Raw genomic sequence first — 117,062 nt, forward strand, 5'->3', positions numbered from 1 at the left:
TATGTTATGTTAGTGACGTAATATCAAAGCATGAGCACCTGTATTTATGTGCCATCTATCTGTGCATCATATGAATAATCATTTGAGGAAATATTGTGATCCCTTACACCGAGCACCTGAGTTACCATGACATTCTGTACAACTACAGTTAATGATGTATGTGATGTGATGATGTGTTTGAATGATGATGTCATGCAAAATGATTGTCCTTTTTGACTTATTTATTTTGGCTAATGTACATCTGAATGTGTCGCACAGTGAGATGAGAGTATTTACATATAACTCACACATCAAACCACTGATGCACCTCATCACTCTGCTCTTTCACCCTGGACCAACTTTATGCAAATGAGCTGAGTGGCAACCAATCAAGATCATTGATTCCTGATGAAAAACATCACAGAAACCATTCAAAGATACTGTTGATTCCTGGAGTCCAGTGGTCACTAATGGTACATTCTCAAAAAATATGGTTCTTCAAAGTCTTCGCTGCTAAAGATTCTATCAAACCACGAACACTCTTAAAACCATTTCATACTTTGTGTGGTGAAATGGTTCTACTGATTGATGGACAATGTGTTGTGTATGGTTTTATATAGAACCTTTCTGAAATGAGTTCTATATAGCACCAAAATGGGTTCTGCTGTATAGCAGATTGCTATATAGAACATGAAGTATTCATGGGTCTATATGAATCTGTTGTCTTTATAGCTGTCAGCTCACAGTGATGAAATGCGTGTTAATGTTTAAAAACATATATTTTTAAATCTAAATGAAATATACAATTACAAATTACACTCTAAAACAAGCACACATGGGTCTTTACTATGCTCAAAATATTATAAAGTTTAAAACCTTTCACTATTATCGCTATTTTTAGTGGTAGCAGTCCTGAATCTTGAGCTGCTGCAGCCCCTCAGCACCTCCGCCTCTCACATCCCTGTTTAAACATCTTTAATTTAATTTTTTCTTGTTTTAAAATCACACTCTTTAACCCACATCCATCATTTTTGTTTATGTTGAGATGAACTGCAGGTAAAGGTAAATGCCAGTGAGGATTTTAACAGTTGGGGTTGCTGTTTCTGTAACTACTCCAACACATTCAGGTAGTTCATCATCAATTGTTGTTTTTTTATTATTATTTGTATTTCCAATCACTTGCCCTGTGCTCAGACATTTTTTGAAGTTGTCAGCAGCATAGTGTACCAAGAAAAATCCAGGATCCACTGCAGGAAGAGTATGAGGCAGAAGGTGATGTGTTCAAGATGATCAACCAACTGAAAACATCTGTGTCGATTGCTTTAGGAAATTTAGATTTGAGTTTGTGTACTGCAAAAAGATGTTGCCCCAAATAATGATGAAAGAGAAAGTGTGCAGAATTGCAGAATAATGTCCCTCAAAATAACGACAAAAGACTGACTGTGTGTGTGTGTGTGTGTGTGTGTGTGTGTGTGTGTGTGTGTGTGTGTGTGTGTGTGTGTGTGTGTGTGTAATGGAAGGGGTTGGAGGGGCGGGGTGTATGGGGTGACTGGAAAAAATACTTTTTTCATCAATTAAAGTTCTGTCAGTTGCCTCACTTTACCTTATATATGGTGATGAGAGGTGGCATGGTGCCAACATCTGGGCCCCAAACGCTAACGAGAGCCACAGGAAGCTCTCAATATGGGCAGCATGAGCTCTGACCTGTATTACTTGAGCTGTGAAAAGCAGAAAATGAAACCAACTTCTAAATCTGAACTTTGGAGGCGTTGAAAAAAGTTCTGGATGACACCCATTTGTGATTTTCTCAGCCAGCCAAAGACAAGTCATGATGTTAAATCATAGGTACATTTTTATTTGTGTATAAGTTGTAGTAGGAAAGTAGAAAAGAAAGAAAATAAAATAAGATTACTAGATTAAGTTACTAACTAAATTTAAGGGTACTAGATTAAGAATATTAAATAAAAGAATGAAATTAAGGGTAATAAAAACGGTGCTAAATTAAGGGTAAAACATAAGGATATTAAATTAAAGCAAACTAAAATAAGCTTACTAAATGAAGGATATGAAAATAAGGATAATACATTATAGGTAGAAGGGTGTTAAATTAATGATGCTAAAATAAAGGTACTAAATGAAGAGTACAAAATAAAGGATAGTAAGCTAAGAGAATAAATTAAGGGAACTAAAACAAGGGTATTAAAACTCTTCAAAAAAAAAAGGGGGGGGGATGCTAGGTGGGAGTCACTGTGGCCAGGACACTGTAGCCACTGTAGCAAAACTGTGAGTTTTTATTGCACATAAAAACAAAAATGTTCATTTTGCAAGTGATCCTAAATTAAAGAGTTGTCTGTCTTTGTTGATGACCGTATGTGAGCACACACACAGACACACACACAATATTGAATAATAACTGCACAGGGAAGACTGCAGACTGTGTCCACACTTAGCTTGGTCAGTTGGTCTCGTATGTAGGGCTCCTCACTAATGATTTCTCTGGAGATGTTGAAGGGGAGTGTGGAGGAATCACAGCAAGCAGTGGAGCAGTTGTTGTGCCAGGATTGCATAAAGAGACAATGAGCCGGCAGGTAATTGGATGCAGGCTGGGAGGTTTAGTTGCGGTGTGTCCGGTGGAGCGTGGACACAGACGGCTCACTGAACTTGCCATCACTATCACTGATATCCTCACTGTAACCAGGTGTGCTGACACATATTAAACATTGTCCAGCTCAGGTCAGTTAACAGAAGCGGAGGTCCCACCGGCCACAAGAAGCATTCGTGTAAGCTTCAGTGGTGGGTGGCGGAGGGCGTGGAAGGCGCACTGTGGGTCAGTTTCGCCATGCCCTGGAGGAGCCGTGACGGAAAGGATGGCATTAAGGTACTGAAATCAAAGAACTAAATTAATGTGCTAAATTAATGTTACTGTACTAAATTAAGGGTAACAAATTAAGGGTAATAAAATAAAAGCATTAAAAGAAAGTTCATCAGAATCAATCAGCCAATTGTTTGATTGATTGGGGTCACTGTTGCCAGGGGTGCTGCAGTATGTCTTTGAGCTTGTCCAAACAGCTCTTCAACAGATCCTCACACTCTGCAGAGACACAGAGACACGCTTGGTCAGAACTGCGTGTTTGGTGAAGGTACTTCTGCTATATGAAATCACCAAAATGTTGTAAACTACATATTAAATGACATTTTGTAACCACTGTAGAAATGACTAAACAGAAAATATATTTATTTATCATTTAATAATTTCTTCTTTAAATAATTCTTAACATATGAAATGAAACATGTAAAAATATATTGTGATAAATAGCTTATAAGATTTAAATCCACAGTATGTGAGTTTATATAATGCATAAAATTATGAAAAATGTTAATACTGCAAGTAATTCCAAATTTTGAAAAAGTTGTCTATCTTTGTAGATGGATGTATTTGAACACACACAGACGTTTGGACAATAAACGCACAGAGAACCTGTCTGCAGACGAATGTGTCCACACTCACCTTGGGACAGCGGGTATCATATGTAGGGCTCCTTACTAATTATTTCTTCGTAGGCGTAGAAGGGGAGATGTCAGATCAGCATGAAGAAAAGCACAACTCCAATCTGCCACACTGTACACGGCTCAGCCTGGTAGGACCTCTGCAGGAACCACTCAGGAGGAGCGTATTCAGCCGTTCCTTTAAAATGAAAGTGACAGTGAGTGGACACGTGGACTTTAGTATAAACACTAACCTTTGTCCATGGGTTTGTCCATCAACCTTTTCAGTAATACAGGAGCCATAAAGGTTCTTGGAAAGTAAAAGTCTTCTTTGGAGTATATATGACTTTTTTTACTAAAATTAAAATGAATTATATGGTAAGTCTAATATGATAACCTTGTGTAATTTCATGTTTCACATAACTAGCAAGCTGTACAAACTTTCAGAATCTAAAAATACACTTCTAATAATGGTGATTCTAATAATGGCAGACAAAGTGACAAAAATGGTCATAAACAGATAATAACAGAATATTATAATCACATAATGACCTTTTTTGGTCAAAAATACTTGAAATATTGAATTTATTGAAAAATCCTATTGTTGGAGGCTGAGATACAATATTTAAATATATGTTGTATAAGTTATAATCCTTATAAATCATTGTGTCATAATGTTCATAAAATCATTATGTAGACAAACTCTTCAAACCAAAGATAGTAGTTTGATGAACATGAAGCAAAGTGTAGAAGAATATACCTAAAATAAAGTGTTGTCAGTGTTCACTGTGAATCCACACCCCAGTAGTAGGTGTAGGGATCTTCCTGCAAGTAGCCGCCACAGCTGAAGTCCACAACGCACACGTGCATAACCTCAGGGACCATGTGTATCAACATGTTATCTGGCTTAATGTCTCGGGGCAGTACCTCTTTAGAGTGGACATCGATAATACCCTCCACTAACTGCCTCAGGATTACAGTACCAAAGAGGATGGAGTCAATACAATAAAAGCAGCACATTCTTGTTAGAAGGTCATCACAAAATTCATAGCTTGGTTCAGTTCGATATGTTTGTACGCCAGACTTGCTTATGAAGTTTCTAGCTCTGTATAACAAACTACTATCTATTAAAATTGACAAAAGTACATTTCAAAGCTATGAAAACTGAATATTGCCTATACTTTTATCCAGTTTTTTAGATAACTGTGTGTCAGAAACCCATGTTGGAGGCAGAATGGAAGCGCAGATTTTCTTTATTAAAGTTGATGATAGCTAAAGCAAGATAAGTACAAATAGAAATAATACAGATTCTTATTTTCTTTGGTATAGCTCAAATTAAAACAAGGCTCAGTAGGTGAGGGAGTGACTTTCAGGAGCATCATCACCTTCCTCTTCTCCTAAGTAACCTACACTGTCTTTGACGTAGCCTAGCAGGTCCTTATAGGGCACTGGCAGCTCCATCACAATCACCAGTTCATCCTGCAGCTCATACCAGTCCAGCAGTGCCACAGAAGCGCCTTGTGTCTGTCTGGTGTCGTTTTCCCCCACCATTGACAACAGCACCACTTCCAGTGGGTATTCCTTCTGTTCTCCATCCAAAATCTATAACAGCTGTCACTCTTGCTGCTATCTTTCTGTCACACATCAGCCCTAACACCCGTCTCCACCCACTCCATCAGCCTGCACCCTCTTCTTCACCTCTTTTCTACACTGTCCATTGCTCTGGATGGTTGACCCAAGATATTTGAAGTCATCCACCTTTACGACCTCTACTCCTTGCATCTTTGCCTTTCCACCTGCCTCCCTCTCATTCACACACATGTGTTCCGTCTTGTCTCTACTGACCTTCATTCCTCTCCACTCCAGTGCAAACCTCCACCTCTCCAGATTCTCTTCCACCTGCTCTCTACTCTCACCACAGATTACAATGTCATCTGCAAACATCATGGTCCATGGAGTCTCCTGCCTGACTTCATCTGTCAACCTTTCCATCACCATTGCAAACAAGAAGGGGCTCAAAGCTGAGTCCTGATGTAACCCTACATTCACCTTGAAACCATTTGTCACTCCAACTGCACACCTCACCACTGTCTCACTATCCTCATACATGTCCTGCACCACCCTAACATACTATTCAGCTACACCTGACTTCCTCATACAGTACCACAGTTCCTCTCTTGGCACCCTATCAACATTCAAATTGAACTGAGGCATATCTTATTGAACTAAAGGTTGTGAAAAATTATAGTGAATTTGTTTCCTGATTTCTTTGCTATCTGAGCTCATTTTTAAAGGTGTGTAGTTTATTAGGAGGTTGAGGGTCAGTAATGTGATTCATTAGGATTATTATTTGTTGTAATATACATCAAAAATAATATTTCATATAGGATTTTTCTCCACATTTTACAGGAATGTGTTAAATTGTGAGATGTTAATAACAGAATTATATTTAAATGGTTTAATATGATGTTAAAGAGCTGATTCCACTGATTATAGTGGTGTTAATGTTTTTGTTTTGTATCATAATCGCATAACTGGGTGTTTTTCTGTATCAGCGCCACTGCAGACGCACAATGGAGAAGTTTGCCCTGAACGTGGACTTACAGGCTGCTCAGCCTTCCAGACTGCATCCCGCACCCTCGATTACAGCCAATCAAATGACAGCATCGTCAAACACCTCCACCTTCAAGTTAACCAATCAGGTCTCGGAATCACGGCGCCGTGCTGGGAATTAAAATTTCAGCCGGTTCTGCCTCGGACAGTCCTTGCTGCTGCTGCCGCTGCCGCTGCTGCATATTTGGTAAGTTATAAACATAAAGACGTAAACACATATTGTTTGTAACGTAAGATAAGCTGTAAATACGATTGCATTGTTGAAAATATCAGTAAAGTGACTGAAAAATACTCTACCTATGTTTGCAGGGCTAAATGGAGCAGCGGCTTTAAATGTTTTTAGCAGGTTGGCTAGCTAAAACTAAGCGTTGATGTGTCGAAATTGAGAGGAATAAAACAAACAGCAGGATTATCCTTCATATAAATAAAATGCTGCTGTCTTTTTAGTGAGGTCAGAATGGTATTGTAAAATGCTTCCAAAGCTGAAAAGGAAAATATGTAATGCAAGTGACACGAAAACAGGCTGATTAGAAGTTTAGCTCTATGGCTATTTCATAGTTTATCAGATTTCTGTAATGTATAGAGTACTTGCCTCCAAGTCAGATACTGGAAATACCTAGATGCTTTCCAGGCTGATTTAACTGCACTTTGCACAGGCTGATGAAACAAACTGTACATCATTAGATGCATGATATTTATATATTAAAGCTGCTCTGGCTTTTTTCCTGAGTTAGTTATACTTATGATGAAGTAAAATTAAAGCGATCTTAAAAGATAATAGTAAAGATTAAAGCCACAAGCCTAAGTAGAAGGCCAATGATTGTTGGTTGTTATGTCTTCCAGGCTGATAGAAAAGCCAATTAAAATTGACTGTATTTATTAAACATGACTTAGTTAAGATGCCTCCGAGGCTGATTAGATAGCCAGTGATCATTCTACATTGTTGCTTAGCATTATTTACGTTTGATTAACTTTAAGGCTGATTTTAAAAATACCATGTTGAAAGGTTGACATAGAAATTGTACCACCTCACCGAATGATTAGAAGGTCAATGATCACTTATTTGGTGTTACTTAGTTATATTCCCTCCAGGCTGATGTGAAGTTCACTAGTCTCAGAGGCTGTTTGAAAACACCTGGCTTTCCAGGCTGGTTAGAAGGCCAATAATAATTTACTGTAATTTATTTAACATGACTGAAGATCTCCCCCCTCCACAGCTGATTATAAGCCCAGTGATGATTTCATGATTTCATCATTTATGTTTTCATTTACTTCATAATTGGTGTAAAATGTGTTATGCTGAAAGGTTAATAGGAAATCTTGCCAGCTCACAGGCTGATTAGAAGATAAATAATCATTTTCATGGTGATACTTTTTGATGTCTTTTATATTGTATATGCCTGCCAGGCATGTTACTGTTACTGATGCTGATAGAAATTTTTTTTCTCTTCAAGGCTGACTAGACGACCAATGATAATTTTCTGTAATTTATTCAAAATGACTTGCGTAAATGCCTCCATGGCTGATTATTTCACATTGTTGATTTACATCATTTATGTTTTGATATAATTCAAGGCTGATGTAAAAGGCACCATGCTGAAAGGTTAATTGAAAATACTACCACCTCACAGGCTGATTAGAAGGTCAATGATTACTTTGTTATTAGAAACCTAAAAACACATCTTAATGAGGGGTACCAAAAAGTTTTGAGGGTGCTGTATAAAAATGAAAGAAAAAAATTAAGAGTAACAAAAAAGGTACTAAGTTAAGAGTAAAACATAAGGGTACTACATTAAAGCAAACTAAAATAAGGGGTCCTAAATGAAGGGTGTAAATATAAGGAAAATTAATTGTGGGTATTAAAATAAGGGTACTAATTTAATGTTCCTAAAATAAAAGTACGAAATGGAGAGAAACAAAGGGCCATCAGTTGAGAGAAAACTTAAGGGTAATGAATTAGGGGAGTAAACTAAATGAATGGTCATAGTAAACTAAATGAATGGTCATAAAATAAAAGTAGTATATTAAGGGCACTTAAAGAAGGTAAGAAAATTAAGGGTAATAAGTAAAGAGAACAAAAGGGAAGGTGTACTGTGGGTCAGTGTCTCCATGCCCTGGAGTACTTTACCTTAACCATTTAAGGTACTGAAATCAAAGAACTAAATTAAGGTTACTGTACTAAATTAAGGCTAACAAATTAAGGGTAATAAAATAAATTTAGTAAAAGAAGTTTCATCAGCATCAATCAGCTGGTTGCTGTTTGGTTGCGGTCACTGTAGCCAGGGATGCTGCAGTATGTCTTTGAGCGAGGGTCTGCTTTCAGACTGCTTGTCCAAACAGCTCCTCAACAGATCCTCACCCTCTGCAGAGACACAGAGACACACTTGTTCAGGACTGTGTGTTTGTGCATGAGAGAGACAGAGAGAGAATTTCTGGACACAAGCTTAACCAGTTCTGTCTGGTGAAGGTGCTTCAACTTGTGGATTTTTAATGTCCTGTTATATACAAAGATAATGTGACTTTACATTACAAGTTTGGAATGACTGAAATCTTATAAACTACATATTAAATGACATTTTATAGATTGTGGGTTTAAAAAAAATCACAAAATTCAAACCAGTTATTATTTTCATCAAATTCTAGTAGTTTGTCAGATTTTAAAGCATGTAAATAATGCACAGCGACAGTGAATCTAAAGTACAGCCTCCACACAGCAGTGTACGTTACAACTCAGTGTGAGTAAGTAAACAATGAGAGATGTCTGTATATTCTTAGGTACAGTTTTCAGTGTTTTATATACAGAAATAACATAAATATACTGTAATTTTCAATTAGGATGAATGGACTAAATTCATTATAACTAAATTCTCTGCTCTGTTCATCATTCTGGACACATCTAACATTTCTACAATATTTTACAGGGTCCAGATTACTGCATATTTAAAAAGTGATGAAATCTCAGGCAGAAATGACCATAAACAGAAAGTTACAATATCTTATATATTATTTCATAATTTATTTAAATATAATTCTTAAAATATGAAATAAAACATATAAAAATATCTTTTGGTGAATAGTTTATAAGATATAACTATTAGTTCCTTTAATGTATGAAAGAATAAAAAATTAGTGATTTCAAGATTTTAAGTGGTTTTGTATCTTTGTAGATGGATATATTTGAACACACACACACACACACACACACACACACACACACACACACACACACAGACATTTGGACAATAAATGCACAGAGAAGACTCCCGGTAGACAGCTATGTTCAAACTCGCCTCGGGAGAGTCGGCGATGAATGTTGGGCTCCTCACTCATTATTTCTTCAGAGGTGTAGAAGGGGAGATGTCCAACCAGTATGAAGAACAGCACAACTCCAATCTGCCACACTGTGCATGGCTCAGCCTGGAAGGACCCCTCCAGGAACCACTCAGGGGGAGTGTAATCAGACGTTACAGTAACAGTGAGTGGACACGTCTGGACTTTACTATAAACACTACAGTTCAAAAATTCACAATCAACCTTTTCAGTAATACAGGAGCCATAAAGGCTTCATTGGATTATAAAAAGGTTCTTGGAGAATAAAAGGCTTCTTTTATTGTTTGTAGTATATAAAATCAATTATTTATGGTAAGTCTAATATAATAAATCTGTGTAGTTTCATGTTTCACAAAATTAGTACTGAGCTGTACATTAAAAAAAAAAAAAATTCTAGTAATATCCATCCAAAAGTGGTGCTCAATGCTCAAGGCAGATAAATAGAATACTTCAAATATTGAATAAATTAAAAATCCTGTTGGAGACTATTATATAATGTTTAAATATATGTTGTATCATTTAGGTTATTATTGTTTATGAAATAACAAATTACTAATACAGGAAATGGAATTTTAAAAACTACTGCATCTTGAAATTCATCAGCACTCCTCAACATTCAAACCTTTAAGTTGTTTAAACACAATTATATATGAGGTTTAACAGGTCAGACAACAAAACTGTCAAATCATTATGTAGACAAAACCTGCTCCTCAAACCAAAGAAGGCAGTTTGATGAATATGAAGCTTAGTGTTAAAATAAAGTGTTGTCAGTGTTCACTGTGAATGCATACCATAATACAGTGGGGTAAAAAAGTATTTAGTCAGCCACTGATTGTGCAAGTTCTCCTACTTAGAAAGATGAGAGAGATCTGTAATTTTCATCATAGGTACACTTCAACTATGAGAGACAAAACGAGAAAAAAAATCCAGGAAATCACATTGCAGGATTTTTAAAGAAGTTATTTGTAAATTATGGTGGAAAATAATTATTTGGTCACCCACAAACAAGCAAGATTTCTGGCTCTCACAGACCTGTAACTTCTTCTTTAAGAAGCTCTTCTGTCCTCCATTCATTACCTGTATTAATGACACCTGTTTGACCTTATTATCTGTATAAAAGACACCTGTCCACAGCCTCAAACAGTCAGACTCCAAACTTAACCATGTCCAAGACCAAAGAGCTGTCGAAGGACACCAGGAAGAAAATTGTAGACCTGCACCAGGCTGGGAAGAGTGAATCTACAATAGGCAAGCAGGTTGGTGTGAATAAATCAACTGTGGGAGCAATTGTAAGCAAATGGAAGACATACAAGACCATTGATAATCTCCCTCGATCTGGGGCCCCACGCAAGATCTCATCCCGTGGGGTCAAAATGATCATGAGAACGGTGAACAAAAATCCCAGAACTACACAGAGGGACCTGATGAATGACCTGCAGAGAGCTGGGACCAAAGTAACAAAGGCTACCCTCAGTAACACACTACGCCGAGAGGGACTCAAATCCTGCAGTGCCAGGCGTGTCCCAGAGAGCATATAGATGATCCAGAAGAGGATTGGGAGAATATCATGTGGTCAGATGAAACCAAAATAGAACTTTTTGGTAAAAACTCAACTTTTCTTTGGAGGAAGAAGAATGCTGAGTTGCATCCATACCTACTCTGAAGAATGGGGTTGGAAACATCAGGCTTTGGAGCTGTTTTTCTGCAAAGGGGACAGGGCGACTGAACGGGGCCATGTATTGTGAGATTTTAAGCCAAAACCTCCTTCCATCAGTGAGAGCATTGAAGATGGAACATGGCTGGATCTTCCAGCATGACAATGATCCCAAACACACCGCTCGGGCAACGAAGGAGTGGCTCCTAACAAGCATTTCAAGGTCCTGGATTGGCCTAGACGTCAACCCCATAGAAAATTTGTGGAGGGAATTGAAAGTCCGTGTTGCCCAGCGACAGCCCCAAAACATCACTGCTCTAGAGGAGATCTGCAGGAGGAATGGGCCAAAATATGAGCTACAGTGTGTGCAAACCTGGTGAAGACTTGCAGGAAACGTTTGACCTCTGTCATTGCCAACAAAGGTTATGTTACAGAGTATTGAGTTGAACTTTTGTTATTGACCAAATACTTATTTTCCACCATAATTTACAAATAAATTCTTTAAAAATCCTACAATGTGATTTCCTGGATTTTTTTTCTCATATTGTCTCTCATAGTTGAAGTGTACCTATGATGAAAATTACAGACCTCTCTCATCTTTCTAAGTAGGAGAACTTGCACAATCAGTGGCTGACTAAATACTTTTTTTGCCCTACTGTAGCTGGTGTAGAGACCTTTCTTCAAGAAGCTGCCACAGCCGAAATCCAGAACATGCACATGCAGACCCTCAGGGTCCGTCTGTATGAGAACATTGTCTGGCTTAATGTCTCGGGGCAGGACCCCTTTAGAATGGATGCCAATCATACCCTCCACTAGCTGCCTCAGGATTATCTACAGTACCAAAGAGGATGGAGTTAATACAATAAAAGCAGTACATTCTTGTTAGAAGATCATCAAGAAATTCATAGCTTGGTTCAGTTCAATATGTTTGTACGCCAGACTTGTATATGAGGTTTCTGACACTGTATAACAAACTGCTACTATAAAAATAGACGAGTACAAACACTAGGAGTCATCTTGAATGTTGCATGTACTTTTGTTCACTTTTATAGATAACAGTAAGTTACACAATGTCAGAAACCACTCAAGTGTAATGTTGGAGGCAGAATGGAAGTAAAGCTGTTCATTATTAAAATTCATGATAACCAAAGCAATGTAACCACAAATAGAAATAATAGTTTTTTTTTTTTCTTGGGGCAATTCCACTTTAAGTGCTAGTGTCACTTTGTACAAACCACCTTACTGTATTCCAGCATGATGTACTGTACTATGTGTATTACCTAGTTAAACCTATTGTACATGTCACACCTGATTTGAATACTTCTTTAACTGGTTACACTGCACCACTGAACCAGAGTAAATATCAATTCCTTCATCTGTGCACTTGTGTAATAAAAAGTCTTGAATCTTGCATGTACTCATTAGCTATATTAGCCTCATAGCTGCATTGCAGAGTTACGACTCTGTTTGGGGTTAAAGGGAAAAATTGTGTATCTTAAATTAAAGCCAGGCTCAGTAGGTGAGGGAGTGTCTTTCAGGAGCATCGTCTCTCACCTTAACATCCTCTTCCAGTAGGTAACCTCCACTGTCATAGATATAATCCATCAGGTCCTTGGAGGGCACTGGCCGCTCCATCATGATCACCAGCTTGTTCTGCAGCTCACACCAGTCCAGCAGCGCCACGGAAGCGCCTTGTGTCTGTCCACTAACAGCCTCGCCTTTCCTCACCATCAACAACAGCACCACTTCCAGTGGATATTTTCTTCATTCTCCATCCACAACCTATAACAAAGCATATTAGCACACATAGTCCTCCTTCAGACTTTACCAAACGTCTGTCTTGTAGATCCACCTTGCAGGTGTTCAATTTGAGACTTTTACAGTTTAGTGTGGAATCTCTTATCATGTTATGTAATATTCGGCAATTCAGCACTGAATACCTTTGGGTTCAATAGAATTCACAATATTGTTTCCTTGTATTTATTGATGTGATTGACTACAGTACCCAGCATGCATTACTCAAATATGTCATACAGCCATTGGAAATCTTCCCACATCAATAAAAATATTTAAATACTAAATAAAGTTGTAACATTTTACTTCTTAGCAATAGCGTTACATATGCAAATTCCTTCTGCATTAATTTGTGTAACTCATACAATATTGAAGTGGTTGGGATACTGTAGTGGTTAACACCTCTGCCTTCTACACTGTAGACTGGGGTTCAATCCCCCACCAAGGCAAACACCCTACACTTTACCAATAAGAGTCCTTCCTTGGGCAAGACTCCCAACACCACCTTGGCCTACCTGTGTAAAATGACCAAATTGTAAGTCGCTCTGGATAAGAGCGTCAGCCAAATGCCATAAATGTAAATGTAAACTCATACAGCCTGCCCACCAAAGTCCACCCCAATACATTCATTTTCTAAACTCTCATCCCATCTTCAAGAAATGTCATGAGAAAGGAGTTTTCTAGTGTTTAAACCAAAAGATCTCATATATAGTAGGTAATAGACAGGTATACAACCCCCTGGTATTTGGGGGATCTCTTGTTGACTTGTGAGTCCAGTGCTAGCTGGATGCTAACTCACTCGCCATGGCAACGCTGGTTCTAGCTTTAATACCAACAAAATGTTTGGTTTAACAATTCTTCAATTTTTTTTGTTTGGTAACGTGGTAATGTTTTGTGTGTGTGTGTGTGTGTGTATACACTCACCACATTGATGCGTTTCACATTGTTTTTGGGGATGTGTTTAATAGCCACCTGCAAGATTTTAAAAAAGCTGGATTAAGCCCATTACCGTTTATGGTGAATGCTTTTGAATCAGAAACTAAACACTATTTTTACTCTCACAGTATTAAAGCGATCTTTGTTTTCTTCTCTTAGTTTTGTTAAACAGGGTTAGGTTATCTCACAAGCAGCCACTCTATACAACAGCTGCAGAAGTTGTAGAAGTGTGTGTGTAAGTTACAGGCAGCAGGTCGTTTCTGCGGTAGCCGGCGGGCGTACACTGAGCCGAATCCTCCCTCACCCAGACGGTACAGTTGCACATATTTGCGATCCAGCACCTCTGCAGGAAGAATAGAGTTAATTGATCAATTGATGCACTGTCTGTGTGTGTGTATGTGTGTGTGTGTGTTTTGGGGGGGGGTAATGTCATGTTACACACCACTCAATATTGTATCATCCTTGCTGTCACCGTAGTCACTCTGTGACTCGTGGTCACTCTGTGACTCCTCAGACTCATCATCTGTCTCACTCTGTCCTTAAGATGAAACACTGGACACAAACCATGATGGCTGTCTCTCTGCACCATCTGCAGTGGTTGTTAAAACCTGCTGGTCTTCTTCACTCCCCTCCACTCTCTGTCTCTTTCTGTGAGACAGCCCGCTGCTGCTCTTCTTCCTCTTTCCTCTCGGGCCGAGGCAGGTGCAGTCATGACCGGGGGTGTTAGGGCTCTGGTCCACTTGGGGTTCTGTGTCGTCTGAATTCGCCCCTGCAGAGCAAAAAGGTCTGAAAACCTGCCGGCACACATTACGGCTTCTACCTTCAAAATGTGTTACCTGAGTAAACATTTGAGATTCAGTCACAGGCTGCATGGCTCCTTATTGGGCATTTAAACACGGTTCGATTGTAAAAGCAATAGTTTTGTGACCTGTGCAGTGCATTATATACGGTAGAGGGGTAATTTGAGTTTTAGCCCTTTACTTTGAACTTTTTACAATGCTTACTTTGTTTAAATTGTCTCACAGCTGTAAAACATGAGCACATTTAGGCTGCTGACTTATAACAGAATAAAATGTGGTTCATGACTCTTGATTTCTTAAATTTACCTCTTCATTATGAAGTTCAAAGCACTGAAAATAAAAGAAATATTTCAGAACTCTTCTATTCCTAATTGAATCATCCAACTACATGAACACTGCTATTCTTCCTCTTCTGTAATAAGTTTTTCAATAACTTAATGAAGAAAGTTCATTACTGAGAATTTCTAAGAAATTATTGTGCGAGATAAAAACCCTTCAGGCAAAACTCACTCTTCTTTTTCCTGGAACGGAGAAAATATGCAGACATGGTCCTTAAAAAGATGCTTTAACACGTAGAATCAAATGTCACACGTGAAAGTCAGTAAAATAAGACGCTGAATGAGAAAAGTGTTGTTAGAACCAGTTCTGCTGTGTTCTATTTGCAAATTTGGGAATGATGCTATAAAGGAATGGAATGATTTCATAATGCATAGAATGGCTGCAGTTGTAGTTCTGTGGTTGCCATGGAGACAGTGACTAACCCAGCCATGTTCAATTCTAGTCCATGTAACTACTCAATAAAAAGCCTTAGGATTTAATAGCCCTGACATACAGTATTAAGAGGGTATTCATACTAAAGATTTATGTATCTCATTTTATAAACTATTCAAGAGAATACAGGAAACACACAGTAAGTAAAAAATGAATCTTTAGATATTTTCAAGGATCATGTTATGATTCATTTAAACTAACTTTGACTTTAGATTAAAATCCTTTTGAGTGACTCTATACCTTTAGTATGTTTATTTTATTAATACAAAACATTGACCTTTCTGTTTTGGCACTAATAGTCATAACACTACCAAAATGTTACCAAATGTTTCAGTAGTGAAGGTTTTGGCTGATGCTGAGCAGAATCACAAAGCACAGCTTTAAACAGTTGAACACACAATTAAATAATAAATAATACATATTTTTATTACAACACAAAAAAACTGAGGTTTGGACTCGAGCCACATAACCTGGACTCGAGTCTGACTCGAGTATTGAATTTGACTCGAGAAAATCAAGAAAGACTTGTGACTTGACTTTGACTTGAACACCAGTGACTTGAACATCATGACAAAGAAAGACTCGAGACTCAAAGTGGAAGAAAGGTGGAGAGGCTGACTGCAGATTGGACTCTACACATTGATTGATTAATTTTCATGTGAATGTCAGGTCAGATGGATATCTGTAAAGCAATGGGCTCCTGTATGAAGATATTCAAAGTCATAGTGGTGCTTTTATCCACAGTTCAGTTGGAATTACTCATAATAGCTTCTGACAGATTTAAAAAGATTTAGCTAAAACTGTTTTTCCTCAAACGGTGTAGAACAGAATTGACTAAAATCATTTTCAAATGACTGTGATCAGTTTTGAGAAACTGGTGTTATGTTTTCAGAGTTCTGACAGACTTTCCCATTTCAACTAACAATTTGAGGTTTAAAGTATATGAAGACATGTGTTGAAGCAGACTCTTCTGGAAATTAAACAGCCATTGGTTTCACTCATGGAAACTGTCTCATTGAGTTACCTGTGATGAGCTCTGATTGGCCCTTTTCATTTTAGATTATCATCAGAATAATAAGAACCTGTACTAGATGTCCCGCGACCCTGAGGGAGAAGCAGCTAGGAAAATAGGCACGTTTAATAGGTGAATAGCTGCCCATCTTGTGCGTTTGATGCTGTTGCCTCTTCTGCCTTGATCGGGTGCCGCTGCTCACCAGCCTTCTGGACTGGCTTGACCACCACTGAGCTTCTTGCTTCACAACGCTGTGCAATCCTCACCCTCAGATCTTTTCTTTTTCCCACTTTGTACTATAATACTTTATACTAATAATGTTTGCTATCCGGTGTCGTCTGTAGGAGGATGGGTTCCTCTTCTGAGTCTTGTTTCCTCTCAAGGTTTCTTCCTCTTTAGGGAGTTTTTCCTTGCTACTGTTGCCGCTGGCTTGCTCATGGGGGCTTGGACCTGGATTTTCTTTTCTTTTCTTTCTGTAATGCTGATTGTTCTGTAAAGCTGCTTTGTGACATCTGTTGTAAAAAGTGCTATATAAATACATTTTGCTTGCTTGCTTGTTTACATGCAGCCTGATAATCCGTTAATAATCCAACTAATAGCTCCATCGGAATAGAATATGTCCATGTAAACACCTCTAGACTAATAGACCAATAGACTAATCCGATTGAGGCCAATCGGAGTACAATTTCTATCCGATTGAACAAGGGCTGTGTTTACATGCAAAGATTTTTGCCAATCCAATTGAAAACAGCCGGATTACAGATTCAGACTGAGGGGTATATCTGCTCACTCTACTCAACAATCTGATGAAAATCTTTGTTTACATGCCCACTACAAGTAATCCGACGCAAAGTGACGCGCATACGTGGAGTACCGCTTAGAGTAAACGTTACCATGACAGCGAACATCACGTGATGTGATAATGTGATAACTGTTAAGCTAGGTAGCTAATGAAACTTGCCGCTACATCTAAACTGATATGTTTATATGGAATTCAATCCAATGTGCATTATTACTTCTATGAGACTTTACATAGAATAGCTCCAGTTTTTGTCGACACTCACTCTAATCAAATGAGCGCTCTGCAATGCTCAATTATTCACAGCCGGGAGTGGCTCATGTGCACGCAGGGCCATGTTTCAAATTCTTGCATCCAATTGGCTTATTGTGTGAACAAGCATTTAAATAACACACAATAATTTCTTTTCTTAAATGATCTTCATTCACCAATGTATTTTTGAATAACATTTGAGAAAAAGTCAGATTCATGTCATGTTCTTACACTGCAAAATTTATATAAAATGTAAATTCTGTTCTTACTTTTGTGGGCAAACTCCAAATAAGAATACACTGGTGAATGTCAGAGTCTTTGTAAAACTGCACATGTAGGTTTTAAGAAGATTTGGAGATTTCTTCTTAAGAATGGTTGGTGAATGAGGCCCAGTATTTTTTTTATCCATTTTAAGAGTCTTGAGAGGAAAAGCACTGTAACGGCTGCAAAAGTGGAGTGGCAGGCACTATGAAGGAGGGTGGCAGGGTCACCCTGTAGATCCACCCCTGGTTATGTTAGTCCTTCAACAATGAAAACTTTGCAGAATGTCGTCATTAATGCAGTCTCACTGGTAAAGTGTGATTTAGACTCACCTATTGTTGCTTCTTACTGAGCTGTGCTACTTCTAAGTGTGCTTTCTACTTAACTAGCTAGCACAGTAGTTGATACTCTTCATCAGTTGCCCTAGATGTTTATGCCTGGAGCTGCAAAAGGTAGGTCTTTACCTGTCATGACTTAAAATATATGCCTTATTGAGAATTATGGGGATTGGGGACATTTTCTAATGACAACTGGAATATATATTCTATGCTATGTTTCCATACTATTCTATGCTATGTTATATACTACGCACACATTTTCGAAGGTGTTTATGTCTTCTGGGTCATGGGGGAAGCTGGAGCTGCCTATCCCAACAGTCATTGTCAAAGTCAAAGGTGTAGTGGGTAACACCTTTGCCTTCTACGCTGTAGACTGGGGTTCAATCCCCCCACCAGGGTAAGCACCCTACACTATACCAATAAGAGTCTTTGGGCAAGACTCCTAACACTACCTTTGCCTACCTGTGTAAAACAATCAAATTGTAAATCGCTCTGGATAAGAGCATCAGCTAAATGCCATAAATGTAAAATAAATGTCATTGGGCAAAAGGCAGGAAACATGGACCTGGACAGGTTAATTGCAGGGCATGTTACATAATTTTGGTGCTATTTAAAACAATAACTGCTTGCGGAACCTAACTACTTACACAAGTATAAAACTTTTTTGCAAGTTCAACATTTATCTATTTATTCAGTATCATAACTATAAAGACATTTAACAATTTTGTCCATGAGATTTTCTGGGATTTTGGTTTGTTACCAAATACCCCAGATACAGAAAAGTAATTTTTACCATGTACAATTGAAACACATATATAAACCATAATGTGGACAATGTAGACAAATTATGTAGACTTTCTATAAGTATATGCATGAATATTTATTATGTGCCATATACTAAAACAGAAGAATCAGCTCAAAGATGACCATGAATATATACAGTATATGTATTACAAAAGAGAAGGATTAGAAAGAAAGATTATATTATGCAATGTGTTACCACTTCTAGTTATATATTGATTTGTTAAATAACATATAATAATATCAATAAATTGATGAAAGATTAGAAGAAAGATAATAATCCCTTTTCCCGTGAATTCCCTTGTAAATCTGATTTGGTTGAAATAAGAAGAGTTTGTAGTTACACTGTGGTAATAATAATGGTATAATTTTAACACATGAATATCCAGTACCTTGTGAAAGTGTGTAAATTAACCTGCATTTCATTTATATGTATAAGTGACCTTTAAATATTTCCATTACTCACTGCATAAAAGCATTATTATTGCATACATAAACCTGTGCTAATGGTATGAACTCTCCCTGAAATCTAGGCTTTACTTACAGCTGCATGTACTGATAAAACAAGGACGTTCCTACAGTTAGCCAAAAGAAAACTGGCAGAAACAGACAGCATTCTGCACTGTTAGTATTGGTGGTGGTGATGGTAGATGTAGCATTTGTGCTTTGTGAAACTGTGACATTCAGTGACATGAAGCAGGTGCCAACATTTCCCACTGCATCCACCACCATCAGTTCCACCTTTGGGAAACAGCAAGATGCACTGTAGAACGCCTGAGTGACGTTCACACCTCTGTCTGGCACGATGCTGGTGCTGAGGGAGCCATTTCCTTGCCGTATGGTCACACTTTGGATGCCTGATCCATTTCCGTCGGTCATGTTAGCAGAGAGGTCCCAAGAGGAGAGCATACAGTTGCCCAAGCAGTTAGCATTGACGCTAACTACCTTACACACTGGAGGGGTAATGTCTGTTACCTTAAAGAAGTAGAAAGACACCATGATGAGCTTATCAGTTGAGCAACAATATGGAGGTGCATAATAAATTGGCCTGTAATCATGTACACAACAACAAGCCTTCTATTTGGTTCCAAATGGGTAAAAACATTTTACATCAACACAATTATTGCCAAAAGCAAGTAAAATGAAAAACAGCAGCTCGTTGTGTTGATTTAATTAATGTTAAATATATATATATATATAAGCAGTTTCTTTTTCAGCATAAATGACCCTCTCTTGATGGCACACTGAAATATTAAATCTAATGCAAGCAGTTACCAGAGCAACAACAGAAAGTCGCAGCACGGCATAGTTGGAATCAGCTCCTCCAGGAGCTTCAGCTTCGATAGTCAAAGTGACGTCACTTCCTGAGGTTGTGTTTCTAGGAGCAGCCAGAGTTACTGTACCATTTGCACTGCCTCCACGCGCAAGAGTCAGAGATGAGGGAACATTGGTCATTGTGAAACTGCGGTCATTACTGACTCTGATATTAAAGACTCCTCCAGAGCCAGTGGTTGCCACTGTGAAGGTCAGAGTGAAGTTTTTTCCTGGTACCATCGTTCCATCAGCCTGTGTCTGAGGGTAAATACCATGACAAGTTAGTTGGACAAATTATTTTTAAGTTATTGTTGCTATGTTTCAAAATGGATGCCTTAAAAAAAGCCCATATGATACGTAATTTCAGCAAGGCCTAATCTGCTGAATGTGAATGGTCAGTTTAATCTCAATGAGTATTTCAACTGGTGATTCATTGGTAGAGCAATTCATTTTCATGGAAAGTTAACATTAAGCAATGTGAATAGAAAGTAATGACATATTGTGAGTACTCAGGACTAGTAATGGGTATCAGAATTCAATACTTTTGTGGTACCGACAGAATCCACTCTGTGCTTCTCCTTAACTACATTTCCAAGAGAAAACATTTTTGCTCTATCCTTACTTGTTAAAGTTGGACCAAATATCTGGATTATCTAGAGGTCCTTGAGGACCAGTCTGAGAACTACTGGCTTTCATAATGTAATAATGTGAGTTTGTGAATGCAGACCTTGGTAAGTGAGAGTTCAGTACTAAAGATATTCAGATCAAGTGCAGGCATGGACAAGGTGGAGGAGAAGGAGAGGAGGAGGGGTGCGAAATTTCATCACAAGTATGAGGAGTGAAGGATTGGTATTTATACGAAGCTGGAATTGGGAAGGAGGAGTTTAGGTGTGGTCTTTCCTTAAACTTCAGTTATGCCATAACTCCATTAAGTTTGTTTTATATAAACTATTTATATTTTTGTCAGATTTTTCCAGGTTCAGCTTTTGGCCAAGTGTGACCTAAAGTTTGGGCTTAGCTTCGGCCAAGGATTTTCATTTGTTTAAATCACTTATTTTAAGTTTTCTAAATGATAACATCTACCCAAATTTACATGAATGTAAAATGAAACTGCCCACAACTATGCTAAGCTGTCTTTGTGCAAGAACTTTTTTTTTACTTTATTTTAGTTTGTTCTGCACATTTTTACTTACTCTGAAGTGTATTTTATAGTGTATTTTATATATTATATATATATATATATATATATATATATATATATATATATATATTTTATTTATTTTTTTTAAACTACCTCATTTTACACTGATCATTTTCATTTTATCAGCTTCACTCACCATGTAGGAGTACTTTGTAGTTCTGCAGCTACAGATTTTAGTCTGTCTGCTCTGCAAACATTGATAGTCCCCATTTACCCTGTTCTCCAATGACTAGGACCTCCACAAGTATTATTTGGGTGGCAGTTCACCCTCAGCGCTGCAGTGATAAGTGTGTTGCGCTGGTATGAGTGGATCATACAGCAGAACTCTTGGAGTATTTAAACATCTCAGTGTCTTTGCTGGACTGAGAATAGTCCAGTGCACCAACCAAAAATATCCAGCTATGCAGTCCTGCAGGTGGCACCCTCTGACCTCTGAAGATGGACTAGAGAATGACCTACGCAAACTGTCCAGCAAGAGCTGAGCTACTATCTCTGACTTTGCATCTACAAGGTGGGCCAATAAAGTAGTCATGTCTAACAGAGTGGACAGTGAGTGGATACAGTGCTTAAGTACTCCAACAGCACTGCATTGTCTGATCCACTCATACCAGCACAACATACACTAACACACCACCACCACATCAGTGTCACTGCAGTGCTGAGAATGATCTACCACCCTAATAGTACCTGCTCTGTGGTGATCCTGTGGGGGTCCTAACCATTGACGAACGGGGCAAAAGATTAAGAATAAGTGACCCTTATTAATCCCACAACAGGGAAATTTCACCTCCGCATTTAACCCATCAGTGAAGTTAAACACCACATACACTCTGGTGAGCACACACACACACTAGGAGGCAGTGAGCACACTTGCCTGGAGCGGTTGGCAGCCCAATCCATGGCACCCAGGGAGCAGTTGGGATTTAGGTGTCTTGCTCAAGGATACCTCAGTCATGTGCTGTCGGCTCTGGGGATCAAACCAGTGACCTTCCGGTCATGAGGCTGGTTCCCTAACCTCCAGCCCATGACTGCCCCAGGGGGCTAACAAAGTATGCAGAGAAACAGATGGACTATAGTCTGTAATTGTAGAACTACAAAGTGCACCTATTTGGCAAGTGAAGCTGATAAAATGGACAATTAATTTTAATGTTATGGCTGATCAGTGCATAAAGTATCCTTAGATATAGTATTTTTTTAATTGTGTAAGTTTTTGACACATACGTTTTGACTGTTTACATCTCTGCATATTATACAGAACTATGTTAGACTAAAGTTCAGTAAAACTCACAGTGACTGTTACATTGGATGCTTGGAGTTGAGTTGAGGACTGTCTCTGAAAGAGGCCATTTGAAGCTTTAGAGAAAATGTTCTTTCCAGCTACCCGGACAACAAACTCTCCTGCTGGGACACTGTTGATGGATGCCATGAACAGGCCAAGAGCAACCTCTTTCAGAGTCCCATTATAGGACTTGGAACTTGATGCTTCAACTAGAGCTACCTCTGTAGGCCTCACACTATCCCCACCCACCATGGAGACCAACAGAGTGACATTGCTATCTGAAAGGAGGACAAAAGATGAATGAATACATGGGAAGCTATTTAATAACAGTAAACTCATTATCAGTTATGGTTCACTTACTAGCTGCAGGCCTGCTGTTCAACACAGTGTAGCTCGGATGAGGCCCATTTGAAAGTTCTACGAAGTCGAACAGAAAGTCAACTGCACTTTGACCTGGACAATGAGTAATAACAAATGGTGTGAGACCAGCAGCATTTGACATCAGCTGTCAAAATGAAGAAAATGCAAATGCAGTAGACTCCATATTGCTCATTTCATTGTTGTCGGAACAAAACCTTGTATCTCCAAAATGGTAACTTTACAGGAGAAGGAAAAAACCTACTTGACTGTTAATGTAAGTCAGTGGAAACTGAAATTTTGGGTCAGTACTTTTAGTCCAAAACTGAAAAACGTGAATAATGGAGATACAAGGTTTTCTTCCAACAAAAGCAATTTGTCTGTGCACATCTGAGCAAGAAAGATACATGAAGTCTAGTAGTTTTACCAAGTACTTTGACGGTGTAGGGCTGTGTTGAGTTAATGCTGATGAGCCACAGTCCTGCCTGGTCAGAGATAGTTAAATGCACCGTGTAGAAGTTACCAACCGTCTCAATCAGCCCCAAAGCCCCACTTGGTTCGACACTGGTCTGTGAGACTCCTAGGTTAAATGTTAGCATGGTTACGAAAACTTATCATAAGAAGTACTGTGCATAGAATGATGAATGGAACCGTAGATGATTGTGAAACGACAGAGGAAGTTGTGTAGCATTGAACATTAAGTTACAATACATTTCCAAAAGTATTCACTCATCTGCCTTCACACGCATATGAACTTGAGTGATATCCCATTCTTAATCCATAGGTTTTAATATGATGTCGGCCCACCCTTTGCAGCTATAACAGCTTCCACTATTCTGGGAAGGCTTTCCACAAGGTTTAGGAGTGTGTTTATGGGAATTATTGACCATTCTTCCAGAAGTGCATTTGCGAGGTCAAATACTGATCTTGGACGAGAAGGCCTGGCTTGCGCTCTCTACTCTCATTTATCCCAAAGGTGTTCTATTGGGTTGAAGTCAGGACTATGTGCAGGCCACCAAACTCACTTCAACTCTTCCCCACCAAACTCACTCATCCATGTCTTTATGGACCTTGCTTTGTACACAGGTGTGCAGTCCAGCTGGAACAGGACGGTGCCGTCCCCAAACTGTTCCCAAAAAGTTGGGAGCATGAAATTGACCAAAATTTCTTGGTTTGCTGAAGCATTAAAAGTTCTTTCCACTGGAACTAAGGCCAAGCCCAACTCCTAAAAAACAACCCCATGCCATAATTCCCCCTCCACCAAACTTTACACTTGGCACAATGCAGTCAGACAATTCACCGTTCTTCTGGCATCCGTCAAACTCAGACTTGTCCATTGGATCGCCAGATGGAGAAGAGTGATTCGTCACTCCAGAGAACACATCTCCACTGCTCTAGAGTCCAGTGGTGGCGCTTTACACCACTGCATTCAAGTGTATACTTTTGGCAATGTAGTGTATAATAAAATGAATGCCCAGAATGCATTATACTTTGAAAGTGGAATTCAAATCTCAAGGCAGGTAATTCAACTTGATCAGTGGTGTATAAGTAGTGAGGGATTGAAGGAAAGAATTAAAAGGGAAAATATTGTGAGCTGAAAGGTTATGAGTGTCCAAATGTCATATGTTAGAGTGTCTAGAAGTTGTTCAATCCAAGCACCTGAAGGACTAGTAATGATGTAATATGGAGAGTTGCCCGTGATGTAAATAGTCAGGTTTTGCAAAGTGTCCACAAAGAACGAGAAGGTTTCTGCTTTTGCTGGGTTTCTTACAGCCTGGAAAACAGTGACCTGAGGAAACAGAAATGCGGATCATTCAGTGGTCATACTGAACAGAGGCATGACTAGGTCTGAGCTATAAATGTTCTGGGCTCTAGCCCTGAATATTTTTGCACTAGCTTCTGATCCTTTTCTAACATTAAAATAAGAATTATCCATTATATGGATAATAAAAGAGGCAGGCATTGGTCAAAAGTTGACCCCATCTCTGAGACACATTAGAATCGAAGAATTGAATGACCTTGCATTACTAGCTGGGAGATGCTGTTGGAGGTCTGCATTCAACAGCACTTTTTATTTGAAGAGAAGCAAGAGATATGGCATTGCTGGCCCACTGTCGCCACTGGTAAAATACATGTGAACCATACTTGTGACGTGGTCCCATGTATAATGTGCTTATTTGGCCCAGATGTCTGTGCCACATCTGACAGAGACACGGTAGTATGTTGGCCTAGGTAATTTTTTTACCTCAAAAAAGGGCAGTACAATTCACTATGCTGCATTAATAGGAACACTACTTAATAGTCAAATTTGCAATTTATTTCAAATTTGGTTTAAAATGATTCATGACTGACTTAAAAAATTATTTATTGAACATTATATACCCTGCAGTGGACTGGCAAGATGCCCAGGGTGTTTTGGGCCTTCTGCTCAATGGCCGCTAGGATAGGCTTCAGCTCTCCCGCAAATCAGAAAGAAAAGCACCTTAGAAAATGTGTGTGTGTGAACATTATATACTAAGTTAACATTCCATCACTGGGATTCAGACAAATCATTGCCATCATTCCATGGTGGTATATGGGCTGGATTAAAGTTAAGTGCAAGCCATCATTCATTTGCCATCTGGGTGGTCATTCCACATAGCCAAGACTCGCTGTGTAGGCCACTGTCAAACAGTACTGCAGCAAAAAACAGACTTGTCTTGGCTCAGCATTTACCAGACAATGATGTGCTGTTAATAACAAATAAAGTGACTTTATCTTACGGCTGTATCAGTGACTACATCTTGCTCCAAAAAGCACATTGATGTCACAGTGTGTGACTGCTTGCTACTCATGACAAGCTTGCATTTAGCTTCATAGTTAGCTTTGCATTACCAAACCTTGCATTAGCTTCATTTCTCATCTAACTGACCAACACTGCAATGCAGAATTGTATGGTTTCAGAAAAGTAATAGGTTTTGAAATTCCATCCATTTTCTAAGCCACTTCTCCCTCAGGGTTGCGGGGGGTGCTGGAGCCTATCCCAGGTCGCCAGGCCATCGCAGGGCAGACAGACAGACAAAGACAGTCACTCACACACTCACACCTAGACTGCATGTCTTTGGACTTTGGGAGGAAACCAGAGAACCCAGAGGAAACCCACACAGACACCAATCAAATTTATCAAAGATTATCAAATATTTGTTGCAGCCCGACTTTAATCCGCTATTACGTTATTAGCGTTAAGCTATCCACTACTTTCTGGTACTTGTTAATTTACCAGAGAAGAGCTGGAGGTGTCCACTATGATGCTGGTGGCCTGCGGCAGTGTTGCTTTAGTGACCTCAATGGCCTGACCCCCAGAGGCCTGAGCCAGATCCTGGTAGACCTCATTCAATGGATTGGAGAGTCGGCTGGAAAACTGCTGTTGACCATCTCGTTGGCCATCATTGCTCCGCCGGCGACGAGCGCTCAGAGCATTAGTCAGCATGAAGGTCACCTCCACGTCAGGAGAGGAAGAAAGTTTAGTAAATGCTTTGCCCTTCTTTATCGGACGAGTTATCACAAAGACAAGTCTAGGGTCGGTCAGAAAAGTCACATTACAATTAATCACGTTTTTCAACATGAAAATGGATCCACGTGTATCACATTGTTTCATGTGATGCAAAGTATGCAAAAAACACATATTAGAAAAGATAAATAATATGTTAGGTTTTATTTTTCCAATATTTTAAATTTAGCAAGTAAACGCAAATAGTGCACTAAAATTTGCTGAATAATATGAGAACCCAATTTGTTCCCTGTAACTTGCTTTCATTTAAGAAAACAACAAAATGCAATTTGACCAGGGGTGTTCAAACTTTTGCATATGACTGCATAAATATATTGAGATTCTTATATACTCACTACAGATTTTGTTCTCTCAATCAAAGCCAGCACAGTGCTCTTCAACCATGTGTCTTTCGCATCAGCATCCGTGAAAACAAAAATCTCAGTCTGTGGTGGTGAGCCAGTGAGGGCCAGCTGGGATGCCGTGCAGGAAGAATTCAAACATAAATATATTTATTTATTTTTAGTATTTTTGGGATGGGCAGCTTAAAGGGGTTGTCAGCATAAAAAAAATTATAAATAAATAAATAAATAATAATGACAAAGATATGAAACGTGGTGATCATTATCCACTTAAAAAAATCCAAATGATTCAAGTGCTAAAAGCTTAAAATCTAAAGTCAAATTCTCCTCTGTGGGTATTTCAGACCACTCTGTGATTGACAGTGGTGTTGATATTGCAACATAAATGAAATCTATGAGATATTGGTTTAGAGGAGTCAACTTACGTAATAAAAGTGGTAAGTGTTACAAGGCTTGCATTAAAATGAAGGGGTACTTTTAGGAATGACCCTCAAAATGCTAGCTAGGTCTCTCACTGGGAGTCAGTGGGACACAACTAAAGAGACTGGTTTGTGTCAGATCCAAGAGAGGAAACACAAAGCTGGGAGAACCTCTTAATTGAAATGACCAAAACTGTTTTTCATTAATGCAAGAGCCCATAACTAAAGTCATAAACGATTAATAAGTTGACAAATGCCTTTTAGAGATCAACATATTCATCTCACACATTTCACATGCTATGACATTCACATTAACCACATGATACATAGGGAATGAAATTTTTCCACTTGAAACTTCAAGAAAGATGATATTAATACCGGTTTTTGGAGAATTTCTAAAGTATAAAGTGCTGTCTTACTGTATTGTAAGATATTTGTCAGTACGAGTGATAAAATCTATAATTAAAACAACACCAGTGTAGAGAATCACTGAATCATGCCTGGAGGCCAGAGAGGCACATTTCAGGTCTGTCTCCTCCACCCGCGGCTGTAAGTGCATTGATTTTGCTTTTAAACACATGAGGGTCAGTTGTTCTTGTCAGTGGGCCAAAATCTGAGGAATAAAACAGGAGATGGAAAAAATGCATAAAAATGCAGGCTATTTCTTTTTCTTAATCATTTCAAGTCCAAAACTAAGTTAATTGCTGGTGATTCCATGAGTTTTCACATGAAAAATATGCATGTAATATTTAGCTGAGCAAGCTTAAAAAATCACATAGAGCATAATAGAGCTAATGCTTTCTTTTAGAATCTCTGTGTTCAAGGTATTAACCAGGGCTGTATTTCACTAAAGCATCTGAATACCAAGATGCTTAAATAGTAGAGAGAGAACATCACACTGAGCACTCTCTCTACCTGTTAAGATGATCGTATCACTAGGAAACCCAAGCAACAGGGCCCTAAGTGTGTGGTGCTAATTCTGAACTGATTCTGAACTTTGTACTAAGTTATTATTTCGGGAAACATTTTGGTGAGTTTCACTATCTAACAAGATGACCCTAAAATGCCCAACAGGTGTTACAATACTCCACAGTGTTGTGTAATGACTTTAGACAAAAAGTAGCAGGTAGCTACATAGAAACATAGAACGTTGTACACAAAGTACAAAGAGTCTTATATAGTATGTACCTGTTATTACCTACAAATGAAACTGGGTTGTAGTAGAAGATGATGACTTTTATCTGTGGTTTTACTGGGTTGTAACTATTTAGTTCAGAAAAGTGTCTTTGTATTTTGATCTGCTATATAACAACGCAATACTTGAAGGTGTTTCTGAATTACGAACCTCCAAAAAAGTTGGAACAGCATGTGAAATGCAAATAAAAACAGAAAGCAGTGACTTGTAAATCCATATAGGACTGTTTTTTAACGAGGCTTTGCTTATTACAAAATAACAACAGCTGCAAATACAGAGTGCAGGTGCTAGACTGGTGTGACTGCAGTTGTCATGTGCAGCTCCCAACTGCCCTCAGAAGTCATCATCTCCTGAACACAAATGGCTATGCTCACACCCCTATTCTTAATCATCTCACATCAGCTCACCTACAAATACTCTCACATTCACCCTCTAATCTTTTGCATTGTTAGTGTGTCCCTGCAGTCCTGAGCCTTTATATAACAAAGTGGTAAACATGCTTCTGTCCCAACTTTTTGGAAGGTGTTGAAGGGCATCAAATAGAATTTCCAAAAAAGGTTTCTGAGCTATTCCTAGTTTTAAACAAGGTTTAAAATGTATAAGCTCAATCAGAATTTACCAATCGCTGTCTCACATTTTTAAAAATTCACGTACTCTCTGAATTCTTCAGAAGGGTATGCTTAAACATGTAACATATTGAAACGTAGTGTATGTTTCCATCTATTTATGCCAAAATTTATGAGCTATTTGTGTCTTGCTACTTACCATCAGTTTACCCAAACAGTTAGACAGTACTTTGGAGTTTGTGCTACACCAGTGCTGGATCTGCCTACTGCTGCTGAATTATTACTGTAGTGTTATGTTGTCATGCAGGAATGGAGCATGTGTCTCTTTGTCTCTTAATGGCTAATAATTTAACACAAGAATGACGTTAAATGTATGTGATTCAAATTTTAATATGTGTTAACATTTATAATTCATTCATAATTCCTGCACCCATTTCTTTGACAGACCACTCTCAAGGCCCACCTCATTTTTCTGGCCCTCCAATCACTGCTGAGCAAGCATTTCTATATGCCATTTGCTTAACCAAGTCTTCAGTTCAGCCAGCGTGTCACAACTTGAAACTTCAGATATATAAATGTGTCTGATAAAATGTGTCTGACCACCACAGAGCAGGTATTGTTTGGGTGATGATTCATTCTTAGCACTGCAGTAACTCTGATGTGGTAGTGGCGTGTTATTGTATGTTGCACTTATACGAGTGGATCAGGCACAGCAGTGCTGCTGGAGTTTTTAAAGACTGTGTTCACTAACTGTCCACTCCATTAGACACATCTACCTTTTTGGTCCACCCTGTAGATGTTAGTCATCCTCTCATCCTACATCAGTGGTCACAGGAAGCTGCCCATGGCACCCTTTTAGCTGGATATTTTTGACAATTCTCAGTCCAGCAGTGATACTGAGGTGATAATGAGCACTGCTTTGTCTAATCCACTCGTATCAGGACAACACACACTAACACACCACAAATGCTGCAATGCTGAGAATGATCCACCACCCCAATAATACGTGCTCTGTGGTGGTCCTGTGTGGTGGTCTCTGCCCGTTGAAGAAAAAGGTGCAAGGGGGCTAACAAGCTAAGTATGCAGAGAAACAGATGGACAACAGTCTGTAACTGTAGAACTATGAAGTGCTCCTAAAAGGTACGTGGAGGTGATAAAATGTGTGTTGAAACAAGGAGGTGATTTTAATGAAGTGGCCAATCGATGTATGAAGCGAGTAACATATTACATCTTTAACGAGCATTCAATCATCAACAGCACTCAAATTAGACAGTTGGAAATTTCCATAATTTAGATTTAATTTCACAATAGACAAGACAGTAAAAGTAAAGGCTACCTATTCTAGCTACACAGCATGCAATGTAGACTTCACACAGGTGCTATTTGAGGAAGACGTATCTCACCTGGGTCATTAAAAGGTACCAGGATGTATTCTGAGGGTTGATTTTTTTTGCCTGCCTTACGGTCGATGATGGATGAAGTAACTCTCCTGACCTCAGCAATGTCATCAGACATGCTGCCCGTCGTGTCAATGACGAAACACAGCACTGAAGTCTGGGTCAGTCCCATCAGTCTGAGTGACGAGCAACAGAAAACAGGCTGATAATTCAGAATGAAATTTAGAGGTGCTGAAGTCTAAAGAGTGGAAATTTTACTACATGATCATATCAAACAAAAAACACATGTCTTCATTTTTGTCAATTTTTATGTTTCTGCATTTGAACAGCAGGTGTCCTTTGTTGTTTGAATATTTCAAGATGAAGGGACCAGTAGAAATGCTCCAAAATCACTTAGAATAAAACCTCTTTACATTAACTTACATTCAAAGTCATTATTTTCTCCTGCAAAGTTGCTATTTTGTAAACACTTTTTTTGTGAACAGTGACGATGCTTTATGTGTTTCAAGTGTTAAGGTGTATAATTCTCTTATCAGGGAGAACTCCTTCATAATACCAGCACAAAGCTATTGTGATTGACAGACCAAGAAAAATGACCCAAATAGTTTGCTATTTTGTCCAGTGGTTAAAACTACACAGTTTATTTCTTTACCAACAACAGCATGCAGTGATTAGCAAGTACACTTAGTTGCCAGTTAATTAGGTATCTAATATTGTATTGTGCCTCCTTTGGCCTTCAAAACAGCATGAATTCACCCAAACTCTACAATATGTTGGATGCACTGTGCAATAATAGAGTCACGCCTGCAACCAGTCCGCATATGGACCAGAACTACAATTCCCAGAATCCGTTGTGGACTCCATTCCCCAAGATTCTTTGCAAGATCCCTTGACCAAGGACACAACACCTTCATCCTATCAGTGATCTAGATCACCTGAGTACTGATCTTTCACAGCTGTGTGTTATTGTCATCTGACAGGTTAGGATAGAAATAAGCCCTGGCTTTAGTTCAGTTCATTGTGATGTATTGTTTTTCCAGTGAGGCTTAATGAGTGGTCTTTCCTGTTCTGATTTTCATTGTGTATGACTTCCTGCCTGTTTATTCTCTCAACCGTTTTTGGACTTCCCATTTTGGTACCATTGCCTGGTTTGTTTGCTATTTTGGTTTTGACTCTTTGCCTGTTTTTTGGGGGATTTTGCCTTGTCTTGCCCTTTCTTGTTATGTTTGCCATTATGTGCCATTATGCTCAGTAGAGTTCAGACTAGGAGACTGTGCAGGCCACTGAACTGTTTGCTGATGCTATGTGACTTCCAATTCACTGGTTCAATAATAAATGGAAAAAATCAAAAGGTGTTCAGATAGTGTCTGAAAAATCTGTATACTCTGCATTCACTGTCTGATTCTATATTATCCTCCTTCTTTTTTTCTTCTTTTTCAGTTTTGGGTTTATAGGTCTCTTCCCATTCAACAACATAGAATTCTGTTCTTGTATGATGGGAAATAACTCAGACTTGCCAAAATGGCCATTGAGTCGACAGATTTTCCTATAAAGACTTCAGCTAAATTTCAATCATTCCATCAACATGATGCAAAAGCAAACTAGATTTTTTTTTGACTGGGGCAACTCTTTTACATTCCTCAACAGGCTGGTTAGGTGCTCCTATGACCACACTGGCAGATTCAATTGTCATAGCTGCACAACCATACTGAATTTAGATGTGACTTGCCTGACTGTGGCCTGTCTATTTCCTTGCATGATTCTTGCCGTTCTCAACTGACCTCTGTTCCCCAGGCTATTTTCACCCTTGGATCATGATTCACTGCTAGTAGGTCCTTGAAAAGTTTGCATGTGAAAGCCCAGAACCGAAACTAGAACAGCCATTCCTAGTGTCACCTGTCACGCAAGGTCATTGTTTTCACTCCAATGCTCAGCTGAACACTAATAGATGCTAGAAATCCTAGTCTGCCTGATTTAATCAAGCTGGTATGATGTAAATATGATGTCTATGATATACCGCTTGGAATGAACAATGCATGCTTGTGTCTGATAAACCAACAACTGTATCTGCTAAACACTTTTTAACCATACACTGAATGACTTCTCTGTTACCTAAGAAACTCAGAATCTCCCACTGCTGCGCTGATGTCCTCCAGTAGCTCTCTGGTAGCAGCAATGGCTACCTCCACTGCCTTTGTATGTAGAAAGCCATGCTCTGAGTCTACAGTATCCTTACTTATGCCGCCTTTTGGCTCTCTGAGACTTGTCAAATCGAAAGATCCTCCATGGCTGCACTTTCCTAGAAATAAAATTAAAACGTATTACAAACATGGAAAAACACATGCAACATGTTTTTGAATTGTTAAAAATTGTTAATATTGGTGGACATGATTGTCACCAAGCCCCTGGTTTACTAAGATCTCACACAAAGTGTACTTATTTGTGTGTGCAACACAAGATTTCACACATAGTTGGTGAGTGTTTTGCAAGTGTTTCATCAGCGAGTGAGCACTGTTGTTGGGATGAGACATTACAGAAGCTATACAACCCTCAATTCCTAAAAAAGATTTGCGATTGGTCATTTTTGTTTGACCTGTATTCAACTGAAAATAGTACAAAAAGTATATTTAATGTTATTCATTTGAACTCAATTGATTTTTTTTGTTGGTTTTTTTTTTTGTTTCTTTTTTTTTTGGTAAATTAATGCTCATTCCAAATATGATGCCTGTAACACAGTCCAAAAAAATGGGACAGGGGCATGTTTACCAGTGTGTTACATCACCTTTCCTTTTAGCAACACTTAATAAATAATTGGGGACTGAAGACATCAATAGATCCAAAAGCACAATTTCCTGAAAAGCAAGTTATCTATACCATGGACACTAATACACACCTATACCATGACAGATCTCTTTTGAACTTTATGCTGGTAACAATCTGAATGTTTTTTTTTCTTCTTTAGCTCCCTTCTTTGACATCCATTATTTTCATAAACAATCTGAAAGTTTGTCATACCATAATACATGCTTCCACTATGCATCAGTCCATTTTAGATGTTCTGACCCCAGAGATGGCATTGTTGACATTTGGCTTCTGCTGTGCATAATCTTAACACTTAATGGTTTGTATTGCCAATGATTATCAAAGTATCCCTGAGCTCATGTGGTGTCCATCACAGAAAATTGGTGGTAATACAGAGCTGTGTGACAGATTGAAGATCATGGGCATTCAGTTTAGTTTCCCTAGACTTTAGACATTAATCTTTTGGATGATATTATACAGCACAGATGGTGAAATACTAAAATCCTTGCAATCAACTACCGAGGAATGTTGTTCTTGAACTGCTAGATTATTCAGTCATAAAAGGACTAGGCCTGATGCTCCTTTCATACACAAGCATGATTGTATGAATTATTTAAAATGTCTTGTTTGAACATTTCATAATGTCCTAGTTTTAGGGTGCTTTCACACCTCCCTTGTTTGGTATGGACCTATAGACTTTTTAGTTTGGTCCAAACCAAAATAGACCTGACCAAATGACCAAAAGGCTCAACCAAAAGAGGTGGTCTCGGTCTGGGTCACACAGAACCATGATTCAGTTTGTTTGTGTGAAAATGCTTTTTTTGCATGGTTCAGACTTTTGGATCAATTACAGGAAGCTGAGGCAGGCTATTGTCACCCATTAAATAATATTAGAAAAAAAAATTAAAAAGAAGTAAATTGGGCCATGCTAGCACATGGGGAGAGGATGAACTATTTAATTGTTATTTGGTTTGTTCAAAAAGTCAAATGTCAACAATTTGGACCAATCAAATGGAAGATGCTACCTGCTGAATTAACAACAAGTGTGTCATGCAAGGCTCTTTAGTGATCAAACTAAATCGCAGTGTGAAATCGAAATTAATCAAAACAAATGTAAATCCTGGAACCAAAACATGAACCTTGTTGTGGCCTTTCAGATGTGAAAACACCCTTAACTAACTTTTTTCTGTGTTGTCCGCATTCATTTCACAATTCCACAAAGTGGATATTTTTGTAGAAAAAATGTTCATAAGGTAAAACATTGCATATCATGGTTTTAGACTGTTTTAAGTTTAATACCAGTCAAAGTGGATTTACAAATCACTGCTTTCTGTGTTTATTTAAATTTCACAATCTGTCCCACCATTTTTGGAACTGAGGTTTATATACAAAATGATGATTTTTAGTATAAAAAAACACATGGATAAAGACTGAAAATGGTTCCTGCCCCTCTATGGTATTCTCAAAATTTCTTTCAGGTTTAGTACATCGCACTGCGGGTGCAAAATTCATGTTTCTTTGCATGGCCAGTTGGTTCTTCAGAATAATCAAAAATGTGCTGTATGTGATTCTATATAGAACCTTTTTAAAATTGGTTCTATATAGTAAAATATGGTTCTTCTATTGTTTCAAACTTGGCATCATAACAAAAGAAGAACCCTTTTTGGTGCTATATAGAACCATATATAACACATTTTCCATAAATCCAAAGAACCAATTCACTATGGAAAAAAACTATTTCAGCAACTATTTACTTATGGTTCTAAACAGAGCCATTTCCTTTACTAAAGAACTTTTGAAGAACCATCTTTTATATAATTAAGCTTAACTGTGATTTTAATTTTAAGGAGCATATAGAAAAAAATCTTACATTTTTCCTTAAATTTTCTAAAATTCTTAAATCTTAAAATGTGAGAAGCATTGTTTTATTATTTAAATTTACAATTATAACTTTATGAATGTATGGGAAAGTATTGCATGCAGTACCTGCTGGTTTGCTGGAGTTAAACATGTTGAAGTATCCTGAGGTCAGTTGATGCTTTTTGTAGATCTCATCCAAAATGTTTCCTGTGCAGTTGTTTCCAGTACAACTACTGCAGGTTGCTGAATCTGTTTTATAAAGAGATTGCTTTCACTTTCAGTGTACCACATGGCCTATGGTGAAACCTCCCTACACAAACCTACATAATGTTTAATGTCTTGGGCTGATATTCTTAGTTATTGCATGTAGTTTATCCTATTTCTAATAGTGTGGAATATAGTCTAAGGGCTTCATTTAAGTCTGGAAAACTTGTTCGTAGTTGGGAAATAACGACACGTAGTGTGCCACATTGACTCATTACGCTAAGATGAACACCCTCTCTTCTTTCCTCAGCTGTGAAGATTAATAGATGGAAAGCATGCAGACAGTTTAAAAGTGGGTGGACAACACAGATACACAGACTAAGGCAGATACAGACTGACAGGAATAAGTTGTTTTAAGCATTTTTCTTCTTACTTGGAACCCTTTTAAACTCATCTAATTTGCTTTGATTTATTCTCATTTATTAAAGAATCTTCCATTTAAAGACCAAGCCCATTTTTGTTTTAGTTTAATTGGTGATATAGTGTAGTGCATGCTGTCCCTGTCCTCCATGCTGAAAGCTGATGTTTGACTCCATGCCTGGGAAATCACCCTAGGCCAATGGTTTCCAAGCCCGCTCCTGGAGAACTCCATGTGCCCTGCACATTTTTTGTGGTTTCCTGCCAAAACACACCCACGTCAACTCAGGAAGGGCTTGTAAATTGGCAGACTAGTTGGATCAGGTGTGTTGGGAGCAGGGCATACACTACAATGTACAGGGCAGGGGGTCCCCCAGTACCAGGATTGGGAAGACTGCCCTATGCAATATACTCCCATATACTATATTCCCAATTCCTAGCCTACCTCTGTAAAATGATCAAATTTTAAGTCTGCCAAATGCTGAAAATTCAAATGTTTCCTGCCAACATGTTGTGCCCTGAAAAGTAGAGAGATGTAATGACTTCTGGGTTTTATAGATGCTAGAATCTTTGGTGGGAGTCGGGGCTGAGGGGTTTCAAAATGGCATTTTTGGGGGCACGTCATGGTAAGTAATGTATCCCTCCACCATGAACTGATTACAGTGAATTAATTAGAATACATTTGAGACCAAAACTTTATCTCCAAACTATCATAAAACTATGTTTCAGACATCAAGTTGAGAATTCATAGCCCTTTCATGTTATAACTTTCTGTGAGGCAGCTTTTAGAGGCATTCAACTCCTCAAATGTCTGGTTCCTATCATAACTACTGTGAACAATTCTGACTTGGAAATTTAGAATGAAGTATTTCACACCAATCTACTCTGAATGACTTCGATGACCTGTTAACCATTTAATTATGCAAAAATTTTAAAAAACTGGTGAAGTTTACCAGTTGAAACATATATTTACAAAGTACTAGGAAGAAACAGACACGGGTTTTGCATTTAAGTATTTCCATTGATTGACTTAAAGAAAGATTTATCTGTAAGTATTCATTTATAATATTGCTTTATCCTGACTGTCTTCTATTATCATTATTTTACTGAGCAACTAAACTTAGCAAGCATTGCGAATTTAAAACATCTTTGTTTATATTAATCAAAACTGCGTTATACCTGAAACGGTAATTGAATATACTTTTTAAATCCTATTTTTATCCAGGTATTAGATAGTATTACAAAGTGTATTTTCTGTTTTTAAGTGCTCTTTTATGCAGCTCAGTGAAGTGTATGGTGAAGTATGTACACAGCTTAAAATCAATTACAATCAACATGCTTCATGTGTTTGTCAATTTCAAGCTACATTCAGTGTCTGATACTGAAACCTGAATGCACAGCAAACGGAGAACGATATTTCAATAATTTAGTCAATCAATGATTGTATTTAGCTCATAAGGTAAATGTATTATTATTATTATTAATTTTTTGACATAAAAATATAGTACATAAAGTTTTTGACGTAATTGGAAAATGCCTGTTACCCTTAACATTGTTTGTAAATTTCATGATTAATGAAATAAAACAAAATGAGAAAATGGGAAAAAGTCTGGTTCCATTGACTTACATTATAAAGCATAATTTTTCCTTCTCCTGTAAAGTTATCATTTTGGAGAGAGGTTTTCTTCCGACAACAGCGGCAAATAGAAATGATGTACTTCACTTGCTGTGAAATTTATAAACATATGACGTTGCTGATTTACGGAATTTCCGAAAATTACGAACGCAGTCAAACTGTGCTGCTGTCCAGCAACAGAAGTTTAGTACAGTGGCATATTAAGCCTTTATAGATCATCAAAAAGAAACACTATTAATGTTGAGTCAAATTAGTGCAGTGCATGTTTAGGTTCATGTTCTGTATTGTTGTCTGAAGGCTCATTCAGTATTTAGTTTGTGCCGTACTTGAAAATAAACTACACTGTTATGTTTGACAAAGGCTCTCAATCAAGGTGGTCATAATTAGCCATATGTTGAGGGTCCTGCCCATACAGCAAAGTGGGAAATGACCATAAAAAATTAATTGAAAATGAAATGAAACTGAATTGTCTAATATAGTGGTGAAATCTTTGTTTTTGATAGAAATCAAAAAAAGATGCTGTGATGGGCCTTTCAAATGATAATAGTTGTGATCTCATTGGAGGAACTGCACATCCTGTAGTTTTTGGCATGTCTATAAAATACACAATTCAACAGACTGACACTGACTGACAGTCTCATTCAACCAGAAATTCCCAGTCTCCCCACATCCTGTATACTGTTTGGTTTGACTCTAATTAAAAACAATAGCACACACAATTGAAATCTAGATCCAGCGGAGTGTAACAAAAGAAAAGCCCTGCATAAACACACCCATATACCCGCACCACAGCAACAGACTTGTGTTTTACCAGCAATGTTGTCAATTGGGCTGCTTGGTTTGATCAGGTTGGAAAAGGGTCTTCTGTTTCCCAGTTCTATCCAGTTACTATGACTGTAGAAATCCTTCGTGACAGACATGTAGCAATGTGAGAAATAATGTGTGAAACCGTTAAGATGCAAAAATATCATTTCACCCCTTAAATGCCCTGGATCCTTCTCCTCATCAGAATAATTCAAATAGTTTGAATTGTTTTTCAAGTAGTTACTGAATTATAAGCCTTGAAATGGAATACACCTGGGATTGAAAGGGGAATTTATCCTTAACACTTTTTACACACATTAGTAGAGAGTAGTTTTCAATATGTTCACTTTTCTTGCATAAAATGGGTATGTTAACTACAATTAATAATGATTTTTAAAAAATAATACATGTTCGGGGCCTGTTAGGGAACATTGCCTTGAGGCAACATTGTGCAATAATGGAAAGAAATTATATTGAGGGTTATATAGGTTATATAATATCAATATTGATATTGAAACTGAGTATCTACACAATTTGTTGATCTTTAAAAATTATCAACACAAAAAGTCAGAGAATAACAGAAAAAGAAATAGTTCAGTTACATACTATGTCCTGAAAAAATACAATTTTGATGGGAAATAATTTAAATTGCTGTTCATTTTCTGAACAAAACTAAAGGTACTTATGAAAACATATTGGCTGTGGGCTACATTACATAATTCAATGGAAAGTGCCTCTAGGCTCTGAAATTTAATACATTAAATACTTTACATCCTTTAATGACTTTAGAGTTAAATTTCCACAATCAAAAAAAAACACAAAATCATTCTATATAAAAATTATTCAAAGTGAAAAACTTGATAGTTACTGCAATTTAGCTGCATAAATGACAGTCACTTGCTACTGACTAAATCCATTTTACTGTCACACAATGTTGCTTAAAGGCAACAAACATATTTCATCAATTTCTCATAATTATTTATACAATACTGAATATTAAAAAATACATTTCACACTCTGATAAATGTGAATCATAAATAATGTTTTGACAGATTTAAAGGAAAATTGTTTGGTACAGTAAAATGCATCATTCACAAGCTGCTCCAGTCCAAAAACAGCTTTAAAAATGATCAAATACAAACCTTTGGTGGTTTATTTCAAATTGTTCCCTTCATTATTAAGCCTTTCATCTTTATTAAATAGGTCTAATGTCATTGTGAAGTGAGGAAAATGGGTGAGGAAAATAGGCTTGTTGCCTTTAGGCAACATTGGGCAGTAGAGAGTAACAGATTTGATCTCAGTTGCCATACCTGTAAAGTGTGAAGGACTTCACCGAGCTTCGCTCTGGCAGCTTCATAGCTCTGCTGCTTGACACTAGCCTTGACAATTCTCACTCCAGAGGTGATCAGCTCCCGTCCACGCAAAAAGCTCTCATCATCAAAGTGGTATTTAGGATCTGAGACATGGCGTACATCCACCCAGGCATTTCTTCCATTGATTTTCTCAATGCTCCTTTTGAAAGCTTTGGCTGAAGCAGCTGAGGAGCAAGCTGCTGCCAGTGACTCTTCTGTCAGCAAGTTTGGCTGTAATAAATCAAGTCATTTAGGCAAATTATATTGAATTATACTTTATAATTTCATGAAATAATAACATGGAAAGTTTCATATCTTCTTTCTCACCGTCTCAAAATTCCGTCCCTCACGGAGAGCTTGTGACTTACAGAGATCAAATGTTGTCTCTAAAATTGCAACACGTGTTATGGCTTCATGGGTCACGGACCTAAATGTGAAAAATTTAAAGGCCAAAGTCCAACTTTGGATGAGGAAGACCATCAGCAAGAAGCTGATAGATGTTCTGACCAGCAGCCCCATGGTCACCATCATCCAATCTGTGAGGAGAGAAACATTACATCGGTGGAATAGATAATACTTGAATTACTTAAAGTACTAGAATGCCAGACTTTGCCTGCTAATGAGAAAATCATACCTTGAAGCTTTAGTCTTCAGATCACTGCTGTGGACTTCCCTGTTTAACCTTGTGCAAGCTTATATAAACGAGGTCAAGGAGTGGCAGACAAGACAATGAAAACCGGCCCCCTGAGACATTTAGTTGTTTGAGGAAAGAAGTAAGTAGACCTCTTGAATGGTCTGGCCATTTTAAAAATAAATAACACTTTCTTTAACAAGTGTTAGGTCATTATTTTGAGTAACATAATGGTAAGTTTCCGTGGCTCTCTAAATAATCTACACTGAATTTCCCTACATATTCTAGATATTAACTGGCTAAGAATGTGGTACAAACTGTAAAGCACTGTGTAATTACTTTGGGTAAAAAGTACAGGGTCATTTTTTGATGTTTAAAGATTCTGCATGAACAAAATATGAAAAGTCTTACATAGTATGTACCAATTTATCATGAAAAAATGTATGTACCTCATACACTTCTTTCTTAGTGCTGTCATTGTATTCCATATAACTACCATTTAACTTTCCTGCTTAAATGTGTGACATTTCAGTAAAAAGTTTCATTGTCTGCATAATATCTAAAATATATTAGTCATTTTAGTGTAATTTTACGAATCATTATTTTACCCAAAGTTGTTAAACAGTGCTTGGAAGATTTTACCCTATAATTACTGTGTTAATAACTAGAAGCTGTTTGCAATTTTTGTTTAATTTAGTTGTATTGGCTTGGTACATATCATCATTTTAATTAAGGTAAATAAATAGCGCGTTGAAGACTGAACCCTACAATTATTAAGTTAGTTATTAAGATTATTAATTATTAAGAAGCTGTTAGTCATTTCAGTATGATTGAGTTGAACTGTCTTAATACTTATCATCATTCTACCCAAAATAATGACACAGCACTTTGAAGATGGTACCCTGCATTTAGTCATTAAATATCTAGAACCTATTACTCATTTCAGTGTAATTTAGTTATACTTCTTTGGAACATCATCCTTTTACTCAAAATTATTAAACAGACATCTGAAAATTGTAACCTGCACAGTTGATATCTAGAGCATGTTAGTCATTTCAGTTTAATTATTTGCACTGTCTTAATACTTCATATATTTAATCATCATTCTACCCAAAATAATGACACAGCACTTTGAAGATTGTACCCTATACTTACTCAGTTAAAGTCTAGAACATGTCAGTCATTTCAGGGTAATTTTGTTAAACTAATTTGGAACTTTATTGTTTTACTCAAAATAATTACATAGCTTACTTAGAAGACCAACTGTACCCAACACTTACTCAGTTAATATCTAGAACCTATTAGTCATTTCAGTTTCATTTTGTTATACTTGTCTTGGTACTTAGCAACATTTTACCAAAAATAATAACACAGCACTTTGAAGATTGCACCCTACACTTATTTATCTAATATCTAGAACCTGTTTGGCTTTCCAGAGTAATTTGAACTGTTTTAGAAATTACCATAATGTTACCCAAAATAATGATCTACTACCTCACACTTACCTTTATTTATCTAAAACTTAGGGGACTGTAAAAAAATGTGTGCATGTATTTTTTTTCTTGAGGTGAAAAATGTGTCCCCTTGGATTTCACACCTGCAGGCCATGTCCATCCATCCAAATATGTTAGGATACCAACATTTTGGCAAACACAAAATCTTCAGTAGAACAGAAGAACAGTATAACAAAATCTTCAGTAGAAAATTGCACTATAATAATTATAAAGTCACTGTATAATTGTATATTTTATTAGACAGATTATGTATAAACCTGTTGTTTCAGGTGTACCATGTAAAGTAAAAAAAATATGTATTTGTGAGGTTTATGAATTACATTAAAATTGACTAAAATCAGTCATCACTGAAAATTAAACATTGGTTGAATTGTTATTTAGTTTGTTTTTGATATTGAAAGGAAAGACTTTTTCATAGGACCTTTCTCAAGAATGAATTTCAGAAAAACGCATAGAAAGATATTGGTAAATAAGGCCCAATGTTGATATCTGATTCATTGTTAATAAATCATCTAGATCAAAAATGATTCAACCATCAGCAAGTGCTGCTAAATCAGTGTTTAATATGGTCAGTTTTCCAGTGCAGTCACCAATGCAACCAGCAAGATAACTACAAATTGTATGTTAATTCCATGTTTGTCCAACATCACATTAACTTTGTAAAAATCACCTATTGCTATCTGGGTATGGTGGAACTGTATAACCTTATATAACTTTATGCAAGCTTGTATGAAGAAACCATGTAGTGGCAGACATGAGAATAAATGTGAGCTCAGTCACCAAACAAAACAAACAGTATTGAATATTCAGATCCACCAGTGCCAGTTATAGAGAAAGATGTGTGAGGATTTAACACTAATAAATATTAAAACCATTTGCTTTTCAAAGGTAAATTCCCTGGGAAAGTAGTTTATTACATGTGTCTCTTTGTGCTCTTTTAAGTGTGCATGATAGGCAATACGATGTTTTTGTTCATCTGACTTTCTCCCTTGTAAAAAAGAGCGAGCTCTTCTTGGTCACACCAGGTTACCCAAAGTAACACATTGATACTGTTATGGAATGCTATTTGAATAGGGACATACACTATTGTGTTTGTATATGAACATTCAGGGTAAGTACATTTGAGTAGGGATTTGGCTTTGCCATTTTGGGTTTCTAAGTAAATAGGTGTGTGATGCCTATTATTTATAGAACAAAAGGCTACTGGACATCCAGTTCCAGTAATTTCTGTTCAAACAGACTGTACTGACGTAGAAATAAAAGCACTCTTGAAGGCACTTGAACAGGAGTTTAGAAGAGTTTAAAGTATTATAAGGTTTTTGGTTATGTTGTTGTTTTTAATGATAAACATGGTTTGAGCATATATAATCATTTTATATACAGTGATTTTACTGTAAATTCTATACTTTATTTGAAGTAGTTCTTATTTTTTTCTATTACTCTATCCATCATGCCGTTTTGACACATAAACAGCTGCTGGCATTTTCAAATTATCTAAAAAAAAAAAAGAAAAGCAAATGTTTTGGAATTGACGTTGTAATAGTATAGTGACCTGTATGAAATAAAACTTACAATAAAACTTTCCTAAAATATATATAACCAAATATTTTTCACTTCTCTTGCATTTTTCACTTCTTTACCTGTCTTCTTGGATTACATGTCACTTGTATATAAACCTCATTCTTATGACAGTACCAAAGAGGTCAACCAAGCCATTGGTTTTTAAATTACATTAATTTACTCATTTAACAGTCACGCATGACTAATGCATAAAAGTCGCTGGGCTTATACAACTAATGTGTACAATAACAAGCCAACCAGACAACTGTAAAGAACTGAGTAATGCAAATAACTGCTGCTCCCAGTCTGAACAACAGCTCTTCTGCTTAGCTATGGAAATAATGGGCTGTTGTGTGAGGGAACTCTTTAGTGGGTTCACATGAGAAGGAAAGAAAGTGTTGTGTGAAATAAACTGAGAGGTTTCCCTCCCAACATACATGCTGTATTGAGCAGTGAGGAACCCTCAAGGCCTTCCAGGCTTAATGAACTCTAGGAACTAAAAATATAATAGTTTTTGTTTGAAAGATTAGTCATGCTTGTTGTATTTAAACTCTGCAATTGTTGTGGTAATACTCTCATTTAATTGTCATGTTCTGTTTGGAAGCAAAAGAAATACCCAATTAGGATTTTTACCCATGATCCAGGACTTTTACTGAAAGCATCATCATAAAACTGGAACACACATACACACACACACACACATGCACACACACACACACACACACGCACACATTTTCTAAGCCGCTTCTCCCTCAGGGTCGCGAGGGGGTGCTGGAGCCTAACCCAGCGGTCATCGGGCAGAAGGCAAGATACACCCTGGATGGGTCGCCAGTCCATCGCAGGGCAAAACTGGAACAAATAAGGTCAAATATATTTAATGCTGGATACAAGCTTAAAATAAAGTGCATGTCTGTTATGAGATTCAGATGTTAGTGTGTAATTTACAGCCAGAAAATGTGCACCAGCATTAGCTTAGCAGCAATGTATTGATATGATCCTTTTTCTATTTGGGACTCAAATGTAAATGCAAAATGTAAAAAAGTAAATAAATAAATAATACAAATGCCGGGATGTGCAGATCATCTAAGCCTTATATTTAATTGAAAAAAAGTTGTTAGAGTTAGCTGCATTCTTTTCAATCAAAATAATTGTAAAGGTTTCAAAGGTTGCTGAGATTATATAAAGTGCTTATATCTTTTAGATGTAGATGGACTGCTGAGTGCTGACCTGAGGAGTTCCCATGGGCCATGCATTTAACAAGTATAGTGTTTTAAGTCTCTACACTAATTTCTTATTGCTGGGTTTAACATATACAGAATGAATTCTAGGTTGAGAATCTTTGGACGCTCATAGGGTTTGACCAGGTTCCATCTGCTCTGCTTCTCCACTAAATCTATAGGTCTGTTGCTCCAGCTGGATCTTTGTGGACTTTCAAAACTTCTCTAAGATGTTTCAACTTTTTTTGTACTCTGTTTGTCTCTGTGTTTTTTGGCAAATTTACAGTCAGGTGGTTTAAAGCTGTAATGGGCATAGCTTGTCTTTCAGCAGGCAGAGAGAACCAAATGGCAAGTAGTTACTGGAATCAGCAGCAGGTACAGTAAAACCTCAACATACCTCAAGTTTCCGCCTTTTTCTATGTACACTGAGTTTAGCGTCATGCCTTGTGAACCTGATAAGTACATATAGAACCATATAACACATTTTCCATCAATCTGAAGAACCATTTCACCATGCAAACAACCATTTAACCATGAAACGGTTCTATACAGAACTTGTGGACCCCCTTGAAGAACTATCTTTTTGTTAAGTGTGTAACAATACCAAGAATGGAGCTCCAAGAATGGTAACGTTATAACTTTAACGTAATATAATGAGATTTTACTCCATGTAATTTTGGACCATTTCTGCTGGTCCATTTATCATGAAATGTTCACACAAATCAAAGAACATCTGGTGTTTTCAAATGATATAAAAGAAAGTTTCAAAAATAGATTTATGAGAGTTTGACAGCAATGAAATTGAAGTTTAAAGTTTACCTTCAGTTTCTCACTGATTTTGTACTGAATTATTAGAGCAAACATGAAAATGTGAGAATATATTTTAACATACTTTGTTTACTGCTGGCAAAAAAAGGAAACTGTGACTGCTTCGCAGCTGGTATTTGGCAGTGTAACTTTATTACATTAAACAATAAATTGAAAGTGACAAATTAAAACCATATACATGATTATTAATGTGAGCACCTTAATATGGACATATAATTGGCATATTATGAGCCTTTGATGCATTTTTAACCAATTATGCAATTTGAAAGAAAAAAAAATCACCACATGTAACAATTATGTAACAATCACAACCTGTGGTTCACAGCTTTTCAAGTTCTATCAGGATGTAATAATACCAATAATACCTTCTGTTGCCATTGTCCTGTTTGGTAGTGTATATATAAGCACTTACATACATACACAAGATAATTATTATACACAGTTATGTGTAATTCTGAAGCATATTTGAACACATCCTGACATGTATAAAAATCTGAATACTTATGCACTTGAAATGACTCAAATGAAACATCACTGTCCCTTTTTATAGTACCATAAACATGGTCTGTCGACATGGGAACGCCAGTGTGCACCTCCGTACACAGCAGTGTGTCGTGAATATAAAAATACATACATTTATTACATAAATGTTTCAAGAAGCCAGCTTTTCTACACCTATTTTTATCGCAAAAAAACATATCTGACACACATTCAAAACAGAAAAGTTTACAAGTCGAACTTAAAACAAAAAGACTATGGTAAACTTATTTTATTGCCAACAGCTGAGTCTCAGAATTCTGACTGAGATCAGGTCAAAAGACGGCTGACCGATGCTACTGCTGCCTAAGTTAACACTGAGTCGTCTTATAAGTTTTAGTAGAAGTAGATGATAGTTGCTTTAGCCTTTAAATCGAAGTTTCAGGATGAGACTGATGTTGAAAATCGATATTGAGAGTGACATCATGTTATTTCTGTGTCTTTTTCTACAATCCACACAATGTGCACCAGCACTTAAGAACTAAAAAATGTCATCTAACATCAGCAACTAGGATAAATGAACATCAAAGCACAGATTTGCTCATCGTATCGGCACTATGAGGCTTGAAACACTTTCTTTGAGAGACTTTGGATGTAATGTCCTTTTGTTCTGAAATCTTTTGCATGTGTGGAAGTCCTCAGTGCTTGTCGGGGATGAAGCTAGGAGTTTATAAAAACAGTATAGAAGTGGAAAGCAAAGTCATTTGGGAAATGAATGAACCTCAGATGTGATCCTAAGATGAATTTCTCCCTGTTTCGGTTTCGTCGCCACTGCTTCTTCATTCTAAGTCGTCCTTTCCTCCAGCTGTTATGCCCCTAGGGAGGAAGGCATCATCATGACAAGTAGGTATGAATGTGTTTGTGGACAGGGAAGGCCTCAGCGTCGATGTCTAAACTTCTGAACTGTCTCCACTGTGTCTTGTGCTCGTGGTCTGTCTGCTATTGCTGCCGCTGTAGGCTGAGCAGGAGGAGGTGGAGTATGGTGGATACTCCTTCTTATTCTTCTTACACCGGAGCAAGAGAGCCACCAGAACCACCACGAGGCACACCAGTAGGATTAGCCCAGCCACTCCCAGCAGTGTGGGCATGCCTGCTGATAGAGCTGCATCAGAGCCAGGCTCTTTTCCTGAGCTCCCCTCCACCAGGGGACGCTCCAGGTAGGTCTCGCGGCCCCACGGCTGCCGCTGGCTCACTCTGAGCCGGTCAGAGCGGTCCAAGGCGATGTGCTGGATGTTGGTGCCACGGTTGTTCTCCACACCAATTTCCAGAGCTTCTGGGTCAGGCACAGCCCGGCGGTGGCGGGTCATGGCACCAGACTCGGGCAGGACAGATGAAATGCCATGGTGGTACTCCAGGCTTCTTTTACCAATGCCACGGTTGGCATTCTCTCTGGACCGTACAGTGTAAATAGTGTGGATGAACCACTCCCGACCAGCGGCAACCTGAAAAAATAAAACATGCTCTTATTTCATCTGCTGTCTCCTCAATTTTATAACTTGTTCATTATTTTCAGAGACAAAAATATAATTGATGTATTTGTATCCATCAAAAAAGCCAGCATTAAGAACCATGTTTATTAATTGAAACTCCAAATTACCATGTAATAAAGTACAGAAATATTAGCAGGTTGAATATTAATACTTTTCTTAATGTAGGTCTGTATTTAGCATTTTATTTAGGCTAGCATTTTGTTGCATTTTCGATGACAGCTTGAAGCACAACTGATATCCAACCAGGCTTGCTGGATGCTTTAGATGACGAGATCATGATGGGCTTTGAACACGTTTTGTTTCTTTCCACCATTTAAGGACATTTTTCTCTCTTGATTTTGGAATTTTCAGTTGATCTACAATCTTTCTCACTGACATTTTTGGTGTGTTGGATCATTTTTTTTACATAGATAATACGCAATTCAGTCATATAAACCACATAGATTTTTCTGCATAAGCAAGTCTGGTTGAGATTACTTAACAAATTGACAAGTTTTGACGTGATGACTTAGATGTGCAGTGTGCACAGTGCTAAGAAGTGGGATATAAGCTTCTATTACCTGTTTGCTACATATTAGTTGCATGCATTATTCCTTCTCTAAAGCTTAGTTAAGAAGACCTTCACAATAGTGCTTATCCTCACAGTTAAGGACTACTGGGACCATTTGACTGACTAGCAAAATCAGTAGACCACAACCCCAATGTTGAATTTGGGACAGACAGTGAAATGCTGAAATAGGCACACATTTCAAAAAAGGCCTAAAATGGACCTCTTAAGAGGTTAGTGTAGTCCTTATCTGCAATAACTGACGCTGTCATTAAGGCAACTGCATGCTTAACCAGGTATTAGAAAAGAAATGATGCATGTTATGCATATGTTTGTCCAGTGGGGTTAGCAAAGCTTCACTGGTAAGCAGAGTGTATTTAAGGTAAGTCTCTGACCTGGAAGAGCGGGGAAGAGGACAGTGTGAACCCATCTGACCCGGGCTGTCGGATCAGAGTAAGGGCTCCTGGAAGGTCCATTGCGAGTTTGGCATCAAATCTCACATCTCCAAAGGCACTAGCCTGGGTCTCAGGCTGAGCTTTGTCCTATATGGCAAACACAGCAACATAAAACACAATGTTAACACAGCTGATGAAAGCCAGTGAGGTAGATTTGATCCTTTTGGACCATTTTTATTGGCCCATTCAGCTCTAATCATAGGGTTTATACCAAAAATTATGGAGAAAACAGTGGCAATTTGTAGGATCCAAGTTCAGGAAAAACAAATGGCGTACCAGGATCTTGAACCTGTAGAGCAGTGAGGGGGCGTCTGCCAGGCAGCCGTACTCTTTATTGGTGGGGTTATACTTTGGCACATATCCATCAGTGCCCGTGCAAAGGAAGACCTTCTCTATACTGCAGGAGAAAGAATCTCCCAGGTTCTGCACCGGATCCACCATTACACGGCCATATATAGTGGAACCTGCACAATAAACAAATAGTGATACTGGACTTGACAGTTGCTCATGATAGGATCAGCAGTGTTGGACTGACATACATCATAAGGCCGAGGTCATTGTAGTCGCACCACACTCTCAAAAATAAATAATTAAATAAAGATAGAAAGAAAGAAAGAAAGAAAGAAAGAAAGAAAGAAAGAAAGAAAGAAAGAAAGAATAAGGTAGATGTGCGTTTTAGTGTGAAGTAATAGTCCAGCATCACACAAACTCTGAATGTTTCTGCACATTACTTTTTCATATGTGACCACTGCATTAGACAGCAGTACATCAGAAACCATTTATGCTCAGTTAATTTCAGTTCAGCTGTCTTACCCTCACTGAAAGCAGCATCTGTGCCCTCTCCAAAGCCCATGGAGCCATCAGACAACCACAGCTCTTTCTTAGACAGCAGGAACATCTGTGTGTTCAGACTGAATTCTGCTGCCACAGGGTCACTCACCTGAGAGGAACACAGTGATATCACGGCTTCATATAACTCACTCACTCATGCTGCTGGAAAAATGCTTCCAATCCCCACCCATACTCATTTGAAGGACAGCCACGCAGAACAGCATGGAGATACTGAAAATGTTGCTAATTACATGTTGCACTCAATTTACTAAAGTTTAAAGGACTAGCAGTCCTTTTTATCCATACAGTCCATATATGCCAACTAAGCAGTAAAAACAATCTTTTTTATTTCAGTGTTTTTAATGATGTCACTTAAACAACACATTTAAGCATTTCTGCCTAATGAGCCTATAGCAATTTAGACCCACCCATTCCGGTTGAAGGTTTAAAATTTTTTAGTCTGGACTGCTTTTTCGATAAGGTGTAATACAAGGCAGCCAATCAGAAGAGAGATCTTTTAGACATATATGTCTTCAATGCACAGTCTGTTTAACTGTAGAGGATAGAATTGGAAAATGGTCATGTAAAAATCAATTTTGACATAAAACCGTGCAACTATCATAAACTGACCTTAGGGTGACCTAAAATACAGGATATGGGATATAACATGGGATATAGCATATATGCCCATTAAGGCCTCAAAAGACATATTGTTAAGAGTTTTTCTTTAACAGTGGCAGCAGACACAGCAGTTAGATAGAGGAATAAGCATTGAAACATCCTGAATATTTACCATTAGCATATTTACCACCAGAATAACACTGTTTACACTCAAATTACCAAATGTAATAGTGCTGTGATGCAGCCACAATATGTGTGCACTCCATTATAACTGAAATTTTCTTTTTTGTTGGTTGAAGGCTCCATTATTTCACTGCCTGTTTTAAACCCTGTACCCTGGGCTACTCAGAGTTTGTCTGATAAGTGCCAGCTTTAGTAAACTGTAATTCAGAACCATTGTGAGCACATATTGCAGTTGCATCAAGGCACATTCTGAATATACTATATACAAACACAAAAGATTGGGCACCCCTTTTAATGCACACACTGTTTATTTGCTGAATTTAACATTACGAAAAAGCACACTTTATATTTTATGCTTTTTTAGTGTGTTAAATTTAGCAAATAAATAGAAATTGTGCACTGAAATTATCAGAAAAATGTCAGATTTGTGTGCTGTCTGTAGAAGTTGTCATTTTCAGTATTTTCACTTAGAAAGTCAAACAATATGACAAACTTTTACATATGACTGTATGTTTGTCTGATCTACATTGTATAACATGCAGTGTATTTAATTCTAAAATAAATAATGCTTAAATACTTTAACCAAATAATTTTAGATTAGAAGACTTGTAAAGGACCCTCTGAAAAAACAAAACAAAAAAGTCTGTAGCTGTGCACAAGTGATGGGGCTGACCTGCTGGAAACGGATGTCCATGTCGAAGGTGAGGGGCTCCCTGGGGTGGCACACAGGTGGAATACTGAATTCTCCATTAGGAGAGGCACTGCAGGGAATCAGCTTCACTGTGTAGGTGCCAGAATAGTCCCTAACCTACACACACACACACACACACACACACCATATCCTCAAATCAGTTTCATTAGGTGACTTATCTTTAACAGCAAAAAATAAATAAATAAAAATAACTGAACATTTATTATAAAGAACATGGAGACTGAATATAAAAAGTATAAAACATGGTAAGGTTTCAGAATATAAAAAAGTTTTCTATCATGCTAAAACATGGACTGAAAATTTCACATGCAAGCCTTAATGTAAGAACCAGATTTGAAAGCTATAAATAATTTGCTCATGTCTGCATTGTCAGCACATAGTGGAGCCTCAACTATATGACAGTGATCACCAACCTTCCTCCTGGAGATCTACTTTCCTGCAGAGTTTAATTCCAACCTACCCATCAAGGGCTTCTGAAGACATTAAGTAGCTGTAGCAAGTGTGGCAGACTGTGATTAGAACAAGACTCTGCAAGAAGTTAGATCCCAAGGACTAGGGTTGGTGACCAGTGCTTTATGCTATTTTGTGGGTCAAAAAGAAATATAAACGATCAGTAGAAATGCTTCATAAATGAAAATGGCAAACTGGCTTCCATGGAGTACTCACAGCAAAGTCCGAGACAAAACTCCATTGCTGCATTGGCTGATTGTATGTGGGCTCAGTTCGGACCAGAGTGAGAGTGAAGGTTAGTCCAGGATGATCCGCCGACATCACCATGGATGACAGGCTGCTTCCTGTAGAAACGATAAGTCACTTTGTCAGAGGAACATTTAAATTGAAATACGGATTTGTTTTCAACCTTCAAGTAAAGGGACAGAAACATGATTTTACCTTTATTTCAAATATTAATTATTATTAATATATATGTTTATACAAATGTAATTCAACAAATGTTATTTTAGATTACTAATTAATCCTGTCAAACCGAAATGGGATTACTTTACTTACTACTTCTTGGAAAAGTAATCTCACTACTCACTGCTTTTCATCTATGTTAGTCAGCAAAAAACCTCTACAAAACTGTACTAATTAGAAAGTGGAAGGGAAATCCAATTCAGAATTTTATTGAAAAAGAACCAGCCAATCACATTAAACATCATTTAAAAAGCTTGTCACTATCCTCGCCTTTCATGGATAGCTCATGCTGTTTAAAAGAAAAAGCTTAAAGAGTTGCCCCAGAGTTCAGCTTCTCTCTTCCACTGCACATCATGCACACTGTCATATTTACAGTCAAAGTTGTGCAGTCAGCTTTTGCAGGTATCACACATATTTAGGTACAAGGATAATCTATATAAAGGAAATATATGCTTTAAAAGTATTGCATGTAATCAAGCTTTCCAAGCCAATTCTGGGTGTATTTTGAAGTGCTGAAAAACATCTGGAGCATACACATGCTTATTTCAGGCAAATAGTATATAAGTGTTCATATGCATTTTTTATAGATGTCTATAGGGGGCACTAGAAGCTTTTATTCTCAGCTCTGCAATCTTCTACAGGATGTTCTATACTTTGAAGGTAGATATACCGCATTCTCATTCCCCTTGGCTACCAAAACGATGACATCAATACAGTGCAAATCCACGCTTTGCAAAGATATTATTTAACACTCATCCTTTCCGCTGAAGTCTCCCGAATCTGGAGTATTTTCCTTTTAAAAGTTTAGCTATAATGCAATACAGGAAAAGGTAATCACATTACTGTAAAGCGTTAATTTGTGCTACATTACCCCCAACACTATAAACATTAGCACATTTTCAGATTCCACAGGCACCAAAATGTGAATGTAGAGTCCAAATGTTTTTAATGAAGAGACGGAGTCTTTAAAATCCTAGCACAAAACATCACTTGGGAGCAAATTCATCACATACACCCACATTCATCACATCCACCAGCATTCAGTCACCACTAGGTGGGAATATGGGACTGAGTGGATTGAATAACCCTGTTCCTGCCACACAGGAAGGTCACAGTCATTAGGTTGCAGGCCGGATATAGCAGCTAAAATAAATCTGGGACATGCAACTCAATAGGAGTCATAGAGGGGGCCTGTCAACATGACCCACTGGACATCTTCCTGTATACATGTGCATGTCAATGTTAATAATCCTTACCTGGGTGAGACATGACAAACTGGCCCCTGAATCGTGCCTCCGTCTTGAAGTTGACGACCAGACGACCCTCTTCATTGATCCTCATACTGGTAGGATACATGGCACCTATGGAGATTTAATAGCACATAAAAAAAGTTAGAGCTGTAAGATAGAATTGAAATCATTCTATGATAATATATTGTTGGTAAGATGTTCCTAAATGTAAATAGAATATATTGGAATTATTTGCAGTTACTACTACATTTTATGATGGTACACTATGCAGTCTTATAGCTAATACATATATGGGAACATGTATTGAATACTTGTAAGGCAATTACTGCCATCTGTATTAGAGTTCAAAATACCATAATACCAGCATGAACATTCAGGTCATATATAGAAGTGCTGACAAGGTTTGAGAGTCTTATGGGAGCCATTACCATATGCATCATATGCTATCCTCGTATACTTTTATTTCTTCATGCATATCTATATACAGATCAGCATCTGATCATTTATCATCACAGATGATGTTAGACTAGTCTTGCGACATCCACAAGACTGGTCTGTTAATAGAGATGGACTGACTACCTTGCAGTTCAGCCTCGGGTGGGCTACCAATACCGTCTTGCCACAAGATGGCGGTATCGTATACAAAAGTAAGTCGCAGCTCAGACTGCAGGTCGAAGTGCTGCCAGCCACCAACAGCAACGGGAGAGTGGAAAACATAGGACACGAAGAGAGGTACACGCAGAGTAACATAGGACTGGACCAAGTTCAGCACCTGCACATAAATAAAAATGTGTCATAGTAAATAGTGTAACTAGTACTAATAGTAGTTCCCAATTCTGGTTCTGGAGTTCCCCGGCACTGCACTGTTAAGTGTTTTTCCTGGCTGTAGCACATCTATTTAACCTGGTTGTGAGCCAGATGTGTTGTGTACAGAAACACTCCAAAATGTGCAGATATTACAGGACTAAATAGTTGATGAGCCATGTGAGTTACACCAGAGAAAACAGACATGATGCAATCTTATAGCCAATCTGAACCGGATATGTCTACATCTCAGTAAAAAGAAGAACACTTAAAGGCACAGTGTGTAAGATTTAGTGGCATCTAGAAGAGAGACTGTAGATTATTGTTATAGAACCAGTGCAAAAGGCACTTTCTAGAGCCGGTGTTTGGTTTGTCCATTCTGGGCTATTGCAGAAACATGGCAGCAAAAACATGACAGCCTCTGTTGGACTGAGGACTCACTCCCTATGTAGATATGAAGGGCTCATTCTAATACAATTAAAAGACAATAATTTGTAGCTACAGGTTATTATACACTAATGAAAACAGTTTTGTATAATACATTCCATTTCTGCTTAATATTTCCCTAAATTCTACACACTGCACCTTTAACTTGTTCTTCCACTTACTGGCCACTTTATTAAAAACACCCACCTTACAGGTCCACTATATAGGTGTATAGATTGATGCAATGGTATTTACATATGTACGAAAGAGACTTTAAGCAGCAATGGACGATTCAGCCTTGATGGAATGCTAAACACCAGTGGCCACATTCTGCTGACCACAGCGTTCAATTTTCTTATCACACAACTAGAAACATTAGCATTTGATAGCACCATTGACCCACTCACAGGGAGAAACACTGGCGAATATATCACCATATCAAGGTTTGCATGGCTTCATGCTGCTGCTTGCTGATTACCGCTACCGATTCTGATGGCTTTTCAATGACAACATGTACATGCAGCTTAAGGCATGGGGTTTTATTGGGTATCAAAGGCTCAATAACTGTCATATATTATTATTTGTGTTTATATATGGTTTCTCACTATTTCAGAGTTTGCATTATGATGTATGTGAAAGTCTTTCTGTCTGGGCCACTGTCCACTCTTTTCCTCATGGTGTGCTGTTTCTCTCCTGCCCCCCCGCCCTGTTACAACAGTGCTACTGAGGTTCTTACACACAATAATATCACTACTAGGCTGAAAGTAGTCCACTACCCAAAATTTCCAGCCAAGAGTGGCCCTATGGTCATTATAAAGAGCTAGAAGAAGGCTTACACAAATTGTGCAGCAAATGTACATCAGCAAGGTAAAGCTACAAGGTAGGGGGTTCAAATAAAGCGGTTTTGACATGTCTACTGAACCTTTCTTACAATAACCACCAAATCACCTCAGCCACCTGCCAGATCATTCCCCACAGCCCTCACCTGTCCATCTGTGCCAATGGATCCGCCGCACTCATTGAGCAGCTCGGACATGTCGTAGTAGCTGCTGAACTCCCACAGGCATGCATCCAGGTTGAGGTTACGGTAGAAGCGCAGGGAGTTGGCGCTGCGCATGACCAAGCTGTACTGGTATGGCAACGTCTCTCCGATTATCTCCGGGTTCTTGGTGGCATCTGTGATGAAGCCATGTCCAGTCTGGATCTCATTGAAGTCCAGCAGGTTGGAGCAACGATGATTCCCCACCCGTGTTCCATCCGGACTCAGAGTGAGCTCAAAGTTTGAGAGAGGACGTGTGGAGATGACGGGTAGCATGCCTAAATAAAGCAGACACAGGACCAGTGCATGAGCAATATTGCAGTGGGATTGACTGTCCAGGTCATCTTTGTAGGGGAGTACAGCTCTAGCTTTGAAAGGCCACAGCCTTGCACAATTTTATCCACTGTATTCCACCTGATTCAGCTGAGCTACTTATAATTACATTGAGTACAGAAGTGAAAAGAGTAGCTTTATTGCCCATGAGGGCCAGACGTTTTATTCGTTACTCTATGTTGAAGTAAATTATCCTAATCTAATCTGCTAAATAAGACTCTACAAATGGGAGAAAGTGATTACTAAGGCATCAGTTTCTTAACACACACCACTTGTCTTATTTCCTTTTCCTTTTTTAACATATATGTGGTTGTGAAAGGATGACACTCACCATCCATGTGAGGCATGGTAATGGTCAGTTTGATGAGGTTGGGGTAGTCAGGGTCATCTGAGCCAGTGTAGCGGATTTTTGCTGAGAATGGCTCAGCACCAACAGTACCAGGAATGCGGGGCTGGCAAAGACCTACAGAAAAACACACAAAACAAGCTGGAGTTTTTGTCTCTGTGGTGCTTACTCATTACTCTATATTCACCGACTTCTGCAATATTTGTAAATTGTGATTTCCTCTGGATAAAAGCATCTGCAAAATGCACAAATATATGATATATATATATATATATATATATATATATATAATGTGATACTTTTGAACCCTTCCAATTTTTCGCTTAGATCTTTTGACAGTTCATATTTGTGTTTGTAAGTGACTCACACTGTGTCACTATGTGAGAACTAACTGTGTGTGATCCATATCCACTGGATGATCCACATGTGTAGTAAAGTATGATATAAAAAAAGACTTCCAATCTGACCATTCTCTTTAGAGTGGCCATTTATCAGGCATGCGTCTCAAGACTATATATGAAAGTGGATTAAACTAAATTTAGAATTATCAGATTTTTCTGTTCACATAGCTCTGGAAAAACATCTGATCTGCACTGACCTTTATAAAGTGATAGGGCTGCAGTGATTAGCAGAGAAAACTGGCCAGTAATTGACAAAGTTGATAATGGAAAAAAGGTTACATGTTGACTTTAAAACAAAAACAAGAGTGTACTAAAATATCCATATCTGTACATTAGTGTATGGGGCAAAATGGCTTCTATTGTTACTTCTTTTAGAAACTGCTAGCTGCAACCCTAATGGAGTCTCACCCTCATCTCGGCTGATGACCACAATGGGAGAGCTGAGCTCCAGCCCTGCGTCACCATTGGCATTGAAGGCCCTGGCGGCGCACTGTACGCGTGAGCCTGCCTGGAAGTAGATGGAGTCCAATGTGATGGATTTGGTATTGGTGAAGAAAGTGTTGGTGTCCACTTCGCGCATGGGGCTGGTGACACCGTCCGGCCCACTGGGGGCACTGACAAGCCAGCGGTACTGAGTCAGAGTGTCATTAATATTCTCCACTGCACAGATGGAGCCTGTCTTGTCAAACTCCGAATATTTAGGGTTGCAGGCCTGAGGGAATGTAAGATTTCATTGTTGGTCAATTTGATCTTCATTCAATTTGTATAGTTTGCTCTTCAAACACAGTTTAAAAAATAATAAAGGCAAGAGGAAGTGCAATGTAGCAGTGCTCAGACAGAAAAAAGCACAATATAAGTCATGCATACTATATGTGTTTGTTTGTGTGTGTGTGTGTGTGTGTGTGTGTGTGTGTGTGTGTGTGAATGTGTGTGTGCATGTGTGTGTGTGTGTGTGTGACATACTCACCGTCACACACACTACAGGGTATCCTGTTGAGGGATGGGGGTGCTCCTTTGTCCGAACTGTATCATCATACATGAGCAGAGACACTACCTGAGGCACTGCGGGGAAGGTGACGTCAGCTACACTGTCCATCTCTTCAATGTACACTATAGCTTTGTTCATCTGAGGACAACAAGGAGAGAAAACCATCTGACAATCAGCATTATTTCAAAAATACAAGACAGTTACCAACCACAGAAAGCTTTGCTATGAAAGTTAAAGCACTGAAAAACTGATGTCAATGTTAAAATCTAAAACACACTTATCAAGATCAAATATATATTTCTTAAATTGAACTGTTAGCATGGTTGCAAATTCTATGGCTATGTTCAGACTGCAGGCAAATCATGTTTCAAATCAGATCTTTTGAGACAACTGTCCGCACTGTTATTTGCAAGTGATCAGATCAGATTTGTGTGTCCAGACATCACCAACCTATCCGCATGGGTTGCGGTGGTAATGACATAGGTGTCAACTACATAGCTATGCTAGTGATGCACCTTTCAAATGCAGCAGCAGGAGAGATGGAGTTGCCCACCAGACTACTCAAAATTCTCAGGCATAAGAATGAATCTTTGGCACTCTTCTTGAATCCCAGCACTTCCGTCACTCTTGATTTGACATCGTTGTTGTTTGTTACATTGCAAGCCACTTTTCCACTGCATGGTACATCTCATCTATACTCAACTCTACTCACTTTTAGAACCAGCTACTACTTGACAAACTTTGTTCAGAAGAGGCCGATGGCAGCAAGACAAAAGACTGTTGGAAAAAAAGGAATCTGAATCTGAATTCATCTGAATTTATACTACAACTCTGGTTACTCAAAGGCGATGCAAGAGGGTATGCTAACCTAGCAGCTAATGCATGGTTAGCATGTGTTTATCGATCCTCTCCAACCATTTAGCAGCCCGCAGCATTTTACATCAACTTTTGGAATTGGCTCAGCTCGCTTGAAACCTCAACAGAGGTAATACCAAGAATAGTACCTTGGACCAGGTGCAACATACCAGGTTTGCCAAATAGAAAACCAAAAAAGGCAGGTATAGTTGAGAGATGAATCATGCAGTGGGCACTGGATCTGATCTGCAAATCTTGGATTTTGTGGGGGTTTTTTTGCTGTCAATCTGGACACAATCTGGATACATTTTTATTTGGACTGGCCTTCTGAACCCGCCCATAGTCCATCTTGAAAGCATAACATTTTAAACCAGAAACACATCACATAAACTCCAATTAAAATTCATTAGGTTTAATGGAATTTTTACTATATATTGTGTAGAGCTTGTCCATCCTTGAGACATTTGATACAAAAGAACACTTTCATAGACGAAGCTTGGATATGCCATTTCAGTTCAACTGGCAGAAACTCTAGAAGCATGAAGAAGAACACTGAGAGGAACCAAAACTCTAAAGGAGAACCCCCCTAAGAGCATGATGAAGAACTATTAAGAGGTACCAAGACTCAAAAGGAGAACCTCCCTATAAGCACAAAAAGTAATACTGAGAGAAGCAAATGGGAAACCCATTCTTCTCTTATTAAAGAGTGATAAAATAGATGTATCAGTGATGAAAGTGATATAACTGCACATTGAAGAGTGCTGAGCTGATGGCTGTACAGCCATATGCACCCTGAGAGTGCAGCTCTGTTTATAGGTCAGTGAGTCCTCAGAGACACATTCATAATACATGCAGCACAGAGGGAGACACTGGCCTCCTCTATAGGAGATAAAGACTGACCCCTGCTGACAGAGGCAGCTGCTGTGTAGCTATTTTAGCAAGTGAGGTAAAGGCATGTTACTCTGTGTGTGTGTGTGTGTGTGTGTGTGTGTGTGTGTGTGTGTGTGTGTGTGTGTATGTATGTGTATGTTGTTGCGTCAATGGAGTTATTTATACAGTCGATGACCTCTAACCTGTGTCTCTGCTACCATGTATTCATCAGGCTTTAGATGGACAGTAAAGGCCTCACGGATTTCCCTCTGTCCGTCATACAGAACCTGAACCTCCACTACGTGCTCCGTCTCTCCTTCTTTAAACTCCACATCTGTTGGGTTGAAGTTAAGGTTAGGGTTAAGTTTAGGATTAGATTTAGATTTTGGATTGAAGTCAGGGTTAAAGTTAGAGTTAGCATTAGATTTAGGAGAATCTATCACAACTTAAAATTCAATTGCATTTAATAGACTTTCCACTTTCAGTCCTTCAGCATGGGATTTGTAGTTTTGAGCCAGTGCATATAATCCAGTCTGCTGACCTTGAGACAGGGGGTTGTAGTCCTCTCCAGACGTGGCAGAGCCATCTTTGGTGTGAACTCTCACCACCGAGACCTTGGAAGTGTCACCCAGGCGGAGGATGGGGATCTTCACTACGGCAATCTCCCCAGCAACCTGAGGCTCCTTCACGCTGTACTTAATCTCAGAGAATCTGATGATAGCCTCTGGAGGAGGGGAACACAAAAGGCTTGGGTTAAGTTTAGAGACAATGCCAAACTATAGATATTATACTATTATATGCAGTGTATCCTGTCAGTTAGTCTAGAAGTATAAATGTTGTATATATTTTATAACTTTATTGTATATATTTTCTCTCAGTTAGATAAAGTCAGCTACTGTCATACAAAGAAGTTCCTGTCTCGAACCTAAAACTCCAAAATGAATGCTGCAGTAATGTTACAAAAACATTAAATTAATTCTTTGTAGTGTTTGGCTCAAATAACACAAAAATGCTACTGCATGTATGTATGTCTCCACAAACAACGAAAGGCTTGTCCCACTTGTGTCTTTTCCAGCAAGCTGATCAGCTCTTTTTTTGACTGAAGTTCAGGACTTTCCCCATAAACAGACACCATGTTGAATGTTACTTGCATTTTACCAGTGAACTGCTGAACCTTTATAATGTCTCTGGTTTAGAAGTCTATAGCTCGCCAGCTAACATCCTGAGGTTCATTGCATGCTGGTGAGGATTCAAGAACATGGAATAATCAGCAGAGGAGCGTACGGTGGCTGAAGAGTACAATTTAAAAGATAATTATTGGCTTTAAACTGAACTTTGAAGGATGCAGCCCCTGAATTGAGACACACTACATATGATGATTATTAAGACACATGCTTGAATAAGAAAGAAAGAAAGAAAGAAAGAAAGAAAGAAAGAAACAACTTACTAATACATTCTAAACTAAAAAAGAAAGGGAAGAAATGAATATTTCTGTGGAGGAGCTTGTCTTGTTCTTTTGTATTTTCATGTGTTCTATTTCAGCACACACTGGGTTTGTAAACTCACTGTCTTTTTTGTCAGTGATGGTGACCAGAGCTTCCTTCTGCTCCCCTAGTGCAGCACCATATGGAGACTTGCTCTTGGGCGTTCCCAAAACCAGTCGGAACTCCTCATCCTCCTCATGAATAGAGTCATCCACCAAGGTCACCACACATGGCTTCTCATTTTCACCTGTGGATAAACAAACAGACAAAGCGTGAATTGTAAGAACTTATAAGGACAGTTAGGTCATTGCTGTCAACAGAAACAGTTTTTATTATTCCATCTACCCGTTACGTTACATTGTGTGAACATTTCAGATAAAAGACCACTAGAAGCCCTGTTTTTTCATTTCTATAAGCTGCCTTAATAGCTGTTAAGAACTTTTTTTTGTTGTTGTTGTAAAGCTTTTTTTGGAGATTTTTTTAACAACAGAGATGATGTTTACTTATATACCTATTAGTTTTTTGGACAATTTATAAAGGTATGAATGGGTGCATGAATGAATGAATGAAGAATAAGATGGATGAATGATCAGAGGCTTGCTGACCTGGCAGAAAGGTGATGATGGAGGAGTCAGTGTTGGGTCGCTCATTGTAGTCCATCATGACCTGGGCAGAGCCTTGACGAGTATAACAGCGAACGGTGGATTTCTGGCTGATGTCACCACTGCGGTACACCATGGCCTTCACCTGCCCATCGGCCTCGTCCACCTTGTACTCCGCATCCCTGAACTGCACTCTTGGAACTGAGAATACAGAAATATGAAAATGCTAAACAACTGTACACAGGTTTACGGCAACTGTGGTGATGATTTGGCAGGCAGTTTGCACAACGGTAATTGGTTGGTTATAAGGTTCTGTTACTAGTTAGCTACTTTTGCCTCATAGCTGTAGTGCAAAACTACTCAAACATGTCTGATTATTTTAGGTAAAATTGTGTTCATTGTATTTACATTTTTTCAGAACTACCCCTTTATTTTCAGTTGTTCACTCTTAAACATGATTGGATCATCCAGCTGAGGCTGGTGGACTCACGGTCAGTAACGGTGTCGTTGATGGTGATGACGGTTTTGCTGGGCTCTCCCAGCACAGCGTTCATGGGCATGCGTAACACCAGCTCAAACTTCTCTGGCCCTTCCAGCTCTGGACGGCCCAGGTCATCCAGGATGGTCACACGGAACGTCTGCATGGTGACGCCAGGTGCAAAGTCCAAGTTACGACTGATGCCCACGTAATCCAGACCCGCTAGAGACAGAGATAAAATGAATTGAGATGCATTCTATTCACTAAAGAGATCTCAAATCATATAAATATGTTGTTTTGCACACCTTTATCATTTCACTCCTTAAAGTGCAAATCTTTCCTCCTGTAGTACTAGATTTTTTACCTTCTGCTGAGACGGGCTCACTTTTCCGCGAGCGTACAGTGACGGTGGCTGTTTTGGAGAGGTCAGTGCCTGTCCTCCACACTCTCACCTCTACGTAGCCCGCACTCTCATCCACTGTGTACTCAGTCTCTCCGAAATACAGAGATGGCTCTGCAAGTCACAAAGATATCCATCATTAATGGTCATCACCTTTATTCATCAGCTTAAAACCCAATGCGAAAGAGAATAATGTACCAATTTCTACTTAAATCTAAGTTTAAATCAATATGTAAATTTCACTGGCAAATTGTTCTTACTTCAGGCTTTTATTCATCAAATGTCTGCATTTCATTTCTTAGTAACAGCATGTACAATCTGTCATCCGAGCCATTTGTGTACTCCTGTTACTTATTGTTTAGAAATGTTGCCATTATTTCTTGAATTTCAAACAATGATGTTATTACTTTGCTTTACAAAACTGCCTTAGCAAGACAATCATCGTTACATAGTAAAACAGTCTTACACTTGACTCAATGCAATAGTCTTGTTTAAACCTATCTTCTTAGAACTCGTCTGATCAGCCCAGTAGATAGCTAACAGGCAACTGACTCCCCTGTTAATATTCAGTGTTACACTCTGAGCTGAACGGCAACAAACAAAGTGCATAATATGTTACAAGCTTATGTCTTACAAGCTTCAAATCATCATGTTTCTGGTCTGCCATAAGAAGTATTAAAGCTAGTGTGGGAAAATAAATGTGTGGCACCTCTTCCACCGTTAAATGCTGACATAATACAGGAAATTCCATAGAGGCGCTAACAGAAAGTAGCATTATGGCTCCGGTATTTGATAAAGATACTACTTTTAAGGTGAAAGTTTTAGCCTACACTACAAAAATTACATTTGTTGGTGGAGGAATTGTATATCATGTTATTTCATAAACAATTTAATATATTATCAGGACTAATGCATTGAATTGTTTATAGAATATTTGTGCATTTCATTTTATGAATGCAATAAGCCATTCAAGGCCATGAGTAAAGTGTTTTAACCCTTAACACCCCTTACCTATGATAAAATCACTGTAAAGTATGGCCTCTTTGGATGTATTGCTTTAGTTTAAGACAATGTTTCTAGGCTTTTTTTTTTTTTTTGCTTTACTATTTCTTTACTCTGCAAAACTGTTGTATATGATTACTCTCTGTAATGTGGTCACAAACACAAACTTTAGGACATAACCCCTTTCTATGGATTTATTATGCAGTTAAGCTTTTGTAAAAGCAAACTTCTCACTGAGTGCAGTATACAGTCCTTTCCCATCAGTCACTAGGAATGTCCAGGTGAGTCAGCCCCGTGTCTGACCCATTAGTACCTCTGACAGACTCCTCATGTCATCACCCCATAAGAGCACAGGAAACTACTGTTGCTGCCTACATCCTGCCCCAAGAGACAGTCTAGACAGTTCTAGCTGATAAAGCTAGCCAAGACACTCTATATTATGTGTGTGTGAAAGTAGAGCAAAAGAGGGCAGAAGTAGAGGGGAGTTCAGGGTTTGGGGGGGCATAAAGGGGTTTAGACTGGGAAACACACTGCTCCCACAGATGTCCTATAGAAGACAGTCCGAATATATGCAACAATAAGATCCCAGCTTTGGCTTAAGTCCAGTCAAACTTCCCACACCCCCGTTCTACCCTTACCACACACACTGAGTTCTTAGACCCACCAAGAAGTCTGGCCAGAGTTGTGGTCCACATTGTGTGTCTGAATTCTTTTCTGTCACATTAGACTTGTAGAGTGGAGAAATGTATATACATTATTTAGCCATAAATCTCTCTCAGGCTTGGGTTCACCCTCATTTGTCTTTCAGTGGAAGGATATTCAAAAGGAGAGAGGAGGGACCACCACTGAAAGAGGGGGATGTGGCTTTTATTCATGACTAAACTGCAGAAGCAGCAATGACTCAGTATGGTGAAAAGACCAAACTACAAATCGAAATGCTGATTGTACATTCAGAAGAGAAGGTGGCCAGATATGTTTTCATATAATTGCTGTCACAAAAAAAAAGGTCTGTCAACTGTTAAAAGGATATATTAATATTATATATTAATTCAATAAGAATATTTTTATCATTTGGCTGCATGTTCCAAACACTGAGTGTATATATTGTACATATCATTGCTGTCAAAACAAAACCAAATCCATTTTTGTAATTTTTCATTTTTTATAACATAATTTGACATTGATAATAAATGGAGAAATAGTAACGCTATAAAATTACTTAGAAAAAAAATCAGGTTCTATTAACTATTTAAAATGAATGTGTTTTTCATTGTCTAGTAAAGTTAGAATTTTGGAGATGTTTTTTGCTCAGCAGTCAACATCCATCCATAATTGTTGTCCTCAAACCGCTATGTTACATTATGAATGGGAGCTTTCCACTTGGTTATTGCTTTTGTTTGTTATATTTTTTTGGAGGCTGTTGATTTCTCTGTAGTCCTCCCACAGGCACTGTCACATGTAGACTGCTAAAGGTGTCCTCCAGTCCTAATGTCACTAATATTTTGGTTAATGATGGGTGTGTTTTGCTTACTTACTCAACATATTTCAGTGATAAACAAATCTAAAACTGACCAAATTTTACTGAACAAATCACTTATGCACAAATGTTCCAAATCTCTCTTAAATGATCAATACCTAAAATTAAATTAACAACAAAACAAAAATAACAAACAAAAATAAAAATGTTCACATTATCAAATCTAGATTTGAGAAAACGGGCTATAGTATACTCTCATTTATTTACTTTGCCCAGCCCTATAGCTTTTAGCTAGCAAATACAATAGGACCATTATTAGTCTCAGTGTCTACTTGTATGGACATGAGTCCATAAGCACTTTGATCTGGCCTTGCAGAGCTTTGTGGACTGTTATGGGCCCTCTTGGACTCTATTGAACAGCATCCTCTTGTTTTAGGCTATCATGTTACCAGACTTCCAAAGATGGCTTTAACATGGTGACAGAAGAAAAACTAGCATTGATTGAGAGCATTGAGTGCTTTCAAACACTGAAGGGCAAACGGTGGACAAACGAACAAAAACAAGTGAACTAGGCAGAAACATGAGCACAAACAAAACAGATGGAGACGATGAGGTCATGAAAGGACTTGTTGGTGTGTAAAGGTGAACCAAAAAGAATTTGGCACATACAGGCATCAAAGAGACAGCAATGTGTGGATCAGCAACACCTGGTATGCAGTCTAGTTGGTGACAATATTTACACAAAAATGCCAGGGCATAAAGAAGCTGGCCCTACTTGTAGAAGATAGGCAATAAAAGGTATTTTAAAAGTCATAATTTTTGATGAAGGGCAAAGTGTTCTTTGAATCAAAATAATCTCAGTCCAGATTTAATCTTAAATGCTGACTTAATCTTAAAGATTACACTAACACACAAAAGCTCAACCAAGCTCTTAGTTAGCTCAGTAAACTGCACCACACCAAGACGCTTCGAGTTATACTAAAAAATCGACATATTTATATGATTAAATGTCTACCTCAAATAGTCCAGCAAAAAGTGGCCTGGACGCATAATCATGAACATACAACCCCAATTCCAATGAAGTTGGGACATTGTGTAAAACATAAATAAAAACACAATATGATGATTTGCAAATCCTTTTCAACCTATATTCAACTGAATACAGTACAAAGACAAGATATGTAATGTTCGAACGGATAAACTTTATTGTTTTTTGCAAATATTCACTCATTTTGAATTTGATGCCTGCAACACGCGCAAAGCAGTTGGGACAGGGGCATGTTTACCGCTGTGTTACATCACCTTTCATTTTAACAACACTCAATAAGCATTTGGGAACACTAATTGTTGAAGCTTTGTAGGTGGAATTCTTTCCCGTTCTTGCTTGATATACAATTTCAGTTGCTCAACAGTCCGGGGTCTCCGTTGTCATATTTTGCCCTTCATAATGCCCAAAACATTTTCAGTGTGAGAGAGGTCTGGACTGCAGGCAGGCCATTCTAGTACCCGCACTCTTTTACTATGAAGCCACGCTGTTGTAACACGTGCAGAATGTGGCTTGGCATTGTCTTGCTGAAATAAGTAGGGACGTCCCTGAAAAAGACGTTGCTTGGATGGCAGCATATGTTGCTCCAAAACCTGTATGTACCTTTCAGCATTAATGGTGCCATCACAGATGTGCAAGTTACCCTAACACACCCCCACGCCATCAGAGATGCTGGCTTTTGAAACTTTATGCTGATAACAATCCGGACAGTCCTTTTCCTCTTTGGCCCGGAGGACACGACTTCCATGATTTCCAAAAACAGTTTGAAATGTGGACTCGTCAGACCACAGGACACTTTTCCGGCGGTGTTTCTGGGTGGTGTTGATATATGGCTTTCGCTTTGCATGGCAGAGTTTTAACAAACTGTGTTCACTGACAGCGGTTTTCTGAAGTGTTCCTAAGCCTGTGTGATAATATCTGTTACAGAATGATGTCGATTTTTAATGCAGTGCCGTCTGAGGGATCGAAGGTCACGGGCATTCAATGTTGGTTTTCTGCCTTGCTGCTTACTTGCAGAGATTTCTCCAGATTCTCTGAATCTTTTGATGATATTATGGACTGTAGATGATGAAATCCCTAAATTCCTTGCAATCGCACGTTGAGAAATGTTGTTTCTTAAACTGTTGGACTATTTGTTCATGCAGTTGTTCACAAAGTGGTGAACCTCGCTCCATCTTTGCTTGTGAATGACTGAGCCTTTCAGGGATGCTCCCTTTATACCCAATCATGACATTCACCTGTTTCCTATTAACCTGATCACCTGTGGAATGTTCCAAACAGGTGTTTTTTGAGCATTCCTAAACTTTCCCAGTCTTTTGTTGCCCCTGTCCCAACTTCTTTGGAACGTGTTGCAGGCATCAAATTCAAAATGAGTGAATATTTGCAAAAACCAATAAAGTTTATCCAAATATCTTGTCCCTGTAGTGTATTCAATTGAATATAAGTTACAAAGGATTTGCAAATCATCGTATTCTGTTTTTATTTATGTTTTACACAATGTCCCAACTTCATTGGAATTGGGGTTGTAATACATATACATAATCTGACTAAAACCTTAGCTCTTCAATGACAAACATACCAAGCTGGTTGTCATGTCTTAGCTAGGCAGATATCAAACCCCTGGCATACATCCATCCATCCATCCATCCATCATCTTCCGCTTCTCCGGGGTTCGGGTCGCGGGGGCAGCATCCTGAGCAATGAAGCCCAGACCTCCCTTTCCCCAGCCACTTCCACTAGCTCCCTGGGAGGGATTCCGAGGCGCTCCCAGGCCAGCTGGGCGATATAGTCACGCCAGCGTGTCCTGGGTCTTCCCCGGGGTCTCCTCCCCGGTGGACTTGCCTGTGACACCTCCCAAGGGAGGCGTCCAGGAGGCATCCTAACAAGATGCCCGAACCACCTCAACTGGCTCCTCTCGACGTGAAGAAGCAGCGGCTCTACTCCGAGTCCCTCTCGGATGACCGAACTTCTCACCCTATCTCTAAGGGAGAGTCCAGCCACCCTGCGGAGGAAACTCATTTCAGCCGCTTGTATTCGCGATCTCGTTCTTTCGGTCATTACCCAAAGCTCATGACCATAGGTGAGGGTGGGAACATAGATCGACCAGTAAATCGAGAGCCTAGCCTTATGGCTCAGCTCTTTCTTTACCACAACAGACCGGTAAAGAGCCCGCATCACTGCTGACCCAGCACCAATCCGCCTGTCAATCTCCCGCTCCCTTGTACCATCACTCGTGAACAAGACCCCGAGATACTTAAACTCCTCCACTTGAGGCAAGAGCTCATCCCCGACCCAGAGAGGGCTCTCCACCCTTTCCCGCGTGAGAACCATGGCCTCGGATTTGGAGGTACTGATCCTCATCCCGGCCGCTTCACACTCGGCTGCAAACCGATCCAGTGAAAGCTGAAGTTCACGGCCTGATGTCCCCAATAGGACCACATCATCTGCGAACAGCAGCGATGTGACCCTGAGGTCACCAAACCGGACACCCTCCATCCCCTGACTGCGCCTAGAAATTCTATCCATAAAAATTATGAATAGAATCGGTGACAAAGGGCAGCCCTGACGGAGTCCAACTCTCACTGGGAAAAAGTCTGACTTACTGCCGGCCATGCGAACCAAGCTCCTGCTTTGTTTGTACAGGGCCTGAATGGCTCGTAGCAAAGAGCCATGTACCCCGTACTCCCGAAGCACCTCCCACAGAATACCCCGGGGAACACAGTCGAATGCCTTCTCCAAATCCACAAAGCACATGTGGACTGGTTGGGCAAACTCCCATGAACCCTCGAGAATCCTGGAGAGGGTAAAGAGTTGGTCCAGTGTTCCACGACCAGGGCGGAATCCGCACTGCTCCTCCTGGATCTGAGGTTCGACTATAAGCCGGACTCTCTTCTCCAGTACCCTTGCATAGACCTTACCAGGGAGGCTGAGGAGTGTGATTCCCCTGTAGTTGGAACACACCCTCCGGTCCCCCTTTTTAAAAAGAGGCACCACCACCCCAGTCTGCCAATCAAGTGGCACCACCCCCGATGTCCACGCAATGTTGAAAAGGCGTGTCAGCCAAGACAGCCCCACAACATCCAGAGCCTTGAGGAACTCGGGACGGATCTCATCCACCCCTGCAGCCCTGCCGCCAAGGAGCTTTTTAACTACCTTAGCGACTTCGGCCTCAGTAATGGACAAGCCTATTCCCGTGTCCCCAGACTCTGCCTCCTCACTGGAGAACGTGTCGGTGGGATTGGGAAGGTCCTCAAAGTATTCCTTCCACCGCCCAATGACGTCTTCAGTCGAAGTCAGCAGCACACCATCTCCACTATATACAGTGCTAGTGGCACACTGCTTTCCCCTTCTGAGTCGCCTGACGGTTTGCCAGAATCTTTTTGGAGCCGACTTAAAGTCACTTTCCAAGGCCTCACCGAACTCTTCCCACACCCGGGTTTTTGCCTTGGCAACGACTGAAGCCGCAGATCGCTTGGCCTGTCGATACCTGCCAGCTGCCTCTGGTGTCCTACAGGCCAACCATGTCCGGTAGGACTCCTTCTTCAGCTTGACGGCATCTCTCACCTGGGGTGTCCACCACCGGGTTCGAGGATTACCGCCCCGACAGGCACCAACTACCTTGCGACCACAGCTATAGTCAGCCGCTTCAACAATGGAGGAGCGGAACATGGCCCATTCTGAGTCAATGTCCCCCACCTCCCCCGATATCTGGTCAAAGTTCTGACGGAGGTGTGAGTTGAAGATCAATCTGACAGGTTCTTCTGCCAGACGTTCCCAGCAAACCCTCACTATACGTTTGGGTTTGCCTGGTCTGACTGGCATCTTCCCCCACCACCTGATCCAACTCACCACCAGGTGTTGATCAGTTGACAGCTCAGCTCCTCTCTTTACCCGAGTGTCCAGTACACATGGCCGCAAGTCCGCTGACACGACTACAAAGTCAATCATTGAACTGCGGCCTAGGGTGTCCTGGTGCCATGTGCACTTATGGACATCCTTGTGTTCAAACATGGTGTTCGTTATGGACAAACTGTGGTTTGCACAGAAGTCCAAAAACTGAACACCACTCGGGTTCAGATCAGAGAGGCCATTCCTCCCAATCACACCCCTCCAGGTCTTACTGTCATTGCCCACGTGAGCGTTGAAGTCCCCCAGTAGGACAATCGAGTCTCCAGGAGGAGCACTTTCAAGCACCCCTTCCAAGGACTCTATGAAGGCTGGGTATTCTGAACTGCTGTTCGGTGCATAAGCACAGACAACAGTCAGGACCCGTTCCCCAACCCGAAGGCGTAGGGAAGCTACCCTCTCGTCCACCGGGGAAAACCCCAACATACAGGCGCCGAGTCGAGGGGCTATGAGAAAGCCCACACCTGCCCGCCGCCTCTCACCATGGGCAACTCCAGAAAAGAAAAAAGTCCAGCCCCTCTCAAGGAGATTGGACCCAGAGCCCAAGCTGTGTGTTGAGGTGAGCCCGACTATATCTAGCCGGTATCTCTCGACCTCGCGCACCAACTCAGGCTCCTTCCCCGCCAGTGAGGTAACGTTCCAAGTTCCAAAAGCCAGTTTCAGCAACCGAGGATCAGAACGCCAAGGCCCACGCCTTCGGACACTGCCCGATCCACAATGCACCGCACCCCTACTACTGCCCCTCCCATCGGTGGTGGGTCGATGGGAGGGGGGACTCATGTAGCTCCTTCGGGCTGGGCCCGGCCGGGCACCATGAGTGAATGCCCGGCCACCAGACGCTCGCTGGCGAGCCCCTCCCCCAGGCCTGGCTCCAGGGTGGGGCCCCGGTAACCCTGATCCGGGCAGGGTACACGAGTCCTGCTTTGTTGTCCTCATAGGGGTGGTTATGGATCACACTTTGTCTGGCCTGTCACCTAGGACCAGTTTGCCATGGGAGACCCTACCAGGAGCTTTTGCTCCAGACAACATAGCTCCTAGGGTCCTTCAAGCACACAAACCTCTCCACCACGATAAGGTGGTGATCCATGGAGAGGATCCCTGGAGGTGATCCCTGGCATACATGTAAACCTTAAAAATGCAGTTCTGAAGATGCACTTCAGATCTACATTCTCAAGCCCTGGCTCAAAGTTTAATTACATATCTCTATAGATAGATGAGAGCTTTAAGTGCTGTTTATCTGGTGGTGACAGTGTGGTGGGCTTCTGTCTTGCACGGCTGTTAGGAGTCCCACTTTCTTTATTTCTTTTAGTTATTTCAGTTTGCATTCCAGTTTTGGAAACTCTGTTATTCACTTATTTTTCCTTTGACTTTCCCCTTCCTTATATGTAACCTTTACACAAATATTGCCTGAAAAATGAATGAATTGTCCAATAACGTTGCCAATTTGACTGGAAATGTATTAAATTGAGTCTGTGATTCTTGCACAGTATTGTATCTAACACAGATCTACAAATTGCTCTAATGGTGTGAAGTTTAATTGATGATAAAATATTGAAACCGAGGTATGCATTGATGGTTTGATGTAAAATAAGCACAAAAATCAGATCAGAATTTCTGTCTAAAACAATTATAAACAACTCACCCATCACAATAAACACATTCCACCTGAGTTACCAACTTCTGATTATCTACCTAGACATCTAGACTTTTGAGTCTGACCTCTCTTTTATCTGTCCTTTAATTCCCCAACTGGGACAAGTTGACTTTCTTATTATAGATATGTATAGAGGACTAACTAGATCAGCCACTCTATGACTCTATGACTGAGGAAGAGCAGAAGAGAAGAACAGAAGCACTGCTGAAGAGAAGCTCCCTGTATTACCAGATATATTGTTTTTTGGACCAAGTTCAGCGAGTTTTCCCTGTATAATGTTGTCTTAAACTGAGTCAATCTGATGTCTCCTGTTACCATTCTAGACTCCACATCATTAAGCGACTGGAAGAGCGGAAAGCAGCCACATCCTGACTGATTCAGATCTTACATCAAAGGCTTGTGCCTTTCTTTTTTCTTTCTATAGCTCAGCAGCAAAAACAAAAGCTTTCATTCAAACACAATATCAGTAATCAAGGATCACGTGTTCTTTTTCTGCATCACAAATTCAAGTCATCTTTCCTCCTCTGGTCCAGGTGAAAATAATGAAAGGGCTGTTTTCCTGAAACAGGCACTCATAAGTTAATACACTGTAATGATATAGTAACTCATAGGAGTGTAAATCTCATTATGAAATTATTTATTATGAGTTTTCCCATCATTTATTTAAAATGTAATCCATTTGAATATTTTTCTGACACTAAATTCACATATGTGACCAGAGCAAATGTTTACAGTGGAATATTCAATTAAATTTAACACAAACCTTTTTGTTTTGAGGATTTTTACATTTGAGAACAGCCGAGGACTTTTCTTTTGGCATACTTTATCCGACATTATTACATCTGGTTATAATTGAGTCTTACTAAATTCAAACATGGGCCCTAAGGGTCCTCATGGACAGAGATATTGCTCTGTATGGAACTATATGTAACTCACCATCATCACTGTCTGCCAGGATGACGACCTTAGCGCTGGGGAAGCTGGCCCCGACCTGGCCTCCCATGGGCATACTGAGTGATACATTAAAGCTCTCCTCCTCCTCATACAGTGAGTCGTCGATGATGATGATCCTACATGGCTTCTCCCTCTCATCCTTGTCAAAGCGCAGGACGCTGGTGTGGTCCTCAGGCCGGGTGATGTAGTCAGAGTAGGAGAGCACCGTGCTGGGGATGGTGCCGGTGGCAGTATCTGAACAAGAAGTGATAAAAAAAGAACCTTTAACTTTAACGTTTAGGCTTATTACTCATTTATTATTATGAATTATTCACTGAGTACTACTACTACTATGTAACTAATGTAAACTAAGTAATCATGAGAAAGAGAAATGGAGATCTGGATATATATATATATATATATATATATATATATATATATATATATATATATATATATATACAACACTGCATGTACTCAAACATCACAAATAGATAAAAAAAAATCAATTGCATATAAAAACTCAGAAGACCTGCTGGTGTTGGATTCTGAATAAAATAACTAGTCTTTACTACACATATATTACTACATTGCAAACCCTGGTTCCTATCACCACCACTATATAGAAATTCAAGTCAGCACATTTCTCTACAGTAAACCATTTCACATGAAATCACTCTGAATGACTTTGTCAGAATTATTGTCAGAATTATTCAACTTCAAGCTCACTGCCATCCAAAATTGCAAAACATTAAACTTTTGTTGGTCATAGATAGAGAGGTAAATCTGTAAAGTAACTAAATATGGAAAACTTTTACTTTTGATTTCTTCACATGGTAAAGTCTTGAGGGTAAACTTGTAGACAACCTTTCATAGAAAGAGTCAATCATGTTCCACTCAGCTTTGATGGCTTCAAAGAGTTGAAAAACATTGCCAAGCTAAGCCAAATATTCTAATGAGTTTAAATCTGTACTCTGATCAGTAAAAACCATTTGGTAAGCCCATTTTTATGTCAGAGACAAAACAATTACAATTTACAATTAACAGAGCATCATTTAAAAAAAAACATGACATGACATAATAAATCTGTAATTCTGTAATTAAGTAAGTAATTACATTTTATCTTGCTGTATTGCTAACTTTAATCTCTTAAATCCTAACCCTGGGCTTTACTCCTAACCTCAATCTCCTCAGAGAGTAGCTAATTGGAGCATCTGTGGATCATCTATAGGACTGGGCAAATAACATTTAAATCAACGACCAAATCTTCATCAGAAAGGCATCAGATGTGAAAAAGAACAGCTCAAAAATCAGCATAAATATGGAGCTCATTAAGCAGTTTGTATATCGCACTCTGTGTTGTCCTTAAGATCATGGAGATTAGTGCATTGGTAATGCTCAGATGTTTGGGAACATTTCATCCACTTAAGGTTGAAATGTTCAGAAGTTTAAAATGGGGCCCATACTGGGGACCCCTGCTGGGTTAGAACTGACCTTGCTGTGTGTAACAGATGACCATAAGCTCCTGGCTAATATCGCCAGACCTGCGCACAGGAACCAGCAGCTCACCAATGTCCTCCTCTATCAGATACTCAGCCTGAGGGAAGAACACAGTGGACTCTGCAAAAGACAAAAACAAGCACGTTAGCACGGACCACATCCACTGATAAACAAAACATTTTATGTACAACAATCATTTTGTGTGTGCGTGTAATCCTGGTCTGCACATCATGGCTAACATGATGACCATTATCCTTAGTTTCAGCTGGGTTATTCTCACCATCGCCAGGGTCCACAATCTCCACAGTGGCTTTATCTGGGTACTCAAGAACCGCCATCACTGGTTCAGACAGCTGAATCTCAAAGGTTTCTGAAGTTTCAAACTCCTGATCAGTGAAGATCTTGACTCTCCAGGTGGCCGTTGTCTGGCCTGGGTTAAACTGGACCTGCTTTTGGGATTTTCCACGGAAGTCCTTGTCCTTCTTAGCAGTGCCATCCTTAGTGGCAATGCCTGGGAAAAATACAAACAAAAATACAACAGTTAAAGTAACAGTGTTTTTTGAGTACAACTGCAGCTTTATGCTATAGTGTAACAATAAATTATGCTGTAAAATGTACATTAAGCTACCGGTTGCCTACTTTCAAACAGTGGTTTGTAGTAGGTTCCTATATATTTACACTCAACACTGGACATGTTTTTACAGATAAACAGCTCATTATATATATATATATATATATATATATATATATATATATAGTAAACTAGACATATAATCAAAATACTCAGTGCATAGTGGATCTAAACTCTAGAGATATTTCTAAAGCACAACCCACAACAACAACCTGATTCACAGACTCCACTTCTTACACTTTTAAAGCCACTACATGTAGTGATGACTATCATGTGTAATGCATTAAATTGTGTACATAATATTTATATATGATATTGTCTTCTCATAAAATACTGCAAGCTTTATTTTAATGCTTAGGAAAAAGAATTAAGTCTTTCATAATTTTCCCATGTACTTTTCAAAGAATTTGAGAGTTCCACGATAGTTTGTTTTCTGATTCTGATTCCAGCTTTTCTTTTTCTCTAATTCTGGATCAACCTTTCTGATTTGGTTACCAAATTAATATCAGCAAAAACACTGCAACATATTTTTGGTCAATGCTTACTGATGAAGGATGTTTCTCCAAGATAACCCCGGCGCTTGAGCGTCACCTCCAGGAACTTTGCATCCTCATCCACCAGGTAGTACTCCTTCTCCAGAGAGATCCAGGCCCAGTTCAAGCGGAATGGCTGCGGCTTCAGCTTGTTGCCTCCTGTATATGTAGTAAGCCACACATTAGGAAATAAACTGACAGCCTTTTTGTCTCATTTGGAGAAGACAGTGGCAGTGTTGGTGCAGGTGCTCAAAAAAAAAAGAAAAAAAAAGAAATCTATTATAGATAGTTGACTAATCGATTAACTTCTCTCAAATTGTAATGAGAATATGTTACTTATTACTTCTTGAAAAAAAAAGTATCTCATTATCTTATCTTATTGTTTAAGAACAGACAATCAAGGTAAATGCCATTTAAAAAGCTCAAAGCAAAAAATGTAAATTATCATTTAAAATATCATCATTTAAATTTCTCACAAACATTCAAACAAACTGTCTGAAAATCATTCAAAAGTACAAATTCTAAACTTTCAATCAGTACCCTTTTTATGCTTTGAAATAAAAGAGTAAATATTTTATTTATTTTGTGACTAATATTTATAATTAGTATTTAAACAACAAACATATTGACAGTCTTGTTTTGTGAAAACATCTAAAAACATCTAAAACTGATAAAAATTTAATATTTTAACTTAAAATTGTCAGTAATCTGGTTGTGTTTTGAGTTAATTGAATTTCAAGTAATAAAACACAACGTATTATGTTAACTTACTATTGGATGTTTAAAGATCTGACTGAAATGTTTAATGCAACTGAGTTACTCATTTTTTTAAGTTAAAACATCAAATCATATTTTACTAAATTTCTCAGCTTTTACATGTAAAAAGTAAGTTATGGGGTTAACTTGATATTTTGAGTTCAATTAAGATGTTTAAGTAAAAATACATTTCTTTTTTTTTTTGTAAAAATGTCCCACCAAGGTTTAACCATTCAAAATATACATATATAGGAAGACAACAGTAATTCTTATAATGTTAAAACGTTGGTGGGACATTTCGCCTTTACTTTTGATCTTTCCCTCTCTTCACACCAAAACCTTCACGCTCATTACTTCAATAAGTTCAACAAATCAAGGTCTTGTCGTGTTACTCCCATTATAGGGGTAGGCTTACTGTGTGTGAGAGCCACACATTCAGTTCAGGAGGTCAAGTCTTGGAGGGTGGCGGGTTGATGCTAGGGTTCCAATGCCTTTAATGGCTAGATAGGTTCTCATGCTGTGGAGGGCAATGAGTGTCTTTTTAGTTTTTGCTCATTGTGAGTTAAAAGAGGGTGCATGTCTAGCCAGGTGTCAGGCTAGAGCCACAGGTTTTAGGGTTGGAGTGATGGGGTGACAGGGCAGAACGACACATAGAGAAGGTTCAGTTACTACTGTGATCCTCAACCATGACAGAAGCAGCAGCATGGGACCAGGGGAAGTTAGATGACCTCCCATCTGGGGCTCTCCCTCCCCATCACAGCTTCATTACAACCATCCATTTAGTTACTGATACCTCACAAGTGTGGTCCATTCTGCACCAGATTCAAACCCAGATCAATCCTCAAACCCTAGGGTCATTATTCAGATATTAATCTGAAGACTTATTTTGTACCCTTAAAAATAAAGGATGTTAAATGGTTCTTGGTTTGGATGCACAATTTTAGGAAAAAAATCGTAATGGTAAAAAAGTTCTTTAACTGATCATTTTCAAATATGGGGGCATTTTCAATAGTAAGCTCTTTAGGAGACCAAAAATGGTTCTTAGGCATTGCTCTTTTTAGCACATTGTTTTTAAGAGTGTTCAGTAACTATGTAGTATTCAGTAATTACTGTTAAATTGCATGTAGACTGTATAATTTTAGAGCTGTTGAAGTTTGGGTCCACCTGAAGCCTGAAAGGTTAAAAAGTCTTTGTTCAAAACTGATAGAAATACTGCCATAGAATATTTTGATTCAATTTGGTTGAAATCTTTGCCCTCAGTAATGAAAATTGATGAACAGGAGGCGAGTGCATAAATTCATGTTCAATAACAAAAATGTCCTTAACACAACTATTTGCATGATGGATGGATGGATGGATGGATGTTCTTGCTGGTTAGATAGGACCTCACACTGTAGATTAACATGTGATCATATTAGTAGACTTATCAATTCATCTGTAAACAGCCTAAATTGTAAAGGATAACTGAAGAGCACAAACACCAAAGCTGAGGTTTCATAAAACCTCTGATTATTAATCCTTTAAGCAGGTCCAAACTACTTCTATCATATTTTTACAACTTAAGAATAACTCAGCTATTTTGAATTGTAGTCTATGTAGTTAATGGATAATAAAGGTAAAAAGTATTAAACTGCCAGTTTACACAGATCTAATACAAGAGTCATTATGTCACTACAGTGGTAGCTCTAAAATATACCTGTAGTGGTTTTAATTGTAACTGGATGCTGTCTGAGCAAGTGTGAGAGCACATACAAGGTGTTTTTATTTGTTTCTTTGTAAGATTCGTCCATCAAAATAGTTACACTCTCAGAAAAAGAAGTACAAAACTGCCACGAGGGTGCGTCTTCAGTACCTTCTGTTAGGGGACATAATTGCTCCTCTTTCAATTGCAATTATATTTTTTTACGTTACATTGACTCCATACACAAAGACCCCATACAAGTCTTGTCTCCAGGCTTTTTATTATTATTTTTCTATTCAAACATTAGGTTGTGAAAAGATACAACTACCTATTTAAGGGACATATCTGAACCTTAAATCCTTTGTGTTACTATTTAAGCTATTTACATAGTTTGTAGTTTGATGAACAAAAATGTACAGAATCATCTTTCAGACAATGGAAAATATGAGTGTTTCAATGTAAAAACTAATTAAAAGAAAGAAAACATGTCATTGCACTACATCAGCTCAAGTTTAAAGGCTAAATTTGAGCGGATTAGTGAATGCATCTCCAATATAGGAACTAAATCACTTAGGATCTTAAAGCAGACATGGCTTATAAAGCATGCTGCAGAGGTGTGATCCAATTTCTACACTAACCGAAGTGGACATATGATCTTTAATGACTTTGAACCAATCCTTTATCCCATTCCGCCTTTAAGCTGTGCTACCTCATGACTCCTATTATCCCAAAAAAAAAAAAAAAAATCATCATCCATTTTAGGGCCATTCCCCCCGACACTGGCTGTCCTGAGGCTCTTAAGTCAGGATTATCCAAGGACTTATTGCAGAAGACAGCCTGAAGTCTTTTGGATTTTCAGCAGTGACAGGCCGAGGACCCTCTAAGGCAAATTAGTGCATGATCAGCATTAGTCAACAGTTTGAAGACACCCAGCTGATCTTTTTTAGCTTGTGAGTGCATATTAAAGACTAAGGATCATTATGAGTAATACATTATTATGTGTAAACATTTGGGATAATTTGTGTACTACCATTTATTTTATCCACCTGCTGCCAAACACTTTTAAAAAAGGAGTCACAGAGGGTTCTTTGAGTGATGCTGTAGAAGAACCACCTTTGAGTGATGCTACAGAAGAAACTTTAGTTTAGAGCTGTTTTAAACTTCAGAAAGGTTCTTCACACTCACACGTCACATTTACAAATATGGCTCTCCAAAGAACCATCCAAACGAAAGTTTGTTTTTTTTAAAGGAAAATAAATGCTTCTTCGCTGGCATTCACATCATCGCCCACAAATCTGTCCATTTTACCCTTCAAAGTAACACGTTTGTTTACAACTTCTCAAGTTCTAGGTGTAACAACATCAGGATGAGGTCTATGTTGGGTTGCATGATGATAAATTTCAAGTTCAACAAAATTGCTCAAAAAGGCCCAATTTACTTTTTTGCTTAATGACAAAAGATTATATTTAAGTTCGTGTTTGTTTATACTTACCAATTTTGTTACTCCAAATAATTATGCAATTATGAGATATTTTACTAGACCCTTCATTAACTTAGTAGCTAAAAATTGTTTCGGTGTAGTACATATAATTAGCCAATTAATGCATAGAACCTGTCATGGAATTTAACATGTTCCTCAAAAAAAGTACCTAGAATCTTTATTAAGTTCCTGGTTGATATAAATAACTTAAGCAAGTGTGAAAGAACGCATTAGTCTCTTAATACCATGGAAGACACAAGGCGTTTAAGCACTGTATACTTGTACTTTGCATGTATTTGTTCTTAACTGAAGAGTAGCAGTGAGGAAAATTACAGTTTTGAAAGACGACAGTGTCCCCAAACTTTTGATGGGTAATATAAGCAAGACGATCCAGGTAAATCCGTTTAAAACCTTGCGTTATCAAGCTTACACCTTCTGCAAAACTGCTGAGACTTCTTAGTATGAGCTGCTGCACTGTGCCCTTTAAACTTTGGCTCTCTACCTTCTGGACATCTTTGAGATATTTGTGCAGACATGGGGGTAGACAAATAAACAGTGGGCATCTATCCCCTAACATATGGCACATCTCCATACAATGCAGACAATCCACCTGCATTCCATTCACCTTTTCCCTCTCCGGGTGTTCAGCTATGTGAGTCTGAAGAAAGAAGAGTATGGACATAGGAGAGAAGAATAGGATGGGGCTTACTTCCTGACACCTCTATCAAAACACAGTGCTGAGGGCTTATGGAGACAAAACAATTCCTTATGGCATTCACCATGGCTGAAAACTAAACGCGAGATTGCCATGATATGCAAAAGTGGATGTCCCGCAGTTTGCACTTCAATGGGACACAGCCTTCTCCATCAGTCCCTCCAGTTCCCACCTCCCCCACTGGAAGGTTAGGAAGTGTCTCAGCATGGAACAAGAGCCTTATACTTGAGACAGCTCAGGTATCTGACAGCTCAAGCTAAAAATATAGGAAACATCTATCATATACATCTCTGCCTGCTCTGCATTCCAACACAGTGGTTTAACACTCTTTTGCAATTATCATACAAGATGAGAGAGCACTCAAAACAAGCTGGAACACTGAAGTCCTAAATTTCGAAACAAGTGTGAAGTCTGTGCACCTCTTAGCACCTCTTAATCTTAGAGACGCAAATCAACCACGCAGTAACTACTTTCTCCTAGTAAGTATCACATAACTTTGGCTATTTAAGCTATTTTGCACAAATATCTACACTTGACTACAACAGGAGCAAGCATATTGTCATTATTATAACAAAACCTCAAGTCTCCAAAATGGTAACACACTTTAAAATAAAAGACTTATTACAGGCTTATTATCCAGTAATTACAGTATTTATGATGCAAGCCGATGTTCTTAAGTTTAGTAGGTTTGTCTTTAAAAAAGTCATCAAATATCTGTAGAAATAATTTTCATTTTAAAAGGTTTAGCATGTTTTAGTTTTTTTCATATTTTCTACATAATTAAATTGTCAAAATGTAAACAAAAGTATTTCAATACATGCAGGGGGAGAGGTATGTACTTGGCATCGTGAGGAAAAATAGCCCCCAACGAAAGTAATTTATTTCCAGTTTGTGACTAGTTTACCATTTAACATTTCATTTGAAACCTATCTGAATGATTTTTTCTACATGTGAAATGAAGAAATATGTCGAAAATTTTGAAAAATCAGCAGAACTTCCCATTGAGTTATAGAAGTATAGTATAAGTTTGGATCTTAGTTGTTTCAGAGTTTAAAGCGGAATTCCACTCATTTCTCAAAACATCTGTGTAATTAAATTTAGTTAAGATGTCTGAAAAATCATTCTCTATGATTTGATGTGAAATGCTTAAGTCAGAATTGTTCACAGTGCTGGTGATAGGAACCAGACGTCTGAAAACTTTAAAAGCTCCCTCACAGAAAGTTAATATGTGGAATGCTTTTTAATACATTTATGCCAAAGACATTGTTTTATGGTTGTTTGTGAAGGTTTCATCCTATAAAATCTGTTTTAAAAATCTAATTGTGATGGTCAAGTACATGCATGGCACTGTAAGACAAAATAGTCCCCAAATAAAACGTTTTAAAAATATTTTCCACTATTTTATTATTTTCATTGCCATATAAAAACTCAGAAGACACATTTTGCGAACTGGGGCAGTCATGGGCTGGAGGTTAGGGAACCAGCTCTGTGACTGGATGGTTTGATCCCCTGAACTGACAGTATGTGACTGAAGTGCCTTTGAGCAAGGTACCTAACCCCCAACTGCTCCCTGGGCCCTGCAGATTGGGCTGCCCACCTCTCCGGGCAAGTGTGCTCACTGCCACCTAGTGTGTATATGGTGTTTCACTGTACAGATGGGTTATATGCAGATGTAAAATTTCCCTGTTGTAGGACTAATAAGGGTCACTTACTTATAGGTTCAGTAGTGGTCATAACATGAAATGGATACAAATGTGGTGCCTGATGCCTAACATTAGATTTTTCCCTAAAACATGGTGTTATAAGGCAAATAGGCTCCAAAGAAAAATTTTTATTTTCACATTTATGATTATTCATCATTAACACATAAAAAATCAGAAGACATGTAGGTTCCCTAATGGTCTTGGATACTAAATAACACGGCAGTATTTGTGTTATAGACATTGCGACCTCTGGTTCCCATCACCACCACTGTAAAGAAATATTTTTCTCTTTGATTTCACATCAAACCACTCTGACTTTGTTTACATCTCAGCAAATGAACTATGCAGAATTTATTTTTAAAGGTTGAATTCCTCTTTAACATTTGTTATTTTGGAATTTTCATTTTTGTTTGCTTTCATCATAAAAATGTTCACATAATATAAAAGACATTCTCAAGTAATATAAAAATCAGTGACAGTATTGTCTGCTATAGTGCAATCTAAGCAGCAAAAGAAAAGCAGAGTCCTACTAGCTGAACATACAATAAGGGCACAGTATAGCAGAGTAGTTCCTTCTACAGAAGAGAACCTCTTTTGGGCAGCCTGCCCAGTTCAAGTATGAGTTGATATTGAGCTTAGTGAGTGTGTACTAGAGGATTATCAAATGAACGCCGCTCGGACAAAAAGCTCTCTTTCAGCCTAGCATCCGGCAGTCAGCCTCAGTGGCACTGTTGCATTCCTCTGGCCCTGGATAACGCCACTTTGTCTGCAAGATTATAGAAAATAGATCCACTTCTACATAAGACAGTATCTCTCTGTACCGTAAAGAACGTATATATTGCAATGATAGCTAACCGAAATACAAAACACTGAAGATGAAATCAACCCACAAGGAAAAAGGTAATTAAAATGAAAGGAATGGGAGTAAAACTGTGCAGAAAGATCAGTTGTATATCATACGTGGCAAGTCATATGACATCTGCCAAAGACTTGTAAATCAAGACTAAAAGAGCTACAAGGATTATTTGAATGATGTTAATATCTGGCCTATATTTAAGCATTCAGCACCTGATCCACGAGGTGTTAAAAAACAGGGTTGGATTACCAATGTGGATTTAAAAATAAGAGCTGTTTGAAAAAACACACACTGCTATCATCAGCGATTTGACAGTACATAAACACATACAGTAGTCCGCACACTGTATTTTGGTTAAAGCAAAAAAGATGCAAGCTTCAGATCAGAGGTTTCTCAATATTTACTGAATTCCACCGATTTTTCAAAATTTCTACTAAACAAGGTCATTCATGGTGACATAAAATGTTCCATTCTAAAGAAACTTGACAACTCAGAATATTTCACAGTGGTGGTGATAGGAACCAAATGTCTGAAGAATTGAATGCCTTGCCAAATAACACAACATGACTATGAGCACACTATGAACAATTAAGCTTTTCAAAATTGTTCACAGTGGTGATGATAGGAATAAGGCATCTGAAGCATTTAATGCTTCTAAAAGCTAACTCAGAGAAAGCTATTAGATCAAACTGTTAAGAATGTGCTGCCTGATGGGTGAGACATTGTTTATCCATCCATTCATGATGGAAGGATACATTTAAGGTGTAATAAGGCAAAATAGTCCCCAAAGAAACATTTTCCCATTTTTAAAAAAACGATCAATTCACTTTAAGGGGAAATTATTATTATTATTATTATTATTATTATTATTATTATTATTATTAGAAGTAGTAGTAGTAGTAGTAGTAGTAGTAGTAGTAGGAGTAGTAGTAGTAATTATATTATTAGTATAATTAATATTATAATAGTTCATAACAATATTTACATATTATAATGAATTCTTTTACAGTGAACTTTGCATATAAAATCTGTTGGTTCACTAGTCACTTTGGAAAATGAACAAAATGGCTGTTTGCATTCTGATATCAGCACCACTATAAAGTAATTCAAGTTTGATTGAACAATGAACCATTTCACACCAAACCACTCTGACTGTTTACATCACAACCACTGATCAAGTGTATATACACTGACAAAATCAGTGTATAGTCCAGTTTCAGTTCCTTTACAATCCAATGTGACATCATTGCCAGTGTGGTCTTAGCTGTACGAGCTGACACTGGCTTTGCTCTACTGTTTTACAGCCTCTATGAATGACAGGTGGTGTTTGACTGTAGCTCATAGGCCAGGGCCATGGAGGTCATCTCTCTCCTCTGACTGGGCACTTCAAACCAACATTTGGCAGAGCTTACCCTTTCTTCCCTTTTCTTCTCACACTACACACACTTCCGCTGGTTTGGAGATTCCAAGGCGTAGAGACTGACAGCTGTAACCTCTTTCGCATCCTCTCCCCTCCCTCGTTCTTTCCTTTTGTTAGCTTTTGTTTCGGCACAGAAGCAACAACTGAGGAGGACAGCAGGCACTGTCTGGGTGGGCCGAAACTCACTGTCACAGGGTTCTTTCAAATTGTTAAAAAGAGATTTGTATCTGGGATAAACAATGTCCTAATTGTTCCTTAAGATTTTTGTTTTTCTTTACATACCACAACTAACAATAATGAGATCGTAGAGCACTTTCACACCATGCTGTGTCTAAAATATGAAGGCTTTAGTGAGTTAAACGAGCAATAAAAAAGCCACCTTCCCAGTAAGGCATCAATAGCTCACTGGTAGTCTCAGTGAATGCATCCAAGAGTCTCCTGAGGTATTTATAAGTGCAATAATGTACAGAAAGAATGCAAGGCTAAGTAACGGCCACATTCCCAATGACCCAGGCCACACCAGCCTTTAATAAAAAAAACTACAGGAATAGAAGTCAGAAGGGCTAACATCTGATTTACGAGCAACTTTACTGCAGTCTTTACAACTAACATTTAGACTGGTTGACAGCGACAGTAGGTCAGATTACCTTGACGTTCCAACCTGACAATAATAATTCTCCTCGAATGAAATGTTTTATTGGTAGTGTACCCAAAATTGCAACTGCAGTGAAGTGCTTAATAAATTTGCCTCCATGATTTATGCTAATCATTCAAATTAGCATGCTAATAGCCTCCATAAACTGAAGTATGGCAGTCATTTTTCACAATCTTATGGACCCACATAGATGTCTGGCCCCTTTCCAGATGCGCCATCCTTAAATAACTTTGCTAATATTTGACCACATGTGCTGGGTTGTGACGTGAGCATGGCCTCCTCTGTGCTAATTTAGCGCTGCCATAATTAATCGTCCTCTAACAGAGATTTGCCAAGATTCTCTGGATGGCTTCTTGTGGACACCTAAGATTGAAGGCATAATGGAGTCGTCATAAACTTTTAACTCGTAATTTACTCAACATTGGCTTATTTAGCATCGTATTCATGTTTTTTTTTGCTAAGTTACATGTGCAACAGTGCAATACATCCTTGTTAATGAGAATGTTGTTGCATCCACAGCTTCCTTTTCAGCAGCAACTTTTATGCTAATACAATGCAAGTGTCTCAGAACTGGCAATATGTTAGACGTACAGTATTATGAATGCAGGATCTTTTGGTTCTGAGGAGTTCAGAGGGGTTTTCACAATGCTAATTCAATTGTGATGACAGATGGTCAGCATATCAGATCTGCATAGCAAGCGCGCCAACGGTCATAATGATGACCAGCCTACAGTGAGTGACCATTTTGGAAACCTTTGGTGGCAGAAATCTACAGATTCTCCACTAAGAGTGACCTCTTAGCCCACATTTGGTTGGCTAAAGGGGAGCCAGAGGCATGGGAGGCACCAACTGAGGAGGTCAACATTCACTGCCTGTAGCATGATGCAAGGGTAAGCAAGAGTGCCTGTTTAAGTGCAGTGCTAAGTATATCCGTTCAGAGTGACGAGGCGGGTGATAGCTCCCCCTCATTTCTCTTTCCATTTATACTCATCATAGCACTCAGGGCCATGTTAGGTATTCCACACATGGACATGTGCGTACAGTAGTCATCATTTCACACTTAATTCAAAGCAATATTTACAGACAGCCTTAAAGCAGAATATATACTACTGTTCAAAATGTTGGAATCATTTTTATATTACTATTTTCTGTTACTTTAGACAAAATAATCTAGACAACAAACTATATTTTTATCACTATATATTTATTTCTTCAAAACATTCATATTTATCTTATATACAGAAGGGAACCCTCAGCACCTTCCAGGTTGTCAAAGAAAGCCTGAGAAATAAAAAAAAGAAAAACATGTCTAGGTAGACATAGTCAATGAATCTCTCCCATTAGTTAGGATTTTGTGAGTTGGACTAACATGTCACTAACATAATTCGGAAGTGACGATGGAATCAACAAATCAGGTTTTAATATACAATGATTGGGACCAATTTTATGGGACCAGTCTTGTGGTTGTAGTTTTTTTAAAGTTTATGTAACTGACTGTGAAAATGAGCTGTAGTCTGCAGGTTTCAGTCTGTTGTTAGAAATGGAAAACAGTGGCAGCGCCATGCCAGGCCCTGAAAGAGTCATTGTAAAGCTGCTATAAGTGAAAAAAGGTGTGTTCAAACTTCAATTAAAACACTGAATGCATTTTGCCAGCTTTAGATGTTTGTGTTTAATTTAGAATGGCCAAAAGAGCTTTCATTAACTGTGATCAGCTTGAAGCTCTTACACTACTTGAATCCCACTGGGGCGCTGGCAGAAATCAGCATGGCTGTAGAGATTATTTTTCTTCATAAATTTTTTATTTATGGCTTAAACCAGAGGCCTAGCACTAATATAGTTTACCACTATATATATATATATATATATATATATATCTCCTATGGAGTCACCAAAAGGACTTTTTTTTATTAGTTAAAAATCAGGTGAGCACCTAATATTATTGTGTAAAATATTCTGACAGTATCATGTGAGCACACACTAGATTTTTACCTTACAAAAAAAAAAACTGACCTTTCAGTGACTTAGTAATGTCATACTTTGACACATTTTTTTAATAATTAGAATTTCTGTCCTCCATAATTAGTAAAAAAAAACAGTAAACGGATGAATAGAAATGATTTAAAATTATCGAAATATTATTTCATGTGCTAAATTATTAAAGACAAAATGTTATTATTTTACATACATGAAAGTTCTCCTGTAAGTTATCATAGTAAAAAGAATACCATAGTGCACCAAGTTTACCTCCTATTTAGTTATCCATTTACTTACACTGAAAAACTTGAATTTAACATTAGCTTAAATAGAAGAAGCTCATAAAACTGACACTTAGCTCTCTTATCATTCCAGAAATTTCAATGAAAGGATATTATCTTCACTGCCATGCCCTATACTACAGAATCTATGTGAGTGATCTGATCACCAAGCCTTGGGGTGATGGATGATGGGGTGACAGGCCAGCCACACCCGCATTGACACCAGTCACCCGAGGCATCAGTGCTGGAGCTCCTATTGCCACACGGTCTAGGGGGTCTGGCTGGAAATGGCCAAAAGCAGCCTAACAGTGTCAGGAACCTTACAGAGTGTCAAAAGGATGTGCAGACAGTGAGAGAAAGTGAGAAGGAGAGAGACGGCATGGGAGCCTGAAGGGAAGACAGAGACACCATATCCAACAGAGAATAAGATGGTATGACACAGAGAGAGAGAGTGAGAAAAAGGCAGCAAGAGAGAGAGGCAACTAAGAGACCTTGGTGCTCAGGAACAGCCTTTTGGAGGAGATAAGAATAACCCCAAAGTCATACATCAAGTTCCCCACCACACTCACAAAAAAACCCCACATAAATCTGCACTTTGACACGAGAGCTGAAGAGGAAGTTCCAGTACTCAACAGTCACTGACTCCAGTGAACAGTAAATCCTGAGGCAGCCGCTGACATGAGCGAGTGGTCAGATCACAAAACCGAGACAAGACACCTAATGACCTATTTCACACTTCTAAAAGCCAGTAGGAACATCTTTGGTTGTTAAGGTCACCACTGCATGGATCAACATCTAGAATATTTGCACTCATGATTGCTCTCCAGTATTAATTCTGCTCAATTACTGTTTACTGTTTGAGTTTACTGCTCATGATTCTTATGATTCTTATCAATCTCATGATTGGTTAAATAGCTTGTGAGTTTAATCAGGTGTACTAGTGCAGGTAAACACTAAACTGTGTGGTGCAGATACTTTCTGTCTCTCTCAGAAAAGGAACTGCTGCTCTTTCCAATGACCTCCATTCAAACTACAGCTTAAATGATTTGTCAAAACTTAATGGGACCCAAATATATACATCTGATGTATTTGGGTTCAGATATGATTTCTTATATATTTGTAAGCATCGAGTTGGGTTCATTAAGTTCACCAAGGTCCATGAGGCCACCATGAGCACAGCACATTATGTGAAGTTCACCCAACTAAAATGTTGCTCGAAGTCATTTCTGAATACATTTACTATAGTGGAATTTAATATCAAATAGCTGATTCATAAACCAATTTTATCTGTCAATGATTTGATGGTGGATGTCATTGTACAAGACAGCAGGTGCTGCAGTCAGACAGAATTGTGTCATGTTATAGGTGCATTCAGACAGAATTTTGTTGGGCTACAGCTGAGTTTAGACAGAACATTGTTAGGCTATATTTAGGTTTAAACAGGATTTTGTTGGGAAACATTTGGGTTCAGACAGAATTTGGTCATTTTACAGTCAAGTTCAGAGAGAATATTTTCATGTTACTGTCAAATTGAGACAGAGTTCAGTCAGGCTACTTTTGAGTTCAAACAGAATTTTGTTAAACTACATTTGGGTTTTAAGAGAATTTTGTCAGGCTGCAGTCAAATTTTGACAGAATTTTTTGAGCTCCAATCAAAATGACAGAATTTTTTTTAGGCTGACAAGTTCAAGCCGAATTCTATTGAGCTCCTCTATATTTGGGTAATTTTGTCCCACTATAGTTGAGTTCAGACACTTTATAAGGCTACATTTGGTTTGGGACAGACTTCTGTTTAACTCTGATTGGTTTTAGACGATTATATTTAGGCTGTAGTCAGCAAATACAGATTTGTTAAACTACAATCAGATTTGGACAGAATTTTGTCAAGCAACCTTTGAGCTCAGATTCAAAGCTTGCTGTCGTTGGTTGGGTTGGACCAGGAAATGTCCTTAGATCACAAAATTTGGAACACAACTTTCAGCCAGTTCTAATATTGCTAACACACTAATACTAATGCAATCAATCTCTGACTTGATTGACTGATTGCCTCTTTATACTCAAGCAAAATTTGCCTTTACTCTGAGGCAAAGGGAAGCACCAGGGCACACGGGGTTATCAACTCATCTAGAATTGGGTTAAAATTACATGTTTAGTGCACAGGAGGCTTTGAAAAGAGATCAGTAAGCAGACTGACTCTTTCCTGAGTGCTGTGTGCTGCATTTTTCACTTGCAGACAAGATTATAGTTGCTGGAGGAGACACACATGTCCAAAGAAATGCATGCCTGCTTCTACCAAGTGATCAGATGACATTTTTTGTCGTCTACTTTTACTTGAAATGGGTATTTAAAGTGTGGTATGTTTAGCATAGTCTAACATTGCATCTAAGGATTGGGAGTGTGGCAATAATTTCTACACAGCGTCTATTTTGATACACTGTGTAGAATAAAATTACGGAATTTGTTTTGACATTAACTTTTACTTGTTTCATACAGCAAGATAAATTTAGTTCTAGGTTTCTGAGACTGCCTTGGTTACAGCTGAAATGAACCGGACTAGCTTTCCAAGCCTGGACATGCTTGGCAACTTATCAATGGCTAGGATGCAAGTTCCCAAACCTTAAATCTCTACAGTCCACAAACCTATAACAAAGGGAAGAAATCACCCTATACCCAACTCCTTTTGTATATTTCACTCCTTTCCTTAAGACAGAACTTTGATCAGTGTGGCAGCAGTTCAACAATACAGACAGTCATTCAAAACACATTACACATCTAATGGGAATAATGGGAAATGGACTGTCTCAGCATAGTTAGCAAAGTTAGGTTTTGCTGTGCACCTTAATACTACTTTGTCTCATGTAAGATATTGATGTAGATGTGATGGACGAGGTTAACCTGTGGTCAATTTATCATTGATAACCACAGGTGTTCTTGTCTGTAGATGACAAGATTCTATTTACCCAAAGGCTGAAGTTTGAAAGGGCAACGGTGAGCAGATCAGTTACAAATTCACCTTCTTGTTCTCATAAAAAGGATTTATGCAAGGATTGTTATGGACTTTCTTTAGTCACTTTCTGACTATCTATTTCTGCTGACTTAACATACCACTGGTGGTACATTCAAAGTTTGTCTTTGCCCTTTTTAACTCATTAAAATCTGCCCCCAGAGTAGCTCATGTGTGTACATATACCCACTGTAAAATACACCAATCAGCCATAACATTATGACCACCTCATTGTTTCTACACTCATTGTCCATTTTATCAGTTCCACTTTGTAGTTCTACAATTACAGACTGTAGTCCATCTGTTTCTCTGCATGCCTTGTTATCCTGTTCTTCAGTGATCAGGACCCCCATGGAACCTCACAGAGCAGGTATTATTTGGGTGGTGGATGATTCTAAGCACTGCAGTAACACTGACGTGGTGGTGGTGTGTTAGTGTGTGTTGTGCTGGTACGAGTTGATCAGACATAGCAGTGCTGCTGGAGTTTTTAAACACTGTGTCTACTCACTGTAAACTCTATTAGACACTCCTACCTTGTCAGTCCACCTTGTAGATGTAAAGTCAGAGACGACAGCTCCTCTCATCATCCTATAGTCCTTCATCAGTGGTCACTGGACACTGTTGCATGGATATTTTTGGTTGGTGAACTATTCTCAGTCCAGCAGTGACACCAAGGTGTCCACTCCAGCAGCTTCAGCAGCACTGCCGTGTCTGATCCACTCAGACCAGCACAACACACAGTAACACACCACCACCACGTCAGTGTTACAGGAGTGCTGAGAATGCTCCTCTACCAAAATAATACCTGCTCTGTGAGGGTCCATGGGGGTCCTGACCACTGAAGAACAGGGTAAAAGTGGGCTAACAAGGTATGCAAAGAAACAAATGGACTACAGTCTGTAATTGTATAACTACAAAGTTCACCTGTATAGTAAAATGGACAAGGAGTAGAAACAAGGAGGTGGTCATAATCTTTTGCCTGATTTACATTTACAGCATTTAGCAGGTGCTCTTATCCAGAGCGACTTACAAGAAGTGCTTTGTCTGTGTAGAGAAAGTATCTTCTAGTTAGCAATAGGTTAGAGAAAAAGACAGTCCTGAGCTCAGATACTGCTAGATACAAAAGTCACTGGAGATACCCAGAAAAAAGGAGTTGAACACAGAACTCTGTGCCATACAATACAATACAATACCAGTAAACTACAATACACGGTGCATTCAACAATAAAGTAAACTACAATACACAGTGCAATACAATGAAATATAAGTGCAGCATAATATATTGCAAACAATACTTATTTCAATGCTCATTTAAGTGCTGTGTAAAGAGATGAGTCTTCAGTCTGCGTTTAAAAACAGCAAGAGACTCTGCTGTTCGGACAGCCAGTGGGAGTTCATTCCACCACTTGGGTGCCAGTACAGAGAACATTCTCAGTGCTTGTCTTCTACGTGCCTTGAAGGATGGCGGGTCAAGCTGAGCTGTACTCGAAGTTCGACGGGCGCCTGATCAGTGTAGTCATAGTAAAAGAGATCAGCATGTGGAAGTGAAGCTTTCTATGTGCTATCATGTTTTCTATCACTATGTAAAAGAAGCTCCATGCTAGCTTTGTTGTTGCTGTATATGGCATTCAGACCACAAAGTGCTTATTATTTAATAGTTTCTTCTAACATATGAAATTAGTTCATATCAAAAAATCTACAAATTTATTAAATAATGAGCATAATGTAAAATCTAATTATGAGTCCACAGTGATCAGTTATGAAGGGAGAGAAGTAGATTAAAAGGCAGAAATAATTAGACATTTGAGGGTTAATCTTAGTGGCTAATATTTCTCTGAGGTGGAATTCTCTCTGCATTCCTTCATATGTACTACCAAAATAAAGCACCCTCACAATGAACACACAAACATTCTATCCTCATCTGCCCTTAAGGACTATACACTGTTACATGCAAAAGTGCATCCTCTATAACACATGAGCTGCTGTGCGTGGGTGAACCAGCATTTTTCTCTAAGGCCCTGGTGTATATGTATACATTTTGGGGTGGGGCTCCAGCTTGCAGGGTTCTATACATGCTGTGTATCTGATTTCATGGGCAAACAGGTGCGGCCACATGGGCCAGAGGAAAGAGGTCCCAGAGGAAGCGCTTCACTCAAAGTGTTTGTGTTTATGATGGGGGAGGATTATATGCTCAGACCACTTAAGAGAGGGCAAATACACACACACACATACATACACACACAAACAGGTAGAGCTGATAGCAATCAGGCTTCAGCTGACTCTGAAGACTTTACTTCCAAAATATTGTATTAATCCTTGTATTGATTAATGTTTGTTTAGCAATCCATGAATTATTTGGATTAACGGGGGCAGTGAATAAGAGAAAGGGACATGTTTGTACCCTTTCATAAGTTAATACTTTAAAATAGACACAATTCTGTACTAAATAGTGGCAGTGTTTGTACCCTGAAAGGTACAGTTTATTCTGAGACTGTGTGTGGGACAGTTTTTCAGACAGTTTTACAGTCATGTAACCAATTGAACCAGCTAAATGAAAGTTTGATCACAAGTTACTCTAAACCATAAACTGACAGGAGCTCATTTAAATATAATGACGTCTAGAATTTCAGTTGAACCACAGCAGGGCTGAATTAGCAATTAAATTCAACCTTGGACTTTTGGACTTTTCACACTGCTACAAACACTGTGCAATCTACCCCCCTCCCTGACCATGACCCCCAAAAACCTTGTTAAGAAGTCCTACCTTAGCACATATTTATAGTTAGTGCTCTACATGAAACTGTAGGTAGGATATTTAGATAGCTACATGCCATTTGTCCCAGGTGGTTTCCATTCATTTTAAACCCGGCTACAGTAGAAACAACCATGTGTTTCTCGCTTTCTCACTCCCTCAGCAAGAAACACACACATCCTCAGGCCCACACACATTGTGGCCCACCAGGAATTGTCCCGGTCCTCCCAATGGCCAGTCCATCGCTGCACCACAAACACTTAAGGTGCATTTCAACTACTAATGTGAAAAGATATGATAGATTAAATCACTTTTGCACAGAATGATGCTTTTCACTATCTTTACTATCTCATAAAAGCAGAAAATACTACACAGTAAGGTAGCTTTTAATATTACAGTCATATGCAAGTTTGAAGCTATTCAAATTTGATGTATTGTTTTTAAGGTTTCTAAGTTAAAGTAAGTTAACACACCCTCTACAGAGAACAAGCTTAAATTTGCCTTTTTATTTATTTATTTTTTTACAAATTTAGAGCAGTATAGCATCAGGAAATAATAAAAAGTGGCATAATTTTTGCACAGATCATGTTTTATTTTTTTTAATTCAGCAAATAAACAGTAATTGTCCATTAAAATTGCAAAAGTGTGTTCTCTGTGATGTCCACTTATTTTCACTAGAAAATCAACAAAACAAACACATTTCATTCAGGGGAAAGAATATCTTGAATTAGACACTATTGAGCATTTTCCATGGTCTAGTACTTAAAACCTAGCATAAAATGGTCTAGCATAAAAACATTTAACCCATTTAAAGTTTAAAGTAATTAAAAAAGATCAGCGTGTCATTATGCTGTACTTTATTTACAGCATGTATGTATTAAAAGAAGCTTCCTTTTCTTAAATAGAGCAGGGTTGAAAAGGTACTAAACAGGTAGAATTTTCATTTATCAAGATACAAACAATATAAATGTATCCATAAACATACAACAATGTTTGAACATTCAACTGTGCACCTTAAATGAGTTTTTCCCAGGGGAATGTACATATTTGTACCTTCTCATAACCTAATGTTTTAAAAAAGAACCATAAAATAAAAAGGCTGGAGACTGTACATAAATATTGACCCTTATATAAAAAGACATTTCAGTGGAATATGGCACAATTATGATCCCTAATTACTGATGACGTACCCTTGAGAGTACCACCCCAGTGACATGAGGGGTGGCACCCCAATAACAGTTTGGTTCCTTTTATAGAGTGTAGCTGCAAATTAATCTGCACCTGAATTTTAGTTTTCCAAGTCTCAAACACCCATATGAGCATTTTTATGTACCTGCTAATGGGAAGGTGTCAATTTTATAACTTTTGTTAAAACTATGTTAGTTGGTACAACTGTTAACATGTTAGTAGCTCATAAAGTCGTAACACACAGGCAGTTTATGTTCAGACTAGGCTACTTAAGTCCAGCTGCTGCAACTGGCTACTGGACTGTAAGGATTTTCAAAAGTGAATCTCTACTGATAATGAGATGCAGGCCAGGATTTTAAAAAGTGGCCTATACTGTTTCTTTTCTGGCTCTGAAAGCTGCCATGCCCCACCAGGCAGTCAGAGGCTCTAACCATAGATAACCCTGCCTGGCTCCTAAATGAGTAGTTCCTTCCAGCTGATGGGTTGCCAGAGATGCTGAATACCAGCCACACGTACACACGCACACACACATACCCAGATGCACATATACACACAACATAGTCACCAGAGCATTCCCTTCTTGGTAAAGGATGAGTTGGAATTCAACAAGAAGAATGTCATCAATGAGCCTGCAGTACTTGTTCTTTCTTAAGCTCTACGCTATGTATACTTTACTGGAAAACAGGACTGAAGTCAAAATAATTCAAATATATATAAATAAATAGGTCTGACAGGAAAAATATGAATGAATATGAAAAAGAGCAGGTTCTTTGTGTCATTCCAGGGATCATTTTGATGTAATGTACAAATCCTAGGAAAGTGATTAAGAGCTTTCAAGATCTTTAAAAGGCTCTTCACTCTAACATTTAACTATGTCATGTACAAGGATTCTTCTTTAGGGTGCTAAAAGGGTTCTTCTTTGGCTCTGTTCAAGGCACTTTTTCTAAAGAGTGTATATTAGCTTCATAGTAGTTACTGGGTATTATAAGTAATACAGTTATAACAAAAAACTAAATAAGCCAAAGGTTCAATATACTCACAAATGAAGATCTGCCAAAGATGAAAGAGCATTTTCCCAGAAGTCACCACATTCTTCCATTAATTTCAGAGAGACATTCTCAGACACATCAGTTAACCATGAGCTGTTATTTACTGACTGCCAAAGTTCTGGCTACCTGCTCAGACATGTCCACGCTGAAACAGACCTTCAGCCTAATCAGATAATTATTTCCCTTTCTTCTCCCTCTTTCAGGTGTGTATAGAGTAGGGGGGCAGAGAGTGGGGGGCACGAGAGGTTAAGTCTCCCACACCATTTACAGCAAGACCTCTGTGTCCAGCTATTGTGTCCACACATGCTTGGGAGATACAGAGAGTGACCAAACACACCTTGAGCACACACAAATGCACATTCCTGCATCTGGTTCTGATGAGCTGACCAGTATCCCCAAACAGCAGCATGACAAGCACAAATCCACATGACTATAAGATCCTTGTGTCTCCTCTTTTGTCTCAGACAAAGGTTCCATTCTCTTCCTGAATAAACGCACAAAGCCAAACACCCAAACCACAGGAGCACCCAGGTCCTTCAAGTGTACTCTAAAAGTGTCCTGAGAATATTACAAAGCTACAATACAGTGAATGCCTTAGTATGCAAACGTTTAAAGACTGGATAAATGACATTTTGTTGATTTTCTAGGTGAAAATAAGTTAACACAACTTTCACAGAGAAAACACCTCAGCACTTTGTAATACACAATTACTGCTTATTTGCTGAATTTAATGTTTTGGGTTAAAAATAAGACATAAAATTTTTACTTAGGGAAGAACTGAGACCAATGACCAAGAGATTACCCTGGAGAAATAACAGCTTATTCAAAGTCCTCACATTTAAGGAGAGCTTACTTAGCTTAATACATAAATACATCATTCCAAATCCTTTGGAATACCTGCAATCTGAGACCTAGACTACTGGTTAATCTTTGTCTAGTTAGTCTTTGAGACTTTGTCCCAGACTTTAGTGGTCAATTATTATTAGTTCTCATTTTATGGCAGTCTATGGCAGTATTATGATGGAAAATGTTCTTTGCTAATTTATTGCTGTAGTCTTCCATGGTGTGACTTCTATTTCTAAACTTACTATTGCGTTTTTGCTTCATTCAACAATGTGCCAAAATGGTGTCCCTTAAAAGAGGGGGGCTATGCATAAAAAGAGTTGAGATTCTCATATTGTTCACCCACTATAAAAGTAAATACTCTTGAAGCTGGAATTTTGCTCTTTAATCTCTTGGTCGATGCTTTATTTTAAACAATAGAAAAGAACTATGCAATGGTCCAAGAATTTATGGACAGCACTTCACATTAAAAGTCTTTTACAACATTCCTTTGAATGATCTGGTAAAGCTCAATTAATAAGAAACAATTATGAAGTCAAAGGTTGTTAAAACTAGCTGGGAGTAGGCTATTAGGATGCCATGGGAATATGTTAGGCATATGAAATTGTATGTGACTACCATGATCTTGTTCTTCTGATGATGCTCAATACAGCATAAATATAGCCCAAACTTTGCAGTGTGGATTGCATTTCAAAACCTCAGAATGCATGCACCATTTACAGCTGAAGTTAAAATAGCAAAGCCTCCCACCTGTTACATTTTGTTACTTTGCTTTTGGAATATCCTGAACTCCCCATGTACTCTGGGCTAAGTGTGTAAACTTATGTTTCACAGTAAAAGAATGGAGAAGTAGTGGATTTAAGACAATATCATGCAATCACTGATTACTTGTCAGTGGAAACCCTAGGAAAACATAGAGGCTAACCAAACACAAAGGCCTTCCTTATTTTGTTAGACATTAATGAATATGTAACAAATATCCTCACTGCTTCTTTATCAATATGTCTAATCACAACTTATATAATAAACAACTTATTTGTTATAGTTAAAAACATATATAATTCAGTAACTGAACGAAACTTCTAATAGCAGCAGAAGTTAGACTTATTTTACAGCAGGGAAAACTTTGGTTATCACACTAGACTGAAAATTCCATGTCATAAAATGACAAAAAAGACAGAAGGTTTTATGACTTTTAACATTGTGGGGTATGTTGCCGCTTCCAAAGAAAAGTAAGCACACAGTGCTGACCTTCTTTAATACTGTAATATAATGCTATTCTTTCTTGCCAAGTTCAAGGCTTGAGTCAAGAACAATGCTTTGTGATATAACTATTCTCTTTGATGTTTGATGTTACTGGAAGCTGGACCAAAACTTTCAGCAAAATGTAATAACTAACTGAATGCCCTTTAATTTTAATGTTAGCATTAATACTAGCTTAAGCTTAAATTAATGAGAGAGGCAGAAGAAAAAAGTAGTCTTACCATTGTCTTCTACTATGAAGTAAAAGATATCACTTGTGGCATTGGATCCATCAAGCAAAACATAGCAGATCTTCATATCATCAATATCGCCTGGCAAAAAACAATGATGAGTGAAATGATTGTATTTTAAAGAAGTTCCTATTCTACTGTATGCAGCAAGTTGTGGCTTTCACGTTAAACTTACTGTGGCTTATTTTGGGAAATTAAAACTAAGAATTAAGAAGAGAAATCTGTAGAATGAAATACTACAGGTCGAAGTGTTGACTTACTTTGTGAGAAGGTCTTAATGCTGTTGTTTCCCAGGGCAGTGTTTATGATGAAACCATGCAGAGGGGCCTCAGACACCGAATACTTCAAAACCTTATTTGGGCTATCCCTGTCCTCAGCCTTCAGTGTTTTACTGGTAATTAGGAATCCAAGATGCCCAGTATGAAGGACCCTGAGGGTGGGTGCAGCTTTGTTGACCACAATTTGAGGTACACCATTGTCCACTGTGTTGATTAGGATGGTCATTGTCTGTGGCTTACGTGTCTCAAAGACTGTATCAGGGAACATGTAAAAGTCTATGTGAGTTCCATCAGTAACCGTAAAGGAGAAGCTGTCCTCATTGGTCTCTGTGCCATCATGTTTGTAACTAATTAGGTTCTCATTTAAGTCTTGCTTGGTGAATGTTGTAATGGCCTGAGTGCCATTAAACAGCAGCTGACCATGCACCGGCACCTGTGTGACCACAAAGCGCAGTAGACTATCTGGAGTGTCACGATCCTCCACAGTCAACTCAAAAGGTGTGATCAGTTTGGTTTCACCCTCTCCCACCACCAGTTTGTTGATGGTCAGGACTGGCTTCTTGTTGTCCACATCAGTGATGGACACACGGAAGGTGCGGAATACTGGATTGTAGCCATCGGTCACCTCAAACTCAAAGCTGTCCATCTTTACTTCGTCATCAGAGGTGTGGATATAGTAGATTTTGTTTCCAGCCAGTTGCAACTGTGTGAAGGTGGATATGGGTACACCAGGAAGGTCAGTGCACTCTAGATGACCCCTGCTAGGGGCACGTGTAATGCTAAAACTGAGGTATTCATCAGGGCTGTTAATGTCAGTTGTGCTAAGAAGGTCTGTAGTCAGGGTCACTTTGCCTCCTTCTTTGAGGGTCACTCCTTTGTTAATGACATCAGGGAAGACCATATCAATGCTTCCAATGTTGATATAGAAGTAACGATCGATGAGGGGGTTGATGCCATCCGTGACATCAAACTTCATCAGATCGCGGACACCCTCCTGGCCTGTGTGCACATACTGTATCAGTTGTTTATCAATTTCATCTTGTGTAAAATTCATTTCAGTGCTGATGTTGCCAATAACATCTCCGTGTTTGGTGATTCGCTGGATGTAGCCTTGACCTGGACCATAGCGAATAATGTAAGTAAGTGTTTTGTCTTCAGAGTCCAGATCAGTGGCTTTTAAGACTCTGTTGCTTATTACTTTGGTTTCTCCAATTTCAACCTCTAGTCCATCATTGATAGTCATTCTTGGGGTCTCATCATCAACAGGAATAACCATTATCAGAACTTTCTCTTCAACAGTGTGTTTCCCATCAGTGAGTCTAATTTCAAAGCTATCTTCTTTGGTTTCTGAGTCATCATGTTCATAGACAATATTAGATGCTTCTTTGATCTGCTCCAATGAGAATTTCACTACAGGGACAGTCCCAGTGGTCAACTGTTGGACAATGTTGCCATGTTTGGGGTTTTTAATGATCTCAAACTCTAATTCATCACCAGGAATGTCTGCATCTGCAGCATTTAAAATGGGAGTGTCTATTACTAAGCTCATGCCCTCCATGACAACAAACTCGCGAATGAAAATTTCTGGTTTCTCATCATTGGCTGGGATGATGACAATGGGGAAAAAACGCTTCTCTGAGAAGTTGATTCCATCGGAGCAGCGGAAGGTGAACCTGTCTTCCACTGGCTCTACACCTTTATGAATGCTCTGGACATAGTAGATGTGACTGAGGCTAATATCTTTAATGCTAAAGGCAGTGATGGCAGTGCCTGCTCTTGACTTCTCTGACCCAGGAGCTGGAGAAATGTTCTCCACATAGCCAGATGTTGACTGGACTATAATGGTGCAGAGGATATCATCATTATCAGTGTCAATATCTTCAGCTTTGATGTGCTCCAGCGTAATAACATTCTTTTCCCCTTCTACAACCACAAATTGCTCCACAACACTAACAACAGGGGCAATACTGTCCACAGGAAGGATGGTGACATGTACACGAACTCCTTGGACTTTGTTGCCCCCTACCACCCACTCATCAGACATGTCAGATATGGTGAGGTTGAAGGAATCATGCTCCTTAATAGGGCCAATCTCACCACTTGTGTGGGCATATACAACCACTCCATTGATGATATCTTGTTGAGTAAAGCGTTCGGCAGGAGCACCGTTCACCAGGATTTCTCCTAGTCTCGGAGGCTCTTCCACTATAAAAGTGAGCATGAGATCGTCCGTGTCCTCATCCCGACCTTGGATCACATTGCTCGTGATCTCTGTGGCTCCATTCTCAAGCACGTCAATTGAAGCCCCTAAAAGACCTGCTGGTAGCATAATGGTTGGCGTCTCATCATCAACTGGCTTAATGTTGATCTTAATAACTATGGGAACTTCATGGAAGCCATCACTAACATCAATTTTTATAACATCACTGAGAGATTCCTCACCACCATGGATATAGGTCAGCCGGCCACTCTCAATATCTTCTAAGATAAATGTTTCCCCATTAGACATGTCAATTCCTAAGTACTGCAGCTGGCCATACCTGGGAATTTGGATCACTTTAAAGATGATATTTTCATCTTCTGTGTCCTGATCAGAGGCATCCAGTTCATTCTTTGTTATTATGTAAGTACTTCTCTCCAGTACAGTAAAACCAGTATTAGTGATCACAGGAGGCTTATTGTCTACAGGCTGTAAAAATATAGTAAATAAACCATCTACTGAGTTACCAGCCGTGTCCTCTACAGTAAAAGTGAACTGGACGACTTTCGGAGTGATGCCCAGTTCCTGGTCAGGGGGCTTGTATGCTACTTTATGGTGATTTACCTGGGCTTGAGTGAATTCACTAATGACAGTGTCAGGGCTGTCTGTTAGTACAATGGCTCCAAGGGCCACTGGGTTGTTCTCGTCTGTATCTGTGGGGGGCTTGATGATTGTATACTTGAGATCTCTGTCATCACAGTCCAAGTCTGTGTAGCGTAGGAACTTCTTTTTAAAGTATGTCAGCTCATATTCTTGAACTGTCATGTGCAGAGTGGTGCCTGGGTACAGGGTTGGGGGTACATCATCAACTGGATGAATTTTAATAGTGAATGTGTGTTCTCCTGACTGATTTGGAGGGTCATTGTCATCATGGACTCTGAACACAAATTGGTCAATGACTGTGGTGGTGCTGTGGGGTCCTTTGTGGCGGTAAAACAGTTTCCCATCCAGGATATCCTGCTGGAACCATTCTGTCACCACCTGTTCAAACATTTCATCTGTCGCACTAAACTTCCAAGCGGAGGCATCTGCAGGGGGCTCCACTTGTCTAAGCAACAGCTCACCAATGGCTGAGTAGGGTTCCTCTAAAATGAACTTAATAGTTGAGTCTTCTGAATCAATGTCAGTAGCACTCAAGATAAATGGGGAGATCTGCATCATTTCATTCTTGAACAGCACAATGCCAGTGTTGGCATTAATAATCGGGGGCTCATCATCAGTGGGGGCAATTGTGATGGGGAACAAAAACTCCACTTCATTTGTGCCATCCATCATTCTAAATATAATATTGTCGCTGTAAGTATCACTTCCATCATGCTGGTATACCACAATGCCAGCATCCAGGTCAGCTGGTGTGAAAAACTTTTGACGAGACCCCAACACTGTCAGCTCACCATGTTTCAAGCCATCAATTACAGTGATCTTCACATCTTCAAGGTTATCCTCATCACTGATTTCCAAGTTCTGAGAAGTAGACAATGGCCTTGACTGACCCTCAAACAGTAACTGACCTGTGTTCCTGGTTGCCACTGGGGCTAAAGTGTTCATTGGCTTCACCACAATCATAAACGCAAATGTATCTGATATGGCCCCATCAGTATCAACTATCTCAAATTCAATCTGGAAAATCCTCTCTATTTGTGAATCTTCAGATGGGGGTTTATAGGCAATTTTTAGGTCTTTGATATCTCTCTGACGAAAAGAGGTTATAGGTAAATTCTGATCATCTGTGCTGATGATATACCCCTGCTGATAGCCCAGTGGAGATGTTATGTTAAAGATTAAGTCATCAGAATCTGATTCCACATCTTCAGCTGCAAGCATATCAGGAGTTATGGCTGTCATCACAAACTGATCAACCTCCATCATCATCATAGCTATAAAGCTGGCTTTTGGAGGTGTGTTTTCTGCCCCTTCTTTTATTCTAACCATGATCTGGAAGTGCTCCTGTTGAATAGTATTGCCCTCATTATCCTGCACTTCCACTAACATTGGTATATAATCTCTGTTAGGAGATTTGGTGGTAGCAGTGTGGATATATCGGATGCCTTTTTTGACAAACTCATCACAGTCAATCATCTGGCCATTAACAGAGTTATCTGAAAGAGTTCCATACCTGGGGAGGCCACCTGCACCAACCAGTGTAGTGACCTTGCAAGTAGTGACACCATCCTCGAAAGCAAACTCCAGGCCCTTTTTGTCAATGGGGTTGCTTTGACCATTCAGCTTTTCCACAACAAGGGGCATGTTACGGGTAAGGATCTCCAGCTGCTGGAAGACCACTTCCACTTCTAGCATAAAAGGGATTATCACAGTGTCTGTGTGGGAGTCATACCTCAGCTGCAGCTTCACATGGTCCTTGCTGGGACTCCTTGAGCCAAAGTGAGTGTATTTTACCTCTTCTGCTCCAAAAGCACAGGGGAATTTTTTGGGTGTCAGCATTCCAGGTCTCTGCGCAAGTGGGTCGTTGTCTAATACCGTGATGTGGCAACGGTCTCCTGGCTGCACCTCAGTGACAAGGTCATTGATAGGGTCCAGATAAACTGAGCGTCCGAAGGGAACTCTAATCCCATTGTTGGCCACCAAGATTGTTTCAGGATTAGGTCCAGTTTGGCGCCTGTAGAGGAAAGCTGGGTCAAAAGGATCTGCATCTGCTGTGTAGAAGGAACAGCCTAATGAAAACAGCACAAGGAGGTACTTCAGAAGTGTCTGTGCTGCACACAGTCTTGTCCTTTGCAGACAACCAGCCATATCCACAGCTAGTTGCACTGCAGTCTTGAAAGCTTATTGCAAAAACAAATGCGATTTGCTCTCCAAAAAGTAGTTAAGAAACAATGTCTCCCCTCCTTAATCACTTCAAACTTGGTCTGTGCTCTCCCAGTGGTATCCCTCTTTCTCTCTGTCTCCCTCCCCCTCTGCACTTAGCCACACACACAGCACAAGTGCAGTGCTCCTGCTGAAGCAATGCAGGTAATACTTAACTAGAAAGACACTGACAGTGCAAGACTCCACCCTCAGACTGACCTCTCCCACAGCTAATTTAAGGCAGCAGATTGGACAGCCCCCCTCAGTGTTGCACTGACCCAACCCCCTCTGCCAACCCTCATTCTCTAGATGCCCAAGGCAGGGATTTGAAAGGACTTTCATTGGAAAATTTGAGCTTTTTACTTAAGCAGAATTGGTAATTTTACTGACTTTGAAGTAACTTTGAAGTTTCTACTGAAGTCTACTAAAACAGAATATTGAAACATTTTAAACATTATTACCATTACCAAAATGTCAGTGTGAGTTGGAAGAGGTGCAATATTGCAAATTATTTTGCGCTTGCCCTTGTGCTATATAAAGAAAGCAACAGAACGTTTTCAGTGTCTTTACACTTAGCTTAATATAAGTACACTACTCTCAGTTGATAAATTGCCACCTGTTGCTGATGTGTGTTTTTTACAAACCATGCTAATTAAATGCCACCAACTCCACAGTTCACTGCAGCAAACAAAAAGTTTAAATACCATAAATTTATGTCACAAATCTAAAGCAAATACATCATATAACACATAACTGGCAGATCATTTTGCTTTGGGTATTTATTTATCAACACCATTTATCATCATCATCATCATCATCATCATCTTAAACCACTTAAGCCAGCTAGGGTCATGGTAGCAGTTGTGAGAGCAGATAAGGCCTTGCAGGTGGTGGGCCCACATGGTCCCCCCATGTTGTCTGTTCAGGCTGAGCCCAGCAGGGTTATGTGGGCTGCCAGGCCACCAGACATTTGCCAAGCATTCTGCTCCAGACAACTTGGTTCTGAAGATGCTTAGTCCACACAAAATCTTTCGCCATGACAAGGCCCTGATCCAGGAATGAGGATTCTAAATTAAATAAAATAACTTGATGTTTTAAAAGTTCCTTGACATCCAGTCTTTTATGTCTTTTATACAGTCTTCAATCTTGTTAAATTGAAGTTTACTATCTAGTTTGGTTGATATACATAACTGTGTGACATTGGCATAGCAGTGGAAATTGATGCCATGTTTACTGATAATGGCACCCGGTGGTAGCATATATAATGTGAATAACATAGATCCTAATACAGAGCTTTGTGGAACACCATACTTTACTTTTGCAAGAACAGATGTTTTGCTGTTTACATTGGCAAACTGATAGCGATCAGTCTGGTAAGATGTGAACCAGGAAAGAGCTATTTCTGTTACCCATACAAGGTTTTCTTTCGAGTGGTCTATCGTCTCAAATGCCACACTAAGACCAAGGAGGACTAGCAAAGATACATTTTCATTGGTCAGAGAATAAGAGATCATTTAGAATTTTCACTAGTGCTGTGTCTGTACTATGATGTGGCATGAAGCCAGACCAGTTTATGTAAATAATTCCTATACAAATAAGAAATTAATTGTTTTGCCACAACCTTTTCAAAGATCTTTGATATAAAGAGAAGATTCAAGATTCATGGTCTATAATTGGACAGTTTGCAGGGATCAAGGTTAGTCTAATTACTGCTAGTTTAAGAGTTTTTGGAATGTAGCCAAGGCTAAGAGAGGAGTTTATTATTGCCAGAATACACTTAATACTGGTTATTATTGGCTAAATTAAATATTGTCCTGACATACCCAACATTTTTCCACTTTAATATTTTCCTGCAAATGGAATCTGTAAAGTTCTAAAATAGTAGTATCTTATTTACATAATTTATACATGTACCTGCAAAAAATTGTTATTTTATTGAAAACTATAATTAAAAGCTTTTAAACGGAATCGAAATATGTAAAGCCTTTTCTGTGCAGTAAATAAGACAAAAAATTTTGAATAAATACAAGTAAATAAATAATATATTGGATTTGATGTGAGTGTGTTAGCTTAACCATTTCCAGAGCTCTCCTTGCAGATGTGCAGTATTTATAGTCACAATGCAATTCATAGTTTCTTAAATTAAATTAAGTGCTGTTGATGGAATTTAACAAATCTGTGCAATGGCAAACACTTGAGGCTCTTTTGACTGAGGCTCTTTTAAACTCTCTGCACAGACCACAATTCATTGGTTCTCAAGCCAGGTCCATTCTTACACACCTGGCTCCTTTCATGAAGGACTTGACCATAATTAGCTGAATTGTTGAATCAGGTGTATTAGCGCAGTAAAAACTGTGCAGTAATGTGGACCTCCCGGGGTGTGTGTTAAGAATGCTGGGCTATGGGTTTTTTTACATGCCTGGTCCTGGGAGGTCACCCAGGGGGGACAAATCGGCACCAGCCACTCTCAGGCACAGTGCATTAGCGGCAACTGTTTAGACAGGTGGACGAAGGGTCCGAACCTCAGTGACATGAAAAACTCACCTTGTGATATCTTTATTCAGTGGTTACTAAAGGGAAAAGAATTTTATCTATCAACTCATTTCTATCTATTTTTACAAGGATACTTATTTGGCCCGTGAATACAAATAAGTTCAGTTTAATATTATTGGATCACAATTGCAGTTTGGTGTGCAAATATGAAACTGTATAAAACAATGCATAGGAAGAAGTCATCCTCCATATCAATGGGTCTCATCCACCTACGTCTTCCTAAGTTTTTTCTTAAATCTGTTTATACAAAAGGTCCTAAGAAAAAGTCATGATGTGTTCTTAAACCACAGAATTGTTCACAACTTTGTGCCCTTTAGTGTATGTAGATCCTTTTCTTACCTAAGAGCAAATCGCAAATAAAACACTGGTGAATGTCAGATTTTTTTGGTGAGAAACAAGTAGGTTTAAAGAAGAAACTTCTTCTTAAGAACAGTAGGTAAATGAAGCCCACTATGCATTTACTTCAAAGCTAAATTATTTTTTAGATTTTGTTTGGTTATTTGAGTTACTGTTGCCTTTCTATCATCTCGAACCAGTCTGCCCATTCTCCTCTGACCTCCCACATCAACAAGACATTTTCATCCACACAACTGACGCTCACTAGATATTTTCTCTTTTTCGGACCATTCTCTGTAAATCCTAGAGATGGTTCTGCATGAAAATCCCAGTAGATCAGCAGTTTCTGGAATACTCAGACCAGCCCATCTGGCACCAACAACCACGTTCAAAGTCACTTAAATCATCTTTCTTCCCCATTCTGATGCTCGGTCTGCACTTCAGCAAGTTGTCATGACCACCTCTACTTTCATTTAGGTGTACCTAATAAAGTGGCCAGTGAATGTATAAACCAGCACACAGTTAGAGGAAATGTACAGTCAAAAATGGTTTTACTTATTAAAATACAACAAAAAATATATTTGAAAGTGAAATTAAGACCATTTTAATTAGCCTTGACAAAAGACAAGTGCAAAAAGTTCAAAAAGAGTGGTAAAACTGGTAGGCAAAATACTGGGTAAAGTGACATTCTGTGGTCGTTCCATTTTGGAAAAGTCAAAGCAATATGAGTTTCATGGTCTCATTTAGTCTATATGTTTTTACATATAGATCAGCTGCCTATAGTCCAATTTGAGCTACTTTTTGACCTCTATACATGTCAAAGCAGAAGACAAATAATTTTGTTCTAGTTCTAGTTCAAATTACTGGGAAACAGTCCACCATCTTGGTTGTCACTATGTGATGAGTGAATGAGTTCCTGTTGTCTGTGAATCCTATCAAACAGGATTAAAGTCAGAGTTCAAAACATGTTTCAGATTTTTAACTTTCTTGGATTCTAAACCATTTTGTCACTATCAATAAAATAATAAACTCAGAAACTTTTCCATATGTTTCAGCAGTGAAAATTCTAGCTAATTTTGAACATAACTCCAAAACACTAGCCAGCTTTGAACCGTTGTACAAATATGTAATCATAATATTTTTCATTAAAACACCAAAACGTCTACTTAATTGCAGAAATTGTGTGTTTCAGTAATAACAGTTCTTATGGTTACACACTGACTTTTTAGATTTTGGCACACACTTTTAATTTTAAAACTCCAGGACCTAACTGCTCAGCACATGGCCATGAGGGACAGGGATGCAGTCTCACTTCCTGCTATAAATTGCAGGGGTGTGGCTGAAACAAATTCTCCACCTATGGACTCACTAGCAGTGACATGAAAACTTGGGACAGCATTTTTTTATTTGTAAATTAAACTCATGATAAATCAAATCTTTCCACTTCACTTTAAAATGAATCAAAGTTTTGGTTTTTTTTTTCAAAAATAACACTAAAAATGCCCAAAAAAGGTATATATTTAGCTTATTACTAGCTCAATTAATGGCTTGATGTTAGATAATCATTTCACCCTGGTAAATATCTACAGTCAGAATAGTTTTTCTGTATAAGCACTGTTTGAACTAATTCAGCAGAATAGTCCCTATTTTTAGGCTTTTTAGTATGCACTAGAAAAAGATATTTTGAGACATATTTTTCATTGATGCATTATTTATCAAGCATATGGCAACAACAATGTTTGACCGGGTTCAGGAATCAGAGTAAGCCCAGCAAACCTGATGTCCTGTTGCCTTTTTTTAACAAATACCTCTCATACAATTTATTCCTAGAAAGTCCAAATATATCCTTTGCGGTTGCTGTCACCAGGGATGAGATTTAAATACGTGCAGTGGCTGAAGATGGAAATCCCCCATTGCTGTCAGGACACAGATGAGTTTATCCCATAACGTGACATATGATATAGGATATCAATACAAGCCTCCAACATCCAGTGCAAGGAGAAGGACAAGTATCCATCCATCAGTGCAGAAAAAGATGGGAAAAATGCTGTGAGAGCATTTTAAAAAAGATTTAACACAGCAGTCTTCTTCCGTTCTCCAGCTCTGATGTGGTGACATTGACCCAGCATGACCTCAGCTCTGTGAGAATTGGGCTAGATAGTTGAGATTACACACTGTCATGCTGTGTATGGAAACCTCATGGCCACATCAAGATAAAAATACACCCCTTCCATTTATGGAGCAGTGTTTCAGATGGACATGGCAAGCGATGGAGGACTCACAAAAGTATCTGATTGGAACACAACTAATATTTTTGTTTTGGACATTGTTTTCTCATGAATAGGCATATTTCTAAAAAGTAATTACTACTGAATATTCAAGGACAAATTTTGAATACCTTAATTTGAGGATTCTATATTGAACTTATGCTTTTCAGAGACTTAATTAACGATTTAATTAATAGAATGAATGTCAATGTAGATTTTCTGTGCTTGTTTGGCAAAATTTGCAACAGTGCAACTACATGATTTGTTCTTCTTCTACTGTAGGTTATAACAATGTCCAGAGGAAGTCCTTCTTTTGTTATGATTCCCAATTATTGTCACATTGTGCACCATTCATTCTCTGGAGAAAGCACTGGGTGTAAATCATCCAGAGAGTAATTCTCAACATAAATGAACAATGCAGAGCATGGAACATTATCATATGGTGCTTTCAGTAACGGGGACAGAAATAAAGGGTACTCCGTTTATTTTGGTGCATGTTTGGGACTACTCCATACTGTTCTTAGCAACGCTTGTGACAAACACTCTGTTAGCATACTCAGAATGCTCAGAACGCCACAGGAGCTCAGTGCACCCCTTTCTATTTTGTTACTTTGCTAAAATAACCTTTGGTGTTCTCCTTACGAATGACCGGTCAAGCACCTAACGTTGACGCATAGGCATACAACTAACTTACTTAACTACAGAAACAGTTAGGGTACATATGTAATAATAATAATAATAAGAAGAAGAAGAAGAAGACCAATTTTCATAGTGGTGATTGCTCAAAATGCATTACAGACAAGTTTATAGTATAACAGTAGTAGAAGTGATTAAAGTAGATTATAGATTTTCTTCTATTATACTTAATGTTTGGAAACTGAAAATGTAAGAGTATTGATTGAAGGCCAATGAAATAGACACATCGATACAGTATATACAGTACTGTGCGAAAGTCTTAGGCACCCAAGACACATTTTCTTGACACATTATATATATATATATATATACCACTACAGTCCAGTACAGTGAACGTATTACTGCTGCTGCCTCCCAGCCTGCGGCCGATCTCACGATCCCTTTTCCCATCACTCATGAACAAGACCCTGAGATACTTAAACTCCTCTACATGGGGCAAGTCCTTTCCCCTTACCTGGAGTGGGCATGGCATCTTTTTCTGGGCTAAGACCATGGACTCAGATTTAGAGGTGCTGATCCACATACCAACCGCTTCATACTCAGCTGCAAACCGTTCCAGTGAGCGCTAGAGGCAACCATGTGATTCAGCCAAAAGAACAACATCGTCTGCAAACCGCACAGACGTCAACCTCCGGCTTCCACACATAATGCCCTCCTGACCTTGGCTACGCCTTGACACCCTGTCCATGAATATCACAAACAGGAGTGGAGACAGGGCAAAACCCTGCCGGAGCCCAACACTACTACTGAAAGGGTCCGTCTTAATGCTGAGTATACGAACACAGCTCTCACTCTGAGAGTACAGAGATCGAATGGTCCGGAGTAGTAGCCCTGGTACCCCATACTCCCAAGAACCTCCCACAAGATATCTCAGGGAACCCGGTCGTTAGCCTTCTCCAAATCCACAAAACACGTGTAGACTGGGTTGGCAAACTCCCATGCCCCCTCAACAATCCACGAGAGGGTGAAAAGCTGGTCCATTGTTCCACAGCCGCATTGTTCCTCCTCAGTCTGAGGTGCAACTATCGGTCGGAGTCTCCTTTCCAGCACCTTGGCATAGACTTTCCCAGGGAGGCTGAGCAGTGTGACACCCCGATAGTTGGCACACACCCTCCGGTCCCCTTTTTTAAAAATGGGGACCACCCCCTGGTCTGCCAGTTCAAGGGTACTGTCCCTGAGGTCCATGCAATATTGCAGTGGCGCGTCACCCATGACAGACCCACAATATCCAGAGCCTTAAGCATCTCCAGACGAATCTCATCTATCCCTGGTGCCTTGCCACTGAAGAGCTTGCCAACTACCTCCATTTCCCTCCACCAGGGAAATGGAGCTTGACACGGCAGAGGCCTCTGGCCCTGACTTCTGTGAGGGAGGCATGTCTCCCGGATTAAGGAGTTCTTCAAAGTGCTCCTTTCACCGTCCGACAATATCCTCATTTGCAGTCAGAGTTTCTCCACCCTTGCCAAATACAGCTTGGGCGCAGCCATCCCGACCACTCCTGAGTTGCCGGACAATTGTCCAGAACCTCCTTGAAGCAGACTGAAAGTCTTTTTCCATAGCTTTGCCAAACTCCTCCCACGCCCTGGATTTTGCTTCTGCCACCATTGTGGCTGTCACCTTGTCGGTACCTCTCTGCTGAGTCGCGAGTCCTTCAAGCCATCCAGTCCCTAAAGGCCTCTTTCTTCAGCTTGACGCCCTCCCTCACCACTGGTGTCCACCAGGAGGTTCTTTGGTTACCGCCCCAACAGGCACCCACAAGCTTTTGGACACAGCTATGCCTAGCAGCTTCCACAATGGAGGTTTTGAACAGGGTCCATTCAGACTCCATGTCCCCTACCTCCCCCAGGACATGAGAAAAGCTCTCCTGGAGGTGGGAGTTGAAATCATTCCAAACAGGGACCTCCGACAGTCGTTCCCAGCACACCCTCACTATTCACTTGGGCCTACCAGATCTGACTATCAGTTTTCATTGCCATCTGATCCAAGTTGACAGCTCAGCACCTCTCTTTACCAGAGTGTCCAGAACATACAGTCCCAAGTCAGATGAAACAACAACAAAGTCGATCATTGACCTCTGACTCAAGGTGCTCTGGTACCACCTGCACTTATGAACATCCTTGTGTTCAAATTTGGTGGTTGTTATGGACAATCCATGCCTGGCACAGAAGTCCAATAACAATTCACCATTCGGGTTTAGATCGGGCAGGCCTTCCTAATCACGCCTCTCCAGGTCTCCCAGTCATTGCCAACATGAGCATTGAAGTCCCCCAGTAAGACTATGGAGTCTGTAGGTGGGACCCTTTCCAGAACCCCACTCACTCGCTCCAAGAAGGCCGAATGCTCTGACCTGTTGTTTGGTGCATAAGCACACACAACAGTCAGAGTTTTTCTCTCTGCTATTTTAATTCGCATTGAGGTGACTCTCTCCTCCACCGGGACAAACTCCAACTGCAGGGCCGGCAGCCGGGGACTCATGAGTATCCCCACTCCCGCCTGGAACATCTCATCCTGTGCAACCCCTGACTAGGAGATGGACCAACCCCTATCAAGGACTGGTTCCAAAACCAACACTGTGGGTGGAGGTGAGCCCAACTATATTTAGTTGGTACCTCTCAACCTCCCGCACAAGCTCCGGCTCCTTCCTCTCCACTGAGGTTACATTTCACGTGCCAAGAGCCAGTTTCTGCCGCAAGGGCCTAGACCTCCAAGGGCCCCCCTGCAAAGTCCCAGTGCTTGTGTAGCACTGCACCGCTCCCCCATGCTGGACCTTGCGAGTGGTGGGCCCATATAGTCCCCCCACGTTGCCTCTTCAGGCTCAGGGTTACGTGGGCTGCCCAGCCACCAGGCACTCGCCAGGGGACAGTAACCCCAGGCCTGGCTCCAGGGGTTACAGGCGACCCTATCCATATCATGATTATCCGTTGTTCTGTGCCCGTTTTTCATGGTGGGGTTTTTTTTTGGATCATGTTAGTCTGGGTCTTCACTCAAGACCTGTTCGCACTGGGAGACCCTACCAGGAGCATATTGCTCCTGATGACTTAGCTCTGAAGATCCCTAGAACACACAAGCCCTTCCGCCACGACAAGGCCCCGATCCAGGAAGGGGCCCCAATCCCCAACTGTGCACTTTGTAGTTCTATAATTACAGACTGTAGTCCATCTTTCCCTGCATAGTTTGTGAACCCCCAGTCACCCTGTCTTTCTATGGTCAGGACCCCCACAGGACCACCACAGAGCAGATATTATTTGGGTGGCCCTGCAGTGACACTGAAGTGGTAGTGGCATGTTAATGTGTGTTGTGCTGGTGTGAGTGGAGCAGACACAGCGGTGCTGCTGGAGTATTTAAACACCTCAGTGTCACAACTGGACGGAGAATATTCCACCAACCAATATATCCAGCCAACGGCATCCTGTGGGTAGCGTCCTGTGACCACTGATGAGGGACTAGAGGATGACTAACAGCAACAGGTAAGCTACTGTCTCTGACATTACGTCTACAAGGTGAGCCTGGACCAACAAGGTAAAGATATCTAATAGAGCGGACAGTGGATGAACACAGAGTTTAAAAACTCCAGTAGCACTGCTGTATCTGATCCACTCATACCAGTGTGACATACATTAACATGTCGTCAGTGAGCTGGAGGTTACGGAACCAGCTCTGTGACCAGAAGGTTGCCGGATCAGTCCCCTCGGCTGACAGTCCATGACTGAAGTGCTAATGGTTCTAAATTCTAACATTCAGTGTCAATGCAGTGCTGAGATTGATCCAGCATCCAAATCAGACCTGCTCTCTGGTGGTCCTGTGAGGGTCCATTGAAGAACAGGGTGAAAGGGAGCTAACAAAGTATGGGGAGAAGCAGATGGACTGTAGTCTGTAATTGTGGAACTACACAGTGCACCTATATGGCAAGGGGAGCTGATAAAATGCCCAATGACTGTAGAAACAATTGGGTCACTTTAATGTTGTAGATGATCAGTGTAGTTACAGTGCTTAACCTCTTATTCTCCAGGGTATATTTTGGTTTGTCCATCTGAATTTACATAACCAAATCGTATGGCAAATTATTAAGTAACTGCATGAAATAAATGTACATTTTTATTTTATTTATTTATTTTTTGTAAAAGCTCCCCTCAAATTAATAGAACATGTGTTTTATGATCACACACATATTGTTATATGCTTACAATTTTCTGCTGAAAGCCAACGATCTTAGACGCTCCTTGTAATTTTTTATAAAAATAATTTTAACAGAGCAGATCACTGAAGAGATAGCATCTGTTTAGTTTATAGCCCAGATTTGTGGAAAAATTGTGAGTTCAGCTTCTTTTATTATAAAGGTTTAAAATTACATCACCCATCCATTTGACTGGAAACAAGACAGTTACAGCCCCATATGACCCCACCTTTTGAATGTAGCTTATGAAATATGAAAGTTATGAAGAATATGATGAAGTGCGTTTTGGAACTACCGGTGGTCTCAATGAGTTTAAAAGATTAAAAGAAAAACAATAAATTAATCCCCTTTACTACTTGCAAAATTAGTTTTGCCTTCTTCTTCTGTCTTCTTCTTGAGTTTCCAGGGTGTTTTTCTACTATAGGTTGCCAATTTGGCATAATCTGGTGGTACAAAATGCAACAATTTATTTTTTGCCCAGAAAGCTGCTTCTGAATCAGTCTTTATGCTTATGTATCAGTAAAAAGCCTTTAGGCTGTCAGCATTTATTCTAAGCTCTGTTACAGCAAATATACAAGCTTTCTGAAGACTACAGTAAAGCATAAAACACTGAATCTCTTCCATGGATCTTTTCCTATAGGAGTGATCTGAAAGCTTATCATGTGATATTGAAATAGCATATTCCTGTGTCACCTGTGAAATACTCTTCCTATGTAAAAAAGGAACTTCCCCAAGTCATTCTCAGCGTTCCTATCAGCACCCGTAGTCTTATCGCACTTGAACATCTCCCAACCTTACATTTGACATACAGCCGTGTTGAAGTATGGCTGCCTCCAGCTGCAGAGAGCAGTTGTGGATATGTGTCACTGTCTAACAGGGTGATAAGAGGCACCTCCACTCAACTCCTCTAACCCCCCCAGCCACACCACTGCCTTGAAGGATGCCAATAAACAACTCATTATTATTTCAATACCATCATAGTTGATCATGGCTATTGTCTCTCCACATCTTGCACTCAAGTGAACAATGTCAAGACTCCTGAAAGTCAAGTCTGCCATTAAACACGTGCCTCAATAACTTTTACAAATATCGTCAGTCCATTCAGTCCAAAACGCCTCTTGATGACCCTGTTATGGAGAACCGCGGTTAATAATGGTCACTTTAATACTGCATACTCAATTGCAGATCAATTCATATTTACTTCAATAATCAACGAAACATTAGCCACTCAAACTTTCACATATGACTGTATTTGCACACAATGTGAATGGCAGCAAGCAGTGTCCAGACCAAAATGAACAGAAAACAAAGAGAAAAGGCTGTTATTTTCCCTCTCTATCCAAGAATGAGTCATGTTAATGCTGAAGCAAGAACATAGCTATTTCTACTGTTTAATTTGGTGATCACATGATTTCACATGATTAAACAAACCAATAAGAAATGCTTACCAATCTGAACTGTCATCAAAAATTAAAGGAAGTCTTCTGCATCTTTTATATAGTGATAGACAACACAGTAACACACAGAAAACTCTGACTACATGCTGTTCATACATGCGCCATCTTCTCGCAGCAAGTTTATACATTTATATAGGGCCATCACCAATCAAGATGCTCGGTTTCATACTATTAATGCACTGTTTTGTACAGTTTTGAACATGGGTCATAGAAATGTTTGTAATGTTGCACGTCCTTTACTAATTGTCAGGCTACTCACTTGATTTAGCATTAGGTCTGGTTTGGGTAAAGTACTGTCAGGGCTGGCATAGCTACTGAAAAATCAGTAGTTAGCTGCTTTCCCTAAATTTGTAGCAGCTACAATTTGGCTACTTTTCTAGAAAAAGTAGTGGCAACTTTTTAGTCGCTTTCAAAGCATGATTATCAGAATGTTTGTGTATCTCCACATTGACACACCAAACAAGTCCAACTGATAGTGTGAACAAGTCGCTGCATTTAACCATGTGCCAGAAAAAAACATACCATTGAAAAGCTGCAAATATACAAAAAGATCAATAAAAAGTGAGCTTAGGTATAAACAATCAAACGTACACAAAGGTGTGACATTCAAGAAATATTTAGACTTACATCAAGGCAAAGCCAATCATTCCAGGTTTTTACTAACAGAAATAAACGAATACAAGCCACACAATTTTGTGCAAAGCATTATCAACTGTTGAAATAAAACTGCTCAACTGTAAATATTCCTTTGTTAAATTTCAGCAACACTTTAGTCTCAAAATTCTCATCAGTGACTCTGGCTCTGTTTGTGGTGAGAATCAGCCCTGAATGATCTTTCCACTGTTGGAGTGCTGTTGCAGCTCCACAGTAGAACTAGATTTCTAGGTAAAATAACATAATCCTCCTTTTCTGTAAAATCGTTATAACACACAGTTCTAACACAGTTTTCACAGTTTAATGGTCTTAAACGCTGGAGTTAATGTAGAACTGCTAATTCACCAACGTTTAATTTTGAAGACTGATACGCAGACTGCTGGTCACCATAGCAACGCAGATAATGAAATGGCAAAAAGAAAGATTTAAGGCGAACATCAATTCATCAATTTAGAGACGAATGGGCTTATCTTCATTTATAATCATTCAGCTGGTTTCCTCATACGTTTGATCTGCAACAACTCACGAAGCTGAAGTCGCTTCTCATTCTCCTGCTTCTCGCTCAAAATGTTCCATTCCACCTTAAATGGCACAGGTGTACAATTTGGCGCCTCAGTCACTATTTAAGATGGAATGGAAAAATTTGAACAAACTGAGAAGCGATTTCAGCCTCATAAAAAGTTGAACATTGAGAGAGAAACTCGAGAAGTTGTTTCCTGAGATGTGAGAACAGCAGCTATTGCTGAGCTAAAGCTTAAGGCAGAGCAAAGTACGTTTACATTCATATTATATTTCTAGCCTGTACTAGCACATCAGCATATACCGAGACATATTTACAGCCAATGTGGTGAAATGGACATTAAATGTTGTGGCTCCCAAGGCGGTTTAATTTTTGTTGAAAGGACAAAATGCCTCTTCTTAACATTTTGGTTGTGACCCCTGAGCTAAGCCTACTAGTAAGGGGTGATCAGCGTGTGCCCATTCGCTCGAACTGTCAGCTCGAACTGACAGTCAATACTGGACAGTCACCACCAGCCTAGTTAACAACTGCATTCTATGGCTTAAATTTTTCAGCTATTAGCTACATTTTATAAAACTTGGATCTCTATATTTGTTGTTTTTCTGTTGTTGACATAATTTGAAAATGCCTGTTGCTCTTTATATTGTGTGCAAGTTTCATGAAGTATGGACCAAAAGAAATGGCCATAAACAACTTGGAAAAAATTCTGGTTCCACTGACTTACATTAAGTAAAATGTGTTTTTCCTTTTTTCCATGGATTGCCTGAAAATTTCTGCATAAATTTTAGCAAAAATTAAACTTTGTAGGCATTGCAGCTATTAGCTACATTTCATAAAACTGTAGCGGCTACAGCAATTAACAATAAAAATGTGTGGTTAGCCACAAAAAGTAGCGTGCTACTTAGCTACTCCCCCATCCCCGGGTATCGTTTGGGTGCCGTCCTTCCTCAAAGACTTCTAGGGGGCCAATCAGCAAATGCTTGACGCTCAGCTCTACAGATTTGCACAACGTGTAGCTTACATTTTGAAGGTGTACACATTGTGGACTCCACAAGCCCATTAACACAGATATGTTTACATGTATCTTAGGCATACCTAAAATCAGTGTGTCATCTAGGTTAAAAAAAGAAAAGATGCATTTTTACCTAATCTGTCAATTGCATCTGCATGTGCACTCCATACCTGGCTATGATCACTGGTAAATAGTCTTGTACATATTTTCTTATAAGGGTTGATCCCATTAAATTATTCCATCACAATTACCCATTCAATACCTGCAATACAATGCATACTGAGTTATTAGTATAAGTAAAGTATGAAAACCTGAACTTGCCAGCAGGCCCTCAGTAATTAGGGCTTGGTTCAACCATCTATGCTAATATAACTAACAATAAATGTAAACTAGCAGTAAGCAAGAAAGTAATGGCAAAAATGTTAATCAGTGCTTGTTCACAGTAATTCATCATTAGCCACATTAGCAGTTTAGATGGATGGAGCTATTCATTGAACTGAGTAAAACTTCTAAACCAGGTTCTATTGAATGTCAGTCCAGGGCAAGGATTTACTGCCCTTAAAGTCTCAGCAACGTCACCAACACCTCAGCCCACACCTCTTGCCGCCTCAGAATAACTCTCCCCCAGTAAGGAGAGCAACACTTTCTTTTTGCTTTCGCACACTGCAGCATCCCGACTATCCGTCAGTGTAAATATACACACTGTATAAATAGAGGATCCTGGGATACTTTACCCCTGTGGATCAAGAGCAGAGAGAGCAGAGAGAAGGGCGGCATTCCTGTCCCTGCCCACTGGCACCACTCTCTCGGGGCTGTGGTCATCTCTACATTCCTCTGCTACTTCCACCCCTCCTCTCCCTGTGTGCCCCTCTACCTCAGCTAGCCACAAGAGCCATGTGGAGAGCCAGTGGTTTGCCGGTGTTTCAAACAGAACCCAATGTACTGCATGTTGGCATCTTCTGTGTTATCATCATCTGCCTCAAAGGCATAGAAACAAGCACTCAATATAACAACTGAAGCAACTGATCCAACTTCACTATAAAAAGTTAGACACATTTATTTGGTGCATGAAGTTTTCATTTCATTTTGGGCCATAACATCTACATCATCTACATTTTAATGCTTGTTAATTATTTTATTCCAAGGACCATTTCTATTGGACCATTTTTCATGAAATGTCCAAATCAGAAGGGAACTCTCAGGACTGTCTAGGCCTAATCATTTCCAGGAGAAAAATGTATGTAATTTTCAGCAAATTTTTATTTAATTAAACTTTTGAACTTGAATTTACACTGTAAGCATTTACAATTTTCATTTTTTTTGTAATACAAGTAGGTTATACACAGATAGACGTATTTTATGATCCAAAAGGGGAAATACACTTAACCAAAATCCATATGAAAAGGAAATATACCGCTGCTGTTGGAAGATACCTGTTGCTCTTTATATTATAAATTAAATTCTGGTTCCAATGACTTACATTAAAAGTAAAGTGTGTTTTTTCCTTTGACCATTTTGGAGATACAAGGTTTTCTTCCAACAGTAGCAATATGCACACACATTATATATATATATATATATATATATATATATATATATATATATATATATATACATACATTTCAAAATATGTCAATGATAGCGTAAAATATATTTACATATATTTCTGACATACATGTAAA

General features: G+C 39.0%; 2 protein-coding genes across 2 annotated transcripts; both read right to left on the bottom strand.

The window, feature by feature from the left end:
• Positions 1-19,366: 19,366 nt before the first annotated feature.
• On the bottom strand, positions 19,367-40,169 carry LOC108429566 (von Willebrand factor A domain-containing protein 7-like). The gene is made up of 16 exons (XM_017701400.2): positions 40,155-40,169; positions 39,848-40,056; positions 39,479-39,751; positions 38,176-38,269; positions 35,234-35,356; positions 32,558-32,744; positions 30,452-30,621; positions 27,788-27,900; positions 26,863-26,979; positions 26,237-26,455; positions 24,637-24,766; positions 23,405-23,557; positions 22,981-23,073; positions 22,630-22,898; positions 20,102-20,398; positions 19,367-19,801 (listed from the first exon to the last, which is right to left on the bottom strand). The coding sequence occupies exons 2-16, from the start codon at positions 40,049-40,051 to the stop codon at positions 19,367-19,369; spliced, it is 2,877 nt and encodes a 958-aa protein (XP_017556889.1). The 5' UTR covers positions 40,052-40,056; positions 40,155-40,169.
• Positions 40,170-45,376: 5,207 nt separating this feature from the next.
• frem3 (Fras1 related extracellular matrix 3) lies at positions 45,377-101,745 on the bottom strand. The gene is made up of 24 exons (XM_017701426.2): positions 96,629-101,745; positions 96,360-96,449; positions 74,531-74,677; positions 73,635-73,865; positions 73,349-73,474; positions 71,858-72,109; positions 61,802-61,951; positions 61,450-61,659; positions 60,963-61,160; positions 60,440-60,604; positions 59,415-59,597; positions 59,077-59,207; positions 57,128-57,286; positions 56,569-56,872; positions 55,745-55,876; positions 55,027-55,358; positions 53,391-53,583; positions 52,818-52,922; positions 51,313-51,440; positions 50,608-50,742; positions 49,113-49,239; positions 48,576-48,763; positions 48,240-48,386; positions 45,377-47,249 (listed from the first exon to the last, which is right to left on the bottom strand). The coding sequence occupies exons 1-24, from the start codon at positions 101,655-101,657 to the stop codon at positions 46,698-46,700; spliced, it is 9,414 nt and encodes a 3,137-aa protein (XP_017556915.1). The 5' UTR covers positions 101,658-101,745; the 3' UTR covers positions 45,377-46,697.
• Between the last annotated feature and the right edge of the window lie 15,317 nt (positions 101,746-117,062).

The sequence above is a fragment of the Pygocentrus nattereri genome, chromosome 5 (genome assembly GCF_015220715.1).
Source record: "Pygocentrus nattereri isolate fPygNat1 chromosome 5, fPygNat1.pri, whole genome shotgun sequence".
Taxonomy (NCBI): Eukaryota; Metazoa; Chordata; class Actinopteri; order Characiformes; family Serrasalmidae; genus Pygocentrus; species Pygocentrus nattereri.

What these genes read in the sequence shown, in the direction of transcription:
- frem3 (XM_017701426.2), bottom strand. Translation starts at nt 101,657, where the DNA reads ATGGCTGGTTGTCTGCAAAGGACAAGACTGTGTGCAGCACAGACACTT. An exon ending in CTTCATAGTAGAAGACAATG is followed by an intron (nt 74,678 to 96,359) that starts GTAAGACTACTT and finishes CTACATATACAG; the next exon opens with GAGGCAACAAGCTGAAGCCG. An exon ending in CATCACTGACAAAAAAGACA is followed by an intron (nt 59,598 to 60,439) that starts GTGAGTTTACAA and finishes CCCCTCCTCCAG; the next exon opens with AGGCTATCATCAGATTCTCT.
- LOC108429566 (XM_017701400.2), bottom strand. Translation starts at nt 40,051, where the DNA reads ATGATGGTGACCATGGGGCTGCTGGTCAGAACATCTATCAGCTTCTTG. An exon ending in ACACCTCCAGCTCTTCTCTG is followed by an intron (nt 24,767 to 26,236) that starts GTAAATTAACAA and finishes CTGTTTCCTCAG; the next exon opens with GTCACTGTTTTCCAGGCTGT. An exon ending in GACTTTCTGTTGTTGCTCTG is followed by an intron (nt 19,802 to 20,101) that starts GTAACTGCTTGC and finishes TACTTCTTTAAG; the next exon opens with GTAACAGACATTACCCCTCC.